The sequence below is a fragment of the Thamnophis elegans genome, chromosome 12 (genome assembly GCF_009769535.1).
Source record: "Thamnophis elegans isolate rThaEle1 chromosome 12, rThaEle1.pri, whole genome shotgun sequence".
In the NCBI taxonomy this organism is placed as follows: domain Eukaryota; kingdom Metazoa; phylum Chordata; class Lepidosauria; order Squamata; family Colubridae; genus Thamnophis; species Thamnophis elegans.
Window position 1 is genome coordinate 19987004 of NC_045552.1, and position 144179 is coordinate 20131182.

At 40.4% G+C, this 144179-nt stretch overlaps 5 protein-coding genes across 7 annotated transcripts; 2 read left to right on the forward strand and 3 right to left on the reverse strand.

Moving 5' to 3' along the window:
* Positions 1 to 9067: 9067 nt before the first annotated feature.
* Positions 9068 to 73012, reverse strand: MACO1 (macoilin 1). Of its 2 annotated transcripts, none has more exons than XM_032227237.1 (11): positions 72757 to 73012; positions 50901 to 51042; positions 49190 to 49316; positions 46362 to 46485; positions 45339 to 45517; positions 40439 to 40934; positions 23307 to 23465; positions 20299 to 20481; positions 17720 to 17840; positions 14419 to 14593; positions 9068 to 11179 (listed from the first exon to the last, which is right to left on the reverse strand). In XM_032227237.1, the coding sequence occupies exons 1-11, from the start codon at positions 72834 to 72836 to the stop codon at positions 10977 to 10979; spliced, it is 1989 nt and encodes a 662-aa protein (XP_032083128.1). In that variant the 5' UTR covers positions 72837 to 73012; the 3' UTR covers positions 9068 to 10976. The 2 variants fall into 2 exon arrangements, with proteins under 2 accessions (XP_032083128.1, XP_032083127.1); XM_032227236.1 differs by having other exon boundaries at positions 40439 to 40937.
* A 3960-nt stretch (positions 73013 to 76972) lies between these two features.
* Positions 76973 to 103019, forward strand: LOC116515516 (RH-like protein). Of its 2 annotated transcripts, XM_032227623.1 has the most exons (10): positions 76973 to 77243; positions 82740 to 82926; positions 89858 to 90008; positions 91756 to 91903; positions 96768 to 96934; positions 98087 to 98224; positions 98582 to 98712; positions 99767 to 99846; positions 101261 to 101334; positions 102509 to 103019. In XM_032227623.1, exons 1-10 carry the CDS (start codon positions 77108 to 77110, stop codon positions 102533 to 102535), a joined length of 1239 nt encoding a protein of 412 aa, XP_032083514.1. In that variant the 5' UTR covers positions 76973 to 77107; the 3' UTR covers positions 102536 to 103019. The 2 variants fall into 2 exon arrangements, with proteins under 2 accessions (XP_032083514.1, XP_032083515.1); XM_032227624.1 differs by lacking the exon at positions 99767 to 99846.
* A 526-nt stretch (positions 103020 to 103545) lies between these two features.
* TMEM50A (transmembrane protein 50A) lies at positions 103546 to 111496 on the reverse strand. The gene is made up of 7 exons (XM_032227625.1): positions 111394 to 111496; positions 108679 to 108791; positions 108172 to 108284; positions 107290 to 107357; positions 106519 to 106611; positions 105562 to 105631; positions 103546 to 103993 (listed from the first exon to the last, which is right to left on the reverse strand). The coding sequence occupies exons 2-7, from the start codon at positions 108769 to 108771 to the stop codon at positions 103948 to 103950; spliced, it is 483 nt and encodes a 160-aa protein (XP_032083516.1). The 5' UTR covers positions 108772 to 108791; positions 111394 to 111496; the 3' UTR covers positions 103546 to 103947.
* Positions 111497 to 113766: 2270 nt separating this feature from the next.
* On the forward strand, positions 113767 to 119737 carry RSRP1 (arginine and serine rich protein 1). Its single transcript, XM_032227762.1, is given in 5 exon segments — positions 113767 to 113868; positions 114043 to 114077; positions 116787 to 116845; positions 117624 to 118273; positions 119458 to 119737. Coding segments are annotated over 4 exon segments (792 nt in total). The 3' UTR covers positions 118220 to 118273; positions 119458 to 119737.
* Positions 119738 to 123424: 3687 nt separating this feature from the next.
* On the reverse strand, positions 123425 to 130637 carry SYF2 (SYF2 pre-mRNA splicing factor). The gene is made up of 7 exons (XM_032227535.1): positions 130533 to 130637; positions 128646 to 128747; positions 127231 to 127356; positions 126411 to 126528; positions 125148 to 125238; positions 124238 to 124336; positions 123425 to 123811 (listed from the first exon to the last, which is right to left on the reverse strand). Exons 1-7 carry the CDS (start codon positions 130572 to 130574, stop codon positions 123646 to 123648), a joined length of 744 nt encoding a protein of 247 aa, XP_032083426.1. The 5' UTR covers positions 130575 to 130637; the 3' UTR covers positions 123425 to 123645.
* Between the last annotated feature and the right edge of the window lie 13542 nt (positions 130638 to 144179).

Genomic DNA, 144179 nt, shown 5'->3' on the forward strand with positions numbered 1-144179 from the left:
GGCTTTACCAACAGCTGTTGCAGCCAGAAGGTGTGGATTTATTTGTAACAAACAACATCTGGATAATGTGATTCTACATCTCTGAGCCTCTATGGCTTTACGGCTGATAGCAGCAGTGAAGCATTAATCATTTTAAAAATCTTCTCCCCTTGCACCACATTCAAAATGGGCAGAAAACTAATGATTTTGGGCAGAATTCTTTCCCCTCAGGCAGGCAGGATCTCGGGGACTTGATTCATACATTGCACAAACCACAATGGGGTCTGCTTGTCTGTGGCAGAGAGAGCTCTACGAGTCCAGCCACCATGGTTCATGGCTTGCATATCCAGACAATTATGGCTTATTCGGCAAACTACCACTGAGAAGTTGAGAACTGTATATAATTTTCCCAGCAAACCTCTCCCTCCCCCTCCCCCTCCCTCTCCCTCTCTCTCTTTCTCTTCCAAGTTTACGGTTAAAAACTTTGTGTGAATGACGATAAAAGAGCACTAAATGGAAATAAACAGAATGCAAATCCCAGACATTTCTACTTCAGCTCACAAAACTCCTTCTGGGTTTATACATTAACTTTGCAGCAAACAATCACCAGGGAGTGTTGGTGGCTTTTAATAATTGATGGTTTTATTAATTCACAGGCAATATTTTGAATAACATTAAATCCCAAAGCTGCATCCAAGATGAAGCAATGAATACAATCATCCCTAAGCAAGCAGCTGAACTTGGGGCCTGCAGCTCCACACCTGGGTAGCTCTGGTTGGTTGCTTCCACTGTATAGGTAGTCCTCAACTTACAGCAGTTCATTTAGTGACCATTCTAAGTTACAACAGTGCTGAAAAAACATATGAAGAGCAGCTGCAGGAACTGGGTATGTCTAGTTTAATGTAAAGAAGGGCTAGGGGAGACATGAAAGCAGTCTTCCAATATTTCAGGGGCTGCCCCAGAGAAGAGGGAGTTAAGCTATTCTCCAAAGCACCTGAGGGCAGAACAAGAAGCAATGGGTGGAAACTAATCACGCAGAGAAGCAACTTAGAACTAAGGAGAAATTTCCTGACAGTTAAAACAATTAATAAATGGAACAACTTGCCTCCAGAAATTGTGAATGCTCCAACAAGAAGATGTTGGATATCCATTTGCCTGAAGTGGTGTGGGGGGTTGGACTAGACGACCTTCAAGGTCTCTTCCAACTCTGTTATTCTATTCTAAATGGAAGCTGTTGGTACTATCCAAGCTGTTGCCCACCTAGGTCTCCCATAACACTGATCTACACATTTTGGGAAATGAACAATCTCCGAGATAACATGTATTAATTTGACACATTTTGATTAGATGAATTAGAAAACAGGTGATAAGTATACTGATTGGCTAAAGTTTTCAAGATATTTCACAATAAAGATTTATACACAGGTGGTATGTTTGCCTACAACAGAGGGAGGTGTCTAATGATCACAACACCTCATAACTTCTCCACAAAGTATGGTAAAACAATGAAAATGGTACCACATGGAAGTGTATAAATTTATCTTCACTTTGAGAACAGCAAGGCAGGTGACTATGAAAAACATGTGGAAAATTTGCTTAGGTCCTATAAGGCACTTGGTACAAACATGTTAGTACATTATATATATATATAATTTGTAGCACAAATACTACACACACACACACACACACACACACATACATACATATATATCAGGGATGTGCAGTCACTAGAGGCAGGGGAGGCGTGGCCTAACCAGTCATGAGGAAAAGGAAATAATTTTAAAGAATTTTTTAAAATAATTAAAAAGGCCAAGGTAGTTGCTGCCAGAATCCAAGTCACAGTGACTTTGAGTCTGCTTAGTGTTAACTGTAGGGGGAGGCTAGAGAACTATGGGCCTCCTTTGCATAAGGAATTTTTCGCCTTTTAAGAGTTAAGCAAGGGTTAAAAAGCGAAAAATTACTTATGCAAATGAGGCATGTGATTCTCTGGCCTCTTCCTGCAGAAGGCAGTTTGTTTAGAGGCTTTTTTAAAATATTTAAACAGAGTCATCCACGTGGTGACTCTAGCAGAAACTATCCTAGCCTACCTGGCCCTGGCTAGACCAAATCTTGCATTTTTGAGGCAGCTGGAAGGTATGTGGGTCATAGGGAGGGGGCAGGGGGGAGGAATTCAATATTATTTGTAATGTAAGTAATTGTAATTTGTTGTGTGTGTGTGTGTGTGTGTTTTACCCGCCTCTGCTGGCGCGCGGGCTGGCACATTTATTTTTATTTTTTTATTTTTCATTTTTTATTTTTTATGGAGGCGATGGGCGGGCGGGCGGCGAAGCGAGACTTCCAGGTCGTTAGCTTTTCTCAGACTGTTGGCGAAGGACAGGTGGTTGGGGCTTCGAGTGCCAGGGGCACTCGATATATATATGGGACCAGGTATGGGTGGCGGTTTGCTGAGAGGATGTGGACTTTTTTGGGTGGGTGGTGGGGAAGAGGCATCCAGCTGGCATTGTGAGTGCTTTTGCCAGGTGGGAAGAACATGCCCAGTGTGTGCGTGTGTGCGTTTGTGTGTATTGCTAGGCTGGCGCTGCACGGATACTATGGAAATAGTTGCGGGTTCTGTGCATAATCGAGGTGGCGAGTGTGAGCGGCATTGCCAGGTGTCGAGGCTGCTTTCATCTTTGGTGCTCATGTCAAGGCTTCCGGCCATACAGCGGGACATGTCCCGCTGTATGGCCGGAAGGCGGCATGCACTTTAAAGTGCAGGGATGCTTTCTCTTTTGCCGCCCGCTGGTCCCTTTAAACCCTCTTTTCACCATGCGAGTTGGGAGGAGACAGACGGAGGGAGGCTGGAAGGAGGCGGGGGCACCCCTTGTGCCACTACTTCTTGGAGCGCTGTGCGCGGCTTGCTCGCCTGAGTCTCTCCAGCCATCATTCCGCCCTGACTCAGAGACCGCTGAGGGAGGAGGACCAAGCTGGGAGTCCCCCACCCCACCGTCCATGCCTCTCCAAGCCGGGTAAGAAGTGCTGTGCCTGCTTCCCTCTGGCTCCTCGCTTTCTCTTTAACCCCCTCAAACCGCCTTTGGGTCTGGCTCTGCTTTCCCCATTTTTTGCTTCGACTTCGCCTTTTTGCAAAGGGGGAAGTGTGTGGCCGAGGGCGCACGTGTATGAGCAGACTGCCTAGCCCAGAGTTTCCCCTCCCCCCCCCCACCTAATATGCTTGCCTCACCAGCGGTGAACCTCACCGCACGTCACTGATATATATTTAGTGTCACAACCCCTGGTATGCCCAAATATGGGAGGAGGCCTACTGCTTCCTTTCTCTGTCTATTGGCTCGTCACAAGAGACCATCCAGACAGAAAGCCAATATTTTTACTGTTGCCTTTGTTACATTTGTGTATGATGTATGTATGTATGTATGTATGTATGTATGTATGTATGTATGTATGTATGTATAGTACAAACATTAGGGACACGGTTGCTCAGTGGCTAAGACGCTGAGCTTGTCGGTCAGAAAGGTCAGCAGTTCAGCGGTTTGAATCCCTAGTGCTGCGTAACAGAGTTCCCATTACTTGTCCCAGCTTCTGCCAACCAAGCAGTTTGAAAGCACATAAAAAATGCAAGTAGAAAAATAGGAACCACTTTTGGTGGGAAGGTAAGAGTGTTTCATGCATCTTCAGCATTTAGTCATGCTGGCCACATGACCACGGAGACGTCTTCGGACAGCGCTGGCTCTTTGGCTTTGAAACTGAGATGAGCATCACCCCCTAGAGTCGGGAATGACTAGCACATATGTGTAAGGGGAACCTTTACCTTATAAACATGTCACTGAAAATTCACTTCTTACACTAGCATTTAGACTATATTGAACTGTGGGGCAGTGAGGGATGAGCATGGGCAGAGATTCCACCAGGATGTCGCAGGCATGGAGAAAAGATACCAAGGGAAACAGAGTCCGTCCATGCTTGCTGATTACTGATCATCCCCAGGGCCGATCCTACTGCAGTTCACAAGAGAAAAGCCGAAAAGCACAATTTAGATACTGAATAAAGATGGAAACTTGTCATTTAATCTGATGTTAGAGCTTGTCAGTTTTCCCTGCAAAAAGCATGAAAATGTTACAAGAAAAAAACCAATAAATGAATGGAAAGTTATGTTATTGGTCTCAATAACAAGATAAACTTATAATGATTGCTCCATTCTCACTGCTAGATCACATTTTGCAGAGAAGCTACGGAGCATGATCGCGCATCCCTCTCCTAATTTTGAATTGTTTGGATGCAATTTTGACCTGAAGCTGTATTTTTGAAACTGGAGCCAATTAATACTCAGAACTTAATTTTCCTTTATTAGTGACCCAATTCTGGTAAAATTAAGCTACCCTCATTTCCGGGGCTTTCTCCTTGTAGACCAGTGTAAGCGATGCTCTGAGGAATATTCTCTGAATTATTCTCGGCAGCTCCTGGTTCAGTTTGACTTACAGTATCCTCAAGCTTGGTGCTTTGCTTCTCCTCTCACATCCAATATTTGTCTAGTTTTTTGCAAGGTTATCTTGCTGACCCAAACACTGTCCTGAGCTCCTTTACACAATTTATTTCCATTATTCTGTTATTTTTTCAATAAAAGAATGAAAAACAACATAATGTTTTGGGGAAAAAATGAAAGGAGACTGTTATTGTTCTGACATAGGCTTCCCGAGACAGTAAAAAGCACACGCTTAATCCCCAAAACCCTCTTTTTATTTCGACGGCTGTGAATTATGTTCATTCACATCTCGTAATGAGTCACAAATAGTTTGTAAAGAGTCTGACAGAAGTCTGCCACAGTCTTTCGGGATATGGCTGATAAGCACCCACCTTGAAACGCTGCCAAAGACTTAATTAGCAATTAGCTTTGCAAGGCCACACAGAGCACAGAGTCAAAACAGAGCTTCAGAGTTTAAACTGACCAGAATGAATGAAGTTGCTTCTTGCAAAGGTGCATGTGTTTTTGCTCCTCCTTTATGTCTTATGGTGTGGGGCCAAACATCTCCAAGCCTTACTCCCAAGTTGCCCCCTTTGCCTTAACTGTTCTTGCCTTCTGGCAGCTCTGCGCATGCACTCAATGGGAACAGGCTCCCCCTGTTCTTCTGCCTTGCTGATGTCCAACTCTGGAGGTTCTGGAGGCAGCACATAATTCCCAGATGTCGCTGAACCCCACTCTGCCTCTGATGCAGAGCCCTTGTCTGAGCCTTCCCCAGACTCCAGAACTGGGCCATGTTTCTCCCCAACCTCATGACTGTCCGACTCTACTGTCAGCTCCCCAGGCTACTAGTGGACTACAAGAGTTATGTATTTCTAATTCATAGATCAAAACCATTGCAGAACATGGAAGATGCATTAAAAACATGCAAAACCACAAATCCTCCATACTTTTTTATTTAGCTTATTTTTTTTAGCAGCGAATATCTTGGGAAGTAACCTGACTTTTCAAGCCTCATAGAACCGAGAGAGGGAAAAGGCAGCCCCATTGATCCGCCAGTAATGGAAAACACACCGATAAATGTTTTCTATCTGCCTCTCTTGCCAATAAGGAACATTAACTGAATATGTAGACTTCATCTTTTTGATAATGCCTTCCTTCTCGTCTCAGTGCAAGGAGGCTGTTAAAACCGGGAAATAAAAAGGCATCCTTGTCTGTCCTTGTTGTTAAGGCTTGCGCATGGAAGCACATGTCAAAAGGGCCATATTACTCTCTGGTTGTTTTAAGGCAGCTGCTGAAGGGATTTCTTTGATTAGTACGTTCAATCTATTTTTGTTGGTCTGATAACACTCTGACCCTGCAGCTTGACTCAGGCCATTTCAACAAGAAGCGATTTACAGCGTCTTGTAGCATGACCAGATAGTATCATTATCGAACAGATCTCAAGCTTGTCCTCATTAGTAATGATGGTTAGAAACTAGAATATGTTCTAAGTTATTAGATGGAAATGAGCAAGATATGAAAAGGGGATCATTTCACACTGACATCTTCCTAAGCCCTATAGTGAAGAATCAGAATAACGGAGTTGGAAGGGACCATAGGCAGGAAACCCTATGCCCGTGATGGTGAACCTATGGCACGCATGCCGGGAGTGGCATGCAGAGCCATCTCTCTGGGCACGTGAGCTGTCATCCGTTGCTCTTCTGGGTTCCAGCGCACCGGCCAGCTGGCCTTCACATGCGCAGGAGCACCAGAAACCAGAAGAGCAGCTGCCTGGCGGCATGTGTATGCCAGGCAGCTGCACTTTTGGTTTCCGCTGTGCGCATGCAAACCGGGAAGCTGATCTTCACACACCCAAAATCAGAAGACCAGGTGGCCGGTGTGCATGCATGCGCCGAAACCGCAAGAGCAGTTGCCCTGCGCATGCATGCCAAAAAGGTTCACCAACACTGCCCTATGCCGTTTCAGAAAAATGGCTGTCCAATCTCTTCTTCAAAGCCTCCAGCATTGGGAGCACCCACAATTTCTGGAGGCAAGTCGTTCCACTGATTTAACTGTTCTGTCAGGAAATTCCTCATTTCTAGGTTAGTTCTCTCCTTGATTAGTTTCCAACCATTGCTTCTTGTCAGGACAATTGATTTAATTTGGGATCCTCTGGTTTGCAAAGTCTTATATTTGTTCTTATTGGTTTAATGTTCTCAGCATTTTTCTTGGTGTCTCTCTAGTAGAAACCTACCTCTTTTCCCCTCTCCCATATTCTAAGCGATGATCCAGTAACTGCTATTATTTGGGGAAGGAATCTTCACAGCTCTGAAATTCAAAAAAAAAAAAATTCAACATAGAGAATTCTGCATCCTAGGAGACAAGGAACACATGAAGGAGTCCATAAAGGAGACAAACCAAGAGCAACAGGTGTTTTTTTTTTTTACAAAGCCAAAAACAGCCCAGCAAAGCAATAGTAGTTAGACTTATATACCGCTTCATAGGGCTTTCAGCCCTCTCTAAGCGGTTTACAGAGTCAGCATATCGCCCCCACAGTCTGGGTCCTCATTTCAGCCACCTCGGAAGGATGGAAGGCTGAGTCAACCTTGAGCTGGTGAGATTAGAACTGCTGAATTGCAGATAACAGTCAGCTGAAGTGGCCTGCAGTACTGCACCCTAACCACTGCACCACCTCGGCTCCTAGTGGGTGGGTGGGAGTTCAGCTAGAATTCCAAGTCATTGAATTGCATCTGATTTTACCACTTTTTCCCCTGGATTGTTAAGTAAATCACCACTATCATTAAGAGAATCAGAAGGTTGTTAAACGAATCAAGCCTTCCCCCTTGATTTTGTTTATTGGAAGCTGGATGGGAAGTTGTAAATGGTGATCGTGTGAACCTGGGATGCTTCAACCAACATAAACACAAGCTGCTTGCCAAGTGCCTGAATTTTGATTAAGTGTCTGTGGGAACACTGCAACACTCATGAGGGTGAGGATTGCTTTTAAGTCCTCACCCTCATAAGCAAGTACTGCTTGTACTTTTTTTTAGCATCATTGTAATTTCTAACCGTTGTTAAATGGAAGTTCATAAGTCAAGTGCTACTTGTATGCTCTGAAAGTCACTTTCATGTGAGATGAGCAGCTATACAAATATGAATGAATAATGAAGCTGGCTGAGGAATTCTGGGAGTTGAAGTCCACAAGTCTTAAAGTTGCCAAGGTTGGAGACCTCTGGAATAAACTAACCTTATCAGAGATAACTTTTCTTTTTACTCTGATATATTTTACTTCCACTGGGCCTGTACTTACAGGGAGATCATGGCAAGAATTATGCAAGAATTTCTTTACAAGATTTTTTTAAAAATGTTATGTAGTCGAGAGGTAACATCTTGGAAACCCCAGCTATAAAATAGTACTTCATTTAAAACTGGACGGGAAATTCAGAAATAAAGTCATTTTTCGTTTCCGCTGCTTTGAATTGGTGACCTGGCTCCTGATTTGCTGAAATACAGTAGTTTGTTGGATCTGTACAGTAGTTAAGACAAAAATTGTGGCTTTTGCAAATCCGTAATAGCTGGTTTTGCATAACAAGCATCATTAGCCTCAAGCAAACTGCATCATGACTCTAAAGGCTTCTGTAAGGTCTACAATTTTTCTTCCAATCTGAGGTCTGAAACGCGGGGGAAAGCGTAAAAGTTCCCATCCTCTGAAAGTAATTGATTGTTTAGCCTTTTGCTTAAATTATTATACAGGATTTTGGAAAGGGTGCAGGCAGAAGACACTTCATTTTTAAAAAAGTCAATTCCACAATCCTTTAGAGATAAAAAGACTTAAATGGGATAAAAATTTGGGGACACATAATGAACACCAAAAGTAAGAAGTGACAGGAGCATTCTTTTGATAAATTTAGTCATTTAGAGAGTTTTGACATTCTCAATCCATTATAAGCCAAGTTTATTTTTATCCAACACCTTTTTCTTCTACTTTCCCCAACAATCAGCATCTCAGAAAATTAGACGATGAGCCAATCTGGTTTTCTTCATTTTGTTTAAATCAGAGTACTTACTTGATTTTAAATCAAGGAATGCCCCTGAATTGCTTGTGTTAGCCAAAACATTGGCTTAATATTAAGAGGCGCCAAACTTAAAACTTTGAATCCACCCAGAAAATAGCAATAGCACTTAGACTTATGTACCGCTTTATAGTCCTGCCTAAGCGTTTACAAAGTCAGCCTATTGCCCCCAACAATCTGTGTCCTCATTTTACCCAACTTGGAAGGATAGAAGGCTGAGTCAACCTTGAGTCGGTCAGGATCGAACTCCTGGCAGTGAGCAGAGTCAGCCTGCAATACTGCATTCTAACCACTGTGCCACCAGGGCTCCTTTGCCCACAGGTATTATTTGGGTCCAATTTGCATCATCACTCAGCTTACCGTGCCCTCTCCAAAGATTTTAAGTGTAGTTCTCAGTGATGTAAGATGACTTCACTTGAGCATATGTTGGCTTGGGAATTCTGGAGTCTTAAAGTTGCCAAGGTTGAGAAACACTATGCTAGATGACACCCAAACTATTCTAAAAACACAAATCTGTTTACCTTTCCAAGAGTTTTAAATCTATCTCATTAATCACTTAAACAAACAAACCCCCAAAAAATGACTTATCTGCAAGAAAATGTTTATTTTTATATTTTTTTTGTAAACCCCACAGAAAAAAAAGGAATGCAGCCAAGACCAAGTATTTCAACAGAAAGGGTGCCCAAAAGGGCAGCCAAGAAAAATAAAACAATAAAAAATAAAAATAAAAAAATGGGGGAACCTCAACACAAAAAAGTCAATGACAAGAGTTCATGTTTTGCACAAAGATGAAAACCAATGACATTTCTGAGTAACACTTTCATGGTGACAATTACACAAGATGATTCCAAAAAGCAAAATGACAGCAACATGCACGCCTGGCTAAAGCTAGGATTTTTTTTTTAATCTGAAAAAGAATCTGATTTAAAATGATGGACCATTAATACTCATATTTTATTGACTTGCTTGTCCTACTTAATTTGTTTTTAAACTAGGCATACCTGCCAATTATGAAACTTTAAAAAGTGTTTTAAAGAAGAACTTTGTCCTTCCAGAGTCCACTGCATGTTTGCAAAATCATAATGAATTCGCTTCTCTTTTTAATAATTTTGCTAGTTACTAATACAATTTTGAATCCCTGCCCCACTGCCCCTCCCACCCATACTCAAACCTTAAACACTTCAAAAGTCGCCAGTGCAACACACTTTCCTACCAATGCACAATATACATTTAAACTGAAATCTTTGTGCAATTTTGAGTTTCTTTTTAAAAAATTCTTAAAAAAACAAAACCTCCTTGGCACAACGGCTGAGATTTTAGCCCAGTCTCATTGAAATGAAACTGTCAAACTCAGGATAGAAAGCGTAATTGAAATTTGACTTAAAAAAAAAAAAACACAAAAAAGCAAACCAAAACACCCGCTGCCCTTTTTATGAACCAGTCGGACAGTCTCTGGAATACCCCATGTTGCACTGCTCTGCTTTTACTACAATACTCCCTCTGTTACTATTCAGCTACAGCATATCCTGATCATCAGAAACACTGTTGGATTTGGTACCCAGAAATGAACAAAAAAGAGATGTAACCGCAGATGACATCCAAATTATATTGGTGACCTGCAGTAGACTCTGTAAAACGAGCTTTATTTTTATTTCAGGCTATGTGGGAGCAAAAGGGGCGTGGGGGAAGAGAGATAATTCTGAAATTGTCAAATTTCCTCTTGGCATGTCGTAGTTTCTCAAGGTCCTGCCAACATTAGCATCTTTCAAGCCATTAACTATCCTGATGGGAACCTTCACACAAGTACCAAGAACATGTCGTTATCATGTGTTTATTGCCTTCCTTCAAGAAAATGATGCCCTCTTATTACACATTTGGTCCTGAGTGGGGTAAGCAAATTGATCTCTTGGACATTCTTCCTTCCATTCAACCCCATTTCACCATCCTCTATATCAAAGCTTTATTTCACTACAAACCCTTTCGCCATTAAAAAAAAAAAAAAACAGACTAAAGAATTTCCATCATTATTCCTTGCCATTTTGGCTTCATTATATTTAAAAGAAATGGAGGGGGGGGAGAAAGAAGGGTTTAAAATCAAGCAGAGCTGCTATTTTTTAAATTCTTTTGGGTAGTTTCAAGGGGAAACTTTGCAGCAATTCATTTATGCATGGGTGTCTGTGTGTGAATTCACTTGAACTAACAAAGAGAAGCAGAATTTGCTATATGAAAACCAAGAATTGTGGGTTCTTTTCCCCTTAATGTATTGGCCAAGAAAAAAAAATTGTAAAGTTTTGTGAGTTTTTCTAAAAATTTACAAGAAAAAACTGATGGGCAGTTTGAGTCAAACCTTGGTGTTGGGGCCCCCCACTTCCCTTTATTTTTATTTTTAAACAAGAAATCAGTACAGTCTCACACTATACAAATTTCATCTTGACTGCAAGAGATTTTTCTGTGTGATGCCTTCGGTGCGACAGGTGGAAAGTTGGCGCTTATTTCTTCAGGGGTTGATAAACTGAGGCATTAGGATCAAGTCCAGAAGGGCTGGTCTCCACAAATTTGGAAGAATAGTGTGGAGAAACTGGGCTCAGCGTGCTGGTGGCTGCAGTGTATGTTATGCTGGGCATGACTGCCATCACTTCCGCGATCTTCTGTTTTAGGTCCTTGATTTCCTGATCTTTCTGAATTATTTGCCCTGCAAAAAAGGAAGAAAAGAAAAGAATTGCTCACTTTAAGGCAAAGAAAGACGCTCACTTTAAGACATAGGAGAAGAACAAGCAGAACTGGAGGCAGAGTCAAACACATCATTAGCTTACAGTCCTTATGTTGCCACAAATGACCCAAGCCTAGTCCTCCTTGAATTCCATTGACCCTTATCTAGTGCCAATTTAGTGCTGACCTTAGTTGACTGGATTCTTGCGTATAGGCTTGAAATAATAAATCTTCTGTACTACATAGTGCAGCCAAAAAAGGGAGGCTGCAGTAGTGTAACCGAAGCTATATCGGCACCCACAACAGACCAACAACAGGTGGAGTTGCAACTGAAGCTCCAGCTGCACACAAAACAGACCAACAACAATGGAGATTCAAGTGCACTGTCATCTCTTGACTTTTTTTTTTAACCACACCTTGTAGAAACCCTAGACCAGGGCTGTCAAACCTGTGGCCCATGGGTCAGAGGCGTCACGCACTGGACACACCCACGCTCTGTTTAGTGAAGGGGGAAAAATCCCAATGTCATGTGACGATGCCATGACAACACGAGTTTGACAACCCTGTCCTAGACTAATAAATATTTTTTTAAAAAAGTATTATGATAAAAGGCATGTTAAGGGAGGGTGGTGTTACAACATATCAAGGAAAAATAAATATCCCAGTTCGGGGATTTGTGCTGGTATCACTCAAGAAAGACAATTCTTTTGTTAGCCTTGTGCACCCTCTGCTGGATCAAGTGGCAGTTCACAGCATCCAACAAAACTCCCAATTGAAACTGAGAAGGGGAACACTGATTTTGCAAAGTTTTTCAAGCCCAAAGGGGCTCTTCCTCTCCTCAGCAATATTTTCTAGGAGGACAGAGAGAGATGACACAGAAAGATTTGCTTCTGCTATCCTGTGAGACCAGTGCGCCTTTTATTTCAATGCTAGAAACCTGCACTAAAAATCATTTTCCTAAGGTTAGAAAACACAACAATAGCCACAGAGTTAGGGATAAAGGTAAAGGTTCCCCTCGCACAAATGTGCTAGTTGCTCCCAACTCTAGGGGGCGGTGCTCATCTCCGTTTCAAAGTTGAAGAGCCAGCGCTGTCTGAAGACGTCTCCGTGGTCATGTGGCCGGCATGACTAAATGCTGAAGGCGCACGGAGCGCTGTTACCTTCCCACCAAAGGTGGTTCCTATTTTTCTACTTGCATTTTTACATGCTTTCGAACTGCTAGATTAGCAGAAGCTGAGACAAGTAACGGGAGCTCACTCCATTACACAGTGCTAGGGATTTGAACTGCCGAACTGCCGACCTTTCGATCAACAAGCTTAGCATCTTAGCCATTGAACTACCACGAGTTAGGGATACAATTCATCTATTTCAAAAGAATTTAGCAATGCATTTTTCTCTTTTCTCAGCATTCCGTTGTGCTCAGAACATGAGGAATTCCAGCTGTGCCTGTGCTCTTAATTTCTTAAGTCTGCATTTTTTTGCAATGTCCACATTTCGAGTTGCATTTGCGGATCTAATAAAATTTAATGACCTGTTTTCTAGACTTGCTTGCTGTTATCCTCGGAAAGCCAAAAAAAGCCAATCCAACAACAACAAACAAACAAACCCAGCAACTTCCTTTTTCTGACCCATGCTTGAACTCTCTCCCCCATCTCAACCCATTAGTTTTTACTGAGCTGATTCAAATAGGCAGGACTGACATCAGAATAACAGAGTGGGAAGGGTTCTTGGAGGTCTTCTAGTCCAACCCCTGCTCAGGCAGGAAGTCCTATACTATTTCAGGCAAATGGTTGTCCAATCTCTTTTTAAAAATGTCCAGTGTTACAGCATTCACAACTACAGAACTGATTGTTGTGTCAGGAAATTTCTCCTTAATTCTAGGTTGCTTCTCTCCTTGATTAGTTTCCATCCATTGCTTCTTGTCCTGACGGCAAGTGTTTTGGAGACTAGGTTTCACCCTCTTCTCTTGAGAATCCCTGCCCCTCTTCCTGCTTTTAGGGCCTGTACGTTGATTTAAACAAAATGATAACAGAAAACCTTTCCCCAATTAACTGCTTCAACATAAGAGGGAGAAAAATTGCTATACAATTATTACTCTGCAATTGAGTTTTGGCTGTTTTGGGTGTTGGAGACTAAGAAGTGCTACAGAAATGGGTTAGGAGGGAGCTGTCTTTGGTTATACTGTTTCCTTTTTTATAACAAGGGTTGCTTAATTTGATTAGGTTTATATGGCCATCTCATTTCCCTTCAGAAAAAAAACTGACATTTCTGGAGAAAGAAAAAAAGAAGTTTTGACTTTGGGATTTTCTGAGTAGGTAAGTCTATTGTTATAGAAATGACTAATGTACTAGGTATGTAAAAGTAAAACGTTGAGGTTGTATCTTACTATTTGTATTCTACTGCACTTAAAAAAAGTTGGAAGTTAATACTTTTTTCTCCCACCCCCTCTACCCCACACTTCTTTGTTCCTCTTTATTTCCTTTCCCATTTCCCTACTGTCTTTATTTTCATTTGTTTTTCATAGTATGAAAATTTAATAATTCTTTTTTTAAAAAAAGGAAGTTAAAGAATCGATTTTTGAACCAACTGTCCATACTCTTACCCAGTTTTAACTGATGCCCTTATGATTATAGTAACTTTTATAATGGACGTTAATTAGCCAGTGAATTATTGAGCCAAACGCTCAGAAAAACGTTAAACAGAGCAAAAACACTTTTAAGCAGATGGGAGAGAAATGGTCAGGTCAGAAAAGATTGCTCTGAGAGTTCATTTCAAAGTTATTTTCAGCAGTCAAGAGCCAAAGGACCATAGGGATCTTTCCCTGCCAGTTTTTCCCAATGAAAACTTTCCAGCAATGGCTTTGAAAACACAAGGAAATGCCCTCACATATCATGCGGTGATATTCAAAGCTGCGATGGAAGCTCCCACAAGGATTGCAGGTAGTCCTCATTAGCGGCTAACTTGTTAAGTAACCATACGCACAGTTATGATGGTGATGAAAATTCTTGCATTTATGATCTTCGCACATCTGCAAAAACCAAGGAAAGCTAAAGGAAGATCGTAAGCACAGTCATGGTTTCCCTTTGTGATCACTTCGCTTAACGGCTGATTTGCTGGTCCCAATTGTGGTCACTAAATGAGGACTACCTGCGCTTTGGGTTCTTACAATGCACTAAAGGGCCCCTGAGATTTATTAGCAATCAGGCCAGGGGTCCCACTCACCTTGAGCTATTTCCAGCTGTCTTTTGGCATCTCCTAAAGCAGAGAAGAGGTCCAATTTGATCCTTGTCTCTGCGCTCAGGCTGTTCTCTAAGTGCTGCGTCTTATCCTGCATGGCTGAAAGGGCCGACATTAATACCTCTGTGTCCTTTTCATTCTCTTTGTATTTCCGCCATTCCTTTCAAAGGAATAAAAACAGGGTCGTTACAAGCACAATCAATAGGTTGAGATTCAAGGGGGAGGAAAAAATATGGGTGGGGAAGCGGGGAGAAACTGGGGCAAACATGTGGTTCTGGGCGCTTGGGAATACCCTCAGACTTTCATGTTACTCGTTATAATCGGGTAAATCCTGAAAAGATTAATCAGGGCTACAGACTAGATTAGAAAGGTAAACAAAATCTTGGAAAATCACCTTTTCTACCATTGTCAAAAAAACCAACAACTTCTGTGTAGTCACCAAGAGCCCAGCTGTACAAACACACTCACATTTAAGCCATGTTTGAACAACAAAGTAGTTCATATGGATTTGGAAAGGGAAATGTTTAGCTGTCACTAGACAACTTGTGACTTGTTGGGTCATCCTTTCATATATATTTCATCACCCAAACCCACTATTGCCTTCCTGCCATCAGCTGCAGTCACAGAATCCCCACTGACTATTTCCTGATGGCTTCCCCAATTATATTTGGGAAGCTGTCGAGAAACATTGTAAATGAGGATCATATCAGTGCTCCAGAGTGGCAGCAATGCTGAAGAGCAACAACGTGGCAATGCCAAAGGGGCAAGAGCGCTCCAAAATGTCATTTCCATGGGAGTAGATGGATCCCAGTATTCTGTCCATTTGAGGTACCATGGTTGAAACAAATTTGCCCTATGATGTACCATTTCGCCCAGGTAAAGGTCACAGGTAGTCTTCGGCTTACAACACTTCATTTATTGACCAAAGTTACAATGGCACTGAAAAAAGTGACTTATGACCATTTTTCACACTTACGACCGTTGCAGCATCCCCATGGTCACGTGATTTACATTCAGATGCTTGACAACTGACTCACATTTATGACAGTTGCAGTGTCCCGAGGTCATGCGATCAACTTTTGTGACCTTCTGACAAGCAAAGTCAACGAGGAAGCCAGATTCACTTAACAAACGTGTCACTAATTTAACAACTGGAGTGATTCACTTAAACAACTGTGGCAAGAAAGCTCCTAAAATGGGGGAAAAACTCACTTAACAAACATCTCGCTTAGCAACATAAAATTTTGCGCTCAATTGTGATCGTAAGTTGAGGACTACCTGTCTAGGCACAAGAGTCTTAGTAGTATATAGATATTGTTTTTTTGCCAAGAGCTTTGAAAAGACTGATATGGTTACCACTGAATGTTGGTGTTGGCCTTGGTGTGGGTAAATGTATTATCAGATGAGGCATATAGGATAATAATTATCCTATAGTTGAGAAGGTACACATTGATCTGGGTCTCTCAGGCTCCAAGTTAAAGTAAAAGCATAAATGTCCTGCTCATTCACATACCATTCTTGTCACTTGCTGTGTTATGTTATGTTTATTATACTTGTATGCCGCCCTATTCCCGAGGGACTCTGTGGACACTTAGAATGTCTCTGAGAAGCTTATATGGTGGAGACAAGTATATTTTCCCCAAAATATTATTCAGATAAATTCTACAGTTAGCATATAAGCCTGGTTGGTAACCCTGTTCTTCAGAAATGTCTTTAATTTCATTTCAGAATAATTCGTGACAATGACTATAATGACTTTCCTTCGTAAATTGACCCTCGGTAATCAACCACCTGTTTGTTGAGCTAATTTGACTTGTTCAACCATGGGGCGTACAAAAAACTTTCAAAAAGTGAAGCTATTTCATTGGAAATTCATAGGATGTTAAATTCTTAACAAAATACGAAGGTTTCCTGAAACAGTTGTAGATTCTCCCCACCCGTGTTCTATCTAAATTGAAGACTCTGAACTTTTCTAGTGTCATCCAGATCTGGATAGTTTTCAGTCCCCAATTGGTCTCCCATAGACTGTTTTTGCTTTGTGCTTGCCTAGTTCTTACAACAAAGCTATTAGTGCAAGATGCGATAAGGGATTTTGTTTCTCAGCCAGCTTGTCACAGATCCTGATGCTGATTTGAGTTGAGGGGGAGTGAATGGCTCAAGGTCACCCAGCCAGCTTCTGTTCCTACAGAAAGGACTGAAATCTGCCTCTGCTCCTTGATTTTTACACCTTGCTTCCTTCGTTTTCACAGTCCTCAGGAAAGAAGGTAAATTGTTAACCTTCCCTCTCCCCATTCTCCCCTGGAAATGATGCCTTATCAAAAATGTGTAACTATTTCAAGGCTTGTAAACAATGGGTTCCAGATTCTGGAAATATTTCTTACAGTTTATTTTTTTCTTAAGCACAGTTTACACATTTTTCCACCATTGTGGAATCAATTTGATTATGGTCTTCATCCCTTTTGCACCCTTATTTTGTGAACATAATTTTAGTTTTGGAAATGTATATCAAGAAAACTTTTGGGACTGGATTAATTTTGAAATTAATCAGATAGAACTAAGGAAATCTGTTAGACCTCATTTGCAGATTGTTATTACCCAAACAGTGAAGTGTAGGTCAGAGGGGGTATTCAGTAGGTTCTGACTGGTTCTAGCGAACTGGTAGCAGAAATTTTGAGAAGTTCGAAGAACCAGCAAATACCACCTCTGGCTGGCCCTGCCACCATCTATTCGTTGCCTCCCAAGTCCCAGTTGATCATCTGGGTCTTCTTTTGTTGACCTGCACAGAAGAACGGAGCTGGAAAGCAGGTTGGGGTGGGGGATGGAGATTTTGCAGCATCCTTCCCCCAGGAGTGGGGTGGAAATGGGGATTTTGCAATATCCTTCCCCTGCCATGGCCACCAAGCCATGCCATGCTACCATGCCACGCCCACAGAACCAGTAGTAAAAAAAATTGAATCCCACCACTGGTGTAGGTTAAGACATTCTTCTCAGTAAGCAAATATTCTTGCTGGAAAAGGTGTGGAAAATAAAAAGACAGCTTTGAGGTTCAGACATTCTTCCCCAAATGAGCACCTTGGAAATGTGTTAAGATTATATCTTCCATCATTCCCAGCACGACCAATCTATGGGTGATGGAATTGTAGCCTACCTCAAGCTAATTTAGAGTAAGAAAAGAGTAAAACCCTGGTGTATTTTTCAAATCCTGCAAATGTTTTGCTAAATTTAAAAGGTAACCCTAGAATTCTGGCTAACAGACTCACGGAATATTTTGTTACTTTCTCCTTACCTGAACTTTCATTTCTAGATCTCGTATCTGATCTTCTTTCACCTTTATATCAATAGTTAGCTTTTTGCACTCTGTCTCCAGGTCTCTGATGCGATTTCGTAACGTCTCAGTGCATTCTCCTCTAGCAAAAAAAATAAGGGGAACGAGAGAAGAGGGCAAGCTTTCAGTCTGGGTTTCAGCTAATTTCATGAATGTGGACTCTTTTTATAAAGCAGATGAATAACAGTGCAAAAGAAAACATAATTTGTGAACCATATAATCTTCGGTTAGGTTTGCAGCTGTAGATTTCCAAAATGAAGTTTTGTTTCCTAAAAAACCCTCCAGAAACAGGAGAAGGGAAACTTTTGCACGCATTTACCTGATGTTTGTAATCTTCCCTTCTCAGTTCAATATTTGGGAAAGAAAATGCTGCATTTTTCTTCTTCTTCTTCTTGTGCCATATCCGTCATAGGATGTTGGCGGATCATGCTGGCAATCCTATTTTTGTCAACAGCCGCATGACAAAGTGCTGCTGAGTTTTGTCCAAACCAGTCCTGCATTTTTAGTCATATTTAATACTGCACTGGCTAAAAAACTTTGGCACAGATAAGTTCAGATTAAATCTTTTGCATGCCCTCTCTGGATTCATCCATCCTGCCTCTGATAAGAGAGTAAGTTTATAGGGTCTCGGATAATGTAATAATAAAAATAAAAGGGGACACAGTGGCACAGTGGCTAAGACGCTGAGCTGGTCGATCAGTAAGATTGGCAGTTCGGTGGTTCGAATCCCTAGTGCGACGTAACGGAGTGAGCTCCCGTTACTTGTCCCAGCTTCTTCCAACCTAGCAGTTTGAAAGCATTTAAAAATTCAAGTAGAAAAATAGGGAACACTTTGGTAGGAAGGTAAAAGCATTCCATGTGCCTTGGGCATTTTTTCATGCCGGCTACATGACCACAGAAACGTCTTTGGACAGCGCTGGCTCTTCGGCTTTGAGAGACAAGCACCCTCCCCTAGAGTCGGAAACGACTAGCATATATGTGTGAGGGGAACCTTTACCTTTATCTTACACTATAATAAAGCTTGTTCTGGACTGTTAAACATCAGACTCTATAGGGGAAGGATTTCGTATGTTTGGATGAGAATAACATGCTCTGAGCACACAACTAACTTGTCAGAAAGGTCACATCATCTGAACTTTACAGGTAGTCCTCAATTTATGACCAGTCAATTATCAGCTGTCAGAAGTTCTGACAAACCTCTCCCAAGACTTATGGCCCAGTTTCAAAGTTCTGACATCATCCTTGCCTATCATCATGTGACTGTATTTTGGGCACTTGGCACTGGCATTCATTTATTTATTAGCATTTATCAGACAAAAATGAGAACAAGAATAAAAATACATTGACAGGGATGATAGGCAAAGTACACCTATGCACGCCCCCTCTACTAACCACTTAAGTATGGTGTAAGGTCCACAGAAGTAAATTTGTGACTGAAACTGTGAAAATGTGTAGCTGAAATAACTGAATCAGGAAGAGCATTCCAGACTTTGACAACTCTATTACAGAAATCATATTTTTATAGTCAATTTATGGGCGGTTGCAGGGTCCTGCAGTCAGGTGATTTGTGATGTTTTTGCCAGAAACTGGTGTTTACTTCTGGTTTCTGGGGAAAAAAAAACAGGCCACAGAGAATAGTGTGTTCGCTTAATGAGGGGTGTCTTATCACTGCCATAGTAGTCATTAAGGTCCAGTCACATGTATAAACATACTGTATTTTTTGGAGTATAAGCTGCACCAAGATTTTGAAGAGGGAAATTAAAAAAAAGGTTTTGCACTCTGCAGACCTCCCAAAAACGGCCCATTTTTTTTCAAAAACGGGCCCTTTAATAAAAAAAAAGGGCATGCATACCCTTTAGGAGGCTTGTAGAGTGCTCTGGGGGCTGAGGGGGGCAAAATTGAGCAAAAAACAGTTTATTTTTTGCTCATTTCTGCCCTCCCCGGTCCCCATGAGCATTCTACACGCCTCTTAAAGGCACTGCATGGCCATTTGGATGAAGGGGGCAGGGTTTTGGGAGGCAAAAAATGCTGTATTCGTTGTATAAGACGCACCCAATTTTTCAGCCTCTTTTTTGAGGGAAAAAGGTGCATCTTATACTCCGAAAAATATGGTACTTGCCAAGCTCAATTATGATCAGAGGTCAAGACCACCTGTACTATTTCATTCATATGAAGTAGTTTTATTGTCTCACAGTAGAGACACCCCCACCCCCAAAATATGAACCATATATACAGCCTGAAATGCATGCCTTGAGCACTCAAAATATTAATCAGAGAAAAAGTAGAGTATTTCTCACCATTATTGTTCTAGCAAATGTTTGATGAATTAACAACTCTTTTTCCCCCACCATTCTGTCCTTCCAAATCTTTGGATCTAGAGCAGGGGTTCCCAATCTTGGCAACTTTAAGACGCGTGGAATTCAACTCCCAGAATTCCCCAGCCAGCTGGGGAATTCTGGTAGTTGAAGTCCACGCGTCTTAAAGTTGCCAAGTTTGAACAATACATGTCTAGAAGAAAAGAAGCAGCAGGAACCAAGTACCTGGTAGCAGCGGCAAATGCAACAGCCCGAGCAGCTGTTGCTTCCTCCAACTTCTTCCTTTTTTTTTCTTCCATCAACTGCTTTTCTACAAAGGTCCGTGCTTCTTGCTCTGCTTTTAGCTTTTTCTCCAATTGGCTGATGGTCTGCTTATCTTTCTGTTTCATTTGTACAGCATTGTGCAGTCTGTAAAAAAAAAAAGAATAAAGCCTGTCATATCCATGTGTAAAACGGGAAGAAAACTACTCAGCTTTGAATAAAAGCGCTTTATAATAATAGGTCTCCAATCCCTGCGTCGATCTTGAATTACTGACCACTTATAAAGAATCTTAGGTAAATTCTTTCAACTGATTGAGATTGAAACTCCTAGGGTTCTAATCCTGACCTGCATCCATTTTTCAGAGATTTTTTTTTTTAAGAGAAATTTTATATGACGGCATGAATGTGATGCTACTGCTGTGAGCACATTTCCTCAACACATTCAAAGCCAAAATTCACAACGCATTTTTCAGGAGTGGGTTTGGAAGAACTGTCTAACAGTTAAAAGCAAGTCAACAGTGACATCATTGACTTAGAAAGAAAAAGACTAGGTTATTGACTGGATGAATTCAAGAGAAGCTGGACAGCCGTTTATCAAGTTGTCAGGAATGCTTTGCTTCAAGACTTCTGCGCTGCAGAGGGGACAGCACCAGCGGCTTAAAACTCTTTTCTCACTATAATACTGTTAGGATATTATTATATCCTATTTAATGAACTGAGGAACAACTGAAAATAACTAGGGAAGTTATTCCTCTTCTTCTAAGAGAAGAAGATAATCACACATATGCAGGTAGTCCTCGACTTACAACAGGTCATTTAGTGATCGTTCAAAGTTACAACATCATTGAAAAAAAGTGACTTACAATCGTTGCAGCATCCCCATGGCCATGTGATTAAAATCTGGATGCTCGGCGACTGACTCATATTTATGACGGTTGAAGTGTCCTGGGATGATGTGATCCCCTTTTGTGACTTTCTGACAAGCAAAATCAATGGGGACGCTGGATTCACTATACAACTGTGTTGTTAACTTAACAGCTGCAGTGATTCACTTAACAACTGTGGCAAGAAAGGTTGTAAAACGGGGCAAAAACCACAACGGTCTCACTTAGCAACATAAATTTTGGGCTCAATTGTAGTCGTAAGTCGAGGACTACCTGTATGTGAATTTAACTGATTCAGTATTCATGAATCACCTATTATTTCTTTAATGAGAGTCTTTTAAGTCTTTAATGAGATTTTGAAATATGTGAGAAGCCAAGAACATGTTTTAATTGGCCTGAATTATTTGGTGATTCTGTAATCATAATATGGGTATCAAGCTTGCAATGGCCTTGCTGAGGAATATAACCAATTCATTTTTTGTACAGAATTCCCTTTCAGAGAGAGCTACACTAGAAATGCTTAAAATTGGGAATGGGACAGAATCTGGGGGCAGAGTGAAAAGAGGGATTAGACTAGAATCCCTGCATAGCCACAAGCAAACTAAGTCCAACCTCCCTTGAATTCTTTTGAGTCTTATCCAACTCCAAGCAGGTGCTGTTAGTTGAGAAGATTAATGTCGGTCACAAAAGACTAGGTCCACATCGTGAAGATCCAATTAAATGGATCATGCCTATGCACACGGGAATCTTCTCAACTAATGGTTAGTGGTGAAATTCATTTTTTTAACTACCGGTTCTGTGGGTGTGGCTTGGGGTGTGTGTGTGTGTGGTGTGGCTTCATGGGCATGGCAGGGGAAGGAGACTGCAAAATCTCCATTCCCACCCCACTGTGGGGTCAGCTAGAGGTGGCATTTGCCAGTTCTCCAAACTACTCAAAATTTCAGCTAACGGTTCTCCAGAACCTGTCAGAACCTGCTGGATTTCACCCCGGTTAGCACCTGCGTGAAGTTAGGGTCAACAACATTCTAGGGAGGTTGGGCTTAGTTCACCTGTGGCTATATGGGGATTCTAGGCTGATCCCACTTTTGACTCCACCCCCAGTTCTGCCATTCTTTCTCCTACATGAGGGGAGGGATGTAGAGGGATATAGCAATAGCAATAGCAGTTAGACTTATATACCGCTTCATAGGGCTTTCAGCCCTCTCTAAGCGGTTTACAGAGTCAGCATATTGCCCCCAACAACAATCCGGGTCCTCATTTTACCCACCTCGGAAGGATGGAAGGCTGAGTCAACCTTGAGCTGGTGAGATTTGAACCGCCGAACTGCCGAACTAGCAGTCAGCTGAAATAGCCTGCAGTGCTGCATTTAACCACTGCGCCACCTCGGATATGCTTCTCACTCATTCCAGTCTACATGCTATAGACCCGTAAAGGAAAATTCAAGGTACAAATGGACCCAACAAAGATGCATACATGCATATATTTGCAAAAATGAGTGACTGATGATCCAAACATTCACTGTAGGTTTGGGTTTAGGTTTGTTTATTCTAAGTAGTTTAGCGTAGAATTTCAAGGGGGAATTTCTTGCCTCTTGCAAGAAAATCCATATTGTAACAGGATTAAATTAGGGTGAATGTTTCTGCTAACCAAGCCTGACCTTTAGCTTTGTGTTCTGAATTAAATACCATTCTGAAAAAAGAATCAGGCTCACTTTTCATATTCTCACAATGCATTTGTTCAGTTCACTGAGAGCCAGTCCCTAATTAATATAGCACTCCTATCTCTGAAAGAACTCTCAAGTATTTAGCTCACAGTCCTTCAATACAGAAATCTCAGCCATTAAAGACTTTTAAAGCTGATGCATTAGCTTCCCACATGAGGTCTACAGGGCAGCCGGTGAAATGCTGCTAAGTGAGAGACAGCTTTGATCTTTCTGACCAAAATGGATGGCCCTCAAAGCTACTTAATTTTGTCAAGATCCAGATTTTTATCCCTCCTCCAGAACAAAAATGTCAGAGTGAAAAAGCAGCAGCATTAAAAACGCCTCTCATATATATTGCGAAATTAGAGGTAGATGGGTAAACTTACTTATTCTGAAGCAGCTCGTTTTCCTGCCGGAGCTGTCCAATTTCCGATCGGATCCCCCGCTCTGTGCTAGTCAGGGAACTGATCTGACTGCGCAGCTCTTGCTCGATTTGCCTGCTGGCCTGTAGATCAGCCTTTAACTTCTTAATATCTTGTTCCAACCTAGCACAGAGGACAGAAGTGCCTTTGAGAATAGTCACTAGTAAGAGCTGGGAATGTATCGTCTCACGGTGTTCAGACTTTCGCAACACAACTTTTCTTGAAAAGTCAAAGACAAAAACAGTGCTAAGGATAGGAGTGATTCCCCCCCCCTTCCTTTTTGCACCTTTGACTTCAATTTTTTTTTTTTACGGATAGCCACTGGTATACAGGTAGTCCTCGACTTACGACCGCAATTGAGCTCAAGATTTCTGTGGCTAAGCAAGGACGGTTGTTAAGTGCACCTTGCCCCATTTTGCGACCATTCTTGCCACAGCTGTTCAGTGAATCGCCGCACTTGTTAAGTTAGTAACACAATTGTGGAAGGAATCTAGCTTCCCCATTGAGGGTGCTTGTCAGAAGGTCGCAAAAAGGGGGTCATGTGATCCTTGGGAGGCTGCGCCCGTCATAAATATGAGCCAGTTGCCAAACGTCTGCATTTTGATCACGTGACCATGGGGAGCCTGCAAAGGTCATGAGTGCGAAAAACAGGCATAAGTCACTTTTTTTCAGTACCACTGTAACTTTGAACGGTCACTGAATAAAGGGTTGTAAGTCAAGGATTACCTGTATTAAGTTTCGTACAGGTTATATATTGCAATGGTTGCAAAACCTTGCTCCTATCACAAATGAAGAAAGTTAAAGCACAGGTAGTCCTCGACTTTCAACATTCCACTTAGTGACTGTTCAAAGTTACAACAGACATATGACTGTTTTTCACACCTACAACCTTGCAGCATCCTCATGGTCACGTGATTAAAGTTTGGATGCTTGGCAACTGGTTCATATTTATGACCGTTACAGTGTCCTGGGGTCATGTGATCAACTTTTGTGACATTTTTGACAAGCAAAGTCAATGGGGAAGCCAAATTCACTAAACAACTGTGTTGCTAACTTAACAGCTGCAGTGATCCACTTAACAACTGTGGCAAGAAAGGTCGTAAAATGGGGCAAAACTCAACAAATGTCTCACTTAGCAATGTAAATTTGGGGCTCAATTGTGGTCGTAAATCGAGGACTACATGTGGCAGATTTTAATCCAAGTGGCAAAACAGATGGTAGCTTCCAATAACTGGTAGCGTGGATTCTCAACAGGTTGAAGCATGAGATACATTCATTTCCAAAGTATGTTCTAAAAAGCTGAAGATGGTTCTAAAAAGATGGACCACTTCGCATCATGGTCTGACCACCAAGCGACTGCTCACTTTCTGGTATCCAAGTAGTGCTAAGAAGCAGAGAGCTTCTGCAGCTATGTTGGAAATGAGTCCGACTATAAGCTTCACACATGATTACGTGTCATGACTTTGGTCTTCCTAGTGACCAAACAGACAGAACTTCTCCAGGATAAGTTGGCTTTTTAGATCTTTGATGGTACACCCGCTGCTGCTTGATCACAGTCCTGGTTTCCCTCTTCTTCTCTTTCCTTCTTTCTACCTTCCCCAGTGCTAGGGACTCAGGGCTGGATTTTTGCATGTGTCCAAGATATAAATAGTAGGTTTGAGAGTCAGGGAGAGAAAACCTTAAGGGAAATGGCAAGAACTTTTATATAGGCAAGAGGAATGAGGTATTGTTTAATCTTGGAATAAAAGACTGAAAGAAACTCAGGCAGGCACCTCCTTGATCCATGGGGGTGTAATAGAAGGGGATTAAAGCACAATCAAGCTTGCAAAACTCTTTTATTATAGACTGTATCAACAGGCGTCTAGACTTCTTATGGAGTCTGTTACAGACATCTTGTGTGTCCGTTCGACTGATATCAGATTGAACTTGACAATCAAGCTTGTTAACCTGCTCATATACTGCATCAAGGTTCACGCATACACCTGGTCAATTGCTTTATTAAAGGAAGATTTATGAAGTCTAATTCATATTATTTGTCATTGACTGCGTTGGACCCATATATTGACTAGGAATGAAATGCCATTCCTTTTCTATTTCCTATTCTATTGTTCCTCAACAATAAACAGTATGGTGTTTTGATTGAACATATGCTATGTGTCAGTCCCTTTCAATTTGCTGGTAACTTAGATGTCAATGTGTGGTTGATTCATTTAACATTTCAAAGTGTCGAGCTTTCCTTGTTCGTGTTTCTTATGATCCTTGTTCCCACTGTAATATTGTCTTTTCAGTTTCAGCTTTCATTTTCCTGCATGGCAACATCAGCAACTAGACTTCTGGAAGGCTTTGATCAGCTGCATCATAAAACACCATTACTGCCCCAAAAGATCTTCAGCTCTTCTTCAGTCACATGGTAAATTCACAGGGAAGATTAATGCACATTAATTTCTCCAACAAAACTGGTTAGAATTTGTCTGGTACCCCTGATCCTTTGAAGTAGGTTCTCCAGTTTCAACACTGTCAACACCAACCACCTGTTACAATGGCACACAGACTTATTGTTCCAAAAGCATCACACAATTCTTTTCCCAATAGCATCGTATCTGGAAATCTCATCCAGAACATTCACCACTCTTGGTAGCATGGAAGAGATAAAATGCACTCAAATCATTTTTTTAAAGAGATATTAGGGCAATCAACCAGCTGCTAGTAATATACATCCCATTATACAACAACTCAGGCAGATTTATCTAATAAATGATGACATTCTTTTACAGCTAAAATACAATTGTCTGTATTTCTCTCCTTCACTTGCATCCTCATACTTGCTTAGAGCAACCCACTAGAAGAAATAAATGAATTGCAGTTTAAGAGGGTTAATTTTAATCTCCCCTGACTAGACACTATCATGGTCATATTTAGAAATAACAAAGCTTGTTTCATATTTTAAAAGCTGTGCATTTAAAACCACTGGAGTCTTCCAAATGAACATAATAGCAGCATATCAATCAATTCTTTTTCTACCAAAAAATTCAAAGGTAACAATATACAGCAGAAGAAGAATGAAACAAATTGATATGATTAAACATAGTTGAAACACAATTGAAACTGTATTAATAAAAAGAAAACCAAATCAAACAATTAATAGTCAATACTTAAATCCCAAATGCCTGCTACAATGAAAAGAAGAACAGCAGGAGATCCAGCCTAAGTAGGGAGTTCCAAGCTTGCAAGTTCATTTCTTACGTTCAAACCCACCTTGTCTCTTATGGTACAAGACCAAGAGGGCTTCTTTTAGCAGAACAACAGTTGGAAGGGACTTTGGAGGTCTTCTAGTCCAACCCAATGCTCAAGCAGGAAACCCTATACCATTCTGAACAAATGGCTCCAGTGATGGAGTATCCACAACTCTGGCAGCAAGCTGTCCCACTGATTAATTGTTCTCACAGTCAAGAAAGTTCTCCTTAATTCTAGGTTGGATCTCTCTTTGATACGTTTTCATCTGTTATTTCTTGTTCTGCCCTCAGCTGTTTTGGAGAACAGGTCGACCCCTCTTCTCTGTGGCAGCCGTTCAAATATTGGAAGACTTCTTCTATCATGTCCCCCTTTAAGGATTTTTAATTTCAAAATACAGTCTTTCAGGTTCCCCCTTGAACATATGTACTAGTCGTTCCCAACTCTAGGGGGCAGTGCTCATCTCCGTTTCAAAGCCGAAGAGCCAGCGCTGTCTGAAGACGTCTCTGTGGTTATGTGGCCAGCATGACTAAAGGACGAAGGTGCACGGAACGCTGTTACCTTCCCACCAAAGGTAGTCCCTATTTTTCTACTTGCATTTTTACGTGCTTTTGAACTGCTAGGTTGGCAGAAGCTGGGACAAGTAACGGGAGCTCACTAGGGATTCGAACCGCCAAACTGCTGACCTTTCGATCGACAAGATCAGTGTCTTAACCACTGAGCCATTGCGTCCCTACACAAGATATTTTTTAAAACCTTGAACAGTCTTTCAAATAACTATTTAGAGTTTGTTAAGTGTTAACTGTTGTTAAGTTATGCTTTGAACTGAATCTGGAAAAGGATCCATAAATATGGCTGACTTATAAGACCTAAGCAGATGTATAGACCTGTAAGGTAGGGAGCTTGGCACTTTCCAAGTATTGTAACTAGAATATTAAAGAATATTAGAAGTCTATATTAAGTGAATTGCTTCCTAACTCAGGTTAACAAGTGATATTGTAGCCCTGTTCAGACACTTACTAATCATAGCAAGACACGGTCATAACCACTCTTGAAAAAAATTAAGGAACGTCATGCGTAGTTAGCATTTGGATGAGAGAAAACTAAGACCAATCCCAGAGCTAGACCAGATGGGAATTCTGAAAAGAGCTTAAGAGAAAACGGCAAACACTTCAGTGGCATTGCCAAGAAAGATATATAGAGGGGGTCCCATAATTACCAGGAACTGTACTCAAAGAAGACTTTATGAATCTCAGATATTATTAAAATCAGGGCACCTCAATTAAACTTGGCACTCCAACAAAATGAAGTCCATCGCTCTCTGACACTTGTGCATTCAACGCAGATGTCTGCAGGAGAAAAACCTCCATATACACTATGGGTGTTGGCTTTCATGAGTTAGCATCCTATGAACTATCAAGTGGTAGCTGAGAATTAGGAGAGCTTTGACGAACAAAAAAAATTAAATAATTTGGTAGGAAATTATTACTGGATAGTTATTGTTATCATTAGATTGTGGAAGCAGCTGAAATTAATATAAATGTTCTACATATATTTTGAAGCGCTACGCATATAAAAAAACCATTAAACAATTTTCTGCAGCACATCCATACTGGCTACAATGGGAACATTACTCCAGTTTGACTACTCCCAGAGTAGTCCTACAATTAATAGGGCTGTATCAACCAGTATAAACCAACAGGGAACATTCATTGCACAAAACTGTAGCCTCTAGCTTCGTGGGCACTAAGAGAACCAAGGTCAGATGCCAAGACTCTTAATATCAGGCAGTTCTGTTATGATCACAAGGCAGATATTAAGTGTACCTCCCATTGAGAAATTAACTTTTTTCACTCTGTTGGATTGACTAGGAGGGATATAAAGATTGAAGGTTAAACCTGGAAAAGTACCTTCAGACATATCCCAAATTACCCTATTCCTCATTTCCATGGCTCTTAAGTCTCTTGTTCATATTGTTAATCTAATGGAAGGAATTTCATCTGACAGTTAGGATAGCAATGGTGAGATGTGAGGTTTAGGAACTATAATTCAGAGTTCTAGAAGTTCGGGAAACACATACTGTAGAAGCCTCCTCACCATTTTCACCCATTATTGACAACAACAACAATAGGAGTGGCAACAGCAAGGACAAAGGTCAGCGTAGAGGACTTTTGCAGCCTACAGTCAGAGGTTGCTTGCAACTGAGAACTTATCATATATTTATGCAATATTAAAATATGAAAAACACAAAATGCATACTACACAACTTTTCCTAAATATAAATTAAACTCATCTGAAGAAAACCTCCTTCTTAATATAGTATTAAGGGAGATAGCTATCCATAGCCTATTAAATTTGTGTGTTTGTGTGTGTGGTGTGTGTGTGTACACACACACATATATTCATTTCCAGATTATTAATTTAAGTCACTTTGCAGGGTGAGATGGATGGCATAGACATTTAATTAATAAGTAAACAAATAAATGTCTCGTCTAAAAGTGTCTTTAAACTAGCCTATCCTCCGTGGAATACCAGATTTTTCCTGATATGGTAACTCTCTATTGAACAAAATTCTAGCATCTATATTCTTTAAATCTCATTACATCCAAGAACTTTGTTGGGTCAGGTTAACATCCATGTATCCTGAGCTTTCAAAGCGGCTGCTTGTTAAGTGTGGTGTTTGTTGTTAATCGCAAAGTCGTGTCCGACCCATCGCCACCCCATGAACAATGTTCCTCCAGGCCTTCCTGTCCTCTACCATCCTCTAGAGTCCATTCAAGCTCACGCCAACTGCTTCGGCGACTCCATCCAGCCACCTCATTCTCTGCACTCCCCTTCTTTTTTTGCCTTCAATCGTTCCCAGCATTAGGCTCTTTTCCAGTGAGTCAGGAGCGTGGACAGCTATATGGTGAAACAGGAGAATTTGGTTTTAATAGTAACCAAAGGGGATAATAAGGGCAGTGAAGCAACTGCATTTCTCTGCATGTTCATCCATCCCGTGGCCCTGTTTTGAGTGACGCATGCCATCTTCAGGTGAGGGGCTCAGAAAACCTGATGGCAGCATGTGAAAGATTTAGCTCAGCATCTGTCAGACAAAGTTACTTAAATTTGCTCACAGTTGGACACTAGCTTTATTGAAAGTCCAGAGGAGATGCCTGGGAAGGAATCTTGCCCAGTTATCTAGGAAGAGTTTGAACCTGTTGGGCCAGATAAAATGGACAGGGTACTTAGGACTGTGACCTCAGTCACTTGCTCTTTACAGCTCTACCCCTCCAGACTGGTTAAGGCAGTCGGGTGTCGGGTGGGGGGTAATCATGTGAGTTCTGGCAGTGGTAAATTCTTCTTTGAGTGTGGGGTTGTTTCATTACCTCTTAAGGAGGCTTTTATTTTTCCTGTTTAACTTTTTGGGTGATTTTAACTTCCTCTAAAACCTCTTTGCATTATGAGGCCAGAGTACACCGGTGAAATATTCAAATAGCCCCATTGTTAATAACGCCTGCCCCTCACTTAATCTTTTTTCTATTCTGTTTTAGTTTTATGGCTTTTTATGGTGCAAAAAGTGTTAAATATTAATAACATTAATTAATAACATTAATCTGTATGTTTTGTTTTGAACTTTGTTGTATGCCATCCAAAGCAACTGTGAGATAGGCAACGATATAAATAAAATTTAAATTATATAAATGGCAATCTAATTAAAATTGAGTTTTAATACACAGAAAGCCCAGTTAATTTCATTTCTTGACTTATGACCACAATTGGGGCTGGAATTTTGGTTGCTAAGCAATGCAACTTATTATATAACAGGATCCAATTTCACAATCATTTTAACTGTGGCCGTTAATCAAATCAGCTGTCTGAATCAGGCGATTGTTGAACAAATCTGAATATTCCCATCAATTCCCTTCACTAAAGTAAAGGTTCCCGGGAGAGAGTAGAAGGAGAAAGGAAGGGGAAGTAGAGTAGAAAATGATGGAGGGAAGACAGAATGTAGAAAGGGGGAGGAGAGAAGGGGAAGAAAGTGTCGGATAAGGTATAAATATGGTGTATGGAGAACAGAAGAGCCAATAACTGGTTTTTTTTTTTTTTCCCTTTGGTAGTTGATGGTAAGATGAACTGATGTAAGTACTTAATAATACAACTTGATATGGACTATGTAATAGTATACATGTTATATGCTATGAAAATGGAAAAATAAAAACTTTTTATGATGAAAAGAAAAAGAAAAAAAAAGACCAGTTCCTAAAAAAAAAAATACTAAAGGTTCCCTTGACACATATGTGCTAGTCATTCCCAACTCTAGGGGGCTGTGCTCATCTCTGTTTCAAAGCCAAAGAGCCAGCGCTGTCCGAAGACATATCCGTAGTCGTGTAGCTGGCATGACTAAATGCCGAAGGCGCACAGAACACTGTTACCTTCCCACCAAAGGTGGTCCCTACTTATTCTACTTATATTTTTACATGCTTTCGAACTGCTAGGTTGGCAGAAGCTGGGACAAGTAACGGGACCTCACTCCGTTACATGGCGCTATGGATTCGAACTGCTTACCTTTCTGATCGACAAGCTCAGGGTCTTAACCACTGAGCCACTGTGTCCCTTTTTTCCCTTCAATATTCCCTTCAAAACAATCCCTGCTTGTTGGAAGCCAATTGAAGAGGTTGCAAATTGCAATCACATTGCCACAGGATGCTGTAAAGTAGTAAATGTGAGCCACTGCCAAGCACCCACATTTTGATCAAGGTAGATAACTGCGGGGGTGATACGGATAGTCATAATGTCAAGGATGGGTTGTAAGTGGTTAAACAATGTAAATCATTGTTTAAAGAATGCTCATAGGTTGAAGGCCATCTACACAAGCTTTTAAAATACAGAGGTCCTGGGGACAGCTAACTATTATTTGTGATTGTAACTCTGGCCTCCCTTCTGCCACTGAGATACACACATCATTTGAACAATTTCAGCATGTCAGTGCATCAATTGACAGGGTTGCATCTATGCCACAAGTCCATAGGACTGTCACCCATAACAGCAATAGTAATAGCACTTATATACTGCTTCACAGTGCATTACAGCCTTCTCTAAGCGGTTTACAGAGTTAGCATATTGCCCACAACAATCTGGGTCCTCATTTTACCCACCTCGGAAGGATGGCAGGCTGAGCCAACTTTCAGCCTAGTGAGATTCAATCTGCCAAACTGCTGGCAGCCAGCAGTACTGCACTCTAACCACTGCACCACCGTGACTCTTTAATGGTGAGAAGAGCTTCAATTTTCTTCTTTAAAAAGTTAAATTTCTATACTTTAACTTTGAGAGTATTTTTCAGAATAGGTTGACAACTTCTGCTGGAATTGTGTGAATTCTCTTCTATCCAAAAGGCCAGAAATAAGGAGCAAGTAAGACTTCTATTTTTATCTTTTTAAAGATACAAATTATTGAAAATGCTTTCTAGAGAAAATTGTTTTGCCCTATTTACAACTTTGCAGGTATCAAATGAAATCTATTTTATATTAGAAAGCCTATGAGACTGAATTGATTTTTTTTCTTTTGTTTTACTGTTGTGAAATGGTATTATTCATTGGCTTTTTGTGTTTTAATGGCTTTGATCCGTTTTCATCATTTGAGCAGAATATATGCGCATATCCATAACTAAAATAAAGGATATCACAACGGATAGCTACATATAATTTTCATAACTAATGTCATTCCATTGTTCATAACTCATCTTACAATAATAATGAAATATTCATAAGGCATATTGTTCTGGATAACAATTAAATGGGGAAAAATTTAAATATGCTGGTTACATATACCGTAGTAGTAAGAGTTTAATCTGGCAAGATTCTGTCTATTGTCTGTAAGCAAATAAAGAATTGAACTCTGGCTGAATTTCTTTGTTGTTCTTGGGCTTAGCCAAACAACCATCTTCCCCAGATTAACCCTTACTACTCTCAGTCTAACAGATATATTCTACGCAGTATATCTTGCTATCGTGACTCTCTTCCTCTGCCTCCAATCCAGTGTGCGGGCTGTGCTGTCTCTTGTCTACCTCCCCCACTTCTGGAATGTACTCCCTCATTCCTGGGAAACTGTCACTTCACTGTAGTCCATCATACTGGTTCCCTCTCTGTGGGCACCCTCGCTCACACTACCTGTATGTAGTATTGCTGCTGTAGTGGATAGGAATAACTCTAGTTTATAAACTTGGAATGCATAGATAGGAGAAAAACGTTGAACTTTCTGAACTTCAAGTGTTGCTGAAAAAAATCCATACCGTGTACGGGTTCTGGGAAGTCGGGGGGGGGGAGGAGGAGGGGGGTTGGGGGGTGGAGGGAGGGAGGGGCATACAAAAAAAAATTGTACTTCAATGTTTTAATGATTGACGAATGATGAAATATTTGTGTTTTTTTAAAAGAAATAAAACCTTTGGAACCAAGAAGTGTTGCTGAAAAGTTAATTTGGTATTGCTGGAAAGAAACTACCCCTCTGGATTCAAAATCCTGAACCTAAAAGGGGATGTGTGAGGAATGATTAAATTTGGTAACCCAAACGCGCTGACAAATGTGCTTACAATTCTTAGTGCCTCATTCTTAAGCACCATGTTACTAAAACATGCTTTCTTCTTTCTTTGTCTCATGTTCTGTATACATAGAAAGCATAAACCTAATCCTTTGTAGAGTCTCCCAAGTTAAAAGCACACACTAGAGCTGAGGATCATTCACCAGCTTTGGCATGATATACGTTAACTTTAATTTCTAGTGTCTTTTTCTTTTTTGTTTTGGGGCTAGGAGGTTAAACAGATGTTGAGGTCTGTTTTAACACCACAGTAATAGTCATAGCTAATGCAGGTACAGAAATAAATGGTGACAGGATGTGTAAATGGAACAACTCCACAATTCTGATACACACCGCAATTTTTACTGCTAGTACAAGAGTCACAAATATATTAGATGAAAGTTGGTAGCCTTACTTGCAAGAGCAAAGAAGAGTCAACAAACTCTTCCCTGCAAATGGAAAGAGAGATTTTGTTACGTCTATGAAACCAGTTACAGGATAGACTTTTGCCAGGGATAATTAATGGGTGAGGTTAAGCATATTCTCTTCTACAAATCCCTCCATTTACCTGTTTGGAAATGGGCCATATTAATGTAAAATTAAAAGAAAAACAAACAAAAATACCTAGGGAAAGTTGTGCTGATGAAAAAAAACATATGCTGACCAGCCACCAAAGGAAGGAAAAAGTGGCTTAACAGATCCCCATAACTTTAACCTTAGACTGTCTACTGTTGACCTCACCCCATTCCTAAGAGGTCTGTAAGGGGTGTGCATAAGCCCACCAACACTACCGTCCCTGTCCTACTGTCCCCACTTATTCATATCCATTTCCTGTATTCATAATCATGTTTATACTTGTATCTGTTATCTTATACACGCTGGACAAAATAAATAAAATTAAAAAATTAAAATCTCTAATGAGTACATATTTCACAGCTTGTAATCTCCAAAGACAGAATTTAAACTGGACTCATTCATTGTAGCAAGGTGTAGTATTTGGTTGGGTCTTAAGAGTTTAACATGAAGCCAGCCATTGCGATTTGTAAATTCTTTATGATTTAAATCAGGGATCTCCAAACTTGGGAACTTTTAAGACTTACAGACTTCAATTTCCAGAATTTCCCAGCCAGCATGGCTGGCTGGGGAATTCTGGAAGTTGAAGTCCACAAGTCTTAAAGTTCCCAAGTTTGGAGACCCCTGATTTAAAGGATTGGTGGTCTGTGAATATAAACAATTATGGCTTTCTTAGTAAGCCAGTTGCTTGTGAGTCCAGCTGTTATGTCTCATGCTTGCCTATATAAACTCATAGCGAGATGCTGCAAGGAGAGGACAGAGGAAAGTGTTTCCCTCATTGGTAACTAATTGTTTTGAGTTCTTATTTAGGATACATTAATGACTTATCTTTGTTGACTTAAATGTGTGAATTGCTTTGAGAATCCTGTATCAGATTCTAGGCAGGATACAAACATAGAAAACAAGATATACAGTAACTAATTATCAACATACTGGTAATACGCTAAAAACGAAAACACTTCCCATATCTGACTTTTACCTCATATCTGATAAAGGGACTCCCAAACCTATAAAAAATATAAAGGAGCACTTGCACATAATTATTCCTTGCCATTTTTGAGATGAAAAGGTACTTTATGCTTGTCAAAACTGCTTGACTGGATACCTTTTTGGAACACTACTTCTTACTGTTCTTTATTAATTTACTGAAGTTCTATAAATTGGCAATTAGAACTGCTGGTCAAGAGAAATAGATTGCCATTTTGTAAAATAAAAAAAATCATAAAAGTAGCAGCAAAAACTTGATATGAGCTCCTGATGGACATATGTACTTAGCTCCTGATCTCCTTTTCAAGGCTGAGAGTAATCTGGAATTTATTTTCTCTCAGAAAGGAATTAAAATACTTATTTTTATACTGCCATAACTGGTTTAATATGCCAGCATGTGGCTTTAATATATTTTTATATGTTGCACATTATTGTCTTTTGTAAAGGTCGTATAAAAAACTATCAGCAGTAAATTTCAATAAGAGATTAGAGAACAGAATTGAAGAGAACCTAATTGAATAGAATAAGGAAAGATAATTGAATTAAAGATTCAACAGAAGAGATTCATTACCTAGTTAGGTAATGAAACATCCGTAAATGAATAACCAGGCTCAGAGAGTATCAAGAACTCCACAATAGTGAGTTTGTAGTATTTATTACTCACTACTACCGGTACTCACTGGACGTTTCTTATTATTTCTTTTTCTTCTTCTTCTTCTTTTTCTCAGAAGCTGTGTATACCTAGGCTATATGTCAGGGATGGGCAACTAAGGCCCCTTTAGACCCATGAACTTCAACTCCTAGAAATCCTGAGTCTGCAGGGAATTCTGGGAGTTGAAGTTCACAGGTTGTAAAGAAGCCATAATTGCTCACTTCTGCTATAAGCCATTCCCAGAACTATTTCTTATGTACATTGTCAGGGGGTAGTGGCACACAACAAATTACACAATACAAATGTATTATTCTTTAAAATGCCACAAGATACTGTTAACTTCTGTGTCACTTTACTTTGCACAAACAAAAATCTAAAATTGTAATAACATATCAAAGGATTAGATATGGGTCCACACAAAATTAGCAAACCTAAAAAGTGGTACTATAAATCACTGCTGACAATAAATTTTTTGAGAATTCATGCTTTATCTAAAAGACCTTCCTAAAACAAGAATGAAAAGACTTATAAACTGGGGAAAAATGGGGAAGAGATTATCTATTGATCACTTTATAATAAAATGCAAAGCTAGGATCTCTGACTGAGAAAATATAAGTAGTCTTTGACTTACAACCACGATGGAGCCCAAAAATTCTGATGCTACATGAGACATTTGTTGAGTGAGTTTTGTCCCATTTTATGACTTTTCTGGTTAAGTGAATCACTGCAACTGTTATATTAGTAACATGCTTGTTAACTACATCTGGCTACCCCATTGACTTTGCGTGTCAGAATATCACGAAAGGCGATCACATGACCTCCGGACTCTGCAGCTGTCATAAATATGGATCAGTTGCCGAGTGTCTAAATTTTGATCATGTGATCATGGGGATGTTGCAGCGGACATAAGTGTAAAAAGTAGTCCTAAGTCTTTTTATAGTGCTGTTGTACCTTGGGGCAGTCACTAAATGAACTATTTTAAGTTGAGGACTACCTCTATACCAACCAGAGAAATTTATTTACCAAAAACTGTACAGCCACTCTTAATGTGAATGGTCATTAACTGAGGCACCCTCTGAAAAATGGGTGCTTTCCAATTATGCGAGACTTCCAATTGCTAGAATTCATGCCAGCATAGTTTAATGGAGCTCACCTATTAGGCAAAATTCCTGCAAGGTCACCCACTTCTGAAATCTTTCTGTTCTGTGGCTCAGTCTTGTGTTCTAAATGTCCATGTTTGTAAACGTAAATGTTTTTAGAGTTGAGCGAAGGACTGTCGATAGATTTCAAAGACTGAATAAATTTCAGAGGCTGAGTAAACTGAATAAATATGCAGGAATCTCCAGCTAGACTGGAAGATGGGGTTAAGAGGGAGACTAGTTTAGAGTCGTGGCACTGCAGAAAGCGGTGAAGACATGACCACCCCCAGAATCCCTGAAGCCTTATCTGACCTTCCCAAGGGAATGAAGTCAGTCCGGTGAGATTCTTGTAACATAGATAACTAGCAATAGTAATATAGATAAGTAGCAATAAAACTTCAATTCGAGACTCTTCATGAGTAGTTTTGGTTGCTTTGATATGACAATAAATCTGTTTCTCCAATGCTGAGGATAACGTTACTGATCCCAATAATAACACTGCTAGGGTACAGAAGGGGCATGCAGGTCTGATGCGGGAGTTAGTTCCATTGACATGGTTAGTTGCCTTAAGATTTGGTGAAATATGCTACAGTTGTCATGAATGTTTCACCTGATTCATAACAGAAACTACAGGTAGTCCTCAACTTATGACCACAATTGAGTCCCAAATTTCAGTTGCTAAGTGAGTTTTGTCCCATTTTACGACTTTTCTCGCCACATTTGTTAAGTGAATCACTGCAGTTCTTAAATAAGTAACATGGTTGTTAAGTGAATCTGACTTCCCCATTGATTTTGCTTCTCAGAAGGTCACAAAAGGGGATTGTATGACTCAGGGACATTGCAACTGTCATAAATGTGAGTCAGTGATCAAATATCCAGATGTAATTCATGTGACCATGAGGATGCTGCAATGGTCATAAGTGTGAAAAATGGTCAATAATCACTTTTTTCAGTGCCATTGTAACTTCAAACCGTCACTAAATGAATCATTGTAATTTGAAGACTATCTGTAGTTCATTATTCAGATTTCACATAATAAACATCTACAACATGACTGCCTCCACTTAGATATTTACATGATCATGATGTTGACCTCAAGTACCATTCATCTGACATGCGCATAGCCACACAATCACTCTGAAAGGTTATTGCCCAGTTTTTAACTATAATCTTTTCTTCCATTTCTGATTAAACTTCGATTCCTAGAATTCCCCAGTGAGGTTTGAGAAACCAGAAAAATTAAACAGAAATCAGCACCATCATATGGAAGACACCAGCAGATTTCCGGAATCCCAGTTGGTTTAAAAAAAATCCCATGAGTAATCCCCTCTAATTATAGTAACCACAGTGGCCACAGAATACTGACTGGGCAGGGAGGATATAAAACGGGGAAGAGAAAAATTATTCAAGAAGGAAACAAGACTGTTTAAAACAGAACACTGACTAAGAACAATCCACATTAGAGTGCTTTTTTTAATGACAGATCTCATTTGCTACTTTTATGATTTTAAATTTAGGGAAATATTTATTTAAAATCATTTATATTCTTTTCTTCTTCCATTATAAAATGAGACCAGTATATACTACCATGATTTTTAAATGATAATAATAACACTCATCATAGCTAAGATATTTCAGAAACCACAAAGTATGATTTAAAAAGAAAAGGCTTAACTATCGTCCTTATCCAAAGCATGGAAGTCAGAAAGAGCTCCCTGAGAAGGGAATTTCATCTTTGTGGAGCTATCACTGAAAACTGTGTCTGGATAAGGTTCTTTGTATACTAAATTCTGGTTAGGATTGCATGAAGGGCAAAAAACCATGGCCTCTGTATTTAACTCTAAGTTATACATAAAAACAAATACAAAACTTTTCGCTTGAGGAAACTGAATAGTCTGCCAACACAGCCCCATTTAGGAACAATGTAATTATTGGAACATTTTAGGAAAAGACACTGCTATACAAAAATATTAACAGTGGAAAAGAAGAGAAATACAACTTGAACTTGCAATCTAAAATTATTCCTGTTGCATGGATGGTCTTTTGTCTCATCCAGACTTAATTTGTTAGCTCTCATCTAACATACAAGCATCAATCTAAGTGTGATCAGCACATACAGTAGATTGAAAAACACATCAGGGTCAGAACAAATTCTGAAGAAATTGCATAAATTAGCTTATTTCCTTCTGGAAATACTACATTTACCATTACTTTGTTGTTAGACTCAGATAAATAATGCAGAAGGATACCATAATAAATGGCGCTAAATACCATTTATATATATATATGAATACCATTTAAATTATAATCAACAGAATCCTCTTCTAAGGATATTTTAGTAAGGTCTACCCTTTTAGTCTCATGTCCACAATGGTTATCAGGTGAAAATGAGACTAGAATATAATTTAATCTAGGAACATCACAATCCCTGGCTCCACATTCTATTTCCCCATCAAAGAAATACTGAACTTAGCCAAACAATTCTTCAACATCGTAATGGTTTTAAAGCAACATATTTACATTTTAGCATAATATCAAAATAACAAAAATTTTTGTATCAAGCCAAAGCTTTCCAAAGCCAAGACTACAACCTTCAGATTTCCCAAGTCAGGCAGAAATTTTGGACAAATCCTCTCAACACATCTGGAAGATATCAAGTTGAGGAACAGCTTTTATATATGCAGCACACAATAGTAGCAAATTAAACATATATGGGTGGTCAGAGCAAATTCAAATTGAATGCACTTAGGCATTTTGCACTGAAATGAGAGGAAAATTTGATCTTCTTGGTGGACATTAGAGCTGTAGGCTACACTAGAATTGCCAACAACTATGCTGGTAGAAAGCAATGACAATTTCTACAAAGCTTCAAAAACAAAATTACATGTCCATGAAATCGACAGGGGTTGAACTACTCAGAAGAGACACTGCCTGCAATCAGTAGTGCAGTATATGACATTATATTCACCTCCATCAGTGAAGGGTAAGATGGAAGAAGAGCTAAATTTGTGAAATTTTATGGAATGTGCACAAACAGATCAGTTCCAAAATCTAGTGGTGAACCTTTTCATGGTTTTTCTTCATACTGAATAGTAAACATGCATTTTTTTTTCTTTACCTCTTTTTTATGGTTTACCCAGACTTCAAAATATTATTTTATTTAGTAGAGGCCAATTAATTTGTAGAGGCTCTCAAAAACCTCTCCTGCATGAGCTGAACATCAAGGCCACTATGATTGACAACTGTAATCATCGGCTTATTTATTCTTAGCAATAAAATACCAACTCAAAAAACTCTGCACTAAGAACACTGCAATCAATCATGTGCCAAACTAAAGTCTGTATATTGTACCCTGTTATGCTGATCTGACTACTGGACTGCATGAATTACAGTTAGTCCTCGACTTACAACCAAAATTGAGCCCAGCATTTCTGTTGCTAAGTGAGGCAGTTAAATGAATTTTGTCCTGTTTTATGAACTTTCTTGCCACAGTTATTAAGTGAATCACTGCAATTGTTCAGTTATTAACACCGTTGTTAATATCTGGCTTCCCCATTGACTTTGCTTGTTGGCAGGTCAAAAAAGGTGATCACATGACCCTGGGACACTCCAACTGTCATAAATATGAACCAGTAGACAAGTGTCTGAATTTTGATCACGTGACATGGGGATGCTGCAACTGTCATAAGTGTGAAAAACGGTTGTAAGTCACTTTTTTCAGTGCCGTTGTAACTTCAAATGGTCACTAAGGAAACTATTGTAAATCAAGGACTACCTGTATAGCCCACCAAAGCTAACAGAACCAAATCTTGACTATGGACACGTCTCAATACATAGCATGCACCTCTCGTAACATAACAGATTTCCCCCCTCAAAACAGAGCACCTTCACTTACTGGGAAACAAACAGTAAATATGTAAGGGTGTTGTGGTGAAGACAGATCAGTAACATACCAAACTTACCTTACCAGTGCATCTGGTTTGCTTAGCTGGTTATTGGGGATACAATTTTCCATCAAGTCTTTATGTGTGCTTGGGCTCTTGCTAGTGCACTTCTGTTTTTTCTCATTCTTAACTGATGAGGAAGGGATGCTTCCATTAGTTGCACTGTGGTTGTGAGGTGAGGAGTTCACAACTCCACTAGCATTTTTGTAATTTTTGGATGAGGCAGTGCATGAGTCCTCTTTTAAGAGGTTTTCTGTACTTCCCACAAGATCGTTATTTAATCTTTTACTGTTGATATGGTTCTCCATATATTCAATTTCCTGTATTTTAGAGTCTACAGGTTGCAAAATATTGTTATTTATTCCAAGGTTATGTTTTTTGGCATCCTTGTCTTTTTCTTTCCCCTTTTCTCTGTATTCTAGTTCCGGTAATGTTGTAGATAATTTTTTATTAGCTGGAATGCCACCATTGTGTTGCAAAAGTATTGAGGAATCCATCTCAGTCAATCCTTTGGCTGCTGAAACATCCAGAACGAAGGAAGGAAGGAAGGAGAAGACAAGATTTAAAATTTAAGTCAGAAGTAGCACTTATTCTCATATTACTTTCTATTATTCCCCCGCACCCAATAAAATATTTTTCCTTTAGTTATATTGCAAAAAATAAATTAAAATTCCTAATAGTTTCCAAATTAATGGATCCCTGAGACTGATTTCTGTGTTGCATCAACCAGGGCATTTCAGTCAACTTCAAAATAATTTTAAAAAATCCATTTAACCCTCTTTCTAAATACAGAGAAAATGTATACCAATTTAAGAAATGTCCAGCTGCTACTTTGTGTGATAAATGAATATAAAATAACAATAATAAAAATAATAATGTTGAAACAAAAATATATCTTCATCAATTTTTGCCAAGATTTTATGTCCAAATAGATACAATCCTGGAACTTGGGCAAGCAAGTTGCAGCTCTAAGGCCAGATCCTATTCTCAGCCAAATTTCCTCTAGTTTCTCTATCTAATAGCAAAAAATATTTCTGAACATGTTTTTCAAATATTGAAATTTTAGTATATTATTTTAATGTACCAAACCATGTTTAAATCACCAACAGAAATAAACAAGTAATCCACAAAAAACCTTTTTTTTTAGAAAAAAAGATTTTTTTAGAAAATAAGTATTTGCAACATAATTTTCTAATCTGATTTAAATCAAAGGCATACAAAGCTATAGGAGTCTGCTTAATACCAAGCACAGTTACCCAAGCATATCATTTCAACGGAATATATTTCTTAACCCATATCCCGTACTCTGTAATTATGATTAAAAAAATACTTTTCAAATTGCCTCCAACAAAGCTAATTTTACTTTATTAGAATATTGCAATAAATATAGGACAATCAGTCACAAACAGGCTACATAGCATCCGCAAAGAACTATACTCCAGTAGCAAAAGATTCACTATGGGTATATTCACAGACATTTCAGCCTTTATTCTTCACAGTAATACTAAATATGACCTATACGACAAGTTCATTGCTTAAAATCCACTGCAAAGTTGCTTGTTTTGAATATTAAAAAAATGACTTCAATTTCATAATACGAAATATAACTTTTTTTTGGTCAATAGTCTCAAGTTAAGAATTATTAATTAGTGCAAAGTCCAGTGAAAGTAATAGATGAAATCTCTCCACATACCCCACACAGGATCAGGTCATTAATTTATGTTCAGATATTTATTTCCAAATTTCTTTTCATTCTGTACTATCAAAGAGCATACACAACCATCATTCAATTAGTACACTGAATATGATTAATGTATAAATATCAAACAATTTAGTGTGAAAGGTTATTAAGTCATAAAACGTACATGCTCTCCATGTGTTTAACAAAGGAATTGGTTTACTAGTCTTTAATGTCTCCTGAGAAATGGAGAACTCTAATTGTTATTAATTCCCCCCCCCCCCGCCAATTCACTGGTGACACACAGAATGTGAGCTATCTGGGGCTCTCATACCTCTCATTCCAAATTCTAGGAATCAGGAACCTTTTCCTTTCCTGTCCCTCCATCAGAATAACCGCCTCCCTTTCTTTTTTGAATTGATGTGTGTGTGTTTTTTATCCTTGTAACAGTGTTCCTATCCTTGCACACAAGTCTGAGAATCTTCTGACTCAGAGGTCTTCAAACTTGGCAACTTTAAGACTTGTGGACTCCAACTCACAGAATTCTCCAGCCAGCATAGGAGTGGAAGTCCACAAGTCTTAAAGTTGCCAAGTTTGAAGACCTCTGTTCTGACTGAAACCTGGACATCAAAGCTAGAATTTACACTATGTGGCCTGTGTGAAGATCTATGGCATTCAGAAAGACATATTATGCTGAATTTTAAAAAAAAAATCACACGGAAAACAATAAACAATACATTTCAAAGAAAATATTATCTAACAAATTTGTGTAAGGAAATACATCCGTCCTTATTAACAGTAACAACATTATTTATTATTCTTGAACACTGGTAAAATATTCTGCAAATGTATAACTAAAAAGTTCTCTTCTGCTCTTTAGCCTCTCTCTCTTTTTTAGTATCTTCAAGTCAATGTTGACTTCTGGGCCCTGAATATTTTTGGCAGCATTTTTTGAAGTGGTTTGCCGTTGCCTTCTTCTAGGCTGAGAGAGAATGACTGGCCCAATATCACCCAACTAGCTCTGTGCCTATCAGTGGGGTTAGAATTCACACTCTCTCACTTTCTAACCTGGTCCTTAACCACTGTATGAAACTCTTTATCTTTTATCCTTAAGAATCTAGAAAATAGCAGCAGATGAAATCACATTTACAAAAGTGGCATAGAATCATTTTTCTCCCTCTTCTGCGACTCTGCAAACTGAAAAGGAAAAAAAGGGAGCAGCGCAACTCACTGGCTGGAAAGATTTACATACCTACTGAACTTACTGATTGTGTACCAAGGTAATACTTAATCTGGAGTAGAGATATCAACTGCTAAGATATGATAAGTATTTGAATATAGTTTGGGCAAAAATTCCCAGCAATGAAAGGGCAAAGTGTGTTTTAAAGGGTGAATGGTGATATTCAAGAAAAGACATGGAGTTCAAGCAAAACAAGAGGAGGAAACTCAGAATTAAGATCATCTAGCAGTATAAAATCTCCTAGTGAACAGAATGGAGGGGGTGGGGAAGAGCCTCAAAATTTGACAAGACAATTTGGAAGGCCTAACCACTAGCAACAATAGCAATAACAATAGCACTTAGACTTATATACTGCTTCACAGTGCTTTACAGCCCTCTCTAAGCTATTTAAAGAATCAGCATATTGACAATCTGGATCCTCATTTTACCCACCTTGGAAGGATGAAAGGCTGAATGAACCTGGAGCTGGTGAGACTCAAATTGCCAAACTGCTGGCAGTCGGCAGTCAGCAGAAGTAGCCTGCAATACTCCTTTCTAACCACTGTGCCATCGCAGCTCAGTGGTTAGTATGACACATACTAAACCTGGGGAAGTCTGGTATGTTCCATTCATCTACTCCATTCATCTTCCAAGGATGTTTGGAGTAGAAACCACTGAAGAACATGCTGTAAACATGTGCTTAGTTGGTGCTAACTGTAACTAAGTTGTGAGGGTGGGGGTGGTGAAAGAGGAACCTGGTGGATTTAAATTGTGGCTTTTTGCTGCTGTATTCCACCCGGAGTCACCATATATGAGTTGGCAATCATATAACTTTGTTTAATAAGTAAATAATTAACAGATAAGTTACTAGAGTTGCAGAATCAGCAATGGCACAGAGGATGCAAGATTTCGGAGATCAATAGTAACATTATCATAGTAAATAATGTTGTGACCTTAATTATTTAGAGAAATGCATGAAGTTCTAGGCAAAGGAGCACACACACAATATTGTAATATTGATCACTATCTAGAGGATTCCAGAAATAGGACGTTTACTCATAGGTAATCCCATCCCTTTAAAAGCTTGTCAGCTCCAAGGAAAAAAAAGGAGACAGAGAGAGAGACAGGGAGAGGGAGGGAGGGAGGGAGTGGGTAAAGGGAGAGGGAGCAAGGGAGAAGGAGAGGGGGAGGAAGAGAGAGAGAGAGAGAGAGAGAGAGAGAGAGAGAAGGAGAAGGCAGATGTCTCTCCTAGGAAAAATGAATCATGTACCTTTACTTATCCTGAGGCATGACCAAAGATTCAACCTGTGCTTCTTGGAGAGAAGGGCAAATGAAATGTATCAAAAGAAACTCTGCATTTGCAGACTATATGGGGGGGGGGTTAATATAAACCCGTGATGGTGAACCTATGGCACGCATGCACGTGCACCTCCCACTGCCAGCTGATTTTCAGGTCTCTGCTGCGCATGCAGGAGATGTCCGTGCATGCGAGTCAGGTTCCAACCTGCTAGGCCCACAATAGGGCAGGGGGAGCACGGGGTGTGTGTGTCATGCATGCATGCGCAGGGGGTCATGCACGCATTGCATTGTGGTGTGGGCACACACTCGCTGTTGCACGCACACGTGTGCTGTTGCACGTGCATTGGCACTTTTGGCACACGAGGACAAAAAGGTTAGTCATCACTGGTATAAACTGTGCTGTGGTTCCCTGATTGAAGAAGCCATGGTTTGGATTTAAAGAGAAGGGGGGAATGTACCATTGATTCACAAGATGGGTTTCAAATCTGCAAGCCATTATGTCTATAGAGATTCTCAGTCATCCAGGTCATAGTTGTCTCAAAGATGCTTTTTTCAAGAGGCAACTGGACTTTCTGTTTTTTCTTTGAAGATGTTTTGTTTCTCATCCAAGAAACTTCTTCAGCTTCTTCTTGAATGAGAAGCGAAAAGTCCAGTTGCCTCTTGAGAAAAGCACTTTTGCTGCAAACCATTACTTCTACCCAAAGTCTGTGTTAAGAACCTACCTTCTTCTGCTTCTCTTTCTTGCCTTTGTAGCATCTGTTGTTCAGGCGGTAATGCCTGCTGAAGGAGTTGCATGTAAAATTCATTTTCTTTCTGCACTTCCTTTTGTTTTCGCAATCGCATTTTATAGCTGACATAACTTTTGAAGCCAAAGCCCAAAGTCACAACAGGGTATCCAATACTTGAGGGGAAAAAACAACACAGTCTTTATTAATTAAGACAGAATTATCTAAGCAAATTAATATAATACTCTAGAATATGACAAAGGGAGATCACAATGGAGATATCAAAGAATTATCCTTAGAAGCACACTTGTCTACAGAAGAAGAAAGACACAGATATTCAGTCACTTTTCAGTGATCCAGTTCAGTGAATATTCCCTAAGAGCTTGGTATGGCTGCTGTTTAACTTAGCTGCCAAGTCTTCACTGTTGTGAGAAACAGAATATCCATTTTTAAATATTGGGAAGGCGCAGTTGAAATTATTGAAAGATTTTATAATTTCCCCCAATGGGTGTTTCAAAACACATAGAGTAATATATTAATTTTCTACATTTATTATATCTATGAATTAAAATAATAGAATTCAGAGTAAAAACTAAAGTCCTGCAGCTACACATTTTGCTCATGGTTGGAAACGGAACTTTTCTGAGGCTTATACAATCTCAGCATAACCCAGAGTGCCGGTTTGGTACAGTGATTAAGGTGTTGGCGTAGAAACCAGGAGTCTGTAAGTTCTAGTCTCATTTTAGGCATGAAAAATTGGCTAGGTGATTTTGGGCCAGTCTTCGTCAAGGTGATCACATGACTTCTAGGACACTGCAAGCATCATAAATGCATGCTAATTGCCAAGCATCTGAATTTTGATCATATGACCATGATGGAGTGAGAAAAATGATCATAAGTCACTCTTTGCCATGTCATTGTAACTCTGAATTGTTACTAAACGAGCTGTTGTAAGTCAAGGACTGCCTGTATTTCAAAGCATTGCTTAGGAGAAGGAAAAATACTGGAATGTGCACTTACCAGTGTGCAGCAAAAGGCCGACAAAGGTCTACATGAAAATTTTTGAGATCCTTAAATCTGATTGCTGCTTCAATATAAACAAACAGTATCCATAGTGATACTGTTGGTAAACACACGCCTCTCTCTGTTGGAAACAGAAAACAAGCCAAGCATCAACATTAAAAAAAGAAAAAAAGGGGGGGGGGAAAGAAAATTAGACTTCTTAAAATAGCATGGGTAATTAGGAAGGGGAAAAACCTATGCTATGACTGAGGAAAGCTAACATCCATTACTCTTCTTTGCACAGACACTCAAAATGACATGGGGGTTAAGAGGTTGGACTGAGATTAGGAAATCAAGTTTCCAGTCCTCCCGTGGGCCCAGAAGCCAGTGGGCTGATCTTTGGCAATCATAGCCTTTCAACACAAGCTCTGCAATAAGTCAGCTGAGGAGCAAAACCCCTTATTGCGTCATCCAATTGATAAACAAACATTGCTAAAAGAACTATCGCATTTTTGGGAGTATAAGACGCACCTTTTTCCCTCAAAAAAGAGGGTGAAAATCTGGGTGCATCTTACACTGAATACAGCATTTTTGTCTTACTGAAACCCCACCCTCTTTGCAAAAATGTACGTGCAGAAGGTTTGGGAGGCTTGCAAAGTGCTCCTGAGGGCCGGGGAAGGCAAAAAACGGCCCCTTTTTTGCTTCCCCCTCCTCCCCAGCCCCCAGAAGCACTCTAAGAGCCTCCCAAAGGCCTGCATGCCCCCTCTTTTTTTAATGCAAAAACCGGCCCTTTTTTGCAAGCCCCCCAAAGCTCTGCATGCCCCTTCCTTTTTTTGTTGTTGTTGGAAAAAAATGAAGCATGCAGAGGGTTTGGGAGGCCTGCAGAGTGCAAACACTTTTTTAAAATTTACCTCTTCAAAATTTGCGTCTTATACTCCGGTGCGTCTTATAGTTCAGAAAATGTGGTAAGTCAGGGGTAGGGAACTGTGGTCCTTTTATAACCTGTGAACTTCAACTCCCAGAATTCCTCAGGCTCAGGAATTCTGGGAGTTGAAGTGCACAAGTCATAAAAGTAGTTCCCCCCTTTGAACTAAGTGAATGCAGTGCAAAAACAAGCTATGTAGAAGCAGCATTAACAACTAATTGTCATTAATTCAAAACAAAGTCTTTTGAACCTCTGTGTGGCAAAGCTCATGTCCTGCATTGTTGGGCTCTGTCATCATATATTCACAATTTAACCCCTATTACACCCAGCCAGCCTTGGCCTTGGCTGCTAGGAATTAGGGACGGTTATTTCAACTTTTCTGGAGATCAAAAGGATGGTTTACTGTAAGGTTAATAATGAACTTTACTACCTAAAGATAAGAAGAAAAACAAAGCCAGAATCCTGCAAAAATTCTAAACATCAAGACACTTCAGAGCTTCCCACACAATTTCCAATTCATTAGGTTGAATCCCAAAACATAAGATCTGACATTCTCAATCAACATTTTAAATTTGAAGACTACAGGCTTCTGTTACTTTTGCTCTTGCAAGTTATAGGGTGTTGTGGCTCACCACTGGCCAGCAGAGCTGGCAGCTGATTTGGACAGTGAGGAGGTTGAGGAGGGATATGGGCCAGTCCTGGAGTCTAATGAAGGCTCTGATGAGGGCTCTGTGTCGGAGGCAGAGAGGGGGCCAGAGCCATCTGACAGTTATCAGCTGCCTTCAGAGTCAGACATCAGTGAGGCAGACGAACAGCTGGAGCCTGTTCCCAGTGTGCACATGTACAGAGTTGCCAGACGAAGGGAACAAAACTAAAGAACAGGGGTCGATTTGGGAGTAAGGCCAAACGATGAATGGCCCCTCCCAGAGGAAATAAAAGAGGGAAGAAAGGGGAGTTTGCAGGAGACAATTAGTTTGCTAATTAGTTAGTGACTCTCTGAGACTCTTTGCCAAGTTTTGCAGATATTGGCCTGGCAGCTCCCTACGCCAAATAAGGTCTGTAACTGTAAATACTCCCTGGAAAGACTTTGCTGGATGTGAATGACCAGAATTCATAGTGAATTAATAAAAGGGGTTTTTGTTGGGACTAAGAGTTTGCTTCATGCTCTTGGGGAGCCTAGGTGGATTATGAGGTAGGGTGTGTTTTGATTATATAGTTAATTATTGCCAAAGCATGGATGAATAGTGACTCGATAGCTTCTCCCAAAACACTATTACATTCATTCACTAAAGATATTTTACAAAGAAATAAGGTGCACGAATAGGTCCACCACCTTATGCATAATTTGGAAGAGAGCTTCTATATTTTAGACTGTGAAATACCTGTACAGGTAATCCTCAACCTATGACCACAACTGAGCTTAAAATTGCTATTGTTAAGTGAGAAATTTGCTAAATAAATTTGCTCCATTTTACGACTTTCCTCATGTCATTTAAGTGAATCACTGTAGTTCTTAAATTAGTAACATGGTTGTTAAGTGAATCTGGTTTACCCAGTGACTTTGCTTATCAGAAGGTCGCAAAAGGAGATAACATGACCCCAGGACACTGCAACCGTCATAAAGACGAGCCGGTGGCCAAGTGTCCAAATTTTGATCATGTGATTACAGGGATGCTGCAATGTTCGTGAAAAAGAGTCACTTTTCTCAGTGACATTATAACTTTAAATGGTCATTAAATGACGGTTGTAAGTCAAGGAGTACCTGTAATGAGATTTCAGGAGTAAACCTGGTGTCATTGGCAAATGGGAGAGCAATTTAACAGGGACCACATGTGATTTTTTAAGACAAAAACAGAACGATTATTATTTTACAACTTGTTCTGAGATTTAAATAGGCAGTGAAATAAATAGGAAGACTTACCCGTATGCCAGACATACTGTACCCAAACATATGTGCTGGCAGCAAAAAACAACCACTGTATTGGTATGAATAGCAGACATATGATATTTGATGTGAATGCTACACAAACGAAAAATACTGAAAATGCCTAAAGAGAATCGAAGGGTTGGAGAGAAGAGGAAAAGGAGAAAGTCCATTAGGCTTTTTTAAAAATAGTGAACAGATTTCACTGAAAGCGTTGCAATTGCATCCATCCTTACAAAGACTCAACATTTTACCAAGAAAGCTATATAACAGCATTTCCCCCCTAATTATTCATAATAATTTCACGGCTAACATTTTATTGCAACTTTATAGAAGAGAATTTCATTTTTGTAAATACTAGTCATGCCCCTAATTTTGTCTCACATGGAATTCTGAATGTTTGCCAGTATAATTTATCGAATGACTTGCTGGAGTAGCATGGTTGTCTTTAATTCAAATTTGTTTCAGCCAATGACTAGAAGCACCCTTTAACCTACAGTACAAGAATTCCACAAAAGTTTATCTATCAAGGTTCTTGCATGAAAATAATGTACATGAATTTAATGGGATTCACTCTAGTATACACAGGAGCAAAAATGTAACCTAAATATTATCTTTATCTTAATCACGGTCTGTCTTTATCAGTGTTTCTCAATCTTAACAACTATACTGGCTGGGGAATTCTGGGAGTTGAAGTCCACAAAGCTTAAAGCGGCTAAGATTGAAAAACATTGCTCTGTATGAACTGAGCCACTGTTTTTATTTTTCAGAACACAAAGGCAATTGCTAGATAAATTTACTCTGCATTGTAAGTAAGGTAGCAATTTGAACCAGAGTATGCTAGTTGGATAAATTCCTATTGATTATTTTTTAAATCTTATGCTGGCCTTTAAGCAGATTAAATATTATCTATTTATTTTCAATTATTCAATTTATACTCATAGAACAATGTGTAAAAAGAAAGAGATTGCTATTGCGTAAAAGCTGACTGAAAGAAAAGGGAAAGACAATAAGCAATTAGGATTTTTTTTATCCAGAGGCATAAAGTTTCTTGCTAAACTAAAATCCATATATTTGATTTATCTCTTTCCACCCAGGAAAATCTTCATGGATGCGAACTTTTTTTTAAATTCCCAAAAGTTAAAACTATAAACCTATTCTGTTATTCTATTATTAGAAATCTGGCAAAAGAGATGCGCTTTTCAAATGTTTTTGCTGCGGTGCTCTTAAGCGTGTCTGCAACATACGAAAGGTTATTTCTCTGCTTATAATGACCATTAAAATCCAGTATTATCCATGTTTGGTAACTATGAGACAAATGACTATTAGATATTGAGAGACAGTCTGTCTGTATTTTTCCCATTCTTTTGTCTCATATTACTTGGTGTTCTCAAAATATATATTAGATCCAAAGCCTGCAATCCAAAGAGCTGCTTACACCAGAAGTCCTTACCCCCTTGAAGTCCCTCAACCCTTGGATAAAAGTTGCTTCTGAACAGCAAGGGACCTTATTAAAGCAGCACCCAGGATAGCAGAAGGGAATGTTCTGCAGCTGGAAATAGAGACAAGCACTCCTCCTCTTTTTGCAAAGATTTTTTTCAGAGCTATATATCAAACAGGACTCCAACTGAGAGATACATTGGAGAGCTACTAATGCTAATGCTAGTAATAATAAACAGATAAGTAGTTTTTCTATATTTATACATACCAATCCCTGGTATCTGAAGGAATCATAAACACTCCGGATGAAAAGCCAAAATGGCCACAAATATTCAAATCTGAATTCCAAAACAAAGTCAGCCACCAACACGAGAGCCCAAACTACCAGGAACTTCAGATACAGAAAAGTACTGAAAAGAAAGAAGGAAAAAAACACTAGTTTTGCATGTAGGCAAAGTAGCAGGATGATTTCATTTCTTATTCAAAATAAGCACATATGGCTCTGTATTAATAAACACAGAAGGAAAGGTCAAGTAAAAACAAAAAAAGTTATATAACTTAAATTTGTGAACATAAATCTACACTGTGTTATACAAAAGGCAACAAAAGTACATAGACAGTTGGTAGAGAAGGGACATTTAAGGAGCTGATGGAATAAAACTTCTAAAAACTTTTTTTAGAAGTGCCTGTGTTCTGTTTTTGCCCTCCGGAGAATAACTTCAACGTTCAGCACTTTCATCTTTCAAAATGAAGCATGTCTGCCATAGTTGTAATTTGAATTATGGTCCTGTGATATCAATCTGCAATGCTCCTTTATTTGCCTTCTGCACAAAGATGCAGAAACGCTGAAATTTTGCTCCGTTTGCAGTCCATGCAAAATACAGATTATACTGAATCAGACGGAAATTATATGGTTTAGTGGCATATAATACATATCCCAGTTCCGATAAATGCTCAGATAATCAGTAGCAGGCATAAAAAATAGTCTATTTGATATTGAAGAATCAACAAAACTTACAGTGAGGTGGGTCTGTTAAAAGCAAACTTCCTTTTCGAGTAAAAGCTATTATCTGGGGGTTAGGTTTCCACATCATGGCGCTGCCTGCTGCTTGGCTGTTTCCACTTGCTTTTCTGATTAAGGAATTTTTTTTAAATGTGCCTGTTAGCCTTGGCTTGTTTTTCTAACAAATCGGAGTTAGAAGTGGTGTGTCCTTGGCTTCCAATATTTGGCTTATTTGTAAGATGTGAGACAGAGTTTCTGATTTACACATGACAGTAAGTAACTTACAAAGGGAAAATTTGCTTTTTCATTCTCATTGGCAGGAAGAGCTTAGCCCTGTTGATGTTGGAAGCGAGCCATTATCTTTGCTAAGGTATCTGCCCAACAGTATTGATTTCATCAGACTTGGGTGCATCTTTATTTGTAGATGCCTAAATTCACATTTTTTTCTGTATCAAAAACTGCCAGTTTCTACTACAAAATTATGTGAATTGATTCTTTTTTATTATCAATAATTCAGTGGATAGGCAGCTACTTGTAATACTTCATTTCCCCTAACAATCAGCTTCTCCTATCATTGTACTAATTTATGAATTACTTACTAAGTATCACATATTTTTCTCAAAGCTCACTTTCCAAGTTCACCCCAGGGAGCCAGTGAGTATTCTTATAGAATTTATATGATTTTTATGATCCATCTTCAGGGTGATTGCAAGCAGAGTTCTGGAACTGAAGCTATAACATTCACCTTGGGGAATGACTTCTGTCACCAGAACAGTGGGAATGCAGACTTGTAAATTTTCCTAGCAAAGGAACATTTTCAGAGCAAGAGCCACATTTGATTTTTGAGGAGCATTTGGGGGGTTCCAAAAATAGGCTAAGCTGGGACAAATGATCACATCATGACAAATGTGGCATCTATCTTGATTAAAAAGTGTTTACTTTACCTCACACCTGATAAATTTAATATTTCCCCCCTGGGGTTAAATGAAAAATTACAAACTGGTGACAAATTTGGGCAGGGCCTTAAGGCCATGCTTTTCATGGAACATGTGTTGGCCTCAGATTATGCATTTTTGCAACAACTGACAGTAACCTTTGATATAATTGACAGTGCTGTTTCCTGCTAAGCTGCACAGGTTGGAAATGAGAATAGTCTTATAGAAATGGGTTTATTTTCTAACTGAATGGAGGAATTCTATTTGACTCCTTAAGACAACAGAATTTTGGAATCTGATGGGTACCCTTTTAATTCTCATACATTAAATCACTTGACACTGTTACCTGGTCATTTGGGCTAAAGTGCCATTTGTCATAAAAATGACACTCAGTATTTTTTCTCCTCTTGATTTCCATCAAATTCAAAAGAGGCCCTGTACTGCATGTTATTGATCAGTGGTTGAGTGTAGTACTGCATTGGTTGAAAGTCATTTAACTGAGACTCAATTTAGTCAAGATGGAGACATTATTGCAGGATAGATCATTTGTTTAGCTCAGTAGCCTTCATCCTACTCCATTTGTTTTCTACAGCCTTCTTCAGTTCACAGTTCAGGAGTATTTATACTGATCTAGTTTACATACAACAGAAAGCAGGCTATTGCTGGTGACTTAGCCCTATAAAAGACAGCGTCTGAGTACACAGCAAAGCACAGCCAGGTGGATCTCACAGCAAACCATCTCATAGTAAACTATTGTTTGTATACTAGCTCAAGTAAGTGGTGGTTTTTGCATGGATTCGCTATTTGTTGAAAATTAACACAGAAATATTGAATTTGTGAACCGAAACAAGAACTGTTTGGTGAACTGTTCCTGCCACTGAAGGACAAGAGTGATGCATGCATTGCCGGTGTCTGAACCTGAAGATTGTGACAGCTTTGAGAAATTTCTAGACCTCTGTTTTTGTTTTTTTAATGGATCATGACATTATTCAAATAGGCTTCAAATGAAAAAAAAAAAGAAGTCATTTATGAAACACAGCAGTCTTGTAGTGTCACTGTAGTATCATCATTAACAGAAAGGACAGTGTGGTATACGATTAAAAGCAACGAGCTAGAACCTGGGGGACTGTGAGTTCTTGTCCTGCCTTAGCATAAAGCCAGATAAATAACTTTGGACTAGTGCTAATCCCTGCCTCTTAGCCCTAGAGAAAAAGCAATGACCATTGGTGAAAATATTGCTAAGAAAACTGTAGGAACTGGTTTAGGGAGTCACCAGGAGTTAACACTGATCAAAAAACAACAAGCAAACAAATACATATACACATACAATCCCCCCCCCACGCCAAATCCTCTAAACCAGAAAACACCCCTTCCATCTGATGGGACTTTCTTACCAGACAGATTGTTCAGTTTAGTTCATATGAGTATCTTAAGAAGATTATTTCATATGACTAAAAACATTTCAGACAATCCCCATAAAGCAATGTTGTCAATTTCAAAAGCTGAATAAAATATTTTAAAGTATTTATCTGTTATAAAACAAGTTTTCCTGACCATTCAAATGCTGATTATCCTTGAATAATAGATGAAAACACTCTTCCCCATAGTTTTTTTTTACTTTCTGTTTGTAGCATAAAAGATAATGCACATGCTGGAATCTCTAACAGAATAATAATTTATATACATGATTAGAATTATTGGCATAATTGCTCAAGATTGTTAAAATATTTACTATATAATAAACACCGTAGTATACTATATAGTATAATATATATTTTATATGTATATATCACTAAACATTTACTACAACAGCAAATGCTTTAGATTTCTGTTCCCAATTACAATCTTCAGAAATAAGCCTCCATCTAGTAGCAATAGCAGTAGACTTATATACCGCTTCATAGGCCTTTCAGGCCTCTCTAAGCGGTTTACAGAGAGTCAGCATATTGCCCCCAACAATCTGGGTCCTCATTTTACCCACCTCGGAAGGATGGAAGGCTGAGTCAACCCTGAGCTGGTGAGATTTGAACCGCTGACCTGCTGATCTAGCAGTAGCCTGCAGTGCTGCACTTAACCACTGTGCCACCTTGGCTCATGTAAAACAGATGACTAAATGAATTAAGGCAAACTTAAATGTTAATGAAATGAAAGTTACTGCAAAATTAATATTACGCATCCTTTAAATGAAAGAATATTGTGTCCATGCATTTTCTTCACTTCCAAAGTAATCATACCCTGAAAATGAAGACAAATACCCTCATAAATACAATGAAGTAATTTATTTTAAAGATGACTATATAACACATATGAAAGAGAGTGATGAAATTGTAAACATTTATGTTCCATATACTGTATTTGTCCAAAAAGAGGGGAGAAATTACTATTTCAAACATTTTTAAAAACCCAGACTCGGCTTTATATGCAATGCAGATTATACCATAGAAAAGGGAATCCCTGTGTATTAGGATTGTCTTTATAGAGATAGATTGGAACAACATTTGAGGGCAATGCCAGTAAACTGCATCTTCATAGCAAAAGCAAAGCCAAAAAGTGAGAAGAAATTTGCATAGGAGATAAAGAGAAAAAGCCAAGAGCCTGATAAAGTACTATTTGCCTCTATATACATTTAACCAAAACAGAGTAAAGGAAACAAGAAGGAAATGTGAGAATGTTGGAAATGAAGAGAAAACAGAAGAAAATCTCCTTACATCTACGATCCCAGAAAGAAATCAGGGATTTCCTTTCTTCAGTTCTTTTTCTATGCCACAATACTGCCCTATGAAGTCACTATCAAGGGAATTATGAAGTTAAGATTCTTAACCTATCCAATTACATCTCAAAAAGCATCATCTCACTCAATTTATGACCTCAGGTCAAGACACTAAACCAGCAAGAAACATGCTGTAATAGCAATACCGAATCACAGATGTAGCACTTAGCATTAGCAGATCCAATCAAACATAAAGCATTAATGCTCTCTATCCTTATATAATTTCCTCTCTTTAACAAACCGTAGTTGAGATTGCAGGCTGAGATCTGGAGACCCGGAGAGCTGAAAATCAAGAATTAACGCAAAGTAGAGGATGGCGTGAGCAAGAGTACAGCCCCAAAACCATGTCTTGGCATATAAAATGGGTTTTCCAGTGATGCCATGTTTACTTTAAAGCTAGATCAAGCTAGATCAATATTAAGGCAAAGGATCTTAGATATAGGGCTGTAATTTAATTGTATACTTGTAATAATTATAAACTAAGCACCTAAACCACCTTCATATTTATATTATATCACAGTCTCCAAATTCAGGTATGCCTTATCTTTAGCCCAATTTAATATTTTCTGTGGGGAGTCCTTGGTGCTATGAGCTTTGTTGATTTCTTGCAGACATTTCATTACCTAACTAACTAACATCATCAGTGCTAAAAGGAAGCGCTTTCTGTTTATATAATAGTGGCTAGTCTTGTCATGCTGGTGTGAGGCTTGGTGGTTCCTTGAATAGGTTGTTGTTTACTGTCAGCTTGTTTGTCTTGATAATTCCTTGATTGGGGTATATTTTCTCCAGTTGTTTTGGAAGGGAAATATGAGAAAACCCTTTTTGAAACTTGATACTGCCCCTGTGACACAGGTGCCATAGAAACCCTAGCACATGTTATTTTGTATTGTCAGTTCTACAGGGACATTCACCACCTGTTGATTACCCCTTTTTAAACTAAATTTCCTGGGCACGCCAATAATTTTTACTTGCATTATTTGTTAGATAACTAGGACAAATCTATTTCTCTAAAAGTAGCAAAATTCTGCTACATTATGTCTAAGTTTTGCCCACAAATGGTTGCCAACAATCCTTAAAATTAGGGGTTAACTATGCTTTGTTTAACTGAATGTATTTTAATTGGTCAATGATGGAAACAGTTTCTGTCTGTCTCCCTGGGCATTACATTAGAATTAATCCAGCAAACTTTTCCAATCTGTCATGCTCATGTTTACAGAATCAATTACCTTCAGTGGTGAAATTTAAACAAATAATGCTTTAAATATTATTTCATTGGGAATGCAAGAGAAAACAAAGACAGAGTACAGAAATACTGGATAGTGTAGGTGTGGATCAAATATGGAAGTTAGAGAGCCATACAAAAGCATCTATCTGCAAAAATGAAAACTGTTATGTAGCAAATAAAAGCATAGGGAATTTCCATTCCTATAGGAAGCTGTTATTTAATAAGAATAATATCAAAACCTACAAATTCTGCTCTAAGGCTTCTTTGGCAAGATAAAACCTTTCTCTTATACTGGAATTATTGCTGAATTACAAACTTGATATTGTAAACTCTGTGTTATAGAAACTGAGTTCCTAGAAACAGCACTCAGTGTAATGCTTTTTCAGAACATCATAGTCAAAAAGTAACTGGATTTAAACTTTCTTCCCTTAGAACACATGAACAGCTGAAATTGAAACGCTGTATTCTCTCATTGCAGAAAGAAGAGCTGCAGGGCTAGTATCTATCAGCAAATATTAATGTAAGCTTCTGATAGATAGATTAGATTGCAGTTAATTTTCTTCATTTTTATTAAAATGACTGATCTTAGGCCAGATATATTGTAAGAAAAATGCACGCAGAAAGAACAGACGTGAAGTTTGTGTTATTGTACAAACTTCACCTATTCCAACTTAGCTTGCCCATAACATCTAATCAGTACCCTAAAGGTAATTTTTCTCAAAGGAAAATGCTTAGGACAATGTTTCTCAGTTTCAGCAGTTTTAAGATGTGTGGATTTCAATTCCCAGAATTCCCCAGCTGGCATTCTAGGCATTGAAGTCTGCACATCTTAAAGTTGTTGATGTTGAGAAACACTAGCTTAGGATAGTCTCCAAGGAACACAAATTTCAGAGTATATTATCTACTACAATAAGGGGTATTATATTCAGCAGCAAATAAATATTCCCAACAGTAGGTCTAATTAATTTTTAAAAATCAACTGCATCAGGAAGCAGAAAAGTTTTACATAAAGAAACAATACTACGGTACTCCTGATCTTTGCATTTACTTTTTATTTACAATGTCATGAAGTTCATTTCCAATCTTTGAGACAAAATGGTATAATGTTCTATTTTAATATTTATTACTTTCATTGCAAATTCTTTTAAAATGGAATGGAAAACAGTATAAAAATATATTTAACATTATTGAAGTACCATGAGGAAGTAGGCTTCTAGTTAACGGAATCTAACCCCTCCCTGTTTTTAATGTAGGAAGCATTCCACCATAATTTGAAGTTGTCTTCTATTAATGCAGTTACTTATTTAATTATAAAAACATTACTGAATCTCCAATATGGTCAGTTTATTCTCTTAATAAATATTTGTTCATTATTAGAAACACTTAACCCTTATTGAAAAGGAGATGAATAAGTTCTGTGGAAAAATTTAAACATGGCCAAAACCTGTTCAGTTCCAATTTTGATTTCATCTTTAGTTTGTTGTCATGTTAATCAACCAAGTTATTTCATACAAAAATTGGCTATACATCCAGGTTTAGAAAAAGGGCATAAAAAACATTAGCCTGATAAATAAAGTGAATAAGTTGATGTGGGTAAACGCATGGAGAGAGCCAGTTTGGTGTAATGGTTTAAGCTTTAAGGCATCTGGCTACACAATGGGAGACAAGTTCTAGTCCGGCCCTTCTAGCATAAAACCTTCTTTGTACAATAACTTTAGGCCAGTCCCTGTTTTTCCTAAGAAAAAGACAATGGTAAACTACTTCCAAAAGTCTTGCCAAGAAAAGTGCATAGACTTGTCCAGGCAGTTGACAGAAGTCAGGAATGACCTGAAGGCACCAAAAAAAAAAAAAAAAAAAAAAAAAAGTTCAGGTAATTCTATACAGATGGGTGAACAGGTGGCAGAGGATGAATGAAAGAGCTACCTTTCTCTTTAATGAGCAGAGAAATAAGTGAGCTGCCAAAGGAAAGAGCTCTTCCTACATCCAAGACAGAAATATACCAAGTATCTCCTCTGCCAGCCCCAGAAAGCTGGTGAAGGATTTTGCAAGTTAGCAAATGTTTGTGGACTTGGTTACTAATAGGTTTTGGACAGAAGTTAAGATTTATTCTTAAAATTTCCAGGCATTTTCTAACATCAAAAGAGGGAGAAGATTTTGTTCAACTATCTCAATAATGTGCAGTACTCTCAACTTGCTTTCTGGCTGTTCCTTGTTATTAGCATCTTTTTTCTGAATGACAAATTAAACCACACATCCAGTCCCCCACAATCTTTTAGCTATTCTGCTTGTTTGTCAATAAGCCATAAAATGACTTGTCATATTACTCAAACATGGTCACAGTGATATGAATGAATGTGTGTCTTTTTAGTTAATGGTTGATGGAAAGATGGAAACACCAATAAAAGAACCACTCCCTCCCATGGGAGAGGCAGGCCTATTTTACCAAAAAGAGTATAATAGGTAGTCCTTGACTTACAACAATTCGCTTAGTGACTATTCAAAGTTACAATGGCACTGAAAAAAGTGACCATTTTTCACATTTAACGGCTGTTGCAGCATCCCCATAGTCACATGATTTACATACAGATGCTTGACAGCTGACTCACATTTATGATGGTTGCAGTGACCCAGGGTCAAGTGATCACCTTTTGCCACCTTCTAACAGGGAATCTGGTTTTCTAATGGGAAAACCAGATTCACTTAGCAACCATGTTACTAATTTCACATCTGCAGCGATTCACTTAATAACTGTGGCAAGAAAAGTCGTAAAATGGGGCAAATCTCATTTAACAAATTTCTCTCTTAGCAACATAAATGTTGGGCTCAATTGTGGTTGTAAGTTGAGAATTACCTGTAGTTGAGCTAGTACAGTGGGACTAGGTTTGCAGAGGCCCAGGAGGTTCAAGTGCCTCCTGAAAGAAGCTCACCAAATGATTTGCACTGGTCATAGCCCAACTGACCTCAAAGCGTGGTGGTATAAAACTTCTGGAGGAAGCAGATATACTTTTGTCACATTGAATTCTGGGAAGAAAAGTGAGGTATTCACCAGATATGTAACAGACTAATTAACAAGTTAATCTCCATATTTTCTCCTTATACAACAGTATTTACCAACCTCCACAATTTTAAAATATTTAGACGTCCAATTCCCAGAATTCCCAATCCAACAGGCTTGGCAGGGAATCTGAGTAGTTGAAATCCATAAATTTTAAAGCTGTTGAGTGTGAAAAACACCGGAACAGAATAAGTAACTGACAGACAGGTTTACATAAAGGAAACAATGAAAATGAGTAAGCCAAAGCATGGAATTTTCTAACAGGCTCAAGAAAAATTATTGAACAAGATTCTTTGCTTATGGACAAATTCCGTTTGCCAAGAAGCAACCAGAGCTGTCGGGAACTGCTGTGATGACATTCTATCTAGATTTTCTAGGCTTCATGGAAAATGCTAATGTTAGAGGGATGGATGCTTCATTTGTGAAGGAAGCAAATTGTCCAATGATCTGCAATACATATTTCATGATATATGACAGAGGAATGGAAATAAAATCTGAACTTCTTTTGCAATTAAACCTGACAGAGCTAGTCATTAAGCACTACTACCTGCACAATAACAAAGATATACAACAGAACCATTCATCATATTTGAAATCAAAAGTTAAGGATCCCAAGACATCTTTTTTTTCAAATATAAACATTAAAAATCACAGATCAAGGAAAAATAAAGAGCCAGGGAGAAATACGTATCAAATGGCATTAAGCCATTCTAAAACAAACATGTCTATTTGACAAAGAAATGGAAATAATTATGTTCTACTCAACAAAAGTCAAATAAATTGCAGTTTTGCCACAAACACACTTTGCTATATACAAAAGGTTCTACAACAAGCAAGAAGAATGTAATGACTAGCTCTGTCAGGTTTAATTGCAAAAGAAGTTCAGATGTCAGGTTTTAAATAAATGCAAACATGTGGTGGGAGTGGAATAATCTAATATAAAAAATAATCCATGAAAGGATATTTTAGTATTTACCAATATTCACTGCATTATGTATTATTAGTCACTAAAATTTCTGCAGTATAAAGCTACTGAACAAAAGAAGCAGTCATCTCACATCAAAGCAGATTTGCCAGTAAGGCACAGATGTTACTATCTATTAGCATTTTTTTTATCCACCACTTCCTTTCACACATGATAGTTATTTGTGGCCACAGGGGGAGTTGGATACTGAGCAAGCTTTTGCCAGGCTCCTCTCGGGTCTTCCTTGAGGCAATTCTTAATTCCCATAAGGGTGTGGTTGTTTATAAGCTCCTACCAGAGCACAACTGCATATCAGATGTGGCATTAAGAAAGCAAATTTAGACACTGTAGAGAATTATTCTCCAACAATAATGCATTCAGAAAAGACACATGGCGTATTATCCTCCAGATGGCATCCTTTCAGGCCATAAGTATGTTGAAAATCCCAACTGGTTTGAAAGACAAAATGGGACAACTCACCACAGCCAACTCTCCATGGCCAACTAGCTGCAGCCAAGTCACCATGGCCAACTTGCTGTAGGACAATTTGCCATGACCAACTCGCCATAGGAGACTCACCATAGGACAATTTAACAATTCAATTTAATTATTTAAAATAAATTTAAAAATATTTAAATTAAATTAAATTAGTCTACTCCACCCTTTCTTTGATATTTGCAAGTTTCCTGTGGTGAGTTGGGCATGGTAAGTTGTCCTGTGGCGAGTTGGCTGCAGCAAGCTGGCCATGGTGAGTTGGCTGTAGTGAGATGGCTATGGCAAACTGTCATTGACCCCTGAAAGAAGGTGAGGCTACAAAGTTCCTTATGGCAGGGGGTGTAAAACTTGATTTCATTGAGGGTCACATCATGGTTGTGTTTGACCTTGGGGGGATGGGGAGGGCATGGCCAGGGGGCATGGTCAGCTTGGCATCACTCGTGGCGGGGGTGCCTGTAGCGGCCCGAGTGCTCTGCCAGCGAAAATGGCGGCCCTCCTAAATTCTGTTTTTGCTGGCAGAGGCACCATGTTTCCAGGGCCGTGACCCGTCAAAACCGTGGTAGACAAAACCGCGCTCGACGAAAGCGCGTACCTGACGCCATCAGCAGCGCGACAAAAAAAATTAAAAATAAATTAAATTGAAATTAAAATAAAATTAAAGCAAGCCGATTCAGATAAAGGTAAGGGTTAGCTTTAGGTTTAGGGTTAAGGTTAGGTTAAGGGTTAGGTTTAGGGTTACGTTAAGCGTTAGGGTTAGGTTTAGCGTTAGGTTAAGGGTTAGCGTTAGGTTTAGCGTTAGGTTTAGGGTTAGGTTAAGGGTTAGGTTTAGGGTTAGGTTAAGGGTTAGGTTTAGGGTTAGGTTTGGGGGGGTTAGGGTAAGGTTTTCGCTTTAATTTTAAATTTACCGCTCATAGCGCGATGTTTTCATCGCGCTGTGATGACGTCACGTACGCGCTTTCGTTGAGCGCGCTTTTGTCTACCGCGGTTTTGTGGTGGAACCTCCAGGGCAGCTCCGTGGGCCACATCTAAGCACCCGGCAGACTGGATCCATCCCCCCCAGGCCTTGAGTTTGACACCCTTGCCTTATGACATGCTAATATATTAGGGTATCCCAATTTGCCTCATGGATTACCTGCATTCTGAAATCACACTACCTGCAGAACTATATCATGTGCTTATTCTGAAGGCAAAGATTAGCATAAAATAGATGCTGAATTATGTTTACAGGAGTGTGGGGCAGAAGAATATTTTTTTTACCCAAGGAAAGACCCATCTGTATTGGCATCTACACAGATTGTAAACTGGTGTCTTTGCAAGGACATATCTACTTTGCTCCACTCTTTTCTCTATGGGGAAAACTAGCACCAGGGATATAAAAGAGACAGGAACTTGTTCAATTCCTCATAGACCAAAAGTTTTTCATTCTTGACCTACAACTTAATCTAAGCAACCATGAAACATTGGAAAATAGGCTCCCATTCTTTCACCATAGAAATTTCTGTCCCCAAAGAATAGGGAATGTTTAGCAAGTTGAAGAAAATGGAGGCAGTAACTATAAGCATCACTGTACAAAAGATTATTTATGAGTACAATTGAAGCTAGGATTACCAATCCTATATACGCTAGCAAAGAAACACCATATTAATGATCTATTTCAAAATCCTGGACAATCTTGAATAACACTCTATTTAAATGGGCAGTTTTTACTTGTTTTTCTGTTGTTTCATTTTTGCATGCACCTTATTAGAAACCATATAACTAATGCAACTTCTTAAATTCTACTAGAAGAATTTGGAACTCCATCTGCTTTGCCACTGCCAACCCTAAGGGCTTATCGTTCCTATTTGCTCTGCTCTAAAGGGATTCCTTAGGAAAGAAACTATTCATTACACAGAGATTCTTGTGGGCATGTGTCCAGTTGTGACAAGGAAAGAAGGATTCTCTTATGGCTTTCATCACAAGCTCATCACACTACTTCACCTGCGATGTGGCCTGCATTTGAAGTGCAGCTACAGTGTGAGTACATCAAATCTGCTGCTGCTCCAAGGCAAGTCAGGAGCATTCCCTATCCTGGTTAACAATATTCAAACCCTGAATAAGATTACCATATTTTTCAGACTATAAGGCACACCATGACTTTGAAGAGATCAATTAAAAAAAATTTTTTTGCACTCTGCAGGCCTCCCAAACCCTCTGCACACGTTTTTTGCAACAAAAAAGGGGGGGGGGGCATGCAGAGCTTTGGGAAGCTTGTAGAGTGCTCCTGGGGATTGGGGGGGGGGGGGGGCAAAAACGAGCAAAAACCAGGCCTTTTTGCAAAAAAAAGGGGGGGGCATGCAGAGGCTTTGGGAGGCTTGTAGAGTGCTCTTCGGGGCTCAGTGGGCAAAAATGAGCAAAAATGGCCCTCACCAGCCCTCAGGAGCACTTTGCAAGCCTTCCAAACCCTCTGCATGTCCATTTTTGCAAAGGGGACAGGTTTTCAGTAGGCCAAAAATGCTATATTCCGTGTATAAGACGCACCCGGCTTTTCACCCTCTTTTTTGAGAGAAAAAGGTGTGTCTTATACTCCGAAAAATACAGTTCTTGCATCTTTTTCCTAAAACTGTAACTTACAAAGCTAGGATGGGTGATATAATTTTTTAAAAAAATGCAGATAGTCTTCGACTTATGTCTTCCTTTAGTGATCATTCAAAGTTACAACAGCACTGGAAAAAATGGTGAATGACTGTTTTCTACACTTACAAGCATTGCAGAATCCCCCCCCGGGTCATGTGATAAACTTCTGACAAGCAAAGTCAATGGGAAAGCCAGATTCACTTCACTGTGCTACTAACTTAATAAGTGCAGTGATTCACTTAATAACTCGAGCAAGAAAGGTTGCAAAATGGGGCAAAATTCACTTAACTGTCTCACTTAGCAACAGAAATTTTGGGCTCCATTGTGATCATAAGCCGAGGACTACCTGTACTTCCATTGCTAAACCTTTATTTTACAAAGCAATTTATAACGTGTCAGCAAGATATACCTACAAAAGCTATTGGTAAAAACAAAAAATAAGGCCTCCTTGCTGTACTTTATCTCTGAGGCCTACATGTCCACATTGATGTTGTTTTCTTGACAGAAGTACAGCATTAAAAAAAAGGTAACAGTTCAGATAAAGCAGTCTGATTCTCTATTTTTGAAGACACACATGGGACTGAAAGAATTGAAGACAAGAATCAAAACTTTGGCATCCCATTATTATTTTTTCTAAAACAAAGCAGTTGAGATGCAACGGACATAACTAATGTGCTCTAGAATCGTCTTGTAAATTCAGAAGAATGTTCCCATAACATTTTAGCTCTATTCAAATGGGAACATTTTATCATTTCTGAACTGCATTTATTCATCAACCTAGATGAATACTTCAGAGCAAGGTTTCTCAGCCTCAGCATCTTTCAGGTGTGTGGTCTTCAACTCCCATAATTCCTCAGCCAGTACATTTGACAGTACTGCTATAGAGTAGATGTATATTCAGTGCTTAAGATAAACCAAGACACTACTCCAGTGATGGCTAACCTTTTCCAGACCAAGTACGCACTGTGTGCCACCTCTGGCATGCATGCCATAGGTTCGCCATCATGGCACTAGACCAAGCAATCAAGATCCAAAAAAATGTTTTTACAAAAAAACATACTACTTAGCAAGTGATTGCCATGCAGCAGCTCATGTGCTTTATTCTAGCCACAGAATCAGAGATGACCAAAAATGGCCAGACGAGGAGTAAGAAAGTATGAACAGCTGTGCAAGACATTTCAAAGCCAACCACTTAGATTTTTTTCAATTTTCTTGCCAAGGCACTCCGCCAAAAACGTCTGTGTTATCACACAGTCTGGCTGGGCCATTCCTCCCTTTAGAACTAAGGAAATTTAGAGTGGCATCTCTCCAAAGTGGCAACTGATTTCCAGATCTGCAGCACTAAGATGATTTCTTGATTCTGTGACCCAACTTGAGTAGGCTCCTAGACTGGAAAACATATTAATCCAAATTAAATTATAAAGCCATGTACTCGGAAAGGCTCAGAATTGCACTCTGCATTGAGATCAGTGCAGGAATCCCAATGCTTTAATATTACCCATAAAAGGCTTTTCACAATATGGTAATATCTATTCTACATTCATTTGCTTCTACCTACTACCCACTACATACAGAGGCCAAGTGTACTATAAATAGAATCAGTACATTATCACAGCCTATGATTTTCAACAATCTGCTCCACAGTTCTTTCTGAACACTTGCAATTTCTCTTCAAGAATCTTTTAGCCATATAGCTAAACTCAATATTCCTCCCATTTTCTTATATCAAAGAAATAACCCTGTGCCAAACGAACATCAAGAAAACTCCACCTTAAAAAATAGATCCAGAATTTAGTGGCTTTGCTGAAGATAGTATTAACAATCATCATTAAGCAAGCTTAAATCTTAGCATAGAATACCTTTATAATTATTCTTCATTAGTCTGGTATTCTGTTGCCCTAATTACACCCACAGTTTAAAGCATATCTTGTATTTGATACTTAGAAAGTAACGATTAAACAACAATTGGAAATACAATTGTTGCAACAATTGCAACATAACTGTTGCAACATGCCTAGTGGTAATTGTGGTTACCAGTACACGGAAGAGCCTATGGACATGATGTAAGATCAGATCTGTAACTGTCCTTATCTCTCTAACACTGTTATTGATTGCTGTTCTCAGAAAACCAGGTTCAAAACCTCACATGTACAACCTTCTGGACTATCCATTTGAGGTGCATCGTTTAGTATTTTTGTGCAGAAAAAAAGCTATCATTATCATGAGCATAATCAGTCCTTGAAATGGTTGTGGATAAGCTTTAGACTTCAATATGTTATAGCTTATAATGTCATGGGTTTTTGGTTTTTTTACAATATAACATTGATTCCATAGCTTTGATTGTATTTATTTATATTTTGCATTTCTTAGCCACCCATCTCTCTCATTTTGCCTGATTTAACTTAACGGATCTGCCTCTTTGTAATACAGAATTGTGTATGATCTAGCCTGGGCACAAATACAACATGAACATTTCATGCAAAATCAAAGCAGAACTCATCCTATACTAAAGTAGTCCTTGCTCAAAGAATCTCCTACTACATATAAGTGTGGTGCCTTTCCAATTTAGATACTGCTATGTCTCACCACTTACACTTCCTGTTGCAAAAAAAACCCCTAATCGAATGATAAAAATTTCATAGCAAAGTATATTTGAAAGCAGGTCTATAAGTCCAAAGACCACCATGACCACAACCTACTGTACTTTTGTTTGATTCTCCTTAATTTGAGAAATAATGAAAAGTGAACTGATCTGATAACTGACCTATGTATAAAAATATAAAGATCCTCTCCCAAAAAATGAATACAGGGCTGCATCAGAAATGTTGGAATTACACAATTTAAAAATCTGGTAAGGAGCAGTACTAATCTCCATTTCAAAGCCAAAGAGCCAGCGCTGTCCAAAGACGTCTCAGTGGTCATGTGGCTGGCATGACTAAACGCCGAAGGCATATGGAACGCTGTTACCTTCCCACCAAAGGTGGTCACTATTTTTCTACTTGCATTTTTACATGCTTTCAAACTGCTAGGTTGGCAGAAGCTGGGACATGTAATGGGAGCTCGCTCCATTATATGGCGCTAGGGATTTGAACCACCAACATTTCTGATCAACAAGCTCAGTGTCTTAGCCACTGAGCCACAGCGGCCCTTCAATGTAGAAGAATGCATTTGTTTATTTGATACCCAAATTATCATTTCATTTTTTTAAATGGAAAGAATTTTGGGGAGGAAGGGAAACCCTGATTAACTATGATTTGATAAAACTTTTTAAAAGTGAAATCTACATTGCTGAATAACAAATAATTTGCATTCATATTATATATATGACTGAAGTGTCAACACTTTTTCTCAGAGGAGAAAAAAAAGAGGAAAATTTTGCACACAAGCCTGAGCAACATGTCCTATGCCAATGGAGCCTTACGTTTATTTTTCTAAAACAGCAGCAGAGATCCTGATCTTGCCAGTCACATAGCAAAGGACTTTGAGTACTATTTTGGAATGGGGGAGGGGGAAGGCTTAGGAATAGGTTTTCAGCAATTTAGAAGTATTACCACTGCTATGTACATCCATTTGGCTACTGCAGCAGAGTGCCAAGGTAGTATGATATACTCCATTTGTTTGGCTGGCATCAACTGGATTTTTTTCTTCCAATGACTATCCCATCTGGTCTTTATTAATGATTTATTCATCTATATAATACAATCTATCAATAAATCCCACTACAAAGAGCAGGGAAACTGAAAAATGGAGTGGAAGTGAGAGGAAGGAATCTAATGATAGAAATCATGCAAGGCTTCAGCTTAGTTCTAGTAGTAAGAATCAAAATAGAATCCATAGCCTTTCCATGAGGTGAGTTTTGGGATAAACATAAAGTAAGTAGGAGATTACAATATGACATTGTTTGACAACACGAGGGGTATTTGGTAATGTTACATAAGGAATGTGCCTTTTGTTCTTCTACCTTCAAAACATTCTCATGTAAGGCAATGGCAAACCTCTTATGTAACAATGCCAAAAAATGCATGGAGGTGTCTGCCATAATTTTACTATGACTTCAGACTGTAAATATATAGGTATGACAAACTGTCTTTGGAGATTCTCAGTCATCCAAGTCATGGTTGTCCCTTTGTGGACAACACAAAGCACCTTTGGGACGTATAGTAATCTGATTTTTAAAAAAATGTCTAGAAAATATTAATCCATATACACACATTTACTAATCTAAAAAAAAATAGTAAATTGTATTAGCCATGAAAAGAAGCCTCATTCTTTTTGGCTTAGCATGTAAACTATTTGTCTCACAAGTTGCTCCACAATGCATCCAATCCGAGTAGCTACTTGAAGCCCATCATCATATTTGCAGAGACTAATTTAGCACAAAATTTCTCAAGTTTTTCAACTTCTTTGATGTCAACATGACAATTCTGTAATTATGCCAGCTCTGACAAAACATGGAATTGTAGAAATATTTTCAACCAGTGTTCAACATTTATGTAAGATCACGTCCACTTTCAGTAAGCTTACAACAGCTTTCTAAAATAGATCAGTATTATCACATTTATTATTTATTACAAGTCTTCCACTGTGATAGAATGCTGAGATAATGCTTTAGAGTCACTTCCTGACTTTATAGCTGAACTAAGATTTAAACTAACATGCCAATAAGAAGTGATTAGTACCTTCCAGAAATGTTGACTTCCATATGATAGTTGGAAGTCTGGTAGTGCAATTCTACACAAGGCTGTTGAAACATGATTTCTACCCAATGCTGTTTTAGCACTTCAACTAGAACTTAATGCCTATGTTCTAGAAATAAAATAGTAGAGAAAGTGATAGTTCACTCAAATGTTATTGCTGTATACACCAAAAGGAAAAGGCAGGGCTCCTAATAATGCTATACAGACCCATGTTTTTCAAGCAATCCATCCAACAACAGCATTTTAGTATATATACACTTCTATCCTAGTATCCTTGTCTTTCCAATCCTTATGACAAATTCTTCCCAAACTAAAATATTTAAAATAAAGTCAAAAGACTGTTCTTGGCATAGTATTAAAGTGCAAGGTAATATTCTGTCATATTATGATTAAAGAAGCACAGGGATCTGGTACAAAGCTAAACTCATGCATTAACCTAATAAATTAATCATATGTCTGAAACATCTACCAATCAATGTTCAATAGGGAAGCAGAACATAAATCTTGCAATTTTTAGCCCCATGTTTGAAAAACAACAACACAGGATTACTATCTTCTGTGGCCTGGCAAAGAAGCACAAGAAGATCTAGCAAGTTTGTATTCTGACTGTCTTTGCTAGCATCTGCAGGGAACATGAGTCCTGTATATACCCAAGCAAGTCTTCTGCCTCTCAAGATCAGGAAAAGCTATACTTTATGTCTGTCATTCCAAAACATTCCCATCTAAGAGAATAGGAGTCTTAAATAATGGTACACACATTTTTAACAGTACGTGACAAAAATATCCATGATAGATTAGATTTACAGACATGCAGATTGGTATTACCAGTAATTTCTTTATAGGAAAGGATTATTTTAGTATTATAAACATAAATGAGCAGTCGGAGAAGAGAGCTAGTCCAGGAGGTATTAATAACTAGAACTGGGCTCTATTTGGAATCATTTTTCAAAGAAAGTAGTTGATAATTTTATTTGATCTTGACTGGGCTAACTTTGTCACATCAATGAAGAAACGGGCCCTGTCCAGTGCATTTTGATAGCCGAAAAATAACTAGGCCAGACCTCTGTTTGCTTCTGTGAAAGATCTGGTTAGCCCTTGGTTTATCTCCTAGCAATCTTTTAAAAAGCCTCAAATTGTTTTTAAACTAATTTTGTTTTGTGTAAGTAATAATTGAGAGAATACAGGTACTGATTACAGCCTCTTCTGTCACCTGTTTTCTTAAACATTTAAAGGGTACCACTCACTATTATATATAGAGCACGCACCAGAAATATGTGAAAAACATATAAATTAGTCTGGAAAATAATAACTGCTGTTCTTAAGCAGTTAGCTATGCAGTATTACATAACAGAACTTCAATTCAAGTGGGCAAATTTCCTTTGGGGGAAATATAGATTTTCACAGATGGGTCTCATTCTAAGTTATTCTTTATGACAGTTATTAATCTGTGACGCCTCTGAAAACAAAACTCATGGAGCAGTGGGTATTAATTGATATTGTGATCTCTTTTCCTTTCCCAGTCATTGTGAAAACGTAACTCCTCAGGCTTATCCAATGACAAGTATAATTTGTCTGCCAAACTTTGTATCTATTAGGTCCTTTGTACTTGTATAAACTGACAGCAATATAGCATTTTCTGCAAATTGTGCAGTACCTTCACTGAGAAACTATTGAAATTCAGGATTGAACGAGGTGAATGAAGTATTATGTTCAGCTAACGATAATTAGTTAAAAACATTACTGCATATAATGTGCAAAAACTAAATCGTCACAGAAAATTCCAATTCTTTAATATATTTCTCGCCAAAGAATACAAAGTATAGTACCAAAAAAGAAAATAATGCAAAAAACAAAAACAAAAAACCCAGACCTGGAAAATTGAAAAACCCAACAGTGATTCTCCGACTTGGGAAGGAAGTTTGAAACTAAAAGTCTCGAGAAAGGTTACAGTAGTTACAAAAAGGAAAAGGCCATTATTTAAAACTATAAAGCCAAAAAAAGGTCTTTGGGTAAGGGACTGTGACAAATAATAAAGGGGTAGGGAAGTAAACAGAAGAAAACTAAGCATATGGAAAAACATAAGATGTGTAAAACTCTTCCAGAGAAGGACCGGGAAATGTAATTTATGAGGAAATAGTAAAAAGCAGATCATAATAAATGAGTCAAGTCATTACCAAGACTCATAAGGAACATTAACGGCATGGGGGGGACGGACACGCACACTGGAGTAGCTTAGCAAAGTACAATGGGGATGGATGAAAAGCTGAGACCAGGCTCGTTAATGTAGATAAGGGCTACGAGAAGAGGTCCCTAAACATCATCTACAGGAAAGAGTTATCACTGTAGGACACAAGTACAAAGATAGCATTAAAAATTACACAATCTGTAGTTTCCTGCAGAAAACTCTGTCAACGTGGAGCAGAAGCAAGAAAACAGGTGTCCTCTGAATTTCAGAACTAGAGAAGCTATAATTAGGCAATGGGAGCCAAGAGTGTTGACCAAAGTTATCTCTCTTTCTTGTTTGTCCTTTCAAGAGGTAGCTGTTTCATTGGATGATGTTACGAATAAATGAGTAGGAAAGCAAAACAATCCCTGAAAACTTTGCCAAACGGAAGAGTTGAGAAGAATCTAAAAGTAACATGGGGGATTCTAAAAGATTTTTTTTCTATGAGAGGGAAACTATGGATGGCTTCTAATTGTTGGACTGGTAGCGTTTATTTATAAAATCTATTTGCTACTCATCTCATATCCAACAACTCTGGCCAACATGCAACATAAAAAGCTTACAACATAGATTTGAGAGCATCAGAATAATTTGATGTGGCTTAAGTAATGATGGATTGTAACCACATGGGACAACCACTATTAGGGAAGTCTGTTCTAGAAGAAAGACAGGCTCTCGGGGCAAGATTCCTGGTGTAGGTGTGGTGTTACTACACCGAGGGCCAACCACAGGAAAGGAATGACTCCACACAGAGTCTTGCAGAAGATCACAAGCTGCTCTTCTTCTACCGTTAAAGCCGTGTTTCTCAACCAGGCCAACTTTAAGCTGGGTTCATTTCAACTCCGAGTTCCCCAGCCAGTTACGTTGACTAGGAAATTTGGGGAATTGGAAGTCCACACACCTTAAAAAATTGCTGAGGTTCTGAAACACCGAAGAATACAAAAAACTACCTATGAGAGCAGTTAGACTCCAGGAGAAATGACTTCCATTGGGTGCAAGCGTCCAAGCTCAAAAGGGCAGAGAATGGTCAAGGGTGCATATACGGGAGGCAGAAATGGGGTTCCAGGAGAGGAAATTCTGTCCACAGACCACACTGTTCACGGACGACTCTTAAGAAGCTCTCCAGAAAGGTTACAGTAGTTACAAAAAGGAAAGGCTCATTATTTTAAACTATAAAGCAAAAAAAAAAAAGGGGGGGTCTTTGGATAAGGGACTGTGGCACCCAATAAAGGAATAGGGAAACAAACACAAGAAAACTAAACATAGAGGAAAAACATGTGTTAAAAAAAAAAAAAAAACTCTTCAAAAGAAGGACCGGGAAATGTAATTTCCGAGGAAATGATAAATAGCCCAAGATCATAATGAAGGAGTCTCAGAATTGTGGCTTAAAGTAGCTTGTAAGGAAGAAAAAACTCCCTCCCCTCCCCCAAAAAGGTTTAAAATCGGAACTTATATCGGAAAGGGGACTTCTGACTTAAAAGCCCCACTTTCTTTCTCCAAGGTGGGTCACCAACACTTTATCCCCTCCAGACCAACGGTTCTCTCCACCCCTACCCCCCAAAAACCTGGTGCTTCCCACAGACAGAGGACTACAAAACCAATCACACTACACCAGCAATCATGCAGATCAGGTCAGCTGCGGCCCTAAACGCCTTGCTGAGAACAGCAGACTGGACTTTGGAAAGAAAAGGAAAACTGAAAGGAGACCCCCTCACACACCCCATAAGGACCCCAGAAGCCGGCCAGAGCTTTGGCATTGGGTGGGGGGGAGAAGGGAAGTTAATGGGGGAAAGGCACACCTCCCCACCTCCCCTAGCTGGTTGCACTACAACTCCCATGCTTCCCTCTCCCCTAATTATGAAGAGGCTCAGTCGGGGGAATTGAGGCCGCCGAAGCCGGGCCGGCTGGGGACGATGGGAAAGGTGCCTCAGCGCTCCTGAAGGAGGCGCCGGCTCGGAAGGGAAGCCCGGCGGGTCGGAGAGGCGCGCCGTGGATCCAGGGAGCCGCCGAGGCTTTTGGGGAAGTGTGTGAGGGGAGCCCAGAAGAGCCTGAGGGGACCGCGTCGGCCGGGACGGGGCGGCTCCCGGGCGCCACTGACAGGCCGGGGCGGGGCGGGCGGGCGCGGCAGGTGCGGCCTTACCTGCCATAGATGCCCTCCGTGATGCGGTTCCGCTTCAGCGGCCGCCGGAGTTTGCTGCAGTCGGCGCTCCGGCGCTTCATCCTCCCGCCCGGTTCGGGGAGTCCCAACCTGGCCTGCTGGCGGCGACGGCGGCGGCTGCTCCTCCTGCCCCGCCCGGGTCACGGCGACAACATTCGAGCGCGCCGGTCCGCGCGGAGGCCCCGAAAAGACTCCCGCTCCCGCTTGGTGCTCGGGCTCTCCGTCTCCCCGCCCCTTCCTCCCTCCCCTCTTTTTTTCTTCTCCCCCTCTCGGAAACAAAGAAATAAAAAATAATTTCAGACCAGTCCCTCCCCGCCGCCGCGGCCCCGCGCGCAGGCTCCGCGCCTCGCCCCGCCTCCTTTCAAGCCCGGGCCAATCCGCTGAGGGCCAAGCAGGAGGGCGATGCGGGGAAGAATCAATCAGCGCCGGCCAAGGGAGAAGAGAGACGGGCGAGCCGGCCAATGAAGGAGAGCAGCAGCCACCGACCGCCCCTTCCCTAAGATAACAAGGACCGGCCTGAAAGTCTGTGACAGAAAGGATTGAAGAGGAGCGTGTCCAATCCTGGGGCGGAGTTAGAGTAGAGGGGCGGGGCAGTCTCGATATTTCCCAATGGGAGAGAAAGAAAGGCGGTGGTTTGTTCTTCTTCTCTTTGATCTCAACCTTTGGTTTCGGATTAGGATACCGCCCTCTACGATTAACTGACGTAAATGCTGACCAATAAACTCCGCCCGTCATCCGTGGCCCCAAGACAAGAAGAGGCAAAGAATAATGCTCCCGCTACTTTCTAAAACAGGCTCGCGGACGGACCCGCCCACTTACAAAAGTGATGTTACATTGAGCCAATCAAGGTGGCGTTTCGACAGAAAGGGCACTGAAAACGACCAACAGAGGTCTAGACTAAGTGGGACTAGGCGGAATAGCCGTGCAAAGTGTCCTGGGAAATCGAGTCTTGGCCAATCGGGGTAGGAGTTCCCCCTCTGTAGCCTTTTGTTAAGGTGGCTGGGTATCTATTGTGAAGGAGGTTTGTGATGGTTCCCCCGCCCACCTTTGCTTACCTCTCAAATATTCCCATTCCTTTGGTGCCCATTTAAGTATGTTCCTCTGTTTTATTAGGAACTAAGTTGGGTCGTGGTGGCTCAGTATCTAAGATGCTGAGCTTGTCGATCAGAAAGGTTGGCAGTTGGGCGGTTCGAATCCCTAGCACCACACAACAGAGTGAGCTCCCATTACTTGTCCCAGCTTCTGCCAACCTAGCAGTTGGAAAGCATGTAAAAAATGCAAGTAGAAAAATAGGAACCACCTTTGGTGGGAAGGTAACAGCGTTCCGTGTGCCTTCGGCGTTGAGTCATGCCAGCCACATGACCACGGAGACATCTTCGGACAGCGCTGGCTCTTCGGCTTTGAAACAGAGATGAGCACCATCACCTAGAGTCGGAAATGACTAGCATGTATGCGCGAGGGGAACCTTTACCTTTACCATTACCTAAGTTGGGTCAGGTTTGAGAGTAGGATTTGTCTTGGTGTAAACATATTTGCTACCCAGAGGTTTATTCCTGAAAAAACAAAGTTTATCTGCTTGTGTTTTTTTCTGAATCAACCATTCATAGGATTGGGATGGGACTAATAAAAATACACTGGCTATGAAAAAGCCATTTACCGCGAAACAAATAGAGTGGCTTATGAAAAATGCTGCAGAAACAGTCCAATAAACCAACATAGAAAGGGGCTTGTGGGAGACTGAAAGATTTCAAAGGAAGAAACCCAAACTACTGTGACATGGAGTTCCACAGACTGGTTCCCCATGCAAAAAAGGACATAATGGCTTTTCCCTGATGCTGCGACAAAAAGCTACAAATAAGCTTGGAGAGAATGTTACTCTGCGCTTACTCCATCATGAAAGAGTAAAATGTGAAGGCAATCTACGAGGAAACAACATATATGTGGACGTAACAGACTTAAGCTGATTATCATCACTGAAAGAATGTACGTATACTTGCAGGAACTCTGAATATGAAAGAATTTAGTTGCAGAAACTCTTGAGTGTGAAAAGACTTGTAGTTAATAATATAAACATTTCTGCTCCAAGGAAAATGAACTGCATAATTTCTTGCAATGATGTCTTTCATCTTGTGGATTTTTCTCCTTGGCTACTGCCACCATTGCCACTGGCTTTATTTTAGACTGCTTGAAGCCAGTCAAGGAGGCTCCTTCAAGAGCCAAGTAATTTTTCCATGTCATATTCTAGAGCAGTGATGGCTAACCTTTTCCCCATCGGGTGCCAAAAGTGGGGGAGGTGCAGGGAGTCATGCATAGGCGTGTCCACACCCATAATCCTATGACACACACACACACACACACACACACCGCTTTTGGCACATACTGGAGCTGTTTTTCGCCCTCCCCAGGCTCCAGAGGCTTTCTAGGAGCCTGGAGAGGGTGAATATAGCCCCCCTTCCCCGAGACCCTCTGGAGGCTTCCCTGAAGGCTCCGGAGGGCGAAAAACGGCCCTATGGCCGAACCAAAAGTCCATTCCTAAACTTCTGGTTTGGCTGTAGGACCAGTTTTTCGCCCTCTGGAGGCTTCAGGGAAGCCTCTGGAGGGTGAAAAACAGCCTGAAAAGAAGGCCAAAGTCAGCTGGCCAGTATGTGCATGCGCGCTGGAGTTTACAGGGCAACGCCTTGCGTGTCCTAACAAATGTCTCCACGTGCCACCTGTGACACGCGTGGCATAGGTTCGCCATCACGGTTCTAGAGGCTAGTGGAAAGAAGGGCAGAATCTGGAGAGTGGCCCTGAAATTGAAAAATGCAGTACATTTAGGGATTATTTGCACTTACGATGTTGATGAAAAAGTAACCTTAGGACCAACCTTCACATTTACATCTTTGCAGGTCTGTAAAGCAAAGTAAAGCTAAAATAACATTGTAAGCAACGTTGTGATTTAGTATAATGTCTTATTTGTTTAACAACCAATTTTCCAATCCTTATTGGTCACTGAACAATTACTACCTGTACCCAGAATTTATGCAAGTCCGTAGTAAGTTATTTGTAGTGAGTGGCTCATACCATCTGCATATACAGGTAGTCCTCAACTTATGACCACAATGGAGCCCAAAATTTCTGTTGTTAAAGTGAGATATTTCTCAAGTGAATTTTGCCCCATTTTACACCTTGCTTGCCTCAGTTGTTAAGTGAATCGCTGCAGTTGATAAGTTAGTAGCCTGGTTGTTACATGAATTTGGCTTCCCCATTGACTTTGCTTGTCAGAAAGTCACCAAAGGGGGCCACATGACCTTGGGACAGTGCAGCCATTGTAAACACGAGCCAATTGACAAACATCTGAATTTTCATCCCATGATCAAAAGTCATAACTGAAAACCGGACATACATAGCTGTTTTCAGAGCACTTATCACTTTGAATGGTCACTAAACGAACTGGTGTAAGTCAAGGACTAGATAGGTTGCAAAAAGGAAATCTATCCATAGCTGCTTGCTGAGTTCTTCTTGGTTTAGTGAGGCCTGCTTAAAGGCACGTCAGTTTGGAACGTTGCTTTGGTTCCTGGGAGAAATTAGCCAGGAACATGCAATTACAGTATCGTTCTGCTTGTCTCCTCCGAGTTCAAGTAAGTGCACCTATGTCAGGCTCATGAGATGTGGTGGCTCAGTGGCTAAGACGCTGAGCTTGTCCATCAGAAGGGTCAGCAGTTCAGCGGTTCGACTCCCTAGTGCCGCGTAACGGAGTGAGCTCCTGTTACTTGTCCCAGCTTCTGCCAACCTAGCAGTTCGAAAGCATGTAAAAAATGCAAGTAGAAAACTAGGAACCACCTTTGGTGGGAAGGTAACAGCATTCTGTGCGCCTTTGGCATTTAGTGATGTCGGCCACATGACCACGGAGATTTCTTCGGACAGTGTTGGGTCTTCGGCTTTGAAATGGAGATGAGCACCGCCCCCTAGAGTCGAGAACCACTAGCACATATGTGCGAGGGGAACCTTTACATTGATGTCAGGCTCACAAAGTTGATGGGAATATGTAAGTGTTTACATCTGGGAGGTTTTCAATAGTACACATTTTGGTATGACTCTCATGAATGCAGACAATCAGCTTGCTCAATACTAATCAAACATTTGTCAGCACAGGTCGGGCAGTCCCCTGGCCTGTCTTAGATAAGGGTTATGCGCTTTGCTAATTCCTTCTAAGAACTCTTATCTCCTTCACAGCTTTCTCTTTTCTTTCTTTCTTTTTTTAATCCAGTGGAGACTCACGGAATGTTTGAACCAACGGGGCTGCATTGAGGCTTGCCTGGTCCTTGTTTTGCTGCTTTTCTTTTAAGCCACGATGTCTTCCCAGTATCCTCCCAATCTCCGGATTCGTCTCCCTGCGCTCATTCTTCTTTTGGAAGCGGCTTTAATCCTTGTGTTTGGCTTCTTCGTTTCTTACGACCACAGTCAAAATCTTGCAAGAGACTACCCAGGTAAGGTTGCTTGCTTGCTTGCTGTCGGGGTTGAAGGCTGTCTTTGGTGGTATTGGAAGGTGATGGCCAAACAAGGCTTTTTCAGGCTGGTGCCTCGGTGTGCATATTTTCCAATGAGACAAACTGAGACAGGAAGATCATTTTATTATAATTTATCAGAATATTCAGACAAAAGGGATTCCTCATTCAAAGAGGGAACCCCGATCTTTAGCTTACATCCCTTTTTATAGTTAGCATAACAAAGAAGTCTGAAAGAGGAAAGTTGATTGGACAGGATAATAGCATACATGTTTATTAAAATGAGGTCTGAAGGGGAATAAGTTGTAAGCAGAAAGGTTCTTTGGGGTTCACCAAAGAGATAAGCCAGACCCCAATTTGCACTAATGAAGTTTTCTTATCAGGAGCTAGTCTCCAGCTTGTTTATCGGTTTAGGATGTTAAAAGCTAATAAACCTTGAACATCACTTTAAAAGAAAGAACATACATTTGATTAAAATTCAAAATAACTTTGTTAGTTAACAAATTACAAAACCCATGTTGTTTGCCCCTCAAAGGTTACGTAAAGGCTGGTGGTATCTCAGGAAAGTTCCTTCTCTGGAAAGGGGCTGCCAATTGTGCAGCCTCTTGCAACTCCCCAGCTGTGAGGAATTCAACACTGTTAACTAGGTTCAGCCCAGTTGGGAGGAGAGGAGACAGTTAAACAGGTTTAGTACCAATGTCCTTCATCTTTAGGTAAAATTGAAGGAGTTGTGTAGCTGAGTCCCTGAAGAGTCTTTGCCACAATCTAGAGATGCACGGTCCAAATTTGAGGATAGCCTCACTGCCCCCCAAAAACCTCAGATTTGTCCCGAGAGCCGAGGTGGCGCAGTGGTTAAATGCAGCACTGCAGGCTACTTCAGCTGACTGCAGTTCTGCAGTTCGGCTGTTCAAATCTCACCGGCTCAGGGTTGACTCAGCCTTCCATCCTTCCGAGGTGGGTAAAATGAGGACCCGGATTGTTGTTGGGGGCAATATGCTGACTCTGTAAACCGCTTAGAGAGGGCTGAAAGCCCTGTGAAGCGGTATATAAGTCTAACTGCTATTGCTATTGTCCCGTGCCCAACCTCCTGCCAAATTGCTATCAGATTCTACTTTTTAACATGAAGGGTGAAATTACTTGCTATTTACTTATATCTCACCTTTTTGTATGTTTTTATGAAGAATTCAAAATGACAGATATATGTAATGCTCCTCCCACCTTCTATTTTTCCCTCCACAACAACCTTTTGAGGTGGGCGGGGCTGAGAGAGAAGAACTGACCCAAGGTCACCCTGCTGGCTTTCATGCCTAAGGCTGCACTAGAACTCACACTTTCCTGGTTTCTGGTCTGGTGCCTTCACCATCAGACTTAAACTAGCATTAATTGAATTGTATTGACTTTAAATTAACTCTTATCTAGTTTTGGTTCTTATTCCTTGTCCTGTCTGCTATTCAAAGTGGAATACAACCTGAAAGAAGTTTTGTAGGGCCCAGTAGTAGTCTGATTGCATTAAATTATTTTCTCTTGCTCTTAGTTAACATGGTAGGATATACATCCGAAGCACATGGTACCACAGGGGTACCACAGGGGTGTCTCTTGTGTGATCAAAAATGTCAAGATAATGCATAGCATTCTGGCACATCTTTTCAGCGGTGGTATTTAGCCGGTTTGACCGGTTTGGGCGAACCAGTAGTGGAAATTTTGAGTAGTTCGGAGAACTGGCAAATACCACCTCTGGTTGCTCCGCCCTCCCGCCCTCATTGTTCCTTGTCCTATATTCCCTTATACGTATATAAGGGGTGTACTACTACTTCAGGGGTGGGTTCCTGCCAGTTCTAACCTCTTCTATAGAAGAGGTTCCACAAATCTACAGTACTGTTTAGAACCAGTTCCAGCTCCCTCCCCCCGCCCGTCCACACATCATCAAGATAAAGATCGAGAGGAGGAATTCTGGGAGTTGAAGTCCACAGGTCTTAAAGCTGTCAAGTTTGAACACCCCTGGGGTTTTTTTTCTAAAGGGTTAGGGGTGCAAGGGTCTTGTAACTTGACAGCTTTAAGACTTGCATGCTTCAAATGCCAGAGTGTCTGAGCCAACATTTTGGTTGCTAAGCAAGAGCATTGTTAAGTGAATTTCACCACATTTTACAAGTTGGCCACGCTCACCCAGTCACATGGCTGGCAAGCCACTCCCACAAAGCAGGCCACTCCTACAGAAAAGGTTCTAAAACTTTTTGAAACCCACCACTGTACTGCTTGAATGAAATTAACAGCTGGGCAGCAAATATCCCAATAGTGACTAGATGGCAGCAAATCCTCTTAATGCTTTGCTGCCATCTAGTGGCTTTCTGTACCTTGCAGCCCAGACCTACAATAAGCTACAATTAAATAATGATTTCTGACAAGGATAGTACAGGTATCTATGGGGATTATCCCAAAAGGTGCTGTCAGTCTCTACTTTTGTTTGCTTGCTATCGACTGCCATAGAAACGGGGAGGGTGGGGGCTTCTGGTATTTGGGAGGGGAATTTCTGGTACTGGAGGAGTTATCATGAACGAGTTTTGTTCTCACCATCTTCTGCGCATGCTGATGGCTCATGTTTGGTCTTGGTCAACGCCAGCCGTCTCTGCATACCAACTGAATGAGGCCTCTTGAAGATGCACCCCACATGACACCTCTGGGAGTTGCAGATTGGACATTGGGTTGGGGTAATTGGGGGGAGGGTGCTGGGTAAACATTTGATATGTACATGTTGGCACTTTTTTTGGCTCAGATCTTGCTTTCCTTTTCTCTGCTTTCATTTCATATCTAGTAAAAGTACCTTTGTCTCTATTCAAATGGAGTTGAGGTTTTTCTTTCTTGGATATTGAAGGCGGCATCCCTGACAGGTGCTTTTTCAAGAGACAACTGGACTTTCTGGTTTTTCTTTGAAGATGTTTCGCTTCTCATCCAAGAAGCTTCTTCAACTCTGAAGATCCTTTGATCCTCTGATCCTTTGGGATAGTGCAGGTAGTCCTCAACTTACAACAGTTCACTTAGTGACTGTTCGAAGTTACAACATCACAGAAAAAAGTGACTTGTGACCATTTTTCACACTTATGACCATTGCAGCATCCCCATAGTCATGTGATTTCCATTTGGATGCTTGAAATCTGGTTCATATTTATGACGGTTGCGATGTCCCAGGGTCAAGTGATCCCCTTTTATGACCTTCTGACAAGCAAAGTCAATGGGGAAGCCAGATTCACTTAACAACGCCGTTATTAATTTAACGACTACAGTGATTGACTTAATAAATGTGGCAAGAAAAGTTGTAAAAGGGAGCAAAACTCACTTAACAACTTTCTCACTTAGCAATATACCCTTTGGGCTCATTGATGCCTGCAATGGACTACCTGCAATAGTAAATGTCTATGGAAATTCTCCATAGTAGTAGTAGTAGTAGTAGTAGTAGTAGTAGTAGTAGTAGTAGTAGTAATAGTAGTAGTAGTAGTTGTTGTAGTAGTAATAGTAGCAGCAGCAGCAGTAGCAGCATAGTGGTGGGATTCAAACATTTTTACTACCGGTTCTGTGGGCGTGGCTTGGTGGGTGTGGCTTGGTGGGCGTGGCAGGGGAAGGATACTGCAAAATCCCCATTTCCTCCCAATCAGCTGGGACTCAGGAGGCAGAGAATTGATGGGGGCAGGTTAGCTAGAGGTGGTATTTACCAGTTCTCTGAACTACTCAAAATTTCCGCTACCGGTTCTCCAGAACTGGTCAGAACCTGCTGAATTCCACCTCTGGAGGAGCAGCAGCAGCAGCAGGAGCATTTCTGGGGAAGACAACTTGTAGAGAGGCTTATCTTCACTTTTTCCATAAAAGTGATATTTAGCAAAAGCCATTTGATGGATAGAATCAGGTGATTGTGCTGTGGGAAGTAAGCCTATATTGCCGCTGAGTTCACTCTCTTGGATAAGCCATGATGTGGTTTTGTCTGGTTTTAATAACATTTCCCATTCTTGACAACTTCCAAATGCCTGGATCTCTCCACCCAGAATTATCCTTTCAACTCCTTGCTAAGAAGTTAGTTATCAGATGGGCGGCTGTATAAATGTTTTAAATAAATAAAAGTTCAGGTATCTGGAAGTTGCCAAAGTTAAGCAAACACTTAACGAAAGTTTTGAACTTTGTCCATTGCAGTTTGAGAACCGTGTTTTATGACTTAGCAGTATATGCAAATTAGGCCACTGTGATCTGCATGAATCATGGTTACAGCACACTGTGGCTTATAGCACAGAGACTTCCATTTTGAATGAAGAAGTGGGTAGGGGAGAGAGTGATGTATATGCATTTATGAATATGTGCATACATATAAAGGACAGAGAGCAGTATGTTTCTTGCCTTTCCTGAACATATGTGTGCATAAAAGGTAAAAGTAAAGGTTCCCCTCGCACATATGTGCTAGTCGTTCCCGACTCTAGGGGACGGTGCTCATCTCCATTTCAAAGCTGAAGAGCCAGCGCTGTCTGAAGATGTCTCTGTGGTCTTGTGGCCAGCATGACTAAATGCCGAAGGTGCACGAAGTGCTGTTACCTTCCCACCAAAGGTGGTTCCTATTTTTCTACTTGCATTTTTTACATGCTTTCGAACTGCTAGGTTGGCAGAAGCTGGGGCAAGTAACGGGAGCTCACTCTGTTATGCGGCGCTTGGGATTCGAACTGCTGAACTGCTGATATTTCTGATCAACGAGCTTAGTGTTTTGGCCACTTAGCCATCGCATCCCCTTATGTGTGCATAGGCAGGCCTTTTCTACCTGTGACATGGAGTGCCTGGAATCGAAAGCTTGAAAGTCCAGGTATCCTTTGGTTTAAGAGCCAATTGACAAGTAGCACCAATCAATGATTGGATTGATGCATCTCACTCTAATCTACGGCCCCTTTACGACCTGTGAACTTCAACTCCCAGAATTCCTCAGCCATCATTGTAAAGGGGTCATTATGGTTCCCCACCCCTCCTCTAAGCCATGATTTGAGAATAAACCACTATGGCTAGGATTATGCAGCAAGCTGAGTTGAAACCAAACAAACCACTCAGTGCAGTGGTGGGTTGCAGGTGGTATGCCTCAGTACGGGTGTACTGGTGCCTGCCCAGAGCACTGGATACCATTCTGGTATGGTGCTCTGGAGGGCCCACCTGCCCACCAGACCTCCTTACCTGTATTTAAGCTCTACGGCGCTTCCACGCACGGAGTGCACAGTGCCTGCGCAATGCTCCGCTGAGCAGCTGGAGTATCGCAGAGGCTTTCGGAAGCATCACAAGAGGTAAGGACGCATGTGCGGACTGCGTGCGTTCATGTGGTGGATGCCGGGCCCCGTTGCACCGTACCGGTTGCACCGGGATCCGCAACCCACCACTGGCGCAGTATGATGTGGGGATTACAGCTGGGTCTCCTGAATGGGCTCCCCAGGCCTCCTTGACACAAGTATTCTGTATTCCCTACAGTATTTCAAGATGTCAACCTCATGGTGATTTTCGGGTTCGCCTATTTCCTGGCCTTCCTGCAGAGATACGGCTTCAGCAGCATCGGATTCAACCTTCTCCTCGCTGCCCTCGGAGTACAGTGGGCCGTGCTTGTTGATGGATTCCTCTTTCACTTCTCAGCTGGGAAAATCAGGATAAACCTGCAAAGGTAGAGGTCAAAGGACGTGGAGCTTAGTTCTTTGCTAGGAATTCTGTCCACCTCATCTCATAGGGTTAAGGGAAAATGGGAGAAAGGAGCAGGGGTGGGCTTCAAAAATTTTAGCAAGGGGTTCTCTGTCCAGTTGCTGGATGGGTGTGGCCATGGTGGGCGTGGTCTAGTTGGCCTACTGCACCATGGTGGTGGGGGGTTGCCCTCCTCTGGCTCTGGAGGCTTTTCTTGAGCCTCCGGGAGGGCAAAAACGGCCTCCACAAGCTCCAGAGGCCCTCTGGAGGCCAGAAACAGGCCCATTTCCAGCCTTCCCAAACTTCCAGTAGGCCCGTTTTTCACCCTCCCTGAGCCTCCGTGCGCGCCTTGCACTTACCTGCATCCAAAACAGGCCGCATGGGGACTCCTGGGAGGGGAGGGGTCGAGCGGGCGGGGACTGCTAGGCGTGGGATTTGGGGTTTCTCCAAACTGCACAGAATCTTGGCTAGAGGTTCTCCCGAACCCCTGCGAACCCCCAGCAGCCCACCTTCCCTGCCTTGAATTACCTATAAAAGCAGGATAACAATCTAATTAAAAAAAAACCAGTGATTTCAGTGGGAACTTCCACAGGGTGTTCTGTGCACCATTCTACAGCCAGGTGTCTGGAGGATACACCTTGTGTATTAAGAGCCGAGGTGGCGCAGTGGGTAGAGTGCAGTACTGCAGGCCACTTCAGCTGACTGCTATCTGCAGTTCAGTGGTTCAAAGCTCACCGGCTCAAGGTTGACTCAGCCTTCCATCCTTCCGAGGTGGGTAAAAATGAAGACCCAGATTGTGGGGGCAATATGCTGACTCTGTAAACCGCTTAGAGAGGGCTGAAAGCCCTATGAAGCGGTATATAAGTCTAACTGCAATTGCTATTGCTATTGCTATTGCTTTCTATGTTCTGCAGCTGAGCCAGTTAATTTCCAATAGATGAGAATTCCATCAGGTTTCCTGCTCCTGATCATTCTTTGCAGGGAATGGTAAAAAAGTTTTTTTTTTTTAAAAAAAAAAAGTAGGTTTTTTTTTTAAAAAAATGACCGCAACAAGTGCAATCAAAGCTCCACCTGTTTTTTATGTGTAACATACATTAAAAAACCAATATCACAGTTGTGGCCACAATCTTGATTTTTCCTTCCTTATATCTTGTGGATACACTTGGCTTGGGTGGCAAGAAAGCTCAGTGCTATAAGAATGGTGTGGTAGAACGTTAGTCCAGAAACACAGGAAGGAAGGTCGCTCTCCCAGAGGGCAAAGAGACAGTGAATTTTGTTTTTGTTTTTAAAAATAGTATTTATTGAATTTTCTAACAATTAGAAGACAAAACACAAAACCCAAATTTACACTTATAACAGCTTTTCCATATCGGTATCCATATCTTTTGTTAACAATCTTATTTACAAAAAAATTCTATCTCTATATCATTATCCTGAGTTATATGCTTATTTAAATACACTCTATATATTATACTTTTACCATTTGTACCTTAGGTTTTATGCTTACTCTCAAGCCAAGAATTTTGTTATGTCTGGCAGGCAGGAAGAAGATGAAGGCAAACCCTCCCTAACAACTCACAGATTTCATCTGATAGCTATGCAGATAATTGCTTTAGGCAGGCAAGATTTCCCTCAATAGGTGAACTCAAGAAACGGCACAGACATAAGTACGTAACTCCACCTGCCATTCTTGGTTCCTTGATTAACAGAAATCTTGCTAGGTGGAAGCAACTATCTGCATAACTATTTGATGTACTCTGTGAGTTGCTAGGGAGGATCTGTCTCTTCTTGACTGCCAGATATCCAAGGTCCACTGTCTCTTTGCCCCCCCCCCCCCAATCCTGCATTGCATTCCATCACAGATAGTGAATGTAACTGCGATCAAGGACTGAGTCTGAAATTCTTAGCACGGATACGGAACTGAGGATGGTATTGGAGGGACCTTGATTTGATGTCTTTGGTTTCTTGCAAGCCAATAGCTTGAGTAAGGAAACAGATTTGCTCCCATTCGTCTCCCAGCGAAGGTGCTTGTGGGGGATTAAAAAAAAAAATCCAGGTGGTGGCCACAATCATGCCATCAAGCCCTGCCTGCCTGTCACCAATATGACTTTTTTTTAAAAAAAAACTCTCCGCTTCGTGGTCATCCCTGAAGAATATCTTCAGGGGTTGCGTTACTGAGAGGCAAAGGAACCAGTCAGTCTAGAGCAGTGATGGCAAAGCTTTTTGGCACAGAGAGCGAAAACACGGAAACATTGCGTGCACTCATCAGGGCCGCGCTCCAAAAAGCCGAACTTCCAGGTTCTAGCATTCATGTGCACCCAATGATCAGCTAGCTGGCGCACATGCACAGGCCAGTTTTTGGCACTGCCGTGCATGCAAAGGGATCACGCTCTGGAAAAGCCGAACTTCTGGGTTCAGGCGTGCATACCAGGGGTGGGTTCCTGCCAGTTCTAACCTCTTCTATAGAAGAGGTTCCACAAATCTACAGTGCCATTTAGAACTGGTTCCAGCTCCCTCCCTCTGCCCATCCGCACATCATCAAGATGAAGAGCAAGAGGAGGAATTCTGGGAGTTGAAGTCCACAAGTCTTAAAGCTGTCAAGTTTGAACACCCCTGGGGGTTTTTTTCTAAAGGGTTTGGGGTGCAAGGGTCTTGTAACTTGACAGCTTTAAGATGTGCGTGCTTCAAATGCCAGAGTTTCTGAGCCAACATTTTGGTTGCTAAGCAAGAACATTGTTAAGTGAGTTTTACCACATTTTACAAGTTGGCCACGCCCACCCAGTCACATGGCTGGCAAGTCACTCCCACCTGGTCACATGGCCGGCAAACCACTCTCACAAAGCAGGCCACACCTACAGAAGTGGTTCTAAAAATTTTTGAAAGTCACCACTGGTGCATACACACCCAACAATCAGCTGGCCAGCACGCATGCACACACTGGTTTTCAGCACTGCTGTGTGTGCAAAGGACAGCTGATCGTCACGCATGCATGGTCACCAGAAACCCAGAAGACAAACAGGTAAGGCCACGCCTGCCAGGCGACATGGCTTCATGTGCCACTTTGGGCATGCGTGCCATAAGTTTGCCATCATGGGTCTAGAGAATAATCTTGGGAAATTAATTGCTTCTGACTCTTAGTAAATTTGATCTTGACAAATGCTAAGTACTAACCTTGAGTATCTTTTATAAAAGTATCCGACAAGGATATTTTTAAAAGAGTAATGACCAGGATCCAAGTTAACACCCCAATGTATTCACAGCAAACGTGGAATTCAATTGTAGATATTAAAGTTAGCGTGGATACATATAAAGAAATGCTAACTTCAGTTAGTCTTTTATATGGAGCAAATACATTGTTGTGTTTTTGTTTGAAAACATTACATCACAGACTGAGCCAATCTGCATTCTCCCCCGTGTTTCACTGAGTCACATTTCTAAAATAAACACAATATTTCCAAATTTGGGGGGAAATGTAGCAGCGGCAACAAGGCTAGGCGGGATCTTACATAAGAGCAGGACAAGCCTGGCCTTCAGTTACAGTATTTCTTTAGGAATGTCTCAGCAACCTACTTGTTCCAAATATAACCCCCACCCCCCACCCCTATAGATCAGTGGGACTTCTGTTGTGTTTAAAATTGCAGCGGGATTAGCAGGGGAAGAGATCAAAGGCTTCAGCATTCAGTCACTGTCAAACTGGAGATGTCAACTTTCAGAATCCTGATAGGTAAAGATGAGCGTTTAGCAACCTCTTATCTTCTCTTCCTTCTCAAACTTCTTCAGTTATCAGCTCTGAAGAGACTCAGCACAATGTGTTTAAAGGCATTTGTGTTGACTATAAATGCATTTCAAACCTCCTGCAGAAGTGCACTTTTTAAGAGGGGTTAAAAAGCAAAATCAAACGGGGGCATAGAGGGACAGAATGGATTTATGGATGAATACACATCAAGGGAACATGGTGGAATACAGACCAGCTGGAAAGCTGACATCCTGGGTTCAAGACCCAAGAACGCTGCCTGATGAGGTGAGCTCCGGTTACTTGCCTTGGCTCCTGTCCATCTAGCAGTACGATAGCATTCAAATGCAAGTAGGTAAATAGTAGGTAAACAATGTTCCATGCGCCTTGGCGTATAATCATGCTGGACACATGACCATGGAAATATTTTCAGACAATATTGGCTCCCTTAGTTAAGAAACAGATGAGCATTGCCCTCTGATTAACCCTAACCCTAACACGACAAAAACACCTTTTATTAATTTATTGTCAATTCTTCTCATTCACAGTCAGCAAGGGAGGATTTACAGTCACAGACCTTATATGGCTTGGAGAGCTTCCAGGCCAATATCTGCAAAACTTGGCAAGGAGTCTTGGAAATTAAGCAAACTAATTGTCTCCTGCAAACTCCACTCCCCTTTCGCTCCTCTTTTATTTTCTCTGGGAGGGGCCATTCATCATCCACCTGTGGCCTTACTCCCAAATCAACCCTTGTTCTTTAGTTGTTCCCTTCGTCTGGCAACTCTGCGCATGCACCCACTGGGAACAGGCTCCTGCTGTTCATCTGCCTCACTGATGTCTGCCTCTGAAGGCAGCTGATAACTGACATACGGCTCTGGTTCGCTCTCTGCCTCCGACACAGAGCCCTCATCAGAGCCTTCCCCAGACTCCATGACTGGCCTCGTCATTGTCTGAATCTGCTGCCAGCTCCAATGGCCACTGGCGGGCCACAACAGCCATCCCTATTTTCCCCACTTCCTAAGGTGGCTTCCTTCCAAACTGTTGAACCCAAGAGGCAATAGGTCTGATTAAATATTAGCTTTGCACAGGTGCCCCTATTATTTATGAGTTCAAAATTAATGACCCTGTCTCCTTTTTAATTAGGCATTCCATCTTCTCCCCTGATAGATGACACTTCTGTCCCCATGCACACTCATGCATTTGCCCCAGAATGTGTGGGTGAACGGATTAATGTATGTGCACCTCAGCGTGAAGGCATCTCCTACTATTTACATCTCACCAGTGCCATAAACCTCTTTTGACGCTTGTAAAAAAAAAATGAGTCAAATTTCTCTCTGTTCAAAACAATATCCACAATGCATATACACTGTTCTGTTTTTTTTTTCCTTTTCCTTTTAATGATCTTGTTTTATGCATCATGAGACAAAATGAGTTCTTCCACGGTCAAGAATCAAATGTAAGATTTGGAATGAGGTGAGGGCTGCTTGTGGATTGGAGCCAGTGGTGGGATTCAATTTTTTTTATTACCGGTTCTGTGGGCGTGGCTTGGTGGGTGTGGCAGGGGAAGGATACTGCAAAATCCTCATTCCCTCCTCACTCCAGAGAAAGAATACTGTAAAATCCCCATTCCCTCCTCACTCCAGGGGAAGGATACTGCCCATTCCCTCCTCACTCCAGGGGAAAGTTAATGCAAAATCTCCATTTCCATCCCACTCCAGGGGAAGGATACTATAAAATCTCCATTCCCACCCACTCCAGGGGAAGGATACTATAAAATCTCCATTCCCACCCACTCCAGGGGAAGGATACTATAAAATCTCCATTCCCACCCACTCCAGGGGAAGGATCCTGTAAAATCTCCATTTCCACCCCACTCCTGGGGGAAGGATACTGCTAAATCTCCATTCCCTCCCCACCCCATTAACCTGCTTTCCAGCTCCGTTCCGTTCAGGGGAACAAAAGAAGATCCAGTCGATCAGCTGGGACTCAGGAGGCAGTGAATAGATGGGGGCGGGGCCAGTCAGAGGTGGTATTTGACGGTTCCTCGAATTATTCAAACTTTCTGCTACTAGTTCGTTAGACCGGTCAGAACCGGCTGAATACCACCTCTGATTGGAGCAATGATGGCAGAGGTTGTTACATACATATGCCAAGCCTTTGTTAATATTTCCCCCTAGCTTTAAGGGAACAATGTTCCTGCAAATCCAAAATTCGTTTTTACATCTGATTTAGCAATGTTTACAAACTTTTTGTTTGTTTCAGTTGAGCAGTCATTTTTGAAAATAAGTGTTCTGATTGATCAGGGACACCGTAACATTTGTTACACCAATATAGGGACTTATTGATTTCTTGTGGTCCCTTCCAACTCTGCTATTCTATTGTATTCATAGTGCTTTTATAGCCCTCTCTAAGCGGTTTACAGAGTCAGCCTATTGCTCCTTCCTTCCTTCCTTCCTTCCTTCCTTCCTTCCTTCCTTCCTTCCTTCCCTCCCTCCCTCCCTCCCTCCCTCCCTCCCTCCCTCCCTCCCTCCCACTTAAGACTTATATACTCTTCATAGTGCTTTTACAGCCCTCTCTAAGCGGTTTACAGAGTCATCCTATTGCTTCTCCCTCCCTCCCTCCCTTCCCTCTTTCTTTCCTTCCTTCCTTCTCACTTAGACTTCTATGCCGCTTCATAGTGCTTTTACAGCCCTCTCTAAGCAGTTTACAGAGTCAGCCTATTGCTCCTTCCTTCCTTCCTTCCTTCCTTCCTTCCTTCTCTCCCTCCCTCCCTCCCACTTAAGACTTATATACTGCTTCATAGAGCTTTTACATAGTGCTTTTTTACAGGATTATCACAATGTATGTAACAGTTTTATTATTTGGGCTATTAATTCTGTAAAATATACTTCTATGGGGACATGTTACCTTAAAGCAATGTTTCTCAACCTGGGCCATTTTAAGCTGTGTGGACTTCAACTCCAACCCCCCCCCCCCTCTGGCTGGGGAATTCTGGGAATTGAAGTCCACGCAGCTTAAAGGTGCCCAGGTTGAGATACATTGCTTCAAAGGCACTCACCATGCACACACATTGAGAAAACCACCATAGAGAAAGCAGAAAACTCTAGATTTGATTGGAAAAGAATCTCACCATCTCATAACATCCTGCTGATTTTTCCCCTCTTTCTCTCTTTCTCCCCTCCAGTATTTTAACTGCCATTATGAGCATCACCACAGTGTTGATTTCAGCTGGAGCAATACTTGGCAAAGCCAATCTCATGCAGTTGACCTGGATGGCTATGGTGGAAGTGACCGTCTTCACCGTCAACAGATGGCTGGCTGTGAATTTTTTGCAGGTACGAAGCAAAGCAAAGCATTCTGTCCCTTTGGCAGAATGCATTCAAATCAGTTCAGGGATGCGGTGGCTCAGTGGCTAAGACGCTGAGCTTGTCAATCAGAAAGGTCAGCAGTTCGGCGGTTCGAATCCCTAGCGCCGCATTACAGAGTGAGCTCCATTACTTGTCCCAGCTTCTGCCAACCTAGCAGTTCGAAAGCATGTAAAAATGCAAGTAGAAAAATAGGAACCACCTTTGATGGGAAGGTAACAGCGCTCCGTGCGCCTTTGGCGTTTAGTCATGCCAGCCACATGACCACGGAGATGTCTTCAGACAGCGCTGGCTCTTTGGTTTTTAAACAGAGATGAGCACCGCCCCCTAGAGTTGGGAATGACTTGCATTTATGTGCGAGGGGAATGTTTACAGTTACCTTTTATGCAAATCAGTGGCCTAGTTCAGGGGTCTCCAACCTTGGCAAGAGTTGTGGACTTCTTTGCTTTGCTGGCTGAGGAACCCTGGGAATTGAAGTCCACAACTCTTAAAGTTGCCAAGGTTGGAGACCCCTGGCCTAGTTCACACTTCACATTACTGCAGGGGGTTTGGGAGGCCTGCAGAGTGCAAAAACTTTTTTTAAAAATGTACCTCTTCAAAATCTTGGTGCGTCTTATACTCCGGTGCATCTTATAGTCCGAAAAATACGGGTAATTTGTAAGCTGTGAGCTGCAGTTTACAATCAGAGGGCAGGAAGAGTGGAATTGTAATTTAAATGCCTTTACCTTTCAACACTTACATATTTTTGGAGATGGCAGAAGGAAGGCATATCCTGGATGTGGGAGGGACTGCCTGATTGGCTAGCTGGAGTTTTCACACTGTCACATTTTATTATAGATATGAAATGTTTTCAGCTTCTTTTTTTTTCTTGTGTCTGTCTTTTTTATAAAGTCATAAGAACAGGGATCTTGCACCAAGAAGAAAAATTGCTCTGGATGTTATTTAGCGTGTTATAGGAGCCAGCCAGGGTGGATTAGAAACTATAATTGATGACTTAGTGTTGTGTTTGTTAAACTCAGCACCTTTAAGCCCTGTGGACTTCAACTCCCAGAATTCCCCAGCCAGCCATTCTGGGAGTTGAAGACCACACAGTTTAAAACTGCCGAGGTTCCAAAATACTGTAGCAGAGAATTAATTTAAAATATCCAGGGGAGCAATTCCAAAAAAGAAAGATTAATCACCCCTTCCGAGGTTTTCCTCCCTTATATTCAGTCGCTACAATCTGGAACTGCGCTGCCTGCGGTCGGATCTCAGCACAGTACACAATGTTGTCTGTTACAACGTCTTACCTGTCAATGACTACTTCAGCTTCAACCTCAATAATACACGGGGCAAACAATCGATACAAACTCAAAGTAAACCGTTCCAAACTCGATTGCGGCAAATACGACTTCAGCAACAGAGTAGTCAACGCCTGGGATGCTCTCCCTGACTCCGTTGTTACATCCTCTGATCCTCGTAGCTTCAACCTTAAACTGTCTACCGGGGACCTCATCTTATTCCTAAGAGGTCCGTAAAAGGGTGCGTGCATAAGCGCACCAGCGTGCCTACCGTTATTTGCATTCATTTCTTTCGTTCATGTCCATTGTTTATATTTACACCTGTTATTTTGTGCATGTTTGACAAACTAATAAATACAAATACTATAGGCTGGCACGTAGAAGCCCCGCTCCATCTTGACCACATAAGAAATGGCGACTGCTTTTGCTGTCCGCAGATCCAGAGCCATGTCAGCATGATGCACGCCCACTTATTTGGGGCCTACTTTGGCTTAATGGTCTCCTGGACGCTCTACCACTCCTCACTGAGTCGGAAAGCTGAGAAGGAAAGATCCAGGCCCGTCTCGGATATGTTTGCGGTGCTGGGTAAGCAGTCTGCTTTAGGCAAAAGGAAAGGTCAAATGGCATCCTTCCTGGGGCCGAAAGGAATGCATGCCCCACCAAATTAGGAGTTTCCTGTGTTGGCCAGCTGTATGGCATCCAGCGTAGGACGTATTGCTCAGTAGTTGACATTTGGCTTTTGTCTCTTATTTCAGCATGACTCTGGCAATTTAGCTGCTAACACAGGAGAGGTGTATTGATAGTAATGGTGACTCAGTTCCTGGCTTTTATGGAGGACATTAGATCTCTTCCAATCTGGATTTTCAGAATTGAGATTGCCCTGGCGCTTGAATCCACAAGGACCTTAGATCTCTGAAGATGGCGAATTTACAATCTCAGTTAATAGATTTTCTACTGTTGTACAAATGTTATTATCAAGTAAATCTGGGTCAGTCTCTTTTAACCTTGACAACTTTTAAGAAATGTGGACTTCAACTTTTCGGGAGCTGAAGTTCAAAACATTTTAGAGTTGCCAAGGTTTAGAAACGCTGATTTAGGTAGTTGAATCTGTTGTGACCTGTCTGTTATTTCTGGCCATGGTTTCTATGGCCATGGGAAAGAGTTGGCCATCTTCTTTGCAGCTTCTCTTTTGAAATACCTGAACATGGTTATCATCACACCTTCAAACAACTATCTTTTCTCCAGACCAAATTTCTCATGTTTGTCAGAGTTTGCAGCAGCAATCACATCCAGAAAGCACACACAGGTAATTGATTCAGCAGGATTCATTAACTTCTCTTTATATATAATACATGAAGTAAATATATGATAACAAATGCAAGTTTTCCAACGCGGTAGCAAATATACGCAAACACAAGCAGAGGAGAGAAGTTTCAGTTTCAGTTCAGAGCAGCAGACTAGTTTAGAGCTCAGCACAGACTCAGACCTACAGAGCTAAGCCAGGCCCAGGCTCCAAACTGTCTCAGCTCCCATTGGCTGACCTTGTTACTAAGCCCTATTCCAGTTCATGAATACTACACGGACAATGTTTCTTCGGTTAATCCTCTTCCACTGCTCTGCTACGGATTCTCCCTTCCAATAATGCAGAAGGCAGAGCATTCAGTCTGGCAGATGAAAAAGGTATCCAGTGAAGCAGCCGCACTGTATTGATTAGATAATTTAGCAAGTGAAAAAAAAAACTTCTGAACTGGCCTAGCATCGGTTATTTCTACCGATCGTTACTAAATCTATCAAGGATGTCTGCAGGGCATTGGCAAAAAAGTTAAAACAACTGAACCACCGCAGTGCTATCCAAATTCTGCCTGTTTTTATGCACGCTGCGTATGACACGCACAAAAAGCAGGTGAAGCTTTGATGATACCATTGTGGTTGTCATCTTGATCTTTCCGAGCATGCTCTGCAGATACCCTTGTCCGTGGTTCCTTTAATTAAGGATTAGCATACCGTGCAAGTACAGTTACAGATAAATGGACAGATCATGAAAGAGAATGCCGATGGAGCTGTAAAACCCAGCTCTAGTCTGTTGATATTTGTCTACGTTTTGGCAGGGAGCCCTGTCTGGGGAGGATTATGACTCTGTTCTGAGCCACCTATCTTAGAAAGAGCTCTGAGGCATTGCTTTCTGCTCAGAGAGAGATAAACAGACTTCATTCTTCCTAGAAGGTCAAGGACAGGGAACACCCATCCAACTGGCGTCTGGATCTTGCCTGCAACTTATCAGCCTCCCAGTATTGACTGAAAACTAATCATAAGAATCAAGCATCCAGGGAGATGCTCTTTATTTAAAATTTGGGTTAATATTTAGAGCAGTCCTTGGGTTACAACAGCAATCGAGAGCAGGATACACATCGCTAAGCGATGCGGTCATAAAATGCAACATCCCATGACCGCAGCAGCAACAGCAATCCCAGCACTGCCAAAGTTGCCATCATAGCCCCGAGATGTGCTAGTTCCGAAGCAGCAAGTGGCAGAAGTTCCGTGTTAAGGGGTGCCACAGAGGATGTGGGGAAAGCCCTGGGGAGGAGTGGCTCAGGACAGGTGCATGAGCACAAGAAGACTGATTGGGAGACTTACCAGAGCAACCTGCAACCTTTCCTGCCAGCCTCCCCATGGATTTTGCTTGTTGGAAGCTGGTAGGGAAGGTGGCAAATTGCAGTCACCTGAGAATAGGAATAGAGTAGAATAGAGAATCTAATATGTATAGCATAGCATAGCATAGCATACAATAGCACTGCACTGCACTGCACTGGATAGCATAGCATATGAATAGAATAGAGAATGGAATATGCATAGAATATGGAACGGAATATGAATAGAATAGAGAATGGAATATGAATACAATATAGAATAGTGTACGGTAGCATAGGGAATAGAATTAGAATTAGGAATGGAATGGAATATGAATAAAAGGAAATAGAATAGAATAGAATAGAATAGAACAGAATAACAGAATTGGAAGGGACCTTGGAGGTCTTCTAGTCCATTTCTTGCAACTTCCCTTACAGGAATCCCTATACCATTTCAGACAAATGGTTGTCCAATCTTATAGGGCTGTTGCAACAGCTGGAACTTTGAGGACTGGTTGTAGTTACCAGTGTAACTTCAAATGGTTGCTGAATGAATGGTTGGTAAATGAGGATTACCTGTTGACATAAAGGGCTTAATTTAAGTCAAAAATTACTTCAAGTCAAGGAGTAGATTTATATAGTGTATTAAGCCAGCCAATGGGTGGGTTGGGTTGGGTTGGTGTAGCATAGTGTAACATGTAATATCACATTTTTTGGGGGGGGCAAGCCACCAAATCCACACATGAAAGGTTCAGGTTAGCTACCATATATAAGGCTGTATAAGATGACCCCCTACTTTCAGGCACCCGTGAGCCGGCTAAAGGCCTCTGCACTGCCGGGCTTTCGTAGTTTGAGCTCAGCGCCTTCCTCCTCCAGACCTCCAGCCAGACCTTACTAAGCCATCCCAGCGCTCAACCATGCATGCACCCAGGCGAGGAGCACCGAGGTTATCGTTTAAAGGCTGGCATCTGCACTGGTGGTGGCGTGGCTTTTTGCTTGGTGGCGTTGCTTTTTCTTTTGTTTTGGTTTGTTGATATACCCGCCATATAAGACCCCCAATTTTTGAAATATTTTTTTGGGGTTAAAAAGTCATATGCCAGAAAATACGGTTCTTTATTGCGTTCTACAGCTACTACAAGAATCTCTCTAGTCTGCTTCCCTTCCTGGGGAAGAAACAGATAAGATCCCATGGAACCTGGAGTTTGAAAATTTAGGGGAATAACCAAGATGTGCAAATCTACTTATCAAGGTAGAAGAACAGGTGAAAAGAGGATAAACGGCAATATAAAATACTGGTGTCAGCATTTTGCAGAGGCATCTTTTGAAATACTTATTCTGATCCCTGGTTGATAGAAGGATAGATGATAGAACAGTCCACTCTTTGCCAGGGTAAATTCCAGACTTAACACAGGCAGTCCTCCATGTCCATCATATATAAGCCACTTGCACCTGTTATTTTTCTTCAAACATTACATTGCAAAGGGAGATTGGGTTTCATAGCTTCTTGAGTGAGTACTGGTTCTGCCACTTACTCTGACTGATAGATCAAATGTTTAGCATAGATTAAAAAAAAAAAGAAGTATCCAAAGATGGGACAATAATTGGGACAGTACTTCCAGATCTGGGCTGCAAAACATCCAGATGTCCATTAGATGGCAGCAAAGACATGCAGAAAAACTTAAATCTTTGCTGCCATCTAACGGGCTTGAGGTCAGGATCCAAAAACCAAGAAAGTCCCTGTGTTTCTTCTAAGCAGTTTCCCTTATTGTTCCTCACCTATCGACAGAAATCTTGCCAAACTGAAGCAAACTATTTTCAAAATTAGAGATATACTCTGAGAACTTTCAGGGAGAAGCTAGCTTGACCCTCTTCCTCCCAACCAAACTACCTAAATGTTGCTGTCTATGTTTTCCTCTGGAATGCAGCCTGTCCGTCTTGGGAATCCTGACTACATGCCCATCACACCTGTAGGCAGAGGTGGGCTTCATATAATTTAACAACCGGTTCGCCCAGAAATCGAGAATGTGAGCATGCACATCAAAAACACTTGTGCTGTGTCAAAAACACGGCAATTATATAGGACAGGATAGCTTCATGCATGTCTGCCTTACACGCGTGCATTTTGCTTCAAAAACACGGTGATTGTATAAGACGGGATAGTGCTGGGGCACTGGCTGTAACTACCTGTTTGCCCACATTGGACCGAACCAGCTGAATCCCACTCCTGCCTGTAGACTTCTCCAAGTCAAATCTGTTAGCGTTAACCCTGATAGTTTGCTCACGGTATGCCAGATACACAGGGGAAAATTGCTTAAAAAGAAGTGCTAGGATGAGCAGAAGCAAGCCACACAGGCTTTATAAAGTTACATATTTCTGGACTACCTTATCCATGCCTTATCAAATCAGACGCTTCCTTAAGATCTGTGTCTTTGAAGAAGTTGCAAGGCATAGCAAATTGTAAACATTGGTTTGATTTGTTTGAGGAGATAATCTGCTTGGCTTTAGCCTTCTCCTCAGGCAAGGTGCATAATGCAAGGCCTTATCAGAATCACAGAGTTGGAAGAGCCCTTGGAGGTCTTATAGTCCAACCCCTTGCTAGTGAGGTCATCTGGGTGAAAGAGACTGGTGAATATGGGAAACAAAGATAGCACCTTGGTCAACTAACACCTTTGATTAAGAGGCTGCAAGTTCACAAAAGCTATTATTTATTTTTCAAAGAAAGTGTTCCCAGACTAGCAATGGCTGTGCTCTCATCATGTTGAAAACTGGAGCTCGGTTGCATTTGAGAATTTAACCATTTCTCCCCTCTTGTGGTTGAGCAGGTACCCTCTTTCTCTGGATCTTCTGGCCCAGCTTCAACTCTGCTCTGATCATGGAAGAAGACAAAAAGTGGACCGCCATCTACAACACCTACTTTGTCATGGCTACAAGCACCATTGCTGCCTTTTCTTTTTCAATTGCAACCAGCAAAAATGGAAAACTCAGCATGGTGAGACACCTGTTTCCTCAGCCAGAAGAGCGATATTCTTGAACCTGTCACCCTACGGATGTCAGGGCTTGTGGAACAGTGTTTCTCAACTTTAGCAACTCTAAGTTATGTAGACTTCAATTCCCAGAATTCCCTAGCCAGCCATGGTGACTGAGGAATTTTGGGAGTTGAAGTCCATGTACCTTAAAGTTGCTAAGGTTGAAAAACCTTGGTTTAGAATGGGTGATGCTAGATAATTAGATTGGGGTTATTTTGAGGTTTTTTTTTCATCCTTTCCTCTTTCTCAGGACTGTGTTAATCTTTTATTGAAGTTCCCCCTTAATTCTTTGGCCATTCCTTCCCTATTTCCATAGGTCTACATTCCTTCACTAAGATAAAGGGAGACACCAGATGTACCACTCTGACCTCCTTGAAAGACAAAAGGAGTCGCAAGTACATAAATAAAATCCTGGTTGTTGTTGCTGCGAAGTCGTATCCGATCCATCGCGACCCCATGTACAACATTCCTCCAGGTCTTCCTGTCCTCTAGAGAGACGGGGTGGTGAAGAGATGCTGCCGGGAGCTATGTTTCTCAACCTTAGCCGCTTGAAGATGTGTGGACTTCAACTCCCAGAATTCCTCACCCAGTTCTGGGAGCTGAAATCCACATAACTTCAAGCAGCCAAAGTTGAGAAACACTGGCCTAAAGGTGTTCAGATAAGGAACAGCACAGCCTACAGCTGCATAGTGGGCAGAGCGAGAAACTCACAAGAGAACTTAAACATAAAGTAGAATTGTTGCTGTTGTTAGTTGTGAAGTCGTGTCCAACCCATCACGACCCCCATGGACAACATTCCTCCAGGCCTTCCTGTCTTCTACCATCCTCTGGAGTCCATTGAAGCTCACACCAACTGCTTTGGTGACTCCATCCAGCCACCTCATTCTCTGCCATTCCCTTCTTTTGCCCTCAGTTTTACCCAGGATGAGGCTCTTCTCCAGTGAGTCCCTCCTTCTCACTAGGTGGCCAAAGTATTTGAGTTTCATCTTCAGGATCTGGCTTTCTAAAGAGCAGTCAGGGTTCAGGATACTCCAAGGCTATTTTGTCTTTCATGAACAGAAAGTAGCCACTTAGCTTAAACGCAGACTCTGATTTCTTCTTCTTTTTTTCTTCAGGCTCACATCCAGAATGCTACGCTGGCAGGTGGGGTTGCCCTTGGCTTCTCCGCTTCCAACATCCAACAGCCTTGGATTGCAATGGTTTTGGGTCTGGCAGCAGGCACAGTTTCTGTCCTTGGCATGGCCTGTTTACAGGTAACTCTCCCTGTTTTAAAACTTTTCATTGCTGGTTATGGAACAAGCAACTGGGACGCTTTAGAATTTTAGCTTTCTGGAGGAAATTTTCTTGAATATGTCCAGGATATGTGCTAGTCTTTTCTGTAATTATGATGATGCTCACATAGTCCACATGGCCAAGGCCTCTGCATTCCACATTTCTGTAAAAAGTAGGCATGTAGGCTATTCTATTTAAAGCCCAGCTTTGGGACTGGCTAGAAAATTAATATGAAGGTAATCTGTATGTTTACAAATAAACATCAATTGTTGCAACTTCTAATTCAAAAACCTTATTGTATGTTGCCTTTTCTACATTCCTTTTCCTAACAAACTCAGAAACGCTTGGATCCAGCACTCAAAATCCATGATACTTCTGGAGTTCTTTACACTTTCGGCTTGCCCAGTTTGCTTGGAGGGATAATCCACGTTATTCTCATCCTAACAAACCACCACAAGAACCTCTCAGTGTAAGATGAATGTCCATTTTTAATACCCTTGATTCATTTTAAGAATCCTTGGTTGGTATCAGAGTCAATTACATGTTGTATAATCAGGTGAAGGAGGATGCCTACAGAGAGGGATCTGGTGTGATGGATTGTAGTGAAATGGAAGTTTCCCAGGAAGAGGGGAAGGAGAAGGGCAGAACAAGTAGCAGCAAGTCTGGAGATGGATTGGAACAGAGTAAGGATCTCTCAAGGTATATCCATTAGAATGAGAATAGTGTTAGTTTACTCTGGCAAGATTCTGTCTATTGGATATAAGCAAATAGCAATAACACTTAGATTTATATACCACTTCACAGTGGTTTACAGCCCTCTCTAAGCGGTTTAGCCTATTGCCCCCAACAATCTGGGTCCTCATTTTACCAACCTCAGAAGGATGGAAGGCTGAGTCAACCTTGAGCTAGTGAGGATTGAACTGTCAAACTGCTGGCAGTTGGCAGTCAGCAGAATTTGCCTGCAGTACTGCATTCTAATCATTGCGCCACAGAGCTCTTAAAGCTAAAGAACTGAACTCTGGATGAATTATTCCAGTTGTCCTTGTGTTGGGTCTGTCAAGATTTTATTCTTGTTGTTATGTTGGATCAGTCTGGAAAGACCCATATACAACTTCCTTCTCAAACGTGGGAATCCTTAGGTGACTTTGACTCAGTCACTCTATTCTCACAAGCCTAGAATTACCTTCAGGTTTTGGAAAAGTGATTTGGAGGTTCATATACGAAGCTTGGGCTTTTCAATTTTCCCTACAAGATAGATGACCATTATCTTTGCGCACCTGTCATAGCTAGGCATGTTTCAGGAAATATTCAGTTTAAACAGCTATAGAGAAATAGCCAATACCTGGAAAACCCCTGGGTATACCATACCCAAGGAAGTATGGTGTCCTCAAGAAAGTTTGAGAACTACTGAAACTGTTCATAAGGACTACCAGAGATCATATTTGGAAAGCAGAAGCAGACTCTCCCTCCTCCCTTCTTTTACTCAATCTTGAACATTTCTCTGTCTTTATGAACCTCTACAGACTTGGTTATTCAGCTTTAATTGAAGTTGGTGCACTCAGCTTGAGCCTATGCCTCAGTCTATTCAGTGGTCTACTTACAGGTTTGTATCACAAAACCACTTCACTGTCAGTAGAAGAACTACAAGTGTTTTATTGGGTCTGCAATTGTCCTCCAAGATTGTCCAATTTTTAAGGGACAAATCACTCCTCTAAAACTTGTATTAAAATCTGAATTCAGTGAAGGTAACATAGATCAGATTTTTGTGATAAAAGGACCTGGATTTCTGGAAAATTCAGTTTCTAAGGAAGTTTGTCAGATGTGATGGTAGAGATTAAAACTACTACCATCCTATACTGGTTATTGACTATCCAGCTGAAGGATTTATTGAACATTTTCACCATTCCTTACGATGGGGACAAGAAAGCCTGAGATTTTAAAAAGTGGGATAATTCATAAACCAAGCTTTGCACAACTGGACATTTATGTACGGAACCCAGCAAACATATGGTTATTTTACATTCCAAATCCTGCCATATATTTACAGATCCTTAACTGTATTTTGGCAAAAATCATGTCTCTAAAAGGATATTGTAGAGTTAAAAACATGGCTAGGGGGATGTTGTGGCACTATAGTCCAGTTTTGTTTAAATTCAATTAAAAGTAAATTACATATATTGTATTTTTTGGAGTATAAGACCCTCCAAAGTATAAGACGCATCTAGCTTTTGGGGAGGAAAACAAGAAAAAAAATCTGCCTCTTCCTCCTAGCAATTTGCCTCCTTGCAGCAAACAGTACAGAAGATACACACAGTTTGTGGTATACCTCTGTGCACATGTGCCTGACCCATGGAAATAGCAAAGAATTGGAAAAATGTACATTAAGGCAATATATTAATGCCAGAAAGTTTTCTTAAATGTAGTCACACTAACTCCTCCCAATTATGTAAATAGATATACTCCAAACATCATTAAGTCAGGGTCTAACTCAGCTGCCTTATCTCAATACTACAACAAGGACTGTTACATTTCAGACTATACTTGTACAGATGCTGTTAAAATTGATGTGGCTTTCTGGAAGTATATGTTATTCTCTTCTATTTAAAAGAAGATACAATAGCACTGAAACTCTTTAGATCAAGCATTTATTTTAAAAAGCTTCTTCCATCCTGTTACATAAGCAAATGTATATTGATGGCAACTTTTTGGCAGGATCCGGGGGTTTCCCATGCTGATGGAATAGAAAACACTTTAGAGAAAAAAGAACTGAAGTTCAGATTTGGATAAAGGGGAAACCAGATGAAGCAAGGGACACTTAGGGAGATTGGTGATGTAGAATTAGATAGAAGCTAAAAGACCCAAAATGCAGTGATTTGGCTGGGTATCCAAACTCCTACGGGATTGGGCGGCATATAAATTTTATTAAATTCAAATATCATTAACAGGGATAAATTGTAGAATTTTTTTGCAGTTGTTCAGATTCTGAATGCAAGTCTGGTTTCAACTTATTTTTATAGGTCTCACTTTAACTTGCAAATTATGGAAAACACCTCCTGTCACAAAGTACTTCGATGATCAAGTTTATTGGGAGGTAGGATTATATTTGTCTCTTGACAATCAGCTTTACATAAAGATATTATTCCTTTTTGCTTCTTGGCAGCAGGGTTATGTTGAACTGAATGTTTTAGGAGGGGTCAGCAGCCTTAAACGCTCAAAGAGCACCCAAATTCCAAACCGGAAGCCTCTGTTCAATTCTGGAGCCAACTGGAAATCCGATTCCCTCACCAGTCTCCTCCTAGCGCGGTGCCCTTTTTCCTATGCCGACCGGAAATCTGGTTCCCCCACCAGAGTCTCCTCCTAGCACAGCGTCCTTTTTCCTCTCCCTGTCCTAACCGAAAGCCCTATCAATTGTGGAGCCAACGGGCGACAGGGAGCCGCAGCAGAGAAATGAAAGAGCCATATGCGGTTCCAGAGCAATGGATTGCTCTGGATATGAGCTATTTTAATCATACATTGTTCTTTAACTAAAGCCAGAAAAAAAGAAATAAAGTCCCAGAATGTCTAGATCAGTGGTTCTCAACCTTCCCAATGCCGCCACCCTTTAATACAGTTCTTCATGTTGTAGTGACTCCCAACCATAAAATTGGTGTCTCGGTTCCTAAGACCATTGAAAATATGTGTTTTTCAATGGTCTTGGGCAACCCTTGTGAAAGGGTCATTTGACCCCCAAAGGGGTCCCGACCCACAGGTTGAGAACCGCTGGTCTAGATGCAATTCATTCAATGGACAGTGGTGTTTGGTTTTGGCTTAGTGCGTTATGGAGATTCAGTCAATAATCATAGTCAAACAAACCATACAGATCATACTGAATGCTACCATATTAAAAAGTTCAGAACCAAATCTTTCTCGTTGAGGAATACATGAATATGTAATATGAATATGTTGCAATCAGCCTACTTGTTTCTCTCTCTTTTGGCTATCTAGAATCAGATCCCACATGAATGTAATTTGCCTGATTTGGTGTTGATGTGTTGTGGAAACCTAGTAATTTTCATTTGTAAGCTATGCTTACGGCTAAGCACGTGAAATAGCCATGTAGGGGGATTCAAGAACTTTACTTAAGCAAGCAAGAGTTGTATATATCTCACGCTTCTGCAGAATGAACTCTCCACTATATATAAACCCATCCTAATTAGTTGCATTTGAGAGTGCATTACTGAGATAGAAAACCATTTTTAAAAAAATCTTTTTTTATATATATCTAGTTCCCACACTTAGCTGTTGGATTCTGAACACCATCTTCAAGAGGGCAGCAAGTCACACAGCTAAGAGACTTTCTCTCTGATGCCACAAGAATGCATGAAAAAGAGACTTAGTTGCTTTATTAAATTTGGCAGAATATTTGGTAAGCATTTAGTATAAAATACTTGCTTGTAAGGCTAAAATGAATGCCAAGTGTTTCTTTTAAAAATGTTTCTTTATATTCTAGGGTCTTTTAAACACTTAAAATAATGTAAAAGTGGAAAGTGAAGATTAAATATTATGTGTGAAACTGAGTCCAGTCATATCATTCTCACTGTGTTTATACAGTGTTTTTCACAGTCATGGAGTTCATGTATTACTCTAAGCCAGTGATGGCAAACCTTTTTGGCACTGAGTGCTCAAACTGGAGCACATGTGCATGTGCTGAAGCCATGAAAACCTGAAGACCAGTTGGCCTCTGTGCATACATATGCCAGCCACCCAGTTTTCTGGTTTCTGGCCAGCTGGTCTTTGTAGAAACCCAAAGACCAGGTGTCTAGCGTGCATATTTGCACTGAGCAGCTGGTCTTTGGGTTTCCGGTGCTTGGGCATGTGCGAAGATCAGCTGGCCAGCACGCATGCGCCCTCCAGAAACCAGAAGAGCAGCTGGTGACGGTGCGTGTCCCCATAGAGAGGGCTCTGCATGCCACTTCTGACACATGTGCCATAGGTTTGCCATCACGGCTCTAAACTGTCATATGGTTTGGTTTAGCATCCTGTGTCAAGAGTGCTTTGATTAAAAAAAATAAAATAAACCAATGGACAAATGAGTCTACTGATTCCTTTCCACAACTGAGAATTGACTTCCCTGCAAAGTGAGAAGGTTGCACAGAACATTTCTTATATAGCCTTCCGCAAATATCACCTCCCAGACATGTTGGAAAACTACAATGTGCAGGGAAGACAAGAGTGTGTATTTGAGGAAAAAGCTAGTCTTTCCATTATGGATATGCTTTTGCTAAAATTCTAAAAACTTTGCAAGAAATTTCAAGAAGTCGCATTTGAAATACAGTAAGAGTATATTTCTTACTACATTTTATGCACATAAGTAATAACCATCATATACAAGCATTCCACATATAGTGTCAGTCAAGAATTTCACATTAAAAAAACCCAGCACTTATACCCCCCGAATAAAGGAACAGTAAAAGATACATTAATATTAAGGTATAACAAAAACATTCAGTAAGAGGACAGTAAGACTTCCTCTTCCATCTCAGCTTAATCACAGGCTACAATATTTGTCAAAAAGCCAAGAGTAGAAAAGTCTCAACTTGAAAGGAACAAAAATGGAAACATGTATCATGATTTTAAAATGTGACAGTTTTCTTTTTTGCTGATAGCAGAGCACTGATATTACAAAAAGGTAATTAAAAATAGCAGGTGAGACGCTCCACGTCACTTATTGCCACAAATCCTCAGTGCGACCAAATTTAAACACCAAACCGCTGTTAGAAAGAAAGACAAACTATTAGATACATGGATATCAGAATCCTCATATTAAAAAGAGCAGACCAGGAAAAATTTCCTTCAGTCACAGATTAATATAGCTCCTGTCATTTCTTTTTGCTATGCTTACAGGTGTTTCACTATATAAAATATACCTGAAATATGGACATGCAGCATAGTTAGTAAAATAGCAAGTTTTTCATACTATAAGACGCTCCAAAGTGTAAGACGCAACTAGCTTTTAGGGAGGAAAACAAAACTAAACAAAATCTGCCTCTGCCTCCCAGCAATTTGCCTCCTTGCAGCAAACAGCATGGTCAGCTTCAGCACAGTCTGATTTAGCACAAGCAGCTGAGTGGCAGTTGGATCGGCCTCCTGGAATATCTCCTATCAGCCCGTTCCAGGCCGTGAGGATCGCTGCCGCTGCCTATCCTCACTACCTGGAACTGGCTGAAAATGAGGTGCGTCAAGGCGACGATAGGTGGCAGCGCTGATGGGTGGTGCCAATCCCCGCAGTCTGGAACAGCTGATAGGTTTTCAGGGAGGCCAATCAGCTGCTCATGCTAAATCAGGCTGTGCTGAACCTGAGCACACTGTTTGCTCTAAAGAGGCAAATTGTTGGGAGGCAGAGGCTGAAGGGCTGGTGCCGAAGGGTGGGCGGGGCTTCAACAATATTCGATGTATAAGACGCACAGACATTTCCACCCATTTGGGGGGGGGGAGTGCATCTTAATACTCTGATTGTTGTACTATGGTTGGCATAAACATCTCTCTCATTTCCTCATTTTCAAAATCAAGCATTACCCCGATTTTTTTGGACAAATAAGGATTCCTTAGGCATACAAGCTATCCTTATCTTGAAAATGTCTTTAGATGCCTTTCTGTAGAAAAAGATACAAGAGGAAGAGTCTTGTCCTGAATCAGATTGAATATTATTTCAGATGGCGGATACAAGGGTTAACCTGAGCTTCCGTTTTATTAATATCTCTTTGAATGAAAATATGTTCTTAGTGTAACTTCAGAAAAACTTTATTTCATCGGATTCTGCTGCTGGTTCTTGTTCGATATTGTTATTTGCTTTGTTTAGTTTTGCTTTTATACTATTATTGGGTAAAGATTTATACTTACTGCCCATCTTTGACATTACTATTTTAACTTAGGTGGTTGTTGTGTATCTCAATAAAAGGCACTCTATAAATACATTTTTATGATTAGTTTTGTTGGCTCTGTAAACATTTTAATTAGCATAAAAAAGAACAATGATATAAAAATCCCAAATAAATCTTTAAAGAATTCCAATTTTATAAGTTTTATGGTAATGCTCCCACACATCAGTGCTAAAATTTATATCAGTATTATAAACTGATTCATTTTTACCACTGCCTCCAATCTTTTTTAACAACTACTTACACAGGGCTTGCAAAAATTTCCAGACATACATATACATACATACATACATACGTACATACATACATACATACATAGTTACATATTCATCACACTAGATAATAGATGAGCATAATAATGTACATAATAAATCCAAATAAAGAATTGAAAGCATTCTTACCCAAAGAAAATAAAAGCATTTTGAAAGAAGACAGCTATTCCTGGATAAACTGGTGGTTTGTTTTGTTTGTCTGTGAAAAAAAGAATTATTTTACCAGGTTCCTAAAGTTTATTATTAGCATCTTCCCAGTGTACTTTATTTTCTCAATGCTAAAAGCATTAATAAATGGCTTCCGACATTGCCATTTTTAATCAGAATCTGGCAAACAGTTTTTAGGAATGCATCTAACAGTTTTATTTAGGAATTTATTTACTTGCAAAATTTGATACTGTTTTCTATCATGATAATCTTTTTGCTAGCTTTTTAATTGACACAATTAAAACATTGTTCAAGGCATTCTATTTCAAACTACACACTGAAAAACAAACCAGCAAATACGAGTTGAAATGGTAGAAAGATGGAATATAAACAAACTTCCTCAAAGCAAATCTCAATCAGCTAGGGAAGATAACTCTGAAAATATGCCTACGATCACATTCTAAAGAATATGTTTCTTACATACAATAGTTTCTACAAAGATGTTAAGGATGAGCTTTCACAACTCAGGATTCTCTGAAGCTATGTTCATATACAAGTTAAACTCAAAAAATTAGAATATTGTGCAAAAGTTCATTTATTTCAGTAATGCAACTTAAAAGGTAAAACTAATATATGAGAGACTCATTACATGCAAAACAAGATAGTTCAAGCCATGATTTGTCATAATTGTGATGATTATGGCTTACAGATCATGAAAATCCCAAATCCACAATCTCAGAAAATTAGAATATTGTGAAAAGATGCAATATTCTAGGTTCAAAGTGCCCCACTCTAATCAGCTAATTAAGCCATAACACCTGCAAAGGGTTCCTGAGCCGTGATTTCGTATTTCCAATGGAATTTTAGAAGCGCTTCACACAGAGAAAAAAGATACAGTCCTTTTCCAGAGAAAATTACAATTTCAACAATATTTCTTACCATTGATAACGTAGCCTCCAAAGAGAACCCACATTGAGGCAATCAGGGATCCAAATGCCAGCATAAAACCGATGAACAGCCAGATGCGAGCACCTTAATGTACCCAAAGATAACCTCATTATTTTCAAAATAAATAAGTTCAATATTCAGGACACAAACAGATTTCTTTGCTTGTTGTGGTAATAACACCTGTGGACTGTTAGGTATTTTCTATGATCAAAACTGTAAAAATGTATTCCCCCCCAATGTACAAACATAGCACATTATGTTTTCAAACACATCCCTCTAGGAAAAGAAGCTTTTTTCACTGCATCTCCTTAAAAGCAAATTTTGAGAGACATTGAAAATTTTGAATAGGGGGCTGGGAAAATCTATCACCCATCCTCTGCATAACCAAAATAGCTCTGTAAAGATATAGATAGCCTAAAAGTTAATTATTAAAGCTCATTTTAAAAACAATCATTCTCCTAGAAAAAAGAGGGAACAAAACCACAGTCTAAATCAATTAGCATGGCATATAAATTACTAATATAGGAGAATTGGGCCTCAAAATAAAATGGAAGATACATTATTTTAAAATGTAACTGAATTTTCCTCCATAAAATTAGGAATATTACACCCCAGCTTGCTAAATGAGTAGAATAAAGGAGAATTATTATTTCTCATTCATGACAAAAAAGTAAATTTGTAAATAGATGGGAAAGAGGCCGTCAGTATTTCTTTTTTTAAAAAAAAATTAGCTTTCTTTCCATTGAGATATCAATAGTTTACCTGTCTGCCCAAGACACCCTTCACTGTAACTGTCTCCACGCACTTGACCATTGGAAACAGCATTGATCCTACAAAAACAACACAGAATGGAATTTGGCATCAGCATTGAGAATTCAGCAACTGATGACATATTGAAGTGTCTGAAATATTAACTTTGCATTATATTGTTGAGTTTCTTGCAGTAACAGCATGAGGCAGACCAGAATTCTTATCCCTATGTTGCAAAAGGAAGAAAGGCGATAGCAAAAACTTGCTAGTGCCATCTAGCATTTTCATGACACAAGTCAGCCTTCAGGCACTTCTGAGCCTAATTTTTCACGGTTCACTGACAAATGTGCGCCGACAAAACCACCGTGACAAAACGCGACGTTGAAAGCGTGCCCACTAAAGCGCGTCAACAAATGCGCGCCATCAAAAACAATGCGAAAACAACGGTAACAATGGTAACAACCCTAACCTAAAAACCCTAATCGCGCTTTTGTGGGCGCAGTTTTTGGGCGCGGTTTTGTTGGTGCGCTTTCAACGTCACTGTTTTGTCATGGCGGTTTTGTTGGCGTGCATTTGTCGGGCGCGCATTTTTCAGGTCACGATTTTTCACTACTATGGCAATGCGGTCCCCTATCAGGACATTTCATCTGAAACTGGGACAACTGTGGGCAATATGTAGCCTTCTTTCTAAACTCCAAGCAATTTCAGTCCCTTGCCCATAAAAGTCATTTACACTAAGGTAGCTATAGTTCATAACAAAATAAACCTAGGGCTTGGTTAAACTAAGCATGATTAAATACAGAACATTCAATTAGATGTTGAATATCAGGCATGAAGAGTTGAACTTATATTTCAACACAAGTTCTAAAGAATTGCGATGGAAATGTTACCTACATTAGGAATGCAACTGTGGCTATAACTCCACAAGCATGGTAGGAATGGTTGAACTCTGCTGAACCTGGATATTTGACAGCTGCATCTATTATAATCCACCATCCTGTAAAAAACTGAACACATTTCCATCATCAGCATCATCAACATAATGCTTATATTTTATCACTACTCTCACAGACATTAAAATAACAATATTCCAGAGACAATGAGAAAAGATTACAATAAACATGAACCCTTTGTTGTCCCCAAGGCACAATACTTTTAGAGAAGAACATGAAAAGATAAGCTGCATTCTAAATTTACTGAATTAGATCAATACATTTCAAGGTAGACCTATGGATTCTTTCATATTATGCATGTACAATATTCATAATAACAATAAAGATTTTTATATTACCTAGTAGTTTAATTTAGTTTACTGATTAGCCCTTGGGCCATATCAAAGTGCAGAGTTCCAGATGTAATGTAAGGCATGTTAATGTACAAATAAGAATTAAACATACACACCAGTACACCAGCTGCAATAGAAGCTATTGTATTTCGTTTTTCTCCCCAGTCAACACACTCGGAGCATCTAACATTTTCAAGGAACCCAGACATATTTCAATCCTCTGAAAAACCTAGGCGAGAAAATGAATGTAATTTTTCTTTCGCTGGTTTTGTTTTAAATGTGTGTTCAATGTACTAACTGTATTTGCTGCTTTCAAAGTGTTAGAATCTGAGATGCATATAAAAATGTGACAGGTATCTTTAGGCATATATGAAGTACACATACACAGAGACCCAGAGGTGCTGAAACAGACATCTCAGCTGTGCTGTTAGTCTCCAGATGCATTTGACTATAAAATATGCTGTTAACAAGCAAACGTTTACCATCCACAAACTGCTTTTTAAAAACAAAAACAGATGACCACACAATTGAAAATATCCCACTTACAACTTCCTTTACTGGATAGATTTTCAGCAAACTCAGGCTAAAAACTCCACCACCCAAAAAAGTATGGAAATATAGTTATTCATATACTCTTCTGCTACAGTGAAGTTTTCTCAAATGAACACAGAGTTTGGCCTTCATATCAACAAAATGGCTACATTTCAACAAACACAAAACTCTAATAACTGGAGCCCCACTTCTCAAACATCCATTTATAAGGAAACTTCAGTATCTCAGTTGGTGAACATTATGGTATTCACAGATCAAAAATAAATTGCCCCACATGCATAGCAATCAAGTTCACTGAAATAGTCTGACTGTTCTACTGAAATATCTATGGAGATTCTCAGTCATCCAGTCATGGTTGTCCCAACGGAAGAAGCTTCTTGGATGAGAAGTGAAATGTCTTCAAGGAAAAACAAAAACCCAGAGCCAAGGTGGCGCAGTGGTTAAATGCAGCACTGCAGGCTACTGCTAGATCAGCAGGTCAGCGGTTCAAATCTCACCGGCTCAGGGTTGACTCAGCCTTCCATCCTTCCGAGGTGGGTAAAATGAGGACCCAGATTGTTGGGGGCAATATGCTGACTCTCTGTAAACCGCTTAGAGAGGCCTGAAAGGCCTATGAAGCGGTATATAAGTCTACTGCTATTGCTATTGCTATTGCCTTTTGAAAAAGCATCTTTGAGTTCTACTGAAATAGTTCTTACTTTTCTATACGAGTTTTATTGTGTGACTAAAATACTCTCATTTCCTATCATAAGAAGAGCCCAACTCGCACATCCTGTGGAATTTATCCCAAACAGCACACTGTTTAATTCAATTAACCCACTGTTTTCCAGGCCCACACAACATACATCATTATAAACCTGCCAGCCACATTTTAGTGTAGTTCAGAACTGCAGAAAAACAATTGCGACCAACCTGCCCTCCATTGAGGACCTGTACACTGCACAAATAAAAAAGAAGGATGTAAATATTTACAGACTCCTCGCATCCTGGACATAAATTATTTAAACTCCTACCCTCAAAACAATAGAGCCCTGCACACCAAGACAACTAGACACAAGAACAGTTTTTTCCAGAACGCCATCACTCTGCTAAACAAATAATTCCCTCACCACTGTCAAACCTTTCACTAAGGCTGCATTACTATTACTATTAGTCTTCTCATCGTTCCTATCACCCATCTCCTCCTACTTATGACTGCAGGACTGTAACTTTGTTGCTTGTATCCTTATATTGACATTGTTTCCTGATTTGCTTATTTGTACCCTATGACTAAGAGACCCAGAGGTGCTGAAACACACATCTCAGCTGTGCTCTGTGGTTCCACCACAAAACCGCGGAGTACAAAATCACGCTCGACGAAAGTGCACATTTGACGTCATCACAGCGCGACGAAAACATCGCACTGTGATCGAAAAATTTAAAAATAAAGCGAAAACCTAACCCTAAACCTAACCCTTAACCTAACCCTAAATCTAACCCTAAACCTAACCGTTAACGTAACACTAAACCTAACGCTAACCCTTAACCTAACGCTAAACGTAACCCTAACGCTCTAAACCTAACCCTTAACCTAACCCTAACCCTAACCTTTACCTTTATGTGAATCGGCTTGCTTTAATTTTAATTTTATTTCAATTTTTAATTTTTTTCATCGCGCTGTGATGACGTCACATGCGCGCTTTCATCGAGCGCGATTTTGTCCTCCGCGGTTTTGACGGGTCACGGTGCTCTGTTAGCCTCTGTTATTCCTATTCTATTTTATTCTATTCTATTCTTCATTCCATATTCTATTCTATTCTTGTATGCCAGGCTAACTAAAAAAAATTATCCCTGTACTAAATCAATCACGGTTTCATAGACCTGGAAATCCCAGTTACAGAACCCTAAAAATTTCCATACTCTTTGGGATTGCACAACAAGAACACACCAATGTTTTGCGATCGAATCCCGTTTAGAGGTGTGTGGACTCCCAGAACCCCCCAGGCAGCCATTGGGGCCTGACGCCCTTTGGAGCTACGCAGCAGTCGACCCCCCCCCCCCCCACCGCCCCCAAGCGGATTCATGCAGTCCACCAAGTGAGGCGGGTCGCGAGAGTGAAGGAGCGCGGCTCCTCCAGACGCTCAGGCCCTGCTTCTGCGGGAAAATCCCTCGGGCGACCCGAGGCTTTTCCAGCCCCGCGACACACCCACGCCGGTCAGCGCTAGCACTGGGCTAAGACCCTCTGGGGCACATCCAGACTCTTCGCTGGAGGCCGAGGGGGTCCCCCCCTCCTCACTTACCGCCCTCGAGCGCCTTGGAAAGGTAGCCGGCGTGCGCTCAGCTGACTGCGGGCGTCGCCGTCGCTAACCCCGCCTACTCCCCCCCCCCCGAGGTAAACAAAAGCGGGGCCGGCTCAAGAACCCGTATGCTTGAAAGGCCGCATCCAGGGTGTCTCGTCTTGCGCAAGCGCGAACTCGCCTCGTCCGCGCGCAAGCTTTGGGGCTGCGCATGCGCCCCCAAGCGGCGGCAGCGGAGGTGGGGGAATCGATTTGGCAGCCAGCTGCAAGGCTGCGCAGGCGCTCTGCCCCAAACGGAGTTGGTGATGGGTTTTGAAGCTTTTTAAAAAAATCGAAACAGCTATTGTGTTATGTCAAGGTCAAATCTAGCGAACTAGGAGGCAAAACTGTGGCATTTTTTTAAAAAGTGGCAATTGCCCCCACGGATTTTGATGCTTAAGAATGACGCCTTAACAAAGGCAAGGTGGAGAGTGCAATTCATGGGAATGTTTCTGAAAGACTCATATAGAAGAGAATAGAACAGAACAATAGAATAATAGAATGGAACAGAATAGAATCGAATAATGAATAGAATAGAATAAAACAATAGAATAATAGAATGAGATGGAACGGAATGGAGTAGAATAGAATAATAGAGTAATAGAAAGGAACGGAACAGAACAATGGAATGAAATGGAATAGAATACCAGAGTTGGAAGAGACCTTGGAGGTCTTCTAGTACAACCACCTGCTCAGGTAGGAAACCCTACACCACTTCAGACGAATGATTATTGAACATCTTCTTAAAAATGTCTAGTGTTGGATCATTCACAATTTCTGGAGGCAAATTGTTCCACAGATGATTTGTTCTGTCAGGAAATTTCTCCTTAGTTCCAAGTTGCTTCTCTCCTTGATTCCCGATTTCTAACTCCATGAGGCAAATTCCCTAGGAAGTACATACAGAATTACAAGTCAAATTGTGTAGGTTTACTTTTTCCCCCCATAAGGTAAAGTAATCAAATATATTTCCTTGAATAAACCATAATACTGTTTGGCCTTTTCTCCACCTGGGCACCAAAGCACCCTCATATAACTTTTGCTCACACAGAGCTGGTTTTATCTCCTTCCCCAGTCCCCTTTCTAAATCTTGAAACATTTGTTAAATGAGCTTGCCCCATTTTGCGACTTTTCTCACCACAATTGTTAAGTTAGTAACATGGTGGTTAAGTGAATCTGGATTTCCCATTGAGTTTCTTTGTCAGAAGGTTGCTAAAGGAGATCACATGACCCCAGGAAATGGCAACCATCATGTGAGTCAGTTGCCAAGCATCTTGAGTTTTGATCATGTGACCATGGGGATGCTGCAATGGTCATAACTGAAAAACAGTCATAAGTCACTTTTCAGGACTGTTGTAAATTTGAACAGTCACTAAATGAACTGTTGTAAGTTGAGGAATACCTGTACGTAGCTGCAAAGTTGTGTCCGACCCATTGCGACCCCATGGACAACCTTCCTCCAGGTCTTCCTGTCCTCTACCATCCTCTGGAGTCCATTGAAGCTCACGCCTACTACTTTGGTGACTCCATCCAGTCACCACATTCTCTGCGGTCCCCTTCTTCTTTTGCCCTCCATCTTTCCCAGCATTAGGCTCTCCTCCAGGGAGTCCCTCCTTCTCATTAGGTGGCCAAAGTCTTTGAGTTTCCTCTTCAGGATCTGGCCTTCTAAAGAGCAGTCAGGGTTGATCTCCTCCAGGACTGACCGGTTTGATCGCCTTGCAGTCCAAGGGACTCGCAAGAGTCTTCTCCAGCACCAGAGTTCAAAGGCCTCCATTCTTTGGCACTCAGCCTTTATTATGGTCTAACTTTAGCAGCCATACATTGCAACTAGGAAAACCATAGCCTCAACTATACGCACTTGTGTTGTCTCTGCTTTTTAGTATGCTGTCTAGATTTGCCATAGCTTTCCTCCCAAGGAGCAAGCATCTTTTAATTTCTTGGCTGCAGTCCCCATCTGTGGTGATCTTGAAGCACAGGAAAATTAAATCTGTCACTACTTCCATTTCTTCCCCATCTATTTTCCAGGAATTGAGAGGACCGGATGCCATGACCTTAGTTTTGTTAACGTTGAGTTTCAACTTTTTTTTCTCCTTCTTCAACCGCATCAAGAGGCTCTTTAGTTCCTCTTCACCAGGAATCCCCAAACTTGGCAAACTTTAAGACTTGTGGACTTCAACTCCCAGAATTCTCCAACTCCATGCTGGGAGCTGAAGTCCACAAGTCTTAAAGTTTGCCAAGGTTGAAGACCTCTGCCCTGCACTTTCTGCCATTCACACAGCTGAGGGAGCACAACCCTGTTTCCATGGTGAAGATCCTGGCCCCGCCCACACGCTAGCACGCATGCGCAATAACGCCATTGACAGCCAACGGGCGCGCCTTTTACCCGCGCTCTTCTGGAACCTTCTGTTTCCTTCAGTCGGAGTCGGGCGCTCGAAGGTTGCGGTGGGTGCTGTTTCTAACGGGGAACCAATTGAACGCGCTTTTTTTTTCTCGGCAGCCGAGTGGACTTTGGTAAAACCTATTTCATCGTTGGCGTGCGGAATTCGGAGTGGGGTTTTTTTTGAGGTTGTTTCCTAGTCTCGGCTTTTTTTGCTCTAATGGCAGTGACTGACGAAGCCGAGCTCTCCCCCTCAGGAACCTCCGCAAAGCCAGTAAGTCTTTATTCGGCTTTTTAATTTTTGTTTTTGAATTTTAGAAATCCCCCTTCCCAAAAAAGAAAATATTGGGCGGGCGTCTTCGTAATATTACCTTAGCACGAAGGCTACGTTCAGACAACGCTGCACCTCAAGGCCTGTGATGGAGATATCGGGTTTCCACCTCACTCCAAGAAGTTTCAGGGCGCGTCTTTAGGGGCATGAAGATGACCGTGTTGAACTATTGAAGAATAGATTTTGCTCACCCCTTAGTTATTGTCTATTGTTGATTACGGCGGGTGTGTGTGTGAGGTAATCTTGTTCTGGGCTTGTTTGTAAAAATTCGGTCTAAGCTGCTCGAGGTGTGTAGAAATCTGGCTTTGCCTGCATTAAAATCTGCCCTCAAAGCCCACCTTTTTCGCGTTGCCCTTGATTTGTTTTGTAAAATAATCCTTCATCGGCCTTAACATTCAATTCGGTTCTGAATTTTTTTATTCGGAATTCCTGTATCAAGCCTCTTTTCGTAAAAAAAAGTGCAAATTGCTTTGGTTTATACAGAAATTGTACCTAATTTCTGCTGCTGTCTGGTTTTAATGGGCAATTTACAGTCCCCCCCTTTAATTTGTATTTAAACAAATGTCTTAATTTCTTCCTACCTTTCTTTGTTGTAGTCCTCCCATTATTTGGCTATACATTTGAAAGAGCGTTGGATTACGTATGTAACAGTGAGGTCTGCCCGTTTTTTGTTTTTTTTAAACAAGTCCATCTGGTCTTGGTCTTTTCCCCCTAATAGGTTTGTTTAAAATCATAACCAAAGGCATTGAGTATATTTAGAATAACCAGTATTGCTAATCTGTGGGCAAGGAGAAATGGTTAAATTAGAACGACAAAGCACTCTGTAAACTGCACTTTAACACAAAGAAATTAAGGACCATTCTAGCCAAAAAAATTATGAAATTTTGTGCTGATTGGGTTTGCATTTGGCTCTTAGTTTTGTGGTTGTGTTGTGCAAAGCCAGAATGATTAACATGGCTTGATATACTTCGGTAGCCTTTTAAATTGATAAAATGAATATCTAGATCCCTTTCAGTCTGGTTTCAGGCCTGGTTACTGCACCAAAACCGCCTTGGTCAAGCTGACCGATGATCTCTGGCGAGCCAGGGATAGAGGACATTCCTCTATCCTGGTGCTTCTTGATCTCTCAGCGGCCTTCGATACTATTGACCATGGTATCCTTCTGCGGCAGCTGGAAGAGGTGGGAGTGGGAGGCACCGTTTTACGGTGGTTCTCCTCTTACCTCTCTGGCAGGTCGCAGTCGGTGTTGGTCGGAGGACAGAGGTCGACCCCTAGGCCCCTTGAATACGGGGTGCCGCAGGGCTCGATCCTGTCCCCCCTCCTGTTTAACATCTACATGAAGCCACAGGGTGAGATCATTCGTCAGTACGGGATTAAATACCACCAATATGCGGACGATACTCAGCTGTATCTGTCCGCCCCGTCCCAACTCAGTGAAACGGTGGAAGTAATGTGCCAGTGCCTGGAAACTGTCAGGGTCTGGATGGGAATGAACAAACTTGTGCTCAACCCTGACAAGACTGAGTGGCTTTGGATGCTGCCCCCCAAAGATAGTCCAGATATTCCACCTTTAAACCTGGGGGTGTGTGAAATTTTACACCCCTCAGAGAGGGCCCACAACTTGGGTGTTCTCCTGGATCCGCAACTGTCACTAGAACATCATCTGTCAGCTGTGACCAGGGGAGCTTTTGCCCAGGTTCGCCTGGTGCACCAGTTGCGGCCCTATCTGGACCGGGAGGCACTCCAAATGGTCACTCACGCCCTCGTCACCTTAAGACTCGACTACTGTAACGTGCTCTACATGGGGCTGCCCTTGAAAAGTGTTTGGAGACTACAATTGGTTCAGAATGCAGCCGCGCGAGCAATACTGGGTGTACCTAGATACACCCATATTACACCTATCCTCCGTGAGCTGCACTGGCTCCCTATTGGTCTCCGAACACGCTTCAAGGTGCTGGTTATCACCTTTAAAGCCCTACATGGCCTAGGACCAGGATATCTCCGTGACCGCCTCCTGCAACATACCTCCCAGCGCCCAATAAGATCTCACAGGGTGGGCCTTCTCCGGGTGCTGTCGACTACACAATGTCGTCTGGCGGCTCCTCGGGGGAGAGCCTTCTCTGTAGCTGCCCCGGCCCTATGGAACGATCTACCCATTGAGATCCGGACCCTCCCCACTCTCTCAGCCTTCCGAAAGTCTGTTAAGACCTGGCTCTTCTGGCAGGCCTGGGGCTGCTGATCTTTGATTGAGCTTCAGCCCCATTAAGATCCAGTGCATGTTGTGTCTTTTTTAATTTGCTTTGTTTTTGTATTTAAAAACTTTTAAAATATCTTTTAAACTGTTTTATGTAAGCCGCCCAGAGTCCTTCGGGATTGGGGGGCATATAAATCCATTAAAATTGAAATTGAAATATTGCAGGTGGATGGTAGATCAATTGCTGAACACAATTCCCCCCCCCCCCATGTAGTGTTTATGGTGTGCTTGAATGCTTACGCTAATGTCAGTGCAATTTTACAGTGCATTTCATTGCAAACTACAGTACTATGAAATAAATCTCAGTGTCATGTTACTAGGAAAAATACTGATGTTTTTGTATTAGGAAGATACTGATTTAGTTATAAATTTGATTGAGAATCTTAAAACTCTTACAGGAGTCCTCACCAAATCAATGGAAGTTGCAAGAAGAAAGAGATTTCTGTGGCACTTAATGGTAATTTCTTTTCAACAATGAATTGGTTTATGTTGTTAATGCTTTATAACTAGGATATTTGTAGTTGTATGAAATTCTGAGATAGAGGAAAATAGCAGAGTACAATCTTTCTAAATATGCAGCAAATTTATTAAAAATGATGAAAGTGAAAATAAGGAAAAAGCAGATGTATAGAAGGAAAGACAGATTTGTATTTATAGCAGAATTGACTCCATAGCAATGCTGTGTGCTGGTAACAGCTGCATTTTCACTAAGTGCAGATAGACAATAATTCTAATCCTGTTGTTTTGTATTGGTATTAGTGAAACAGGTTTTTGAGTAAATTGTTTAGGCTTGTCTCTTGATTATTGCTAGGATTTGAATAAATTTGGAAAATAGTTCTGATGATGGTTATAAAATGGAATATGAAATAAGACAGTTCAGAAAGACATAAGTAGTAGAAGAAATGTAAGTTTATGGTGTTGAGATTTTCTAAAACATTTTTTTTTTTTAATCTAAAGTAATTGGGACTGGAGAGCAGAAGGAACATGTTCTAAAATTTCTGAAAAGCAGAAAGTGAGCAAGAAGACAGATGAACTGGCTAGCCCGTCAGGCCTGGGGACAGAGATAGTTGCCCCTCCCGAATGATGAATGCATGTTGCCTATTGTTTTTATTACATGTGTCTATGTTATTGTTTGCATTTCCCCCTCCCTGATTTTATGTGAGCCGCCCTGAGTCCCCTCAGGGAAAAGGGCGGCCTACAAATGTTAATAAAATCAAAATCAAATCAAATGACAGGATTCCTGGATAACTTGACTCTGAGCTCATCTAAAGGGAGATCTCAATCATGTTCAAGGAGCAGCTGTAGCAGGCGATCTTCCTCTGTATCTTCTAGTGATTCATCTTACAGTTCGACTTCAAGTATTTCATCTTACTCCACAAGCACAAGTAGATCGAGGAGCAGATCAAGAGGACATGCTAAAAGGATTTGTTCTCGTAGATCCAGAGGATACTCAAGATCTTATTCCAGGAGTTACTTACGATCACACGATTACAGATACCGGGAAAGATCCCATCTTAGATATTACAGAAGACATCCTCACTCATGTCCAATATATAAATCATGGAGCAGACCTCCTATTAGATCATACTATCACAGGTCTTACTCCAGAAGTAGATCAAGAAGCCAAGGATACTATGGGTTTGGAATAACCGTTTGTCCTGAAGCTTATAGAAGGTGAAGAAACTCCTGAACAAGATCTCACAATAGAACCCCTCTTCGCTTGACAGAAAAAGGTATTTTTTGGGGGTTGGGGGGGAATATTGGGTTGTCAAGAATATTCCAAAATTATTTGGAAAATTCTTTGTCCAGATATGAAAATGGCAATGTTTGAAGCATCTTAGAATGTTTATAATAAATAATGACAAATCTTGGAAAAAGGAATAAATACCGTATTTATCGGCGTATAACACGCAGTTTTAAAACTAAAATTGCAAGCTTAAACCCTGCCTGCGTGTTATACGCCGATACTCCGGGTGGCAGAAGCCCGGGACCCAGTCAAATTCGCTGCACAAGGTGAAACGGCCGGCAGCAGCCCTGCTCTCCTGCTGCGGCTTCTGTTTCAATAGGGAAGAAAACTTCCTTTCGCTTCCCGGGCTTCTGCCGCCCGGCAGAAGCCCCGGGACCCAGTCAAATTCGCTGCGCAAGGTGAAACGGCTGGCAGCAGCCCTGCTCTCCTGCGGCCAGCGTCCGTTTCAGTCGCTTCCCTTGTCCGTCTTGATTGCTGGAAGCAGTAACAAACGGCGCGTCCGCTCCGCAGCGCCCTGACAACCACCCCAGCCTCCGGCTACCGGGCCTCGCTGGAGTCAATTGCAAAGCTGCGTTCAGCGCTTTGAGGACCTGAGGCATCTTGGGAAATGTAGTTCCCTATCAGAAAGAATGGAGTAGCTGCGAATTTGTAACAACATAATATAACTTGGTGCTTCGCAGGTTACGAAAATCTCGTTTGATTTGCACACTGTTTTTTAAAAGTTAGATAAAGAAATTATGCTGTGAAAGCGACTAGATAGCCCCCCTCCCCTTCCTGTGTGTGAGAAAGGGAAGGAGAGGAAGGAAGGAGGGAGGGGGGAGGAAAAGAAGAAGGGAGGGGGGGAGAAGATGGAAGGAGAAAAGATGGATGGAAGGAGAAAGAATGGAAGGAGAAGGAGGAAGATGGAAGAAGAAAGGAAGAAAAAGAAGAAGGGAGGGAGAAGGAAGGAGGTAGGAAGAAAAGGGGAAGAGAGGGAAAGAGCAGAAAGACAAAGAGGATGAAGTTGATAGGCAAGAGGAAGGGGGAAGGAAGGGAAAAAAGAGGGAGAGAGTGAAGATGAGGAAGAGGTTTTTGGTTTTCCAAAAAGCAATGATTCTGATTAAGTTTTTTTGCTCAAAGAGGTGTTTTTTCATTTCATATTTGCCTTTTAAGAGGAGTTAATGTTATAATTCATGTTCTAATGTTATAAATTTTAATCCAACATTAAGTTCCGAGCTTCCAAGTTATTTATTTTTAATGAAAAAAATTTTTACTCAAATTTTTGTGTTAAAATGGGGGGTGCGTGTTATACGCCGGTGCGTGTTATACGCCGATAAATACGGTACATCAGATCCCTTGTAATTGAGTTAATGATGTTAGATATCTCAGATCTGCCTTCAAATTACAATGCAATTGTTGAATTATTGACTGGTTTTGAAAGTCAACATTGTATTTATGAAAGAGAGAACAGTGCTAAATTAAAGAATGTTAGTGCCTTTTAGTAAGTATGGGGGCAGGGGTGAAACTTCTCTCTGAATGAGAAATTTATGTATTTTAAACATTCATTCTTTCCATAGAAAACAGAACTACTTGAAATAGCAAAAACTAATGCAGCTAAAAACTTCGGGAAAGAAACCATCCTACCAGCCAGTTTAAAAATGGATTCCAAAACCAGTGAAAATGGAAAGCCAAAAGAGAACTTTGATTTTAAGGTAAATATAAAATAAATTTTCAAATAATGAAACTCTTTTGTAAGAGTCCCTTGAAAAAACATTGCATTATTTCATAGTTGGAAAATACACTTTTTGAAAACTGAATTGTGAAATTTGTTAACAAATTCTGGTTACCAAATCTTAATTACTATGTAATCTTGAAATCATCCAACTAAATTAAAAATAAGAATCCTATTAATAAAATGGATTTTTTAAAAAAAAAATCCTTCCATTTTTTTCTTGTTAACCTGTATCAAATGGATTTTAAACTTTAAACAGAATATACAGTAGTACCTCTCAAACTGTCATGGAACAATAGTTTACAGAAATCCATTATCCAAACACACAACACATTTTACATGCTTTATTTCTGTCTTATGGAAATCATGAATATGGTCTGCAGTTCTGATGAAGAAAATCTATTGGCAATTGATTATGGGCTTTAGTTCTGACTTATGGGAGGTGCTCAAATGAGTCTGAAATTGTTGGAAAACATTTATATAAAATTGAACAAATTAAGAATCAAAACATGTTATGTGGTATTAAAATACTATACATGTTCTGTTTCAGGTATCAAAAGACAGGTTAGGAACTATCTATTTGAAAATATTTCCTTAATTCTTTAATAGGAAATAACAAAATGTAATTCTTAATGGTGACCTTTCCATTAATCCATTTTAGGACAAACTAAAATTTAGGAATGGGTATCAATCTGAGCTAAATGTACTGAAAATAGCAAAGATGGACATAAATTGCAGCCACTTGTCTGCACTTGCTTCTTAATATCATATAATACCAATAACACTTATTGGTATGAAAGGAATACTGTAGGAATATCCTAAAATTCCACCATTTTCGTATGCTACCTGATAAAGATATTATTTGCTTGAACAAATAATGAGTGACTTATTCTGACAATAATGACTGACAAATCCTTATTCTAATGTTCTATTTTTCAGAATATAAATGCCCAGGCCGCTGGCCCTGAAATCAGCAAGTCTGCTTTCTAAAAATCTGGTAGTATCCCAAGAAAAGAAGAAAAAGGCTCTGTTGGCCAATGGATTCCTGTTAAGAAAGAGTAAAATGTCCTGTTTCATAATTTTTTACCTAAAAGTACAATTTTCAGAGCATGCTAGTAGTTCTGTTCTAGTTAATAGCATCTAAAATATGAAATCCAAAATATCTCATTTTTGAGATTTAAATGTAGGTTTACCTCATTTGAAACTAGAATGTGTTTTGCAGATAGAAAATGGAATAGACCCAACAAATACAGGTAGGATTTTTTCTTTAAATTTGCTTTTTGATTGAAATGGATTATGTCATGAACAGGAATATCGTACTTTGGTGTGTAATATATGTAACATAAGAACAAATTAAGGTTTCTTCATTTTACAATTTTAAGCACTTTTAAAGAGTGATTTATGGCTCCTATTGATAGTTCATTTTCCCTGTGTAGATAATGTTTAGCTTTAACAAGAATACTTGCTGCAATAAGAACAAAGGCGAGAAAAGATGCATTAGTGAAGTTCTAGTATTTGCATTTTAATCCTTGCCTGTTATCAACACTGCATAAATTAGTCTTGCACTTTTGTAAGAAACATTTCTTATATGAAATCTAAAGTTCTTATTTAGCTGTGAATAAGCTTGGCACAAAGATTTAAATAAGTCATGCTTCAAGCAGAAAAGGCTGGTCGGGGCAAATGTAGGTACTACTTAATGTACTATTGTTTTTACTGAATTTCATAGCTTGTGTAAATACTGTGCTATAGCCAATATTTTGAACTGTGTGGCATTATGATGATATTCAAGAAAAATGGCATTCAAAATTAGTGAGGGATGAATTTATAAAAGTTGCATATTTTCTTTTCATAAAAATCTGTAATAGTAAAGAATTTCAATAAACTTTGAATATTCTGTGGAAGTGTACTGTTTTTATTCAAAGGAACAAGACGTGAAAATAGCTATTTAACAAACACATATTTGATTGGATTCTGTTGTCTGAAATATAAAAGATCCAAGTAGTATATGAGTACAGGGACCGATTACCCATAAGCTATTGCTGCACTTCCTGGAATGTTAGCCATCTATGAAACAGATTGAGTTGGAATTATTCTGTCTGCTTTTGTGTTAAAAGGTAAAATGGGTACTTTAGAGCAGAAGTATAATGTATCAGAAGTACCACTTCAAACTTCCAGATTAGTCCACCTGTTTTCAGGGAGTTTAAAGGGGCAAAATGAATGTTAACAATTTTCTGGAGTTGCCAGGTGCCTGTTTTTCCTTGCAAGTACCAAAATAAGACATAGCTACAAATTTAGTTTCATCTGCTTAAATGATGTTGCCAATTTTCTGTACCACCCTCAGTTTTGGAACCAACTCCAAAGGCAGTACGGTCATTATATATGTTACCACGAATAAGTGATAGTTGAGTATACACTATAGCCCTAGAAACTTGAGGAAATGGACTCATTCATTCCCCTGCTCAGTTTACTTACTAGCATCCACACTGTCTAACAGATTGAACCACACCCCAGCATTTTCAGGAATGTATCAATAATTACAGGCAGCAGCAATTTCAGGTAGACAAGAGGGTTATCCCAATTGCCAGGACAAGAAACTACAGTAAACACCATATGCTGGTGGTGCCTTCTTTGGGAGCTCAGCTGGCAACAAACAGAAAAGGAGCAAGCACATTGAGGTAACACTTCATTCCAACAAACACAAGAACTTGTGGAGGGAGGAAAAGCTGCTATGCCATTTTACAGATTTTTGAGAGTTTTGTTTAAGAACTTCAAGGCCTAAAAAGAGGAAGGTAACCCTGAAGACCAATTGTTGGGGAAAGTGTGTGCCACCACTAACCCAGGCAAAATTGACCATTTGGTCACATCCAACACCTGATGTAACAGAATAATAAAACCCGATTATGGCATCTTTTGATGAAACAGACTTAATTTATTACAAAGGTATCCTCAGGTTATAATGGTAAGTTGACTGGAATTGTCAATACTAAATGACATAGTCATAAAGCATGATATTACATTAATGCAGTGGTTCTCAACCTGTGGGTCGGGACCCCTTTGGGGATCGAACAACCCTTTCACGAGTCGCCTAAACCATCGGAAAACATTATTTTTGATGGTCTTAGGAACCGAGACAGCAATTTTATGGTTGGGGGTCACCACAAATGAGGATCTGTATTAAAAGGTCATGGCATTGCATTGCTGCTGTAATCCAAGGATTGCAAGAGTCATTAAGTGGAAAGAGTTGAGTACCAAGTAAGGATCATGAGGGGATGGAAGAATGCTGTGGGTGAGTATTGGGAAACAGTTTAGCTAGTAAGGGTAGCAGATGGTGCTGGGAAGTGTGAGGAGTGGGGCATTATGAAGATCCCTTAAGCAGTCGTATGTTGAGGACTACGTGTATGAACAATATTACGTTTCTAATACAAATAATATTTAGGGAGCTTTCTAACTATTTTTGTGTACAAAAGCCAAGACTGGATATGTTTTGCACATCCATTTGAATTATGTTTAATTATTTTTTGGGGCTTCCCATTGCATTATAAACCAGATGTTCCTTAAGCAGACAAAGCATACCAAGAGTGTTTTAAAAGCAGCTTTATACGCCATGGCTTAGTTTAATCAAACTACCAAAATTAACAAACAGTTTTCAAATAAACCGCAAGTACATATAAAAACAATTTGTGATATTTGCAATATATTTCATTCTAGCATTAAAGCATGTTTGCAAAGCATATTTTATACATGAAAGTTTTAAAGAAGCCAAATTGAGAAAGCAAGGCCAGGTCCTGAACTTTTCAGTCTACACAGCTGTCCCTCTTTCCAAATTCTGCTTAATTTCTGCAGTGTATTTCCCATAGAACCTCTCAGCCTTTTTATTGAACTTGGCATTTCGCTCATTGATGTAGTCAATATCTGCATCATCATTGTAAGAACGTCTCCGGCTGTATTTTTCACGTTTTTGAATTCTGAAAAAGAACCAGAAATACTTGGCCTTTGTTCATATATAGATATGTCTTGAATTCATATTTTAATGAGGTACTGGATGTTCTTCACTTGAGACAGTAATATAAATTTTTTTTTGTATATTCAGCTAATGGGGTCAACAGGAATAAACTCCATTTCACTAATCCACTCCAAAGCAGATCAATCACTGGGTTCTATAGTTAATATGATTACTTAGAATCATTTTAAAGGGGCAAAACCTTGCCTGATAATTATATTATTTGAAAAATAAATAGGAAATAAAATGAGATGGACTTTATAAGTACAAAGTGCTTAAATAATGCAATCTGAAATAAAACAGGTGGTCTATGATAGCAAGAGGTCTATAAGCACATATACAAGATGCTTAATAAATTTAAACGTGCATTCATTATGAATATGGCACTTACTGTTTTCCAAGATCTGAAACCATTTTGTCAACGCCTTCTTTGGAGGGCACATGAGTTCCATGGAGTAAACTATTTGAAGTTGGAAAAAAATCTTCACCACTGAAGGAGAAAAAGGAGAAAATAAATGTTAATAGTAACATTTTTGTGAAATTTTTCCAGCTCAGGAATTTGGGACAGAAAATACCAATCTAACCCGTTATGGTAGCACTGATTTAAGAGTCTGTACTCTTAATTCCATATCTGTAATCTTTCCCACTTTTCTCATTTTATTTAACCAAAATTGAGCCAGGTAAATGGAACATTACCCCTCTACTTTAATACCAGCTGTGCAAAATGATTTAGAGGTAGTCTTTGACTTAGGACTGGTCACTGATCAAAAATATCTGAATACAAGACTTGGACAACACTTCATAGCTTCTGCCACTGAGAAGAAAAATGGTATTGTTATATACTTAAGGAAGGATTTGAAAGCTGAATTAATTGAAGCAGACCTCCATGGAAGATATATTGCAATAGATTTGGTTTGTGCAAAATTATAATGTCCAGAAAAGCTACTTACACCCAGATTCATCAACCACACACAGGTCACATTATGGGCAACCAGCCGCATTTATGGACGGTTGCATTGTCCTGTATTCATGGGACCACAATTTATATTTTTGCCAGAAACCATTATTTCTAATTTGCAGCACAAAGCACCATATAGCAAACAATGGGTTTGCTTAACAACTGTGGCATTTGCAATGCAATATGCACAATCACATGGTAGTCTGGTTTATAATCATCATGACTTACGATCAAATAAGTCATGGATTACCTGTATTCATATGCGTTTGGGAATGATCTCATCAGTAAGTCTTCTAGATCCTTCAACCACATAATAATAAAAAACTGAAACAAAATTACTTGCCTTTCTTCTTTTAATTTTTCATACTTTTCTAGGTCAGGTTTAATTTGCCTGGTCAACCGCTGATACTGGCGTAACTGAGCAGCTGCATAGTCTATAGAGCAAAAAAATTAGCTAAGTGAACAATACACTTTTATTAAATAGGGCAACCTATTTCAGCAATATTGTGATTCCCTCCGCAATGATAAATAAGTTTGTGTAACCCCGTTCTCAGGAAAAAGATGAAGAATATTTAAAAGATTAAATCATGGAAATTGGACCAAAGTTTATTAAACAGAGATGTTTTGTTACTCATCCAAGTAAGTACTACAATCAAAATGAATTTTTTTCGGGATAGGTTAGGCATAGAGTCCTTAGAATGTACTAACTCTTCCAGACTGACTGCAGCGGGATTTCTCCCCAAAATGAAATGCAATATGTAAATAATGCTCCTCATTTACATATTGCATTTCATTTTGGGAAGAAATTCCTTGCAGTCAGTATGGCAGAGTTAGTATATTCCACACAACTTTCTGACACTATGCCTAACCAATGAATTTTCATTTTGATTGAAGAAGTTACTGTATTTTTTCAGACTATAAAATGCTCTGGACTATAAGATGCACATTAGCTTTAGCGGAGGAAAACAAGAAAAAAAATCTGCCTCTGCCACCTGTTTGCAGTCACCACGGCCTGTTTGCCACAGCCCGTTTGCCACCGATTGCTGCGAATGGGTGGTGGCGATAAGAGACAGCACCAATTGCCCCCGCCTAGAACAGCTGATTGGCACTACACCCCCCCGCCTGTTGCAATATTCGCTCTATAAGACGCACAGACATTTCCACCCACTTTGGGAAGGGGGGAGGAGGGAATACGTTTTATAATCCGCAAAATACGCTACTTGGATGAGTAACAAAACATCTCAGTTTAATAAACTTTGGTCCAGTTGCCATGTTTAACCCCCTTAGATAATTTTGGCCTGGATAATTGAGTCTTCACTTACATAAAGATAAAGAATACTAGATAATAAATAAACCTGCTTTGTTTTGCATGTATCTCTGATTTTTGCTCTGTTTGAACTTGCCATGACAAACAGGAATTTTGACAATGTTCCCACTTTGGCTGAGTAACCACGGTCAATTCTGAAAATGTTTTATAATCCCCTTCCAATATTCTTATGACCCACAGGGCCAAGTCCTACAGAAGAACCCCTGATATGAGCCACTGTGTAAAACTTTATTTTTATTCAACATCTATTTGATAACCGTAAGGATCATTTCCCCCTACCTGAAAATCCAGAATCAGGATTTCTCTTCTTCCTTTTCCTCTCAAAGCGTTCTGCATCTTCTGCACTTACTTCTAGCAGCTTTACTCTCTCATAATCTTCTCCTTTCAGCAAGCATTCCTAGTATACAGTAAACTCATTTTAATAATTTGAAACAGTTCCTCAAAAAATGTTCCCCTGAGCTAAAATTTATATTTTATATTTCCTTATAAAATTAGTCTTCAGTTGAATTATACGTGATCTGCTGTTGATTTCTCTTTCTGATAGGTCTGTACCCATAATAATTCCCACCTCTTTTGACAGTGTCCTAGAACATCCTGACAAAAGAAATGAATTATGAAATTCCTTGTTTAAATCGTGCCTAATCCAAATACTCACTGGGTGGGCTGATGCAAAGCATATGGCACAAAAAGTAACAGTTTTCTTGAAATCACAAATGCATCCTAATGTTATATTAGAAATTCTAAAAAATATTATGTGAACTGTGGTTTTACTCGTTTGGTGAAGGGTTATAAAATCTCATTTTTAGAATAATAACAGAATTTTGGTCTTTCAGAAGCTACATTGCGCCCTTCCATTTAAAACATAAAAATATCTATTTTTCATAGAATTACTCTGAGAGTTATTAATGTACATCACCTATTTTGCACACGAATGCAAAAGGGCTATATTTGGATGCCAGTATTTTCCAGTAAGGGTGCAAGTATTGTATCTATCATTGCTCATTTCTAATAAAACCCAGTGAAAAAACAGTAACTGTGGGACTTTTTTAAAGCTTTCTAATTGTCTTAAAGGTACACATCATATTATTTGCTTGTTTACCTTTTTCTTTTCTTCCACTTTGAGTTCCCATTCTAAGCGAGCCTTTTTTGCTTCCCAGTTGCTTGGTAACTTCAGCCTTTTATCTTCTTCCACAACTTCCTGATGATTTAACTTACGGGCTTCATTCTTTTAAAATAAACATGAGATAAGAACATCTCCCATTTACCAGCAATTGATAAATTAGAAAATAGAAACAAATCAGGGATAAGCAGCAAAAAAATGAAGAAAGTTACAAACTTCACCAATAATAAGAAATACTCTACTAGTGAATGCTAAATTCTCATGGCAATGCAAATAAAAATTGAAAAACAGATTCTGCAGCAGAGGTTTATCAGTCTGCTTATTGGTGGGCTGTTACTGCATAATAGTAACTGTTCTGGCTCTTACTATCGTTTATTTTAACTTAATACAACAAGCATTACCCAGACGAAGAATGTGGTGATTTAAGGACAACCCTTAAGGCTGTGTACTACTGAAAATGGTGAGTGATGTTCTCCTTCTTGAGCTGATGAATTGCTAAAGTTATGTTTTTATATACAGCCTGTTTTCAATGGTGAACTTTCAGTGATTCATTGGCTCCAGCAAGGATAACGCTATCTGGCATTTTTTAGTAGTAGGCAGTTGGTTTGTAAGTACAGGTTTTGACTTAAGAATTTGAGTTACAGATGAATTTAGGAGCTCTTCACCCAGGCACTACCTGTAACATCACTCCTCAGCCTTGGTAACATAAAAACATTTATTTATGGTTAGTGATTCCCAGGACCTTAGATTGCCTCTAATTAGAGAGTTGTACTTATTTACCCCATTTATATTTTTTTTAATTTTTAATTTTTATTTCTCATATATACATTCACAATTATATGATCTCATAACTGTTATTAATAATATGTACTTGTAACAATTTTTCTCCCCTACAGTTGACAATATAATTGAAGTTGCTTTCTTACCATCCCATAAACCCATCTTATTTTACAACAATCCTACTTCTTCTTCCTTCCCTCCTTCCTTCCCTCCCTTCTTCTCTCCTTCCTTCCCTCCCTCCTTCCCCCTTCCCTCCCACCTTTCTTCTCTCCTTCTCTCTTCCCGCCTTCCTTCCCTCCTTTCTTCTCTCCTTCTTTCCTTCCTTCCCTCCTTCCTTCCCTCCTTTCTTCTCTCCTTACCCCATTTATATAGTTGCCTATCTCAACAAGCGACTCTAGGCAGCAAACAGAATTAAAATAAAAAACTATTACAAATTTTATATCCTGAACTACCAACTTTTTTCCCCCTCTTCAAGCCTACTCTCTTGCATGCTAAATTGTTGCCCCATAAACCTTGTACACTATGCTATATAATTTAATTAGGTCTCAGAAGGGTATAACCCAGGTGATTTACTGTTCTGGGATTTGAATCCAAAAGTCACAAGGTAACTTTACCCTTTTCAAATGAAGCTCTCGGAATTTTCTAAGCCGTTCTTCTCTCTTTTGGGCAGCAGCTTCTTCAGCTGTCATCAGGCTGTCTGAAGTGTTGGAAGCCATCTGGAATATCCCCCCACATGTATTTAAAAAAATAATAATTTGGGGTTCAGATAAATGGTTATACAATACACGATGTATAAAAAGCAGTTTCACAATCAGGATTGCAAGCTAAATAAAGCACTAGTTAAACACATGATGTTATACCTGCTCTCTTTTGTTACCATAATGATTTTAGCCACATTTCCTTTTAATTGACAGAGCCCCCTTGTTATAGATTGGTTCTATTGCTTCTTGCATTTTAGCCCATAGTTGGCATGTAGCCTGACACTTTTGGGATCTGACTTGGTGGATATATGGGTAAAGGTAAAGATTCCCCTCTCACATATGTGCTAGTTGTTCTCGACTCTAGGGGGTGGTGCTCATATATGTTTCAAAGCCGAAGAGCCAGTGCTGTCTGAAGATTTCTCCATGGTCGTGTGGCCGGCATGACTAAAAGCCAAAGGCACACAGAACACTATTACTTTCCCACCAAAGTGGTTCCTATTTTTCTACTTGCATTTTTATATGCTTTCGAACTGCTAGGTTGGCAGAAGCTGGGACAAATTACACGACGCTCAGGATTCAAACTGCCAACCTTTCTGATCGACAAGCTCAGCATCTTAGCCACTGAGGCACCGCGTCCCTCTGGATATATAGGATCAATCATTATTTTCACTGCTGTTATTGCCTTATTTGTACTGGTCTAAAACCTTTATCAAGATGTGTCTAATTTTGTCACTCAGGATCTGATATCTAATTCTATATTCTCTAACAGATCAAAAAGTTCAAGACAGATGCTTTTGAAATATAATTATTGTCTTGAGCTTTAACAATACAGTACCAGGAGAAAATAAAAACTTTCATAGTAAACCCTCTCTACCCATTACAATTAAAATACAGAAAGGGATCAAGGAAGATGGAGTGGTTTATCAAAAACCCAAGAAAAGCCAATTATCCTTGTAAATCACAATCAACATGTTATGTTAATAATTATAGTATACAATGTGTAGTATATCTATATAATATATAATGTTAACAATATAAAAAGGGGAAAGGGGAAGAGGACAACCAGCAGCAAGATGGATAGATTCAGTTACAGTGATGATGATGCATTGGGAGTCTTGAAAGAACAGATTACATACCAATCATGGAGAAAATCTATGCAGTTGCTAGGAGTCAAAAACAACTTGAGGGGTCCCAATCAACAAATCAATGGGCAAAATATCTCAACATGCAAGAGAAGGGATGAGGCTACATTTAAAAGGCTTTCCTCAACTGATTCCTAAATACAGGGGAAATGGAAGTAAACTGATAATTTGTAGAATATTCTAAACTTAACACTTCCAGATCTACTTATACACCCTACAGCAGGGGTGTCCAAACTTGGGAACTTTAAGACTTATGGACTTCAACTCCCAGAATTCTTAAAGTTCCCAAGTTTGGACATCCCTGCTCTACAGTATTAACAATGTGAAAAAGAATGAGATTCTCTCTCTTTTATCCTCCTCCCCGCCCTTAATTCTTCCCATCTTTTCTACCAAGATCAAGTAGACTTCTAGGCATTGCTGAATTTCAGCTCACAGATAGGCCGCTGGGGATGTTGGGAGTTGTAGTCCAGCCCAGGTTCCCCATCCCTGCCACCGATTCAGAGCAGCAACTCCGGCCAAAGCAAATCTCTTACTTCCCAGGATACAAGCAACCTTTCCCAACACGGCGCCTCGGGCGGTGCTGGACTGAAGCTTTCGGTTGCGGTATAGTGGCCAGATTGCCCTACAACGAGCCCTTCTAACCACATTCATCTCTCACCGTCCCATCCGCAGAGGCTCCCGTATCCACAGCAGTTGCCATCTTCTCGTCGTCTTGCCATAAACATCGAGGACTTCCTGTTTCCGGCTTCCGCCTCGTGATGTCATGAGGACGCGAATGAAAACAGACCTCTGTCAAATATCGTTGACATTCCAGCAGGAGACTCTACGTTTGGAGATACCATCGAGATGCGTGCGCGAGCGGCTGCCATAGTGTGGGGGTGGGGTGGGGGGAATTGAGCTGTAGCGCTTAAGAGGCCAGGCGAGAAATTACAAGCCTCCATAGATGATAAAAGTCCTGTCAGAAAACAAACAAGGTTGAGGTAACAACATTTATCTCTTGGAAGCGAGTTTCTGTTATTCTGTTCTGCGGAAACTTTCCAGGTTTCCGCTGCGCATTAATGAGAGCTAAACAGGGCTGACAGAAGAAAGAAAAGCCTCCCTTCCTTTATTTGCTAATTTCTTTAAGGAGCTGCTTCTCAACCTCAGCAAGTTTAAGAGAGGTGGACTTCCAATTGCAAGAATTCCCAATAGGAGATTTATTTCTCACTTTCCTCCAGGAGCTCAAGGTGGTTTATGTATGGAAGCAAATCATGGTTTAGTAGAATGCATAGCATAAACCCCTTTCCTATCCACTTATCATTTCTCTCTTTCAGAAGGTTAACTGATATCTTTACTATTCATGAGAGAGGTCAACAATATTTCTCTTTGCTTAAAGGTAAAAGGTTCCCCTTGCACATATGTGCTAGTCGTTCCTGACTCTAGGGGGTGGTGCTCATCTCCATTTCAAAGCCAAAGAGCCAGTGCTTTCCAAACACACCTCCGTGGTCATGTGGCCGTCACGACTCAACGCCAAAGGTGCACAGATCGCTGTTCCCTTCCCAACAAAGATGGTTCCTATTTTTCTACTTGCATTTTTACGTGCTTTCGAACTGCTAGGTTGGCAAAAGCTGGGACAAGTAACGGGAGCTCACTCCGTTATGTGGCGCTAGGGATTCAAACCGCCAAACTGCCGACCTTTCTGATTGACAAGCTCAGCATCTTAGCCACTGAGTCATCACGTCCCTTCTTTGGTTAAACGTAGATTAAAAACCAAACAGTAAAATCCAGAAAATTTCATTTTACCTGAGCTGCAGTTATTAAAATACCTCTTTATTTTCCCAGGCAGGATTTTATACTTAATCCTGTGAAACACAAGTGTGTTCATTGTTCTAGTAGTGAAAATCAAAACAACACCTCTCAGTTCTGCAGATTGTATTGACTGTATTGCTGTATTGACAAAAACCTTGGCCTATTTTATTCAAATTTTAATATTCATAGAAATCCATCCTGTCTTTGCACTAAGCTATATTGGTCATACGATGGCAGTATAGTTCTAAATATTCATCTGGTGAACTAATGAAAGGAAACACCATCATCACCGCTCTCTGAAAATACATAAAGAAATTGTATTTTTCTTTTCCTCCACTTCACTTTTACAAATTCACGCTAACACATCTTGGAGTAAAAGGCTTGGGCAACTGTGTACTTTCATTAGAAGTTAGGTTGAGGGAAATGCCAAACTAAATAACTGTTCATTTCTTAAATGCAGAGGTTGCAATGAGCTGGGGGATAATTATCTTTCACCCCCTCCCATCCATACAGATTATGTGGGTACGGATAATCCTCAGTTTATGACTAGCATCAGAATTTTCATTGCTAAGTAAAGTAGTTGCTAAGTGAATAGCACTTGATTATATGATGATTTTTGCACCATTGTTTGCAATTGTTAAGACAATCACATATTTGTTAAGTAAATCCAGTTTCCCCCATTAACTTTGTTTGGCAGAACCAAAAGGCAACATCACAAAAGGCAGTCACATGGTCACAGGACACTATAAATACATTGTATATAAATACAGTTACTATAAATACATTGTATATAAATACATTGTACATATAAATGCATATAATACATTGTAAATACATGCCAGTTGCCCAAGCATTTGAATTTTGATCACACGTGGGGTTGCTACACTGTAACTTTGAACAATCACCAAAGCTTACATTAAAAAATATATATTAAAATAAAAAACTACATTCATGTAGAAATATGGATGTTTATAAAATTTCACTTTCAATTTTCAAATCTGTCATTTTTTCTGCATAAAAATTATCTTAAGGAATTACTTCAAAATCACATTACCAAATACTGTGATAAAAATGAAATTGTTAGCTGATAGAGGAATGTTCCCCACCTAAGTTGTTTAGGCCAATTCTGATTATCTTTACTCTGAAAATATATATTAAAAAAGAGGTCAAATAGCATAACACAGACTAGTTTGCTAATAAGACATAAGCTGCTAAACCTGCTACATTAACATTCACACATTAACTATTTTCATTGTTGAGGATCTAAAAATGACCTGGAAATTGTATTTCCAACCAGGTGGGCAATTTCTGTCTAATTTGCTGTTTTTTAATTAAGGAGAAATTGACTCCAAGTTAAATTTCCTTGTATGGAGGAATAAAATATTATAGATTGTTTTCTACTGCCCTCTACTGGTTGCTATCAGCCACTGATTATTATGTATTATTTAATACATGATTATTATTAATTATTTAATACATGCCTGTCATGTATAGGGAGTCAGCCACTGGTTTCCTTGTTTTCAAGTTAAAATACCTTCCATAACATTAGTTGTTATCTAATGCAGTATTTTTCAACCTTAGGAGTTTCAATCTGTGGACTTCCATTCCCAGAATTCTCTGTTGGCTGTGGAATTCTGGGAACAGAATTCACACATCTTTTAAGTTGCCAAGATTGAAGGCATTGGTTAAATTTAAGGCATTGGTTAAATACTTTAAGACACTTTGCATTAAAATGTGTGGACTTAAATTGCTGGTTGGGGAATTTTGGGAATTGAAATCCACACATCTCAAAGTTGCTGAGATGGAGAGATACCACTTTAGGATAGTGTTTTGAATTTTATTTTAGCTACTTAGTATGAATTAAACCATGATAATTGATAAGACATGAGGTACAGCTTCATGCAAATGCATCAAGCTATGAACCATGTGGCAGAACTGTAGTCGTAATAAAGGTCGTAAAATGGGGCAAAACAACTATCTTACTTAGCAACAGAAATATGGGTCTCAATTGTGGTTGTAACTCGAGGGCTACCTGTACATTAGTTGGGTTTTGTGTTGTGGGGTTTGTGCAATACTGCTAAGATTAGGGCGAATGGCTGAGATTGCAGAAATCTGATTGCCTATCAGAGAACAGCAGAGAGATTTAGAAACCTCCAAGTTTTTGCTCCCATCTAGCGGTAACCCTAGTTTTAATTTTTCAAAGCCCAGAGACATATAATCATTTGATTGGGGAGATAGAAGTACCTGACTAATGTGCTTAACAGAAATTAACCTGGTTAGAGCAGTACTCTATTGAAAATGAAAGAGTGCTAAGGATCAAAATCAATTCCTTGACAGCCAAATTAGTGCAAGGCTGGCTTTAAATTTCATCTGAATACCCTTAAAATGATAATCCTAATTGCATTATATCCAAGACCCTGATCAGATAGTTCAGATGATGATAAAATGGTTGCACTGGGAGGTGGATAGGAAAGCCAGGAGGGACATCTGAATGATTCCAAAGAAATATTTCATTCATGTATAAAATTGATAGAGGTCTCCTACTTAGAGGTTGCTCAAATCGGTGTCCTACCCAGCAACTCGAAGGGCATTATTGCCTGCTTGATAAATCACAGTTCAACAAAACTTGCGTTTGTTGTGTGATATATGAAAAGAAGTATTAGTTCCTGTTTTGGTTGAAGTAGTTTATGGGCTAATTCTTGTACAAGTTGCTCTCAATTTACAACCATTCATTTAGTGATTGCTGAAAGGTAAAGGTTCCCCTTGCACACAAGTGCTAGTTGTTCCTGACTCTAGGGGGCAGTGGTCATTGCCATTTCAGAGCCGAAGAGCCAATGCTGTTGTCTCCGTGGTCATGTGGCCAGCATGATTAAATGCTGAAGGCGCATGACTAAACACCAAAGGCGCACGGAATGCTGTTACCTTCCCACCAAAGGTTGTCCCTATTTTTCTACTTGCATTTTTTACATGCTTTCAAACTGCTAGGTTGGCAGAAGCTGGGACAAGTAACGGGAGCTCACTCCATTAAGCAGTGCTAGGAATTTGAACCGCTGAACTGCTGACCTTTCTGATCAACAAGCTCAGCATCTTAGCCACCGAGCCACTGCTCAGTTGCACCCCTCGCAAAAAATGTTACAAAGTTGAAAAAAGTAACTTATGTCTGGTTCTCATGCTTAACCATTGCAGCAGCCCCATGGTTATGTGATAAAAAACCAGGCACTTGGCAACCACCATGCATTTGGCTCATATAATCATTTGAGATCTTCGCAGCCGGCTTCCAACAAGCAAAGTCAATGGAGGAAGCTGAATTTGCTTACTGAATATGTGCCTCTCTTAACTGTAGCGATTCATTTAACAATCACTAGGCAAAAAAAGATCATAGAAGTGGGTGTCACTAACAACCACCTTGCTTAATAATGGAAATTCTGGTTCCAGTGATGGTTGCAAGTTGAGGACTACCTGTAAATAATCAGATAGGACCTCACTAAAAGAGCATCCTCTCCTTTCTTCTTTCAAAAGAGTGAATAGAATGGTCTAGAGTTAGAACAGGTAACTAATACATATTAAAATCTAAAGGGGAAGAGAAGCCCTACAACCATCGATCGATCGATCCATCCATCCATCCATCTATCCATCCATCTATCTTTATCTTCCTTCCTTCCTTCTTTGCTTCCTTCCTTCCCTTGAAATACAGCTTTTAGAAATAAGACCAGGCTTAATATTTTGCTTTCCAGCACCTTCCAATCTAAGAAGGCATTTTCAAAAGAAGACGAGAATAAATTTGCAGAATTAAGCTCTCCACAAACTAAAAAAATCGCAGATATCGACTTCATTGAATATACAGGGTCATACAAGATGCACCCTTAGCTAGGTTTAAGACTCTGACAAAGCTTTGCCACTTTCCAAAGTTGAACCCTTTGAATATTTAGCAACTGGTCAAATCTATCAAACCTTCATTAAGGGATAAATTTTATCCGGACTCTATAAAGATACAAGGTTAAGCTGGGATTATGTGAAATGCATGCTTGTTGCTAAGATGCTGGATGCAAATCTTTGTAGCACCCTAGTTTCCAAGGTTAATTCCATTTACTTGAAAGACTCCCAAATGAATGAGAGCCTATAGAGAGCTGGTTGACCTTAAGTCAGAAGTGGGCAATTGTGGTCACTTTACTACCTGTGGACTTTAGCTATGCTAGCTCAGGAATTCTGGGAGTTGAAGTCCACAGGTCATGAAGTTGCTGACCCCTGCCCTTAGCGCAGCTGGGGGCACACGTGTTTCCTCTGCTTTCAACTGAACAACATCTATCCATCCTTCCTCTCTCTTAAAGAAGGGAGATTCAGCCAGCAGGATTCCCATGGAGCTCTCCCTAGTCCTGTTTGTTTCTGTGCCAAAGAGCTTCTGGCTGCTTCTGTCTTTCCTCCTTGTTGCTTTTCTGCCTTGACTCATCTCTTGGATCTGACTGACACAACCCATCAGCCATATCCAGTTTCCAGTAACAGACCCAGCTCACACTTCCCACTAAGCCACAACAAGTTTTGTTTGCTCTGGACTTCAGTCAAAAGCAGCAGCGTGGATTTATAAACCATGGCTTATTGCTTTGTGCATTGCACAAAACCATGCCATTGCAGCCTCTTCCAAGGTGGCGCAGTGGTTAAATGCAGCACTGCAGGCTACTGCTAGATCAGCAGGTCAGCGGTTCAAATCTCACCGGCTCAGGGTTGACTCAGCCTTCCATCCTTCCGAGGTGGGTAAAATGAGGACCCAGATTGTTGGGGGCAATATGCTGACTCTCTGTAAACCGCTTAGAGAGGCCTGAAAGGCCTATGAAGCGGTATATAAGTCTACTGCTTTTATAAACAAGATTAAACAAGCCATGCCTCTAATACAGAGGTAGTCCTTGACTGTGTGAGCTGTCCCGTGGTCATGTGGCTGTAGGATGTTGCAAACAACCGTCAATGTGGGCTGGTTACCAAGTGCCCAAAATGCAGTCACATGACCAGGAAAAGGTATCAGGACTTTGAAGCTGGGCCCTAAGTAACTTTTTCAGGGTCTGTCATAACATCGAACAGCTGGTGACATGGCTGCCTTTTGGGGCACTTGGCAACCAGCCCACATTGCCGGCTGTTCGCAACATTCTGCAGTCACAGGATTGGGATTTACCTAGCTTGCTTAACAATCAACATATTCACTTAATGACCGCCACATAAAAGGTTCTAGAATTGGATATGGTCACCTGCTGAACAACCATCACAATTTGCAACCATATTTGTGGGCTCAATCAGTATGGAATCCCTATCTGTGCACAAGAAGGTAAAATCTGAGCTCCCCTTGACTTAATTTGAACCTTATTTAGTTTCACCGAGGTACAAACCATCAATACAATACAACAGCAGAGTTGGAGGGGACCTTGGAGGTCTTCTAGTCCAACCCCCTGCCTAGGCAGGAGACCCTATATCGTTTCATACAAATGGCTATCCAACATCTTCTTAAAGACTTCCAGTGTTGGAGCATTCACAACTTCTGGAGGCAGGTTGTTCCACTGATTAATTGTTCTAACTGTCAGGAAATTTCTCCTCAGTTCCAAGTTGCTTCTCTCCTTGATTAGTTTCCACCCATTGCTTCTTGTTCTCCACTCAGGTGCCTTGGAGAATAGTTTAACTGCCTCTTCTTTGTGGCAACCCCTGAGATACTGGAACACTGCTATCATGTCTCCCCTAGTCCTTCATTTCACTTGACTAGACATACCCAGTTCTTGCAACCGTTCTTCATATGTTTTAGCCTCCAGTCCCCTAATCATCTTTGTGGCTCTTCTCTGTACTCTTCATTTCATTTCATTTTCATTTTCCCTTTATTTGTATGCCGCCCTTTTCCCTGGGGGGACTCAGGGCGGTTCACAGTTCAAAAAAAGGGGGTGGGAAGGACAAACAATTTTCCGACATGAAGACAATACAACATATTAAAAAGAAAACACAACAGTCACACAATTCGAGTGGGGTTAGAATCTTAACCCCAGGCCAGCCGGGACAGCCAGATCTTTAGAGTGGTGCGGAAGGACTGGAGGGTGGTGAGGGTCTGGATCTCCACGGGGAGTTCGTTCCAGAGGGTCGGAGCAGCCACCGAGAAGGCTCTCCTCCGGGTAGTTGCCAGTCTACACTGGCTGGATGATGGAATTCGGAGCAGGCCTAATCTATGCGATCGTATCGGTCTAGTGGAGGTGATTGGCAGTAGGCGGTCTCTCATCTTTTCTATATCATAGAGTCTTCACATCTTTTCTATATCATGGTGACCAAAACTGAATGCAGTATTCCAAGTGTGGCCTTACCAAGGCCTTATAAAATGGTATTAACACTTCACCTGATTTTGAGTCTAACCCTCTGTCAGTCTGAGAAGATTCCTGTGTTACAGGCATGAGCAATCAAATAGCTAATTGAATGCTTCAGATGTGGAAATCTGGTTGTTAATGCATGAAAGATATGGACCTAACCAAATGTTATGGTTTGGTTCCAGGTAGACCCCTTGCTGGAAAGGTGCCCCACTGAAGCTGAATGAACACCTAGGCCTCTGCTCCTGACCTGGACCCCCAGGTTCTGATCCAGGTTAGGGGCTTCCTCCAGCCAGCCCTTAGAAGCACCAGTCTCTGACGAGAGAGCAGCAAAAGACAGAAAGGTGGACATCAGCAACTGAAGGAAGCGAGACTAATCAGAGCCTGCTGTTACGAAAGAAGCAACATGATGAAGGTAGGTTTTCTTCACTCTTGAGCTTTTGTTGGTTTCTATATCTGGATTGTAATTGGAGATATGGCTACCAGTCTATATTTACCCCCTGGCCTCTTAGTTCCTGATTCCTGATTCATTTTTAGTTCATGGTATTTGGTCATTGTACCTATGTCTAGTGTGGGGTAGATCATTGCCTCAATAGTGGATAACCAGCCTGGGATTTTCATATAATGTTTACTTTTAATCTCCTCCTATGTTTGTATCAACAAATCCCTCCGCATGTGGGATGCATGTAGCTTGCTTCTGGTATTCCACATGAAGGCATGCCACCCCATCTTTAAGTCATGTCCTTCCAAGGTTAAAATTCTCCTGTTTTTTAGGTTTACCCGTACGCTAATCCATACTAAACATGCTGCTTTATAATAGATTTCCCATACTGGGAGTCCAGAGCCACCTCTACTCCTGCTGTCCTGCAATGTGGTTAATTTTTAGAACTTCCAAGCTGCAAAAGCTTTTTCTTAGAAAATGGACCCACGTTGTGTTTGGAATCTCCCTCTTGCCACAGTCCCAGATCAGCTCCACCTGGTGAATCTGCTTATGAATGCATGGAATCTAGAGTGAATTTATGAATCAGGTAGATAAAGTATTCTTTAAACAGCATAAGCCCAGTTATTCATGAGGCTCAGCCTATTGCTGCCTTTCCAAACCAGGTGCCCTCCAGAAGAGACATTCTGGCTGGGAAATCTTTGAGTTGAAGTCTTCATATATCTGAAAGGCATCAGATTAAGGTTGAAGAATGCTAGACTGGAACTTTCCTTCCTTCCTTGAGGAAGCTGCTCCACCTCATAGTTTATGCCTCTGCTGCCCTATGGCATTTTTAAGGCAGATCATATTTTTATTATTTTATTTTATTTATTAAATTAATTAATTATTTCATTTATTTGGTTTGTCAAACATGTACAGGATAGCAAGTATATGGTAAGTATAAACGTGGACATGAACAAAGGAAATCAGTACAAATAAATGGGGACAGTAGGACAGGGATGGTAGGCACGCTGGTGCGCTTATGCACGCCCCCTTTACGGACCTCTTAGGAATGGGGTGAGGTCCACGCTAGACAATTTAAGGTTGAAGCTATAAGGGTTTGAGGAAGTAACAATGGAGTCAGGTAAAGCATTCCAGGCGTTGACCATTCGGTTGCTGAAGTCGTATTTTCTGCAATCGAGTTTGGAGCGGTTTACCTTGAGTTTGTATCTATTGTTTGTTGAGGTTGAAGCTGAAGTAGTTGTTGACAGGTAGGATGTTGTAGCAGACAATTTTGTGTACTATGCTTAGGTCAGACCATAGGCAATGTAATTCCAGGTTGTCCAAGCACAAAATTTTGAGCCTGGTGGCATAAGGTATTCTATTGCGAGTGGAGTACTCTTCTCGTGAAATACTTCTGGACTCATTTAATTGCATTAATGTCAGATATACAGTGTGGATTCCAGACAGACGAGCTGCATTCAAGAATTGGTCTGGCAAAGGTTTTGTATGCCCTAGTTTGCAGTACAATGTTACCGGAGAAGAAGCTTTGCAAAATTAGGTTAACCGCTCTTAATGCCTTTTTGGCAATGTGGTTGTAATGAGCTCTGTCTAGTTAGGGTACAGTTATAGTTAGGGTTGATGGTATTATGGTAAGATTATTTCAAAACTGTGTTCAGGATTGGTTTCCACTGGACTTTTGGGTCCAGATGTACCCTTTAAACCTAAGAAGGTTTGGCTGTTCTCACAGTGTACAGGTAGTCCTTGACTTATGACCATAATTGAGCCCCCAATTTTTGTTGTTAAGTGAGACATTTGTTAAGTTGGCCTTGTCCCATTTTATGATCTTTCTTCTTGCCACAGTTGTTAAGTGATAAGTTACAGTAGTAAGTGAATCTGGCTTGCCCATTGATTTTGCTTGTCAAAAGATTGCAAAAAGTGATCACATGACCTTGGGACACAACAACGGTCACATGATAATGGGGATGCTACAAGGATAGTGTGAAAATTTTCCCCAATGCTGTTGTAACTTTGAACAGTCACAAAATGAACTGTTGTAAGTCGAGGACTACCTGTAGCGTGCCATTGGCTTGGTATATACCGTATTTTTTGGAGTATAAGACACACCGGAGTATAAGATGCACCTTAGTTTTTGGGGAGAAAAATAGGGGGGAAAATTCTGCCTACCAGGTATTCATCTGGCTAGCGTCCTTAGTCTGGTCAGCTTCAGCACATAAGTTTGCTGGTTTTGAGCATGCACACGCTTTTTATCCCCTGGTTGGGGATAAAAAACAGCTTCTAAAGCACAGTTGATCATTGGAGAGAGAAGAGAAATGAGAAAAGCAGGCAAAGCACAGAAGATCCCTTCACTTATTACAGCCTCATTAGGGCTGAAAAAAAGCTTAGAAAAATCTACATTCGGAGTATAAGACACACTCAAATTTTCAGCCTCTTTTGGGGGGAAAAAGGGCATCATACTCCAAAAAACCCAGCAATATGCCAACTATGTGGTGGTGTGGTTTTTTTTTTTAGCATTGTTGGACTCGTAGTTTAGTTTAACCATTGCTTAAACTATGGCTTAGAAGAAAAAAAATCTGTTTAATAAAAATATATTTAAAAACAAAAGAAGAATAAATGTAGACATGATGGTTTGGGCTTAGCAGAGTGGATAAGCCAGCCACAACTGTTTTTAAACTCTTTTTTTGTGGAGTAGTGTGCATTGTGAATCCACCCTTAAAGTGAGGATAAATGGGTGTGAACAAGAGCTCGGAACAACTTTAAAAAAAAGTATGACCTCAATGGTGGTGAGTTGCCTGTGAAATTTAACTTTGTTATGTCTGAAAAATGTCAACCATTTTATGGGATTTGAAAAGAAAGCTAATATTGATAGTTATGCAAAGGTAAGACTTTGGGGAGCCCTGCCTCTTTGTATTGCACCCTCTGGGGCCTCGTGTTCCAGAAACCGCTTGCATTTTTTGTGGGGGGCTGAACTGAAAGTACTTTTATGGCAGATAGTAGAAGAAATGTCTGTTGTCCTTTGAGTAATTTCCCCGTGGACTCATCTAACAGGATGAGGTTAGCTTGTGAGATTCTCCCTTCCCCACCCAGGTACATTCATGCTCTGCTCTGTTTCTTGAAAATGCAAACCACACGATTTATTTTACTGTCTCGGATGATACCGTCTGGACATGGGGAATGGACAGGCTGCAGCAAAAGCTTGCATTTTAGCTGCCACAAAACTGAACTTTTTAAACCTAATGATTGCCCCATTTGCATGTCTCCCCTCCCAACATTCTGTCAAAACACACTCAGAATGTCAATAAATGTTACCAAGACAGCTGGGTTGCCTGGAACTCGCATTCAGGCAGATTTGTGAAAAACATGAATTGATGGTGGTGGTTTGCTAACAGAAGAAAAGCTGGCTCAGCTTTCTCCCAATTAGCACCTTGTGTTGATGCTGGAATGTAATTCCTAACTTTCCTATTATGGGAAATGTTCGGTTCTGATCCATCTGAGGGGAGTTGTCGAATTTCTGCGTGCTGCTTTAGCTTGATAGCTGATTTCCTGATTTCACAAATCATGGCTCTTTGCAAAGGTCGTGTGAGTGTGGCAGTTGAGACAAGTCAGGAGACAAGGAGCTGTGCTATTGAGTGACGGCCTCTTCATTTTATTAAATTAAAATTTCTACACTGGCTTCTTTTGACTCAGTTCATTAAAACAACCAGTTTTCAATGAGGGGTTCATTGGCTAACATCGATTCCTTTAATCGCATTTGACTGTAGATACCTAGGTTTCTCCACTTTCTCTAATGGATGTTCCCATTCATAAATCTTATTCTAGTAGAGTAATACTTCCAGAAATGATTACATAGGAGTAGACAAAGGGAAAAAGTATCTTATGCCAGATTAAATCCAGCAGCATCATTATTGATGACTGATAGATTACTGTGTAGACATCCAGTCATACTCCTAGTAGTCATATTTATAATATGTGCCAGGATTACATTTAACCTTAGTTAATAGGTTTAATTGGTCATTAGGACCTGATGTTAGTTAGCTTGTAGCTTATATTGTACAAATGCAGACAGTTTGGTTCAAGGATAGGCTGCGATATGGGTTATGGTTATGGCTAGGGTTAGGAGAACCCGTAGCTACTGTTATGGCCAGTTCAGAGAACCTCTAAATCCCACCAAAATGGTCATAAGTCATTTTTTTTAGTGCTGTTGCAACTTTGAACGGTCACTAAACAAATGGTTGTAAGTCAAGGACCTCCTGGAACCAGGCCCTATGCCATTTAGTCACAACCAGCACTTTGAAACACTTACATTAAATTATCTGTTCATTTTCATAGTGGCCAAAATCCTCCATCTCATGGAAGTAGCTTAGTAGCTTAGTTGAAGGCCTGACAACATGTGAAGCTTTCTTGTTTTGGGGTGGGGGGATGGAAGTGGTGACTTTGAGCTAGCGTGCCTTACAAATCCAGCCCATGTGGTTAGCGAATGAGCCAGCGCTCCGCTGATCCTGGAGTGAGTTTAAAATGTGCAAATAATGCAGGCAATTTGGGATGGCTCACAACAGCAGAAAAAGCCACTATCTTATCAGCAACCTTCATCAGCCAAACAGGAGAAATGAAAATCTGGCTAAAATACAAATGTTTTTAAAAAAAGAAAAGAGGAAGACTGAAGGCCCTGCAGCAGCTCTCCCCCCCCCCACCGCTGTTAAAAATATTGAAGCACGTTTCTTAGAAAACGGTTGGTGCCATTCATAGAAGCGAGGGGAAACTTGCAACTCTGGTTTCCTTCCGGAGAAGGAGGAAGCATCCGAAACGAAGCGAGGGAAAAATCTCCAAATGAAAAACTCCTTCTGAGCCTGATGAAATCTGACAGGAGCTTTTGAGTTCCCCAAGAAGGGCTTTAGGGCTGAAGATCCAGAACAGGGGTGTCCAACCTTGGCAACTGCGGACTTCAACTCCCAGAATACCCCAATCAAGAAGCTACCAGTGCAAGCAAACAAGCTAAGGTTGTTTAAACAGCCTTATCAGGAACCACTAAGAACATTCCTACCAACTCTTGACAGAGCAAATCATTGATACTTAAACATAAGAGCAAATCCTGCTTCCTTCTAGCACTGATGAAGTTACCTAGTTTGGTAATGAAACGTCTATAAGAAAACTACCAAGCTCGGAGAACACCAAGGACCCCACAACTCCTGGTAATTTACGTTTGAAAAATGAGAGATGAATGCATAGTTTCTCAAATCTTGCTAGAAGGTGATTAAGAGATGGATGCAATAGGGATGGGTGTTATGTCCAATGCAGCCATAAGGATAAATGCATACGTTTCTGGATGAGACCCAGGTGTGGGCTGCTAGAGGTTCACCCCGGTTTGGGAGAATCCGTAGCTAATATTATGGTTGGTTCGGAAGCCTCCAAATCCCACCCCTGGCCTTGAGTTTGACACCCCTGACCTATACCATTCCAGACAACTGGCTATCCAGTCTCTTCTTAAAAACCTCCAGGGGTGAAGCACCCACAACTTCTGAAGGCAAGTTGTTCCACTGATTAATTGTTCTCACTGTCAGGAAATGTCTCCTTAGTTCTGGGTTGCTTCTCTCCTTGATTAGTTTCCATCCATTGCTTCTTGTCCTGCCTTCAGGTCCTTTGGAAAATAGGTCAAAATTCTCTTCTTCTTTGTTTCAGCCCCTCAACTATTGGAACATTACTATCAAAAGGCTGCTGTGCTAAAAGCAATGTTGCAATCGCACCCCACTTGGAAGCT

Coding starts and splice junctions, on each gene's coding strand:
- MACO1 (XM_032227236.1), bottom strand. CDS start 72,836: ATGAAGCGCCGGAGCGCCGACTGCAGCAAACTCCGGCGGCCGCTGAAG. Junction 46,486..49,189: donor ACAGTATGTCTGGCATACGG/GTAAGTCTTCCT, acceptor TGTTTCCAACAG/AGAGAGGCGTGTGTTTACCA. Junction 14,594..17,719: donor ATCTAGAAATGAAAGTTCAG/GTAAGGAGAAAG, acceptor TTCCTTTGAAAG/GAATGGCGGAAATACAAAGA.
- LOC116515516 (XM_032227623.1), top strand. CDS start 77,108: ATGTCTTCCCAGTATCCTCCCAATCTCCGGATTCGTCTCCCTGCGCTC. Junction 91,904..96,767: donor GGATATGTTTGCGGTGCTGG/GTAAGCAGTCTG, acceptor GTGGTTGAGCAG/GTACCCTCTTTCTCTGGATC. Junction 99,847..101,260: donor ATTCAGTGGTCTACTTACAG/GTTTGTATCACA, acceptor TTATTTTTATAG/GTCTCACTTTAACTTGCAAA.
- TMEM50A (XM_032227625.1), bottom strand. CDS start 108,771: ATGTCTGGGTTCCTTGAAAATGTTAGATGCTCCGAGTGTGTTGACTGG. Junction 106,612..107,289: donor AGGGTGTCTTGGGCAGACAG/GTAAACTATTGA, acceptor GGGTACATTAAG/GTGCTCGCATCTGGCTGTTC. Junction 105,632..106,518: donor TGGAGGCTACGTTATCAATG/GTAAGAAATATT, acceptor TTTTTTTCACAG/ACAAACAAAACAAACCACCA.
- SYF2 (XM_032227535.1), bottom strand. CDS start 130,574: ATGGCAACTGCTGTGGATACGGGAGCCTCTGCGGATGGGACG. Junction 126,529..127,230: donor AAGTGGAAGAAAAGAAAAAG/GTAAACAAGCAA, acceptor ACTGTATACTAG/GAATGCTTGCTGAAAGGAGA. Junction 124,337..125,147: donor GAAAAATTAAAAGAAGAAAG/GCAAGTAATTTT, acceptor TTTCTCCTTCAG/TGGTGAAGATTTTTTTCCAA.